The 130,812-nt window shown below is 56.7% G+C and overlaps 8 protein-coding genes and 1 long non-coding RNA gene across 16 annotated transcripts in view; 4 read left to right on the forward strand and 5 right to left on the reverse strand.

Annotated features, from left to right (window-relative positions):
- The window catches only part of GDF11 (growth differentiation factor 11), a 13,731-nt gene extending 2,007 nt beyond the window's left edge, over positions 1 to 11,724 (forward strand). The window contains exons 2-3 of the mRNA XM_054654301.2: positions 8,100 to 8,473; positions 11,273 to 11,724. Of these exons, the coding sequence (XP_054510276.2) occupies positions 8,100 to 8,473; positions 11,273 to 11,653 (755 nt within the window). The 3' untranslated portion in view covers positions 11,654 to 11,724. The remainder of the gene's footprint in view (positions 1 to 8,099; positions 8,474 to 11,272) is intronic.
- A 9,551-nt stretch (positions 11,725 to 21,275) lies between these two features.
- On the reverse strand, positions 21,276 to 39,264 carry SARNP (SAP domain containing ribonucleoprotein). 2 transcript variants are annotated; one of them, XM_077192689.1, is made up of 12 exons: positions 39,168 to 39,264; positions 35,125 to 35,224; positions 34,935 to 34,981; positions 33,158 to 33,225; positions 32,977 to 33,028; positions 32,733 to 32,806; positions 31,243 to 31,271; positions 30,956 to 30,981; positions 27,742 to 27,810; positions 26,746 to 26,826; positions 24,453 to 24,515; positions 21,276 to 21,641 (listed from the first exon to the last, which is right to left on the reverse strand). In XM_077192689.1, exons 1-11 carry the CDS (start codon positions 39,201 to 39,203, stop codon positions 24,474 to 24,476), a joined length of 624 nt encoding a protein of 207 aa, XP_077048804.1. In that variant the 5' UTR covers positions 39,204 to 39,264; the 3' UTR covers positions 21,276 to 21,641; positions 24,453 to 24,473. The 2 variants fall into 2 exon arrangements, with proteins under 2 accessions (XP_077048804.1, XP_077048805.1); XM_077192690.1 differs by lacking the exon at positions 27,742 to 27,810.
- Positions 39,265 to 40,216: 952 nt separating this feature from the next.
- Positions 40,217 to 48,587, reverse strand: DNAJC14 (DnaJ heat shock protein family (Hsp40) member C14). 3 transcript variants are annotated; one of them, XM_077192680.1, is made up of 7 exons: positions 48,446 to 48,587; positions 46,588 to 48,003; positions 46,400 to 46,506; positions 45,187 to 45,306; positions 43,113 to 43,273; positions 41,879 to 41,981; positions 40,217 to 40,516 (listed from the first exon to the last, which is right to left on the reverse strand). In XM_077192680.1, the coding sequence occupies exons 2-7, from the start codon at positions 47,974 to 47,976 to the stop codon at positions 40,297 to 40,299; spliced, it is 2,100 nt and encodes a 699-aa protein (XP_077048795.1). In that variant the 5' UTR covers positions 47,977 to 48,003; positions 48,446 to 48,587; the 3' UTR covers positions 40,217 to 40,296. The 3 variants fall into 3 exon arrangements, with proteins under 3 accessions (XP_077048795.1, XP_077048794.1, XP_077048793.1); XM_077192679.1 differs by having other exon boundaries at positions 48,318 to 48,553; XM_077192678.1 differs by having other exon boundaries at positions 48,359 to 48,552.
- Positions 48,588 to 50,732: 2,145 nt separating this feature from the next.
- On the reverse strand, positions 50,733 to 55,119 carry PYM1 (PYM1 exon junction complex associated factor). The gene is given in 4 exon segments (XM_077192792.1): positions 50,733 to 51,702; positions 51,704 to 51,745; positions 53,364 to 53,457; positions 55,017 to 55,119. Coding segments are annotated over 4 exon segments (1,137 nt in total). The 5' UTR covers positions 55,048 to 55,119.
- Positions 55,120 to 56,706: 1,587 nt separating this feature from the next.
- Positions 56,707 to 74,849, reverse strand: PMEL (premelanosome protein). Its single transcript, XM_054649032.2, has 12 exons — positions 74,690 to 74,849; positions 70,490 to 70,618; positions 68,917 to 69,063; positions 66,548 to 66,673; positions 65,095 to 65,256; positions 63,681 to 64,073; positions 62,216 to 62,602; positions 61,790 to 62,113; positions 61,602 to 61,689; positions 60,153 to 60,358; positions 57,659 to 57,746; positions 56,707 to 56,960 (listed from the first exon to the last, which is right to left on the reverse strand). Exons 1-12 carry the CDS (start codon positions 74,751 to 74,753, stop codon positions 56,801 to 56,803), a joined length of 2,274 nt encoding a protein of 757 aa, XP_054505007.2. The 5' UTR covers positions 74,754 to 74,849; the 3' UTR covers positions 56,707 to 56,800.
- Positions 74,850 to 76,382: 1,533 nt separating this feature from the next.
- On the forward strand, positions 76,383 to 88,497 carry CDK2 (cyclin dependent kinase 2). The gene is made up of 7 exons (XM_077192686.1): positions 76,383 to 78,713; positions 78,789 to 78,866; positions 80,807 to 80,927; positions 82,226 to 82,396; positions 83,438 to 83,539; positions 86,090 to 86,293; positions 87,716 to 88,497. Exons 1-7 carry the CDS (start codon positions 78,598 to 78,600, stop codon positions 87,818 to 87,820), a joined length of 897 nt encoding a protein of 298 aa, XP_077048801.1. The 5' UTR covers positions 76,383 to 78,597; the 3' UTR covers positions 87,821 to 88,497.
- On the reverse strand, positions 80,071 to 82,351 carry LOC143696449 (uncharacterized). Its single transcript, XR_013185910.1, has 3 exons — positions 82,232 to 82,351; positions 80,844 to 80,961; positions 80,071 to 80,126 (listed from the first exon to the last, which is right to left on the reverse strand). It is a non-coding gene; the product is annotated as an uncharacterized LOC143696449 (long non-coding RNA).
- Positions 88,498 to 89,251: 754 nt separating the features above from the next.
- Positions 89,252 to 103,142, forward strand: RAB5B (RAB5B, member RAS oncogene family). The gene is made up of 6 exons (XM_077192687.1): positions 89,252 to 89,332; positions 91,606 to 91,798; positions 92,918 to 93,069; positions 97,822 to 97,944; positions 98,856 to 98,949; positions 100,924 to 103,142. The coding sequence occupies exons 2-6, from the start codon at positions 91,636 to 91,638 to the stop codon at positions 101,037 to 101,039; spliced, it is 648 nt and encodes a 215-aa protein (XP_077048802.1). The 5' UTR covers positions 89,252 to 89,332; positions 91,606 to 91,635; the 3' UTR covers positions 101,040 to 103,142.
- Positions 103,143 to 107,398: 4,256 nt separating this feature from the next.
- SUOX (sulfite oxidase) lies at positions 107,399 to 114,180 on the forward strand. Of its 5 annotated transcripts, XM_077192681.1 has the most exons (6): positions 107,983 to 108,172; positions 108,395 to 108,505; positions 108,583 to 108,829; positions 110,126 to 111,301; positions 112,214 to 112,512; positions 112,682 to 114,180. In XM_077192681.1, exons 1-5 carry the CDS (start codon positions 108,135 to 108,137, stop codon positions 112,466 to 112,468), a joined length of 1,827 nt encoding a protein of 608 aa, XP_077048796.1. In that variant the 5' UTR covers positions 107,983 to 108,134; the 3' UTR covers positions 112,469 to 112,512; positions 112,682 to 114,180. The 5 variants fall into 5 exon arrangements, with proteins under 5 accessions (XP_054505210.2, XP_054505208.2, XP_054505209.2 ...); XM_054649235.2 differs by lacking the exon at positions 107,983 to 108,172 and adding an exon at positions 107,399 to 107,535 and having other exon boundaries at positions 112,214 to 114,180; XM_054649233.2 differs by lacking the exon at positions 107,983 to 108,172 and adding an exon at positions 107,413 to 107,535 and having other exon boundaries at positions 108,363 to 108,505; positions 112,214 to 114,180.
- The last annotated feature ends 16,632 nt before the right edge of the window (positions 114,181 to 130,812 follow it).

The following is a 130,812-nucleotide window of genomic DNA, read 5'->3' on the forward strand; positions in this document are numbered from 1 at the left end:
GAACTGGGACTGGGGACTGGGAGGACATTGGAGAGTGGGGACTGGGACTGGGACTGAGACTGGGAACTGGGATTAGGATCAGGACTGGGATCTGAGACTGGGAACTGAAACAGGGCACTGGGGACTGGGCACTGAGACTGGGGACTGAGACTGGGATCTGGGACTGGGAACTGAGAAAGGGCACTGGGGACTGGGAGCTCAGACTGGGACTGGGGACTGGGAACTGGGACTGGAACTGGGACTGGGAACTGGGGACTGGGGACTGGGAACTGGGAACTGGGAGCTCAGACTGGAACTGGGACTGGGAGCAGGGACTGGGAGTTGGCAGCAGGGACCGGGAGCGGTCACTGGGAGCTGGCACTGGGGACCTGGGCAGTGTCACCGGGCACTGGGAGCAAACTGGGGACACGGGGCAGGTGGCACGGTGACCTGGGTGACAGCAGGGTGACAATAGGGCAGCAGGGTGACAGCAAGGCGACAAACAGGGTGGCAGCAGGGTGACAAACAGGGTGACAAACAGGGTGGCAGCAGGGTGATGGTGACATCAGGGTGACAAACAGGGTGACATCAGGGTCACACCGGGGTGACAGCAGGGTGACGGTGAGGCCACAGCAGGGTGACAGCAGGGTGAGGGTGACAGCAGGGTGACGGTGACAAACAGAGTGACGGTGACAGCAGGGTGGCAGCAGGGTGGCAGCAGGGTGATGGTGACAAACAGGGTGACGGTGACAGCAGGGTGGCAGCAGGGTGGCAGCAGGGTGGCAGCAGGGTGACAAACAAGGTGACGGTGACAAACAGGGTGACGGTGACAGCAGGGTGACGGTGACAGCAGGGTGACAGCAGGGTGGCAGCAGGGTGACAAACAGGGTGACGGTGACAAACAGGGTGACGGTGACAAACACGGTGACGGTGACAGCAGGGTGACAAACAGGGTGGCAGCAGGGTGACGGTGACAAACAGGGTGACGGTGACAGCAGGGTGGCAGCAGGGTGGCAGCAGGGTGGCAGCAGGGTGACAAACAAGGTGACGGTGACAAACAGGGTGACGGTGACAGCAGGGTGACAAACACGGTGACGGTGACAAACAGGGTGATGGTGACAAACAGGGTGACAAACACGGTGACGGTGACAAACAGGGTGACGGTGGCAGCAGGGCCCTGCTGGGGCCAGGCCAGCGCAGTCCCGGGAGGGGACGCGGGGACTGGGCCGCGCCGGGCTCGGCCCCGCCCCCTCCGTGCCTCAGTTTCCCCCGGGATTTCTCCACCTGCTCCCGGCGGGGGGGGCAGCGGAAGGGAGGGAGGTGTGAGGCGCTGCCGCCCCCTCCCCGAATTTCCTTCCCAGGCATTAAATGCACTCGGGCGGCTTTGAAATTTTATTACCCATAAAATTGACGACACGCTGGGGTTTTCCTCCCCGGGCCTCGGGGCCCCCCCCTCCCCGCCCCTTTGGCAGCTCGGGGGCCCCCCAAAATAAAGGACAGAGCCCCCTCCCCTCCCTCCGGGGGTCCCGCGGGCCCGGACGCGCCCCGAGAAGGGGAGGGAAATGAGGGGGGGGCTTCTCTCCGTTATTATTTTGATTTTTTTTCCTTTTTTTTTTTCCCCCCCCCCGTCTCCGCTCCTCGCCCCCCCCCCGGGTAATTGTGGGGTTTTTATGGTTCCTGAACAGAAGGAGGGGAAGGCGCTTTATGGGCCATAAAGCTCTCGGGTTCCCCCAGCCCCTCCCGGCGCCCCGAGGGTTAATTGGCTCCGAACCCCCCCCCCCCCCACCTCCCCGAGGGGCCACCCGTGACCCCCGCGACCCCCGGGGGTGGGGGGGGAGCTTAATGAGGCCCCTTTGGGGGGGGGGACCCGGGGGGAGCCGCTCAAGGTCAGCGAGACACAGGGACAGCGACACAAGGACACAGGGACGGACATGGGGACAGTGACACAAGGACACAGGGACAGCGACACAAGGACAGAGACACAGGGACAGAGGGGACACAGGGATGGACATGGGGACAGCGACACAAGGACAGAGGGACGGACATGGGGACACAGGGATGGACATGGGGACACAGGGACAGCGACACAAGGACAGAGGGACGGACACAGGGACAGCGACACAGGGACAGAGGGACGGACATGGGGACACAGGGACGGACACAGGGACAGCGACACAAGGACATGGGGACGGATGTGGGGACACAGGGACAGCGACACAAGGACAGAGGGACGGACACAGGGACAGCGACACAAGGACAGAGGGACGGACATGGGGACACAGGGACAGCGACACAAGGACAGAGGGGACACAGGGATGGACGTGGGGACAGCGACACAAGGACAGAGGGACGGACACAGGGACACAGGGACAGTGACACAAGGACAGAGGGACGGACACGGGGACACAGGGACGGACATGGGGACATGGGGACAGCGACACAAGGACAGAGGGACAGACATGGGGACACAGGGACAGCGACACAAGGACAGAGGAACGGACGTGGGGACAGTGACACAAGGACAGAGGGACGGACACGGGGACACAGGGATGGACATGGGGACAGCGACACAAGGACAGAGGGATGGACATGGGGACACAGGGACAGAGACACAAGGACAGAGGGACGGACATGGGGACAGCGACACAAGGACAGAGGGACGGACATGGGGACACAGAGACAGCGACACAAGGACAGAGGGACGGACATGGGGACAGTGACACAAGAACAGAGGGACGGACACAGGGACACAGGGACGGACACGGGGACACAGGGACGGACGTGGGGACAGAGACACAAGGACACAGGGATGGACGTGGGGACACGGGGACAGCAACACAAGGACAGAGGGATGGACATGGGGACACAGGGACAGCGACACAAGGACAGAGGGACAGACACGGGGACACAGGGACGGACATGGGGACAGCGACACAAGGACATGGGGACGGACATGGGGACACAGGGACGGACACGGGGACAGCGACACAAGGACAGAGGGACGGACACAGGGACACAGGGACAGCGACACAAGGACAGAGGAACGGATGTGGGGACAGTGACACAGGGACAGAGGGACTGACATGGGGACAGAGACACAAGGACAGAGGGGACACAGGGACAGACGTGGGGACAGCGACACAAGGACAGAGGGGACACAGGGATGGACGTGGGGACAGAGACACAGGGACAGAGGGATGGACATGGGGACACAGGGACAGACGTGGGGACACGGGGATGGATGTGGGGACAGCGACACAAGGACAGAGGGACGGACGTGGGGACACAGGGACGGACGTGGGGACAGAGACACAAGGACAGAGGGATGGACACAGGGACATGAGGACAGATGCAGGGACACAGGGACGGACGCAGGGACACAGGGACGGACGCGGGGACAGCAACACAAGGACACAGGGACAGACGCAGGGACATAGGGACGGATGCGGGGACACGGGGACAGACGCGGGGACAGCGACACAAGGACACAGGGATGGACATGGGGACACAGGGACGGACGTGGGGACACAGGGACAGACACAAGGACACAGGGACAGACACGGGGACACAGGGACAGACGTGGGGACACGGGGACAGACGCGGGGACACAGGGACAGACGCAGGGACAAGGGGATGGACGTGGGGACAGCGACACAAGGACATGGGGATGGACGTGGGGACGCAGGGACAGACGCAGGGACACAGGGACGGATGCGGGGACACAGGGACAGACGCAGGGACACAGGGACGGACACAGGGATGGACGCGGGGACACAGGGACAGACACGGGGACACGGGGACAGACACAGGGACACAGGGACAGACGCGGGGACACAGGGACGGACACAGGGATGGACGCGGGGACACAGGGACAGGCACAGGGACACAGGGACAGACACAGGGACACAGGGACAGATGTCGGGACACAGGGACAGACGTGGGGACACGGGGATGGACGTGGGGACAGCGACACAAGGACAGAAGGACATGGGGACAGACACAGGGACACAGGGACAGACGCGGGGACAGCGACACAAGGACACAGGGACAGACATGGGGACACAGGGACAGACACAGGGACACGGGGACAGACGCAGGGACACGGGGACAGACGCGGGGACAGCACCGAGCACCTCGTGCGGGGGTCGGGGGGCCCCGAACGCGGGAACAAAGAGCGGGGGGGGCTCCGGGGGCCGCCCCCGCCCCGCGCGGGCCCAGCTGTGCCCGGTGTCCCGGTAACCTTTATCCTTTATCCCCCGTTGCCACGGAGACCGAGGAGCATCCCGGCACCGCCCCCCGCCCCCGCCCGACCCCCCCGGGATGGGCAGCGGGACCCCCGGGACAGAGGGGTCACCAAAGAGGGGCCTTGGGGGCTCTGGAGCCCCCAAATCCCCAGCTGGAGACCCCAAAAATTCCCACCCGGAGACCCCAAAAATCCCCACCTGGAGACCCCAAAAATTCCCACCTGGAGCCTCCCCCAAATCCCCACCTGGAGACCCCAAAAATCCCCACATGGAACAACCCCCAAATCCCCACATGGAACCCCCAAAAATTCCCACCTGGAGACCCCAAAAATTCCCACCTGGAGACCCCAAATTCCCACCTGGAACCCCCCCAAATCCCCACTGTGAGACCCCAGAAATTCCCATCTGGAGACCCCAAATTCCCACCTGGAACAACCCCCAAATCCCCACCTGGAGACCCCAAAAATCCCCACCTGGAACCCCCCCAAATCCCCACCTGGAGCCCCCCCAAATCCCCACCTGGAGCCCCCAAATCCCCACCTGGAGACCCCAAAAATTCCCACCCGGAGCCCCCAAATCCCCACATAGAACCCCCCCAGATTCCCACCTGGAGCCCCCAAATCCCCGCCTGGAACCCCCAAATCCCCACCTGGAGCCCCCCCCCAAATTCCCACCTGGAGACCCCAAAAATTCCCACCCGGAGCCCCCAAATCCTCACCTGAACTCCCCAGATTCCCGCCTAGAACCCCCAAATCCTCACCTGGAACCCCCCAAATCCTCACCTGGAGCAACCCCCAAATCCCCACCTGGAACCCCCCAAATCCCCATCTGGAGCCCCCCAAATCCCCACCTGGAACCCCCAAATCCCCACCTGGAGACCCCAAAAATCCCCACCTGGAGGCCCCCAAAAATTCCCATCTGGAGACCCCCAAAAATCCCCATCTGGAGACCCCAAAAATCCCCACATGGAACCCCCCAAATCCTCACCTGGAACCCCCAAATCCCCACCTGGAACCCCCAAAATCCTCACCTGGAACCCCCAAATCCTCACTTGGAGCCCCCCCAAATCCTCACCTGGAACCCCCCAAATCCTCACCTGGAGCCCCCCCAAATCCCCACCTGAACCCCCCAAATCCCCGCCTAGAACCCCCAAATCCTCACCTGAACCCCCCAAATCCCCACCTGGAGCCCCCCAGGTCCCTCCCGCACCCACCGGCCCCGCACCCCCGGCTGTCAAACCCCCCCCCCCCGTCCCCCAGCCCCATTTTGGGGGTCCCCGTCGCCCCCCCCGCCCCATTTGCGACATTCCCGGTGTCGCGACCCCCGCGGGGCCGGCGCACAAATGGCCCCGGCTGCAGCTGGGCGCGATTAAACCTGACCGGGGCCGGGGGGGGCAAATTCCCACCTCAATTCGACCCAGATGTGGGGCCGGGCCTGGGGGGGGGACCCCCGGAGCCGGGGGATGCTCGGGGGGACCCCCGGAGTGGGGCTGGGGGTGCCCGGAGGGCAGTTTGGGGGTCCCAGAGAGGGGTTCAGGGGTCCTGGTGCAGGTCTGGGGGATCCCTCAGAGGCTCTCGGGTCCCAGGATGCGGCTCGGGGGTCTCGGGGGTCCCAGAGAGGGGTTTGGGGGGGTCCGGAGTGGTGCTGGGGGGTCCTAGAAGGGGTCTTGGGTCTCAGAGTGTGGCTCAAGGGTCTCAGAGTGCGGTTTGGGGGTCCCAGAGTGAGGTTTGGGGGTCCTAGAGAGGGGTTCAGGGGTCCCATCATGGGGCTCCGGGGTCCTGGTGCAGGTCTGGGGGATCCCCAGGAGGGTCTTGAGTGCAGCTCGGGGGTCCCAGAAAGGGGCTCAGGGATCCTGGAGAGGGTCTGGGGGATCCTGGAGTGGGTCTGGGGGATCCCTGAGTGGGTCTGGGGGATCCCCGAGTGGGTCTCAGGTCTCAGTGTGGGGCCAGGGGGATCCCAGAGTGCGGCTCTGGGGTCCTGGAGTGGCTCTGGGGGTTCCCTGAGAGGGTCTCGAGTCCCTGAGTGAGGATTGGGGGTCCCGGTGCGGGGCTGGGGGGATCCCAGGGAGGATCTTTGGTCCCAGAGAGGGGCTCGGGGGTCCCAGAGTGGCTCTGAGGGGTCTCTGGTCCCGGTGCAGGTCTGGGGAATGCCCAGGAGGGGCTTCAGGGACCCCCGGTCTGGGTCTGAGGGATCCCTGAGAGGCTCTGGGGTCCCGGTGTGGGGTTGGGGTGACCCCGCAGTGAGTCCCGCCTGTCCCAGAGCGCGCTTTGGGGGCTCCCAACCCCATCCCTGACCCCTCCTGACCCCACAGCGAGTCCCACCTGTCCCGGTGCACGGTTTGTGGGGTCCCACCAGGGGTCCCAAGGCCATCCCTGACCCCTCCTTGAGTCCCACCTGTCCCGGTACACGGTTTGGGGGTTCCCAATCCCATCCCTGACCCCTCCTCGAGTCCCACCTGTCCCGGTACACGGTTTGGGAGTTCCCAAGGCCATCCCTGACCCCTCCTGACCCCACAGCGAGTCCCGCCTGTCCCAATGTGTGGTTTGGGGGCTCCCAATCCCACCCCGACCCCTCCTCAAGTCCTGCCTGTCCTGGTGTGCAGTTTGGGGGCTCCCAACCCCATCCCTGACCCCTCCTGACCCCACAGCGAGTCCTCCCTGTCCCAGTGCACACTTTGGGGGCTCCCAATCCCATTCCTGACCCCTCCTCTCCTTCCTCAAGTCCCACCCGTCCCAGTGCACACTTTGGGAGTTCCCAAGCCCATCCCTGACCCCTCCTCAAGTCCCACCTGTCCCAGTGCACGGTTTGGGGGTTCCCAACCCCATCCCTGACCCCCTCCTCTTCCTCCTCGAGTCCTGCCTGTTCCAGCGCACACTTTGGGGGCTCCCAATCCCATTCCTGACCCCTCCTCTCCCTCCTCAAGTCCCACCTGTCCCAGTGCACGGTTTGGGAGTTCCCAATCCCATCCCTGACCCCTCCTCAAGTCCCGGCTCTCCTGGTGCACAGTTTGGGAGTTCCCAATCCCATTCCTGACCCCTCCTTGAGTCCCACCTGTCCCAGAGCGCGGTTTGGGGGCTCCCAAGCCCATCCCTGACCCCACAGTGAGTCCCGGCTCTCCTGGTGCACGGTTTGGGGGTTCCCAAGGCCATCCTGACCCCTCCTTGAGTCCCACCTGTCCCAGGCACGGTTTGGGAATTCCCAATCCCACCCCTGACCCTTCCTCTTCCTCCTCGAGTCCTGCCTGTCCTGATGCAGGGTTTGGGAATTCCCAATCCCATCCCTGACCCCTCCTCTCCCTCCTCAAGTCCTGCCTGTCCTGGTGCACGATTTGGGAGTTTCCAATCCCACCCCTGACCCCTCCTCAAGTCCCACCTGTCCTGGTGTGCAGTTTGGGAGTTTCCAATCCCATTCCTGACCCCCTCCTCTCCTTCCTCGAGTCCCACCTGTCCCGGTGCACACTTTGGGGGCTCCCAATCCCGTCCCTGACCCCTCCTCTCCCTCCTGACCCCACAGTGAGTCCCACCTGTCCCAATGTGTGGTTTGGGGGTTCCCAAGCCCATCCCTGACCCCCTCCTCTCCCTCCTCAAGTCCCACCTGTCCCAGTGCACGGTTTGGGAGTTCCCAATTCCATCCCTGACCCCTCCTCTCCCTCCTGACCCCACAGCGAGTCCCGCCTGTCCCAGTGCACGGTTTGGGGGCTCTCAAGCCCACCCTGACCCCTCCTGACCCCTCCTCGAGTCCTGCCCGTCCCAGTGCACACTTTGGGGGCTCCCAAGCCCATCCCTGACCCGTCCTCGAGTCCCACCTGTCCCAGTGCACACTTTGGGAGTTCCCAACCCCATCCCTGACCCCCTCCTCTCCCTCCTGACCCCGCAGCCGACCCGGTGGTGCAGATCGAGGGCAACCCGCACTGCTGCTTCTTCAACTTCAGCCCCAAGATCATGTTCACCAAGGTGGTGAAGGCGCAGCTCTGGGTGTACCTGCGGCCGGTGCAGCACACGTCCACCGTGTACCTGCAGATCCTGCGCCTCAAGCCCGTCACGGACGAGGGCAGCCGCCACATCCGCATCCGCTCGCTCAAGATCGAGCTCAACTCGCGCGCCGGCCACTGGCAGAGCATCGACTTCAAGCACGTCCTGCAGAACTGGTTCAAGCAGCCCCACAACAATTGGGGCATCGAGATCAACGCCTTCGACCCCAACGGCAACGACCTGGCGGTCACCTCGCTGGGACCCGGCGCCGAGGGGCTGGTGGGTGGCACTGTCCCCAAGTTTGGGTGTCCCCAAAGGGGCTGGTGGGTGGCACTGCCAGGGGGAAATGGGGAGTCCCCAAAGGGTGGCACTGTCCCCAGATTTGGGGTGTCCCCAAAGGGGCTGGTGGGTGGCACTGTCCCCAAATTGGGGTGTCCCCAAAGGGGCTGGTGGGTGGCACTGGCAGGGGGAACAGGGTGTCCCCAAAGGGTGGCACTGTCCCCAGATTTGGGGTGTCCCCAAAGGGGCTGGTGGGTGGCACTGTCCCCAAATTTGGGTGTCCCCAAAGGGGCTGGTGGGTGGCACTGGCAGGGGGAACAGGGTGTCCCCAAAGGGTGGCACTGTCCCCAGATTTGGGGTGTCCCCAAAGGGGCTGGTGGGTGGCATTGCCAGGGGGAACGGGGTGTCCCCAAAGGGGCTGGTGGGTGGCACTGTCCCCAAATTGGGGTGTCCCCAAAGGGGCTGGTGGGTGGCACTGTCCCCAAATTTGGGGTGTCCCCAAAGGGGCTGGTGGGTGGCACTGTCCCCAAATTGGGGTGTCCCCAGAGGGGCTGGTGGGTGGCACTGCCAGGGGGAACAGGGTGTCCCCAAAGGGGCTGGTGGGTGGCATTGCCAGGGGGGCACAGGGTGTCCCCAGAGGGGCACAGAGGGGCTGGTGGGTGGCATTGCCAGGGGGAACAGGGTGTCCCCAAAGGGGCACTGGATGGGTGGCACTGCCCCCAGATTTGGGTGTCCCCAAAGGGGCTGGTGGGTGGCACTGGCAGAGGACACGGGGTGTCCCCAGAGGGGCACTGTATGGGTGGCACTGTCCCCAGATTTGGGGTGTCCCCAAAGGGGCACTGTATGGGTGGCACTGCCAGGGGGCACAGAGTGTCCCCAAAGGGGCTGGTGGGTGGCACTGGCACTGCCAGGGGGGCACAGGGTGTCCCCAAAGGGGCACTGTATGGGTGGCACTGCCAGGAGGACACGGGGTGTCCCCAGAGGATTGGGGGCTGGCACTGCCCAGGGGGACACAGGGGGTTTGGGGTGTCCCCAGAGGGGTGGTGGCAGTTTGGGACCGATGATCACAGGCTGTGGGGACAGTGACAGTCCTGCGGGGCTGGGGACACCTCGACAGACTGATGGCAGCTCCATGGCGCTGGTGGCAGCTCTGTGGGGACACTGCCACCTCCACGGGGCTGCTGGCAGCTCTGTGGGGACACTGCCACCTCCACGGCGCTGCTGGCAGCTCTGTGGGGACACTGCCACCTCCACGGGGCTGGTGGCACCTCCAGGCAAAGCGCAGCCAGGCCGGGTGGAGCAGCGTGCGGCGGGGTTGCTGTGTCACCATTGTCCTCACCATTGTCCCCTGTGTCCCCTCACCACTGTCCTGTATCCCTCACCGCCGTCCCCTCATCGCTGTCCCCTGTGTCCCCTCATGTCTGTCCCCTCATCGCTGTCCCTGTCCCTCAATATTGTCCCCTCACCGCTGTCCCCTCACATCTGTGTCCTCACCCCTGTCCCTGTCCCCTCACTGCTGTCCCCTCCCTGTTGTCCCGTGCCCTCATCCCTGTCCTCTGTGTCCCTTCCTGGCTGTCCTTGTTCCCTCCTGGCTGTCCTCATCCCCTCACTGCTGTCCCCTGTGTCCCCTCACCCCTGTCCATGTCCCCTCCTGGCTGTCCCTGTCCCCTCCCTGCTGTCCCCATGTCCCCTCACTTGTGTCCCTTCACCCCTGTCCATGTCCTCTCACGTCTGTCCCCTCCTGGCTGTTCCCCCGTCCCCTCCTGGCCATCGCTGTCCCCTCACCCCTGTCTGTGTCCCCTCCTGGTTGTCCCTGTCCCCTCGCTCTGTCCCTGTCCCCTCCTCGCTCTGTCCATGTCCCCTCACCCCTGTCCATGTCCCCTCCTCGCTGTCCCCTCCTGGCTGTTCCCTCGTCCCCTCCTGGCCATCGCTGTCCCCTCACCACTGTCCCTGTCCCCTCCTCACTGTCCCCTCACCCCTGTCCCTGTCCCCTCCCGGCTGTCCCTGTCCCCTCACTCTGTCCCCTCCTCACTGTCCCCATGTCCCCTCACTTGTGTCCCCTCCTGGCTGTCCCTGTCCCCTCCTCGCTGTCCCCTCACCCCTGTCCCTGTCCCCTCCTCGCTGTCCCTGTCCCCTTCTGGCTCTGTCCATGTCCCCTCACCCTTGTCCATGTCCCCTCCTCACTCTCCCCTCCTGGCTGTCCATGTCCCCTCACCCCTGTCTGTGTCCCCTCCCCGCTGTCCCCTTGCCCTGTCCCTGTCCCCTCCCGGCTGTGTCCCTGTCCCCTCACCCCTGTCCCTGTCCCCTCCTCACTCTGTCCCTGTCCCCTCGCTCTGTCCCCGTCCCCTCCCGTCTGTGTCCCTGTCCCCTCCTCGCTCTGTCCCTGTCCCCTCGCCCCTGTCCCTGTCCCCTCCTGGCTGTCCCCTCGCTCTGTCCCTGTCCCCTCCTCGCTGTCCCTGTCCCCTCGCTCTGTCCCTGTCCCCTCCTCGCTCTGTCCCTGTCCCCTCCTCGCTCTGTCCCTGTCCCCTCACCCCTGTCCATGTCCCCTCCTCGCTGTCCCCTCACTCCTGTCCCTGTCCCCTCCTCGCTGTCCCTTTGCTCTGTCCCTGTCCCCTCCTCACTCTGTCCCTGTCCCCTCACCCCTGTCCCTGTCCCCTCCTCACTCTGTCCCTGTCCCCTCACCCCTGTCCCTGTCCCCTCCTCACTCTGTCCCTGTCCCCTCGCCCTGTCCCGTCCCCTCCCCGCTGTCCCCTCACCCCTGTCCCCGCTGTCCCCTCCCGTCTGTGTCCCTGTCCCCAGCACCCCTTCATGGAGCTGCGCGTCCTGGAGAACAACAAGCGCTCCCGGCGGAACCTGGGGCTGGACTGCGACGAGCACTCCACGGAGTCGCGCTGCTGCCGCTACCCGCTCACCGTGGACTTCGAGGCCTTCGGCTGGGACTGGATCATCGCCCCCAAGCGCTACAAGGCCAACTACTGCTCGGGCCAGTGCGAGTACATGTTCATGCAGAAGTACCCGCACACGCACCTGGTGCAGCAGGCGAACCCGCGCGGCTCGGCCGGGCCCTGCTGCACGCCCACCAAGATGTCCCCCATCAACATGCTCTACTTCAACGACAAGCAGCAGATCATCTACGGCAAGATCCCCGGCATGGTGGTGGATCGCTGCGGCTGCTCCTAGAGCCGCCCTGCCTCCCTCCTGCCCCGCCTGCCTCTCCCCCGTCCCAGCGAGCCCCCGCTGCCCCCCGCGGGCTCCTCAGCATTTTTTCCGCTCTTTTTTCTTTTTTTTTTTTTTCTTTTTTTTTTTTTCTTTTTTTTTTTTTGCTTTTTTTTTGTGGTTTTTTGTTGTTTTTTGTTGTTGGTTCGGGGCGGGGCGGGAAGCGCAAAGTGACAAAGGCCAAGCGTTGAAATCGGTTTGGATGGTGGAGGAGAGAGAGAAGGAGAAGGAGGAGGAGGAGGAGGAGGAGGAGGAGGAGGAGGAGGAGGAGGAGGAGGAGGAGGAGAATCGCACGGAGCAGCGACCCCGCGATCCCACGCGCATTGTGCAATAAAAGCGACCGGACGGAGAAGGGAAACGGGGGCGGGGGGGACCCCCAGGCCGCGGTGGCGACACGGGGACACCGCGGGGACACGGCCCCAGCGGGGAGAGCGGCAGCACGACGAGGAGGACGAGGAGGAGGAGGAGGAGGAAGAGCGAGCGCACCCCGCGTCTCCCCGTGCTCCTGGAGCAGCGCTGGGGACACCGCTGGTGACACCGCCGGTGACACCGAAGGGGGCTGACCCCGGACCTCGCTGCGGCCCCGCGGGACCCCCGGCACCGGGAGGAATCCGCCTCCCTTCTTTAATTTATTTATTTATTAATCGCCCTCCCGGCCGGCGCTCGCCCCGCTCCTTCCCCTCGCAGCCGGGCCCGGCTCCGGAGGCGCCGCTCCAGCCCCGGAGAGCCCCGGGGAGCCCCGGGCAAGGGCGGCCGGAGGGGCCGGAGCCTCGGGCCGGGCTTTGCCTCCAGCCCTGGCACCGGCCCCGGGGCCGCGCGGCTCCGCCGGGGGGTGAGGGCGGCCCGGGGGTCACCCGGAGGCGACACCAGAATTGTTGGGAGGCTCCGGCTGGGGCCGAAATTCCGCTTACGCCGCACATTCGCCTCGCGCTGCCCTCGGAGGGTTTTGCTTTTTTTTTTAGGGTTTTTTTTGTTATTTTTTTGGTTTTTTTGGTGGTTTTTTTTTTGTTTTTCTTTTCCTGTTGTTTGTGTTTGTTTCACGTGAGAACGAACCCCCCCCCTTCCCCAAGCGTCTCCGCCGCGGCTCCCGCGCTTCCCTCCGGGCCCCGAGCGCTGCGGCCGCGGCCGGAGGAGGCTCCGGGAATGCGGAGAAGCCCCCGCAGCCCCCGCGGCCCCCCCAGCACTTAAACCCGGGAGCCGCAGCGAGGGGGACGCGGCCCCGGCCCGGGGGGCTCCGGCCGGCCCCGCAGCCGCGCAGCACTTAGGGGGACACCGGGGCCACTCGGGCTCTTTAGCACTTGTCGCCGGCTCCGCCACAGCCCCGCCGAGCCCCGCAGCGCTCACGGGGCCCAGGGACCCCCCCCAAACCCATCCCCGGACCCCCCGTTCCACCCCCGGACCCCCCCATCCTGGCGCCGCAGCACTTAAGGGGCCCCTCGTGCCAGGCCGGTGTCACCGCCCGGTGTCACCGCCCGGGGATGGCACCGCCCGGGGATGGCACCGCCCGGGGATGGCACCGCCCGGGGATGGCACCGCCCTGGTGGCGCCGGCGAGGGCCGGGGCGAGGGGACGGGGATGGGGACAGCCAGGAAGGGGAGGGGGAGAGGTCCCGCAGCCCCCCCTGAGCCCCCAAAAAGGGGCACGGCCCGGCCCGGTGGCCGCAAAGCCTCTCGTGAGGGTCACAGCCCCTTGTGGTGGTCACAGCCCCTTGTGGGGACCTCCAGGCCCTCGTGGTGGTCACCAAACCCTCATGGTGGTCACCAGCCCATCGTGGGGACCTCCAGCCCCTCGTGGTGGTCACCAAACCCTCATTGTGGTCACCAGCCCATCGTGGGGACCTCCAGCCCCTCGTGGTGGTCACCAAACCCTCATTGTGGTCACCAGCCCCTCATGGGGACCTCCAGACCCTCGTGGGGACCACCAGCCCCTCGTGGTGGCCAGAGCCCCTCATGGTGGTCACCAGACCCTCGTGGGCACCTCCAGCCCCTCATGGTGGTCACCAGACCCTCATGGGGGTCACCAGCCCCTCATGGGGACCACCAAACCCTCGTGGGCACCATCAGCTCCTCGTGGTGGTCACCAAACCCTCGTGGAGACCTCCAGCCCCTCATGGTGGTCACCAAACCCTCATGGTGGTCCCCAGACCCTCATAGGGACCTCCAGACCCTCCTGGGGACCTCCAGGCCCTCATGGTGGTCAGAGCCCCTCATGGTGGTCACCAAACCCTCGTGTGGACCTCCAGCCCCTCATGGTGGTCCCCAAACCCCCGTGGGGACCCCGAGCCCCTCGTGGTGGCCAGGCCGGGGTCCGGGGTCGGGGTCCCCCCGTCGGTGCCTGGGGGGCTCCGGGGCTGGCGGGGGACAGGGGACACCACACCAGGAAAGGTCCAGAACCGCTGGGAGGGGACTGGGAGGGACTGGGAGGGACTGGGAGGGACCGGGAGGGACTGGGAGGGACTGGGAGGGACTGGGATGAACTGGGAGGGACTGGGAGGGGCCCTGGAGCCCCAAACCCGCGGGGCCGCACCCCAAGAACCCCTCAAGGCCCCGGGGCTGCCACGGGCAGGGGGCACAAAGGGGACAGGATGGGGAGGGTGGCACTGGGACCAGTGAGCCCCAGGCACTGGGACCAGTCAGAGCTGGAAACTGGGACCAGTCATCGCTGGACACTGCACCAGTCCCACAGTGGGCAGCACTGGGCCCAGTAACTGCCTCTGACTGGTCCCAGTAACTGGGGGTCACTGGTCCCAGTACCCAGTTCTAACTGGTCCCAGTACCCAGCTCTAACTGGTCCCAGTACCCGGCTCTAACTGGTCCCAGTGCCCAGGACCAACTGGTTCCAGTGCCTGGGGGTAACTGGTCCCAATGCCCAGCTCTGACTGGTCCCAGTGCCCGGTTCTAACTGGTCCCAGTGCCCGGTTCTAACTGGTCCCAGTGCCCGGTTCTAACTGGTCCCAGTACCTGGTTCTAACTGGTCCCAATATCAGCTCTAACTGGTCCCAGTACCCGGCTCTAACTGGTCCCAGTACCCGGTTCTAAGTGGTCCCAGTACCCGGGTTTAACTGGTCCCAGTACCCAGCTCTAACTGGTCCCAGTACCCGGCTCTAACTGGTCCCAGTGCCCGGTTCTAACTGGTCCCAGTGCCCGGTTCTAACTGGTCCCAGTACCCAGCTCTAACTGGTCCCAGTGCCCAGCTCTAACTGGTCCCAGTACCCGGCTCTAACTGGTCCCAGTACCCGGGTTTAACTGGTCCCAGTACCCAGCTCTAACTGGTCCCAGTGCCCAGCTCTGACTGGTCCCAGTACCCAGCTTTAACTGGTCCCAGTACCCGGCTCTAACTGGTTCCAGTACCCAGTTCTAACTGGTCCCAGTATCAGCTCTAACTGGTCCCAGTGCCCGGCTCTGACTGGTCCCAGTACCCGGCTCTAACTGGTCCCAGTACCCGGCTCTAACTGGTCCCAGTACCCGGTTCTAAGTGGTCCCAGTACCCAGCTCTGACTGGTCCCAGTACCCGGTTCTAACTGGTCCCAGTACCCGGCTCTAACTGGTCCCAGTACCCGGCTCTAACTGGTCCCAGTGCCCGGGTTTAACTGGTCCCAGTATCAGCTCTAACTGGTCCCAGTACCCGGCTCTAACTGGTCCCAGTACCCGGGTTTAACTGGTCCCAGTGCCCGGCTCTAACTGGTCCCAGTACCCAGCTCTAACTGGTCCCAGTACCCGGCTCTAACTGGTCCCAGTACCCAGCTCTAACTGGTCCCAGTACCCGGTTCTAACTGGTCCCAGTACCCGGGTTTAACTGGTCCCAGTACCCAGCTCTAACTGGTTCCAGTACCCGGCTCTAACTGGTCCCAGTACCCGGTTCTAACTGGTCCCAGTGTCCAGCTCTAACTGGTCCCAGTGCCCGGCTCTAACTGGTCCCAGTGCCTGGGACCGACCGGTGCCACAGGCAGGGGGTGGCGGGGCGGGGTGGCGGCCCCCCCGAGTATATTCTAATTATTCTAATTATTCTAATTATTCTAATTATTTCCCGCTCTCGGGCTGTGCGTGACGTCTTAGGTTCCTTTTCCGTTGGTCCGTCCGTTGGTTTTGTCCCTCGTTCTGGCGCTCCGGGGGGACCCGGGGGGGTCCCGGGGGGGGTCCCGGGGGAGGGGGGGGCGGGGCCGAACTCAGCACTTGAACAGCAAAAATATAAAAAAGAAAGAATAAAAAAAAAAAATTCCAAAAAAAAAAAAATTAAAATTAAAATTGTTTTTAAGGGGGATTTTAAGGGGGGATTTTAATGGGGAGGATTTTAAGGGGGATTTTAAGGGGGATTTTAAGGGAGAGGATTTTAAGGGGGATTTTAAGGGGGGATTTTAATGGGGGATTTTTAAAGGGGAATTTTAATGGGGGATTTTAAGGGGGGATTTTAATGGGGGAGGGTTTTAAGGGGGATTTTTAAAGGGGAATTTTAATGGGGGAGGATTTTAATGGGGAGGATTTTAAGGGGGGAGTTTAAGGGGGGATTTTAAGGGGGGATTTTAAGGGGGATTTTAAGGGGGAGGATTTTAAGGGGGATTTTTAAAGGGGAATTTTAATGGGGGAGGATTTTAAGGGAGGATTTTAAGGGGGAGTTTAAGGGGGATTTTAATGGGGGAGGATTTTAATGGGGGAGGATTTTAAGGGGGATTTTAAGGGGGATTTTAAGGGGGATTTTAAGGGGGGATTTTAAGGGGGGATTTTAATGGGGATTTTAAGGGGGATTTTAATGGGGGATTTTAAGGGGGATTTTAAATGGGGAGTTTAATGGGGGAGGATTTTAAGGAGGGATTTTAAGGGGGGATTTTAATGGGGAGGATTTTAAGGGGGATTTTAAAGGGGGATTTTAAGGGGGAATTTTAAGGGGGGATTTTAATGGGGGATTTTAAGGGAGGAGGATTTTAAGGGGGGAGGATTTTAAGGGGGGAGGATTTTAAGGGGGGATTTTAAGGGGGAGGATTTTAAGGGGGGATTTTAAGGGGGATTTTAAGGGGGATTTTAAGGGGAGAGGATTTTAAGGGGGATTTTTAAAGGGGAATTTTAATGGGGGGAGGATTTTAAGGGGATTTTAAGGGGGGATTTTAATGGGAGATTTTAAGGGGGGAGTTTAAGGGGGAATTTTAAGGGGGATTTTAAGGGGGATTTTAATGGGGGATTTTAAGGGGGAGTTTAATGGGGGAGGATTTTAAGGGGGGATTTTAATGGGGGAGGATTTTAAGGAGGGATTTTAAGGGGGGAGTTTAAGGGGGGAGTTTAAGGGGGGAATTTAAGGGAGGATTTTAAGGGGGCAGTTTAAGGGGGGATTTTAATGGGGGGGGATTTTAAGGGAGGATTTTAATGGGGGAGGATTTTAAGGGGGGAGGATTTTAATGGGGGATTTTAATGGGGGAGGATTTTAAGGGGGATTTTAAGGGGGGAGGATTTTAATGGGGATTTTAAGGGGGGATTTTAATGGGGGATTTTAATGGGGAGGATTTTAAGGGGGGAGGATTTTAATGGGGATTTTAAGGGGAATTTTAATGGGGGATTTTAAGGGGGATTTTAAGGGGGGATTTTAAAGGGGGATTTTAAAGGGGGATTTTAAGGGGGGATTTTAAGGGGGAGGATTTTAAGGGGGATTTTAAGGGGGATTTTAAAGGGGGGATTTTAAGGGGGGATTTTAAGGAGGATTTTAAGGGGGATTTTAATGGGGATTTTAAGGGGGATTTTAATGGGGGAGGATTTTAATGGGGGAGGATTTTAATGGGGGATTTTTAAAGGGGATTTTAAGGGGGGTTTTACAAGCAGCCCCAGGAGCCGGCCCGGGGCTGCTTTATGGAGCCTCATTAGGGGCTGCAGCTATGCCAGGAATGTCCCCGGCTAATTAGGGCCGAGGGGACAGCGAGGTGGCACCGAGGGGGGGACACTGAGGCAGGGGAGGGGACACGGTGGGCAGGGACCCCGCAGGGACTGGACACAAGGACATGGCTCCAATCGGGCCTGGCCGGCTGGGGGCCCTGCGGCCACTGGCCATGTCCCCAATGTCCATCCTGTCCATGTCCCCCAATGTCCATGTCCCCAATGTCCATGTCCCCATTGTCCATCCTGGCCCTGTCCCCAATGTCCATGTCCCCCAGTGTCCATCCTGGCCCTGTCCCCAGTGTCCATCCTGGCCCTGTCCCCCAATGTCCATGTCCCCAATGTCCATCCTGGCCGTGTCCCCAATGTCCATCCTGGCCGTGTCCCCAATGTCCATCCTCGCCCTGTCCCCAATGTCCATCCTGGCCCTGTCCCCAATGTCCATTCTGGCCCTGTCCCCAATGTCCCTCCTGGCCCTGTCCCCAATGTCCACCCTGGCCCTGTCCCCAATGTCCCTCCTGGCCCTGTCCCCAATGTCCACCCTGGCCATGTCCCCAATGTCCATCCTGGCCATGTCCCCAATGTCCATCCTGGCCCTGTCCCCAATGTCCCTCCTGGCCATGTCCCCAATGTCCACCCTGGCCCTGTCCCCAATGTCCATCCTGGCCCTGTCCCCAATGTCCATCCTGGCCATGTCCCCAGTGTCCATCCTGGCCATGTCCCCAGTGTCCAGCCTGGCCATGTCCCCAGTGTCCATCCTGGCCCTGTCCCCAATGTCCATGTCCCCAGTGTCCATCCTGGCCCTGTCCCCAATGTCCATTCTGGCCATGTCCCCAATGTCCAGGTCCCCAGTGTCCATCTTGGCCCTGTCCCCAATGTCCATGTCCCCAATGTCCATCCTGGCCCTGTCCCCAGTGTCCCTCCTGGCCCTGTCCCCAATGTCCATCCTGGCCGTGTCCCCAATGTCCATCCTGGCCCTGTCCCCAATGTCCATGTCCCCAATGTCCATCCTGGCCCTGTCCCCAGTGTCCATGTCCCCAATGTCCATCCTGGCCCTTTCCCCAATGTCCATCCTGGCCATGTCCCCAATGTCCATCCTGGCCATGTCCCCAATGTCCAGGTCCCCAGTGTCCATCCTGGCCCTGTCCCCAATGTCCATCCTGGCCGTGTCCCCAGTGTCCATCCTGGCCCTGTCCCCAATGTCCCCAGTGTCCATCCTGGCCCTGTCCCCAATGTCCCTCCTGGCCCTGTCCCCAGTGTCCATGTCCCCAGTGTCCATCCTCGCCCTGTCCCCAGTGTCCATCCTGGCCCTGTCCCCAATGTCCATCCTGGCCCTGTCCCCAGTGTCCATCCTGGCCCTGTCCCCAATGTCCATCCTGGCCCTGTCCCCTCTGTCCATCCTGGCCCTGTCCCCAATGTCCATTCTGGCCTTGTCCCCAATGTCCAGGTCCCCAATGTCCACCCTGGCCCTGTCCCCAGTGTCCATCCTGGCTGTGTCCCCAATGTCCATCCTGGCTGTGTCCCCAGTGTCCATCCTCGCCCTGTCCCCAATGTCCATCCTGGCCATGTCCCCACTGTCCATGTCCCCAATGTCCATTCTGGCCGTGTCCCCAGTGTCCATGTCCCCAATGTCCATCCTGGCCCTGTCCCCAATGTCCATCCTGGCCGTGTCCCCAATGGCCATTCTGGCCCTGTCCCCAATGTCCATGTCCCCAATGTCCATCCTGGCCTTGTCCCCAATGTCCATCCTGGCCCTGTCCCCAATGTCCATGTCCCCAATGTCCATCCTGGCCGTGTCCCCAATGGCCATCCTGTCCATGTCCCCAGTGTCCATCCTGGCCCTGTCCCCAATGTCCATGTCCCCAATGTCCATGTCCCCAATGTCCATCCTGGCCCTGTCCCCAATGTCCATCCTGGCCATGTCCCCAATGTCCATCCTGGCCATGTCCCCAATGTCCATCCTGGCCGTGTCCCCAATGGCCATTCTGGCCCTGTCCCCAATGTCCATCCTGGCCGTGTCCCCAATGGCCATTCTGGCCCTGTCCCCAATGTCCATCCTGGCCATGTCCCCAATGTCCATGTCCCCAATGTCCATCCTGGCCATGTCCCCAATGTCCATCCTGGCCATGTCCCCAATGTCCATCCTGGCCTTGTCCCCAATGTCCATCCTGGCCCTGTCCCCAATGTCCATCCTGGCCCTGTCCCCAATGTCCATGTCCCCAATGTCCATCCTGGCCCTGTCCCCAATGGCCATCCTGGCCCTGTCCCCAATGGCCATGTCCCCAGTGGCCATCCTGGCCGTGTCCCCAGTGTCCATGTCCCCAATGTCCATCCTGGCCCTGTCCCCAATGTCCATGTCCCCAATGTCCACCCTGGCCCTGTCCCCAGTGTCCATCCTGGCCCTGTCCCCAATGTCCACCCTGGCCATGTCCCCAGTGTCCATCCTGGCCCTGTCCCCAATGTCCATCCTGGCCCTGTCCCCAATGTCCATCCTGGCCATGTCCCCAATGTCCCTCCTGGCCATGTCCCCAATGTCCATCCTGGCCCTGTCCCCAATGTCCATCCTGGCCGTGTCCCCAATGGCCATTCTGGCCCTGTCCCCAATGTCCATGTCCCCAATGTCCATCCTGGCCATGTCCCCAGTGTCCATCCTCGCCCTGTCCCCAATGTCCATCCTGGCCTTGTCCCCAGTGTCCATCCTGGCCATGTCCCCAATGTCCATGTCCCCAATGTCCCTCCTGGCCCTGTCCCCAGTGTCCATGTCCCCAATGTCCATGTCCCCAGTGTCCATCCTGGCCCTGTCCCCAATGTCCATCCTGGCCCTGTCCCCAATGTCCAGCCTGGCCAGAGCCTCCAGGACACCCCCAAGGCCTCCCCAGCCTGGAAAACCTCGGGAATTCCTGGAAAATCCCAGGAAAACCTGGATTTAAGACCAGGAATTCCTGGAAAACCTCAGGAAAACCTCAGGAAAACCTGGGATTTAACACCAGGAATTCCTGAAAAACCTCAGGAAAATCTGGAAAACACCAGGAAAATTGCAGGAATTCCTGGAAAACCTCGGGAACACCGGGAAAACCTCGGGAATTCCTGGAAAATCCCAGGAAAACCTCGGAAAAACCTGGATTTAACACCAGGAATTCCTGGAAAATCCCAGGAAAAGCTCGAGCAAACCCGGATTCAACACCGGGAATTCCAGGAAAATCTCAGGAAAACCTGGATTCAACACCAGGAAAACCTGGAAAACCTTGGGAAATCCTGGATTTAACACTGGGAATTCCTGGAAAACCTCGGGAAAACCTGGGATTTAACACCAGGAATTCCTGAAAAACCTCAGGAAAATCTGGAAAACACCAGGAAAACTGCAGGAATTCCTGGAAAACCTCGGGAATTCCTGGAAAATCCCAGGAAAAGCTTGAGCAAACCTGGATTTAACACCGGGAATTCCTGGAAAACCTCGGGAAAACCTCAGGAAAACCTGGATTTAACACCAGGAATTCCCGGAAAACCTCAGAAAAATCTGGATAACACCAGGAAAACTGCAGGAATTCTAGGAAAATCCCAGGAAAAGCTCGAGCAAACCTGGATTTAACACCAGGAATTCCCGGAAAACCTCAGGAAAATCTGGATTTAACACCAGGAATTCCCGGAAAACCTCAGGAATACTCCAGGAAAGGAGGGAATTCCCACAGCTCCAGCCCCACGTGCAAACCCCTGGCAAAACAAAAATGGAATTTCCTTGGAAAAGGGGAAGATTTTTATTGGGAAATGTGGGATGAGGGGGCAGCGCCCGACCCTTCCGAGGGGAAAATCCGGGAAAATAGAAAAAACCGGGAATACAAAACCTGGGAAAAAACTGGGAAAAAACCCGGAGGATTTTCGGGATGGGAAAAAGGAGCATCCCGGGAATTTCTGAGGTTCCCCGAGGATGGAAAAGGAGAATTCCCAAAAAAATAGAATCTCTTGGGCTGGGAATGGGCCCGGAATTCCGGGAATGGCCCCGGCCCCGCCGCTCCCACGGCTCCGGGATGAGATTCCCGAAATTCCCAATGCTGGGAGCTCCAAGTCTTCAACAGGGGAAGGGTTCAGGCAAGGCCCACCTGGAAATGCAAGAAATCCTTGGAATTCCTGCTTGGATTCCATGGGAAATTCCCAAAAAATCCCACAGAGATGGGGATAGACGTGATTCCCATGGGAGCTGCTCCATGAATATCCCCAAAATCCCGGGAAAATGAGCCCCAAATTCATGGAAAATGAGCCCCAAAATCCTGGAAAATGAGCCCCAAATCCATGGAAAAACGGCCCCAAAATCCCCAGAAAATGAGCCCCAAATCCATGGAAAAATGGCCCCAAATCCCTGGAAAAACGGCCCCAAAATCCTGGGAATAATGGCTTCAAAATCCTGGGAAAACCAACCCCAAATCCATGGAAAAACGGCCCCAAAATCCCTGGAAAATGAGCCCCAAATCCATGGAAAAATGGCCCCAAAATCGTGGGAAAAACAGCCCCAAAATCCCTGGAAAATGGCTCCAAAAGCCCTGGAAAATGAGCCCCAAATCCCTTGAAAATGAGCCCTAAATCCATGGAAAAACGGCCCCAAAATCCATGGAAAATGAGCCCCAAATCCCTGGAAAAACAGCCCCAAAATCCCTGGAAAAATGGCTCCAAACTCCCTGGAAAATGAGCCCCAAATCCAAGGAAAAACAGCCCCAAAATCCTGGGAAAAACAACCCCAAAATCCATGGAAAATGAGCCCCAAATCCCTTGGAAAAATGGCTCCAAAATCCCTGGAAAAACAGCCCCAAAATCCCTGGAAAATGAGCCCCAAATCCATGGAAAAAGAGCCCCAAATCCCTTGAAAATGAGCCCCAAATCCCTGGAAAATGAGCCCCAAATTCATGGAAAAACAGCCCCAAAATCCCTGGAAAATGAGCCCCAAATCCATGGAGAAACAGCCCCAAAATCCTGGGAAAAACAACCCCAAATCCCTGGAAAAACAACCCCAAATCCTGGGAAAAATGGCTCCAAAAACCTTGGAAAAACGACCCCCAAATCCCAGGAAAAACAGCCCCAAATTCCTGGAAAATGAGCCCCAAAATCCCTGGAAAAACAGCCCCAAAATCCCTGGAAAATGAGCCCCAAATCCATGGAAAAACGACCCCAAAATCCTTGGAAAATGAGCCCCAAATCCATGGAGAAACATCCCCAAAATCCCTGGAAAATGAGCCCCAAAATCCCTGGAAAAACAGCCCCAAAATCCCTGGAAAAACAGCCCCAAAATCCCTGGAAAATGAGCCCCAAATCCATGGAAAAACGACCCCAAAATCCTTGGAAAATGAGCCCCAAATCCATGGAGAAACATCCCCAAAATCCCTGGAAAATGAGCCCCAAAATCCCTGGAAAAACAGCCCCAAAATCCCTGGAAAAACAGCCCCAAAATCCCTGGAAAATGAGCCCCAAATCCATGGAAAAACATCCCCAAAATCCTGGGAAAATGAGCCCCAAATCCCTGGAAAATGAGCCCCAAATCCATGGAAAAACGACCCCAAAATCACTGGAAAAACGACCCCAAAATCCCTGGAAAAACAACCCCAAATCCTTGCAAAAATGGCTCCAAAATCCCTGGGAAAACAGCCCCAAAATCCCTGGAAAATGAGCCCCAAATCCCTGGAAAATGAGCCCCAAATCCCTGGAAAAACAACCCCAAATCCCTTGGTAAAATGGCTCCAAAATCCCTGGAAAATGAGCCACAAATCCATGGAAAAACAGCCCCAAATCCTTGGAAAAACAGCCCCAAAATCCTGGGAAAAACATCCCCAAAATCCTGGGAAAAACAAGCCAAAATCCCTTGGAAAAATGCCTCCAAAATCCTTGGAAAAACGACCCAAAATCCCTGGAAAATGAGCCCCAAATCCCTGGAAAAACGACGCCAAAATCCCTGGAAAATGAGCCCCAAATCCATGGAAAATGAGCCCCAAAATCCTGGGAAAAACGGCCCCAAAATCCTGGGAATAATGGCTTCAAAATCCTTGGAAAAACGACCCCAAATCCATGGAAAAACAACCCCAAAATCCCTGGAAAAACAGCCCCAAATCCCTGGAAAATGAGCCCCAAATCCCTGGAAAAATGGCCCCAAAATCCTGGGAAAAACAGCCCCAAAATCCCTGGAAAATGAGCCCCAAATCCCTGGAAAATGAGCCCCAAATCCATGGAAAAACGGCCTTAAAATCCATGGAAAAACAGCCCCAAAATCCTGAGATAAACAACCCCAAAATCCTGAGATAAACAACCCCAAATACCTGGAAAAACAACCCCAAAATCCCTGGAAAATGAGCCCCAAATCCCTGGAAAAACAACCCCAAAATCCCTGGAAAATGAGCCCCAAATACCTGGAAAAACAACCCCAAAATCCCTGGAAAATGAGCCCCAAATCCCTGGAGAAACGGCCCCAAAATCCTGGGAAAAACGACCCCCAAATCCCTGGAAAATGACCCCAAAATCCCTGGAAAATGAGCCCCAAATCCCTAGAAAATGAGCCCTAAATCCATGGAAAAACAACCCCAAATACCTGGAAAAACAACCCCAAAATCCATGGAAAATGAGCCCCAAATCCCTGGAAAAACAACCCCAAAATCCCTGGAAAATGAGCCCCAAATCCCTGGAAAATGAGCCCCAAATCCCTGGAAAAACAGCCCCAAATCCACGAAAAACTCCAACATTTTGGGAATTGTGTCCCAGATTTGGGAATTCCCTCCCTCCCAAGCCCAGCTCCTCCTTTTCCTCTCCGATTTTTTCGAGGTAAAAATTAAAAAACCTGAGGAGCAAAATTCTCCAAAGGAAAAAAAAAAAGAGGGAATTTCCTTGGGGAAATTCCATGGAAAATCGGGAATGAGGGCAAAGGGAATCCTGACCTGAGGAGAGGCCGGAGCAGCTCAGACGATCCCGAACCTTTCCGCCCTTTTCCGCTTCTTTGCCTGGATTTGGGAAGGGCCAAAAAGAGGGAAAATTCCAGAAATCCATGAGGAGAATCCCGGGAAAAAGAAGGAGAGGGAAGGGGGGTGGGAATGGGGAAATTCCTGATTCCAAAATGGGGGAAAATTCTGGGATTTGAGGGAGTTTTGCAGAGGAAAAATGGTTCAAAACAGAGAATTCCAAACCCAGAATTCCTGGGGAAAAGATCTCAAAATTCCAGGGAAAACTGTCCTGAAATTCATGGAAAAATGGCCTGGAATTCCTGGGAAAACTGTCCTGAAATTCCAGGGAAAATGGCCCCAAATCCTTGGGAAAATGGCCCCAAATCCCTGGGAAAAACTGTCCTGAAATTCATGGAAAAATGGCCCCAAATCCCTGGGAAAAACAGCCCCAAAATCCCTGGGAAAACCGTCCTGAAATTCCTGGAAAAATGGCCCCAAATCCCTGGGAGAAAAATCCCAAAATTCCTGGGAAAACTGTCCTGAAATTCATGGAAAAATGGCCCCAAATCCCTGGGAAAACTGTCCTGAAATTCCAGGGAAAATGGCCCCAAATTCCTGGGAGAAAAGTCCCAAAATCCCTGGGAAAACTGTTCTGAAATTCCTGGAAAAATGGCCCCAAATCCCTGGAAAAACAGCCCCAAAATCCCTGGGAAAACTGTCCTGAAATTCATGGAAAAATGGCCCCAAATTCCTAGGAAAACTGTCCCGAAATTCCAGGGAAAATGGCTCCAAATCCCTGGGAGAAACAGCCCCAAAATCCCTGGAAAAACTGTCCTGAAATTCCTGGAAAAATGGCCTGGAATTCCTGGGAAAACTGTCCTGAAATTCCAGGGAAAATGGCCCCAAATCCCTGGGAGAAAAATCCCAAAATCCCTGGAAAAACTGTCCTGAAATTCCTGGAAAAATGGCCCCAAATCCATGGGAGAAAAATCCCAAAATCCCTGGGAAAACTGTCCTGAAATTCATGGAAAAATGGCCTGGAATTCCTGGGAAAATTGTCCTGAAATTCCAGGAAAAATGGCCCCAAATTCCTGGAAAAATTGTCCTGAAATTCCTGGGAAAATTGTCCTGAAATTCATGGAAAAATGGCCCCAAATTCCTGGGAAAATTGTCCTGAAATTCCAGGGAAAATGGCCCCAAAATCCCTGGGAAAATTGTCCTGAAATTCATGGAAAAATGGCCTGGAATTCCTGGGAAAACTGTCCTGAAATTCATGGAAAAATGGCCCCAAATTCCTGGGAAATTGGTCCCAAATTCCTGGAAAAATGGCCCCAAATCCCTGGGAGAAAAATCCAAAATCCCTGGGAAAACTGTCCTGAAATTCATGGAAAAATGGCCTGGAATTCCTGGGAAAAACAGCCCCAAAATCCCTGGGAAAACCGTCCTGAAATTCCAAGGAAAATGGCCCCAAATCCCTGGGAAAACTGTCCTGAAATTCATGGAAAAACGGCCCCAAAATCCCTGGGAAAACTGTCCTGAAATTCCTGGAAAAATGGCCCCAAATTCCTGGGAGAAAAGTCCCAAAATCCCTGGGAAAACTGTCCTGAAATTCCAGGGAAAATGGCCCCAAATCCCTGGGAGAAAAATCCCAAAATCCCTGGGAAAACTGTCCTGAAATTCATGGAAAAATGGCCCCAAATCCCTGGGAAAATTGTCCTGAAATTCCTGGAAAAATGGCCTGGAATTCCTGGGAAATTGGTCCCAAATTCCTGGGAAAAACGGCCCCAAATCCCTGGGAGAAAAATCCCAAAATCCCTGGGAAAAGAATCCCAAAATCCCACGGAAAATTCCCTCAAATCCCTGGAAAATGGCCCTAAATCCATGGAAAACCCCCCAAAATCCATGGAAAAACCTCCCCAGATCCTTGGATCTCTCAAGGGTTGGGAATTTGGAGGAGGTTTTGGGATGAGCCCAGGGATTCCCGGGAATTCCCAACCCCAAATCCCAGGAATTCCCAGCCCCAAATCCCGGGAATTTCCTCCCCAAATCCCAGGAATTCCCAGCCCCAAATCCCAGGAATTTTGAGCCCCAAATCCCGGGAATTTTGAGCCCCAAATCTCAGCAATTCCCAGCCCCAAATCCAGGAATTCCCAACCCCAAATCCCAGGAATTTCGAGCCCCAAATCCCGGGAATTCCAAACCCCAAATCCCAGGAATTCCAGCCCCAAATCCCGGGAATTCCAAACCCCAAATCCCGGGAATTTTGAGCCCCAAATCCCGGGAATTCCACCTCGGAATCCTCGGCGGCGCCGGCCCCGGTGACGATCCCAAACCTTTCCTTCCTCTTCTTCAGCTTCTCATCCTCCTCACTCTGGGAACGGGATTGGGAATGTCGGGAATGTCGGGAATGTTGGGAATGTCGGGAATGTTGGGAATGTTGGGAATGTTTGGAATGTTGGGAATGTTGAGAATGTTGGGAATGGATCCCTGGGGTCCCTCCCGAGCCCCTTCCAGGGCAGGGAAATATTCCCGTGATCCCTGGGTAACCCAAATCCCAAAAAACCTCAAATCCCAAAAACCCCAAATCCCAAAAACCCCAATCCCAAAAACCCCAATCCCAAAAACCCTCAATTCCTGAAACCCCCAATTCCTGAAACCCCAAACCCCCAAAAGACCAAAATTCCCAAAAAACCCCAATTCCCAAAAACGTCAATTCCTGAAAAATCCAAACCCCCAAAAAACCAAAATTCCCTCCCCAAAAAAATCCCCAAAAACCTCAACTCCCAAAAACCCCAAATCCCAAAAAAACCCCAAATCCCAAAAAACCCTCATTCCCCAAAAACCCCAATCCCCAAAAACCTCAACTCCCAAATCCCAAAATCCCAAAAACCCAAATCCCAAAAAACCCAAAATTCCCAAAAACCCCAATCCCCAAATCCCCAAATTCCCAAATCCCAAAATCCCAAAATTCCCAAATCCTAAAATCCCCAAACCCCAAATCCCTGAAAAACCCCAATCCCCAAATCCCAAAAAACCCAAAAACCCCAAATCCCCAAAAACCCCAAATCCCAAAAACCCCAATCCCAAAATTCCCAAAAAACCCAAAATTCCCAAAACCCCAAATCCCAAAAACCCCAAATTCCCAAATCCCAAAATCCCCAAAAACCCAAATTCCCAAGTCTCGAAATTCCCAAAAACCCCAATCCCAAAAAACCCCAATCCCAAAATTCCCAAAATTCCCAAAATTCCCAAAATTCCCAGAATTCCCAAAATTCCCAACTCTCACCTTCCTGGAGAGGGAGGAGACGTTGAGGCCGAACCTCTGGGCCCTTTCCTTGAGCTTTTCCAGGTTTATCTGGGAAAAGGAAATTTGGGAAAAGGAAATTTGGGATTTGGGAAAAAGGAAATTTGGGATTTGGGAAAAGGAAATTTGGGATTTGGGAAATTTGGGATTTGGGAAATTTGGGATTTGGGAAAAGGAAATTTGGGATTTGGGAAAAGGAAATTTGGGATTTGGGAAATTTGGGATTTGGGAGAAGGAAATTTGGGATTTGGGAAATTTGGGATTTGGGAAAAGGAAATTTGGGATTTGGGAAATTTGGGATTTGGGAAAAGGAAATTTGGGATTTGGGATTTGGGGAAAGGAAATTTGGGATTTGGGAAAAGGGAAATTTGGGATTTGGGAAAAAAAGGAAATTTGGGATTTGGGAAATTTGGGATTTGGGGAAAAGGAAATTTGGGATTTGGGATTTGGGAAATTTGGGAAAAGGAAAAGGAAATTTGGGATTTGGGAAATTTGGGATTTGGGATTTGGGAAATTTGGGATTTGGGAAATTTGGGATTTGGGATTTGGGGAAAGGAAATTTGGGATTTGGGAAAAAGGAAATTTGGGAAAAGGAAATTTGGGATTTGGGATTTGGGGAAAAGGAAATTTGGGATTTGGGAAAAGGAAATTTGGGATTTGGGAAATGTGGGATTTGGGAAATAAAGGAAATTTGGGATTTGGGAAATTTGGGATTTGGGATTTGGGAAAAAGAGGAAATTTGGGATTTGGGATTTGGGGAAAAGGAAATTTGGGATTTGGGATATTTGGGAAATTTGGGATTTGGGAAAAGGAAATTTGGGAAAAGGAAATTTGGGATTTGGGATCCCCAGGGCTTCCAAAGGGGAAAATTCCAGAATCAAATTCCCAAAAATTCCCAAAAATTCCCAAAAATTCCTCAGCTCTGGGGGCTTTGCCAGAGGGGCTGATCCTGGAAAAACTGCAGGGGTTTTTTGGGAATTGGAACCCAAAATTCCCATTGGAATAACCCAAAATTCCACCCGAATTCCCAACTGAATTCCCAACTGAATTCCCCAAAAATTTCACCAAAATTCCACCTGAATTCCCAACTGAATTCCCATTGGAATTCCCCAAAATTCCACCCAAAATTCCATGGGAATCCCTCAAAAATCCACCCAAATTCCATTCAAATTCCCCACAATTCCCCCAAATTCCCAACTGAATTCCCAAAATTCCACCCAAAATTCCATGGGAATCCCTCAAAAATCCACTCAAATTCCCCAAAATTCCACCAAAATTCCCAAGTGAAATTCCCAAGTGAATTCCCAAGTGAATTCCCAAAATTCCCATTGGAATTCCCCCAAATTCCACCTGAATTCCCAACTGAATTCCCAAAAATTCCACCCAAATTCCCAAGTGAATTCCCAAAATTTTACCCAAATTCCCAACTGAATTCCCAACATTCCCAACTGAATTCCCCAAAATTTTACCCAAATTCCCAAAATTCGGTGGGAATCCCTCAAAAATCCACCCAAATTCCCAAAATTCCACCTGAATTCCCAACTGAATTCCCCAAAATTCCCCCCAAAATTCCCCGGGAATCCCTCAAAAATCCACCCAAATTTCCCCAAAATTCCACCCAAATTCCCAACTGAATTCCCAAAATTCCCAACTGAATTCCCAAAATTCCACCTGAATTCCCAACTGAATTCCCCCAAATTCCACCCAAATTCCCCAAAATTCCACCTGAATTCCCCAAAATTCACCAAAATTCCCAACTGAATTCCCCCAAATTCCACCTAAATTCCGTGGGAATCCCTCAAAAATCCACCCAAAATTCCACTCAAATTCCCCAAAATTCGACCAAATTCCCAAGTGAATTCCCAAAATTTTACCCAAATTCCCAAAATTCGGTGGGAATTCCCAAAATTCCACCCGAATTCCCAACTGAATTCCCAAAAATTCCACCCAAATTCCCAACTGAATTCCCAAAATTCCCATTGGAATTCCCCAAAATTCCCAACCGAATTCCCAAAATTCCCCCCAAAATTCCATGGGAATCCCTCAAAAATCCACCCAAATTCCACCCAAAATTCGACCCAAAATTCCACCCAAAATTCCACCTGAATTCCCAAAATTCCACCCAAATTCCATTCAAATTCCCCAAAATTCCACCCAAATTCCCAACTGAATTCCCAAAATTCCACCAAAATTCCCATTGGAATAACCCAAATTCCACCAAAATTCCCAACTGAATTCCCCCAAATTCCACCTGAATTGTCAAAATTCCACCCAAAATTCCACCCAAATTCCCAAAATTCGGTGGAAATTCCCAAAATTCCATGGGAATCCCTCAAAAATCCACCCAAAATTCCCCAAATTCCACCCAAATTCCCTCTGAATTCCAAAAATTCCACCTGAATTCCCAAAGATTCCACCAAAATTCCCAACCGAATTCCCAAAATTCCCCCTGAATTGCCAAAATTCCCCCCAAAATTCCATGGGAATCCCTCAAAAATCCACCCAAATTCCCAAAATTCCACCCAAATTCCCAACTGAATTCCCCAAAATTCCACCCAAAATTCCCATTGGAATTCCCCAAAATTCCACCTGAATTTGCCAAAATTCCACCCAAAATTCCACAGGAATCCCTCAAAAATCCACCCAAATTCCATTCAAATTCCCCAAAATTCCACTCAAATTCCCAACTGAATTCCCAAAATTCCCATTGGAATTCCCGAAAATTCCACCCAAAATTCCCATTGGAATTCCCGAAAATTCCACCCAAAATTCCCAACTGAATTCCCAAAATTCCCATTGGAATTCCCCCAAATTCCACCTAAATTCGGTGGGAATTCCTCAAAAATCCACCCAAATTCCACTCAAATTCCACAAAATTCCCAATATTCCCAACTGAATTCCCCCAAATTCCACCTGAATTCCCAAAATTCTGTGGGAATAACCCAAAATTCCACCCAAATTTCCACCAAAATTCCCAACTGAATTCCCCAAAATTCCACTCAAATTCCCAAAATTCCGTGGGAATCCCTCAATAATCCACCCAAATTCCCAAAATTCGCTGGGAATTCCCAAAATTCCACCCAAATTCCCAACTGAATTCCCCAAAATTCCACCCAAAATTCCCCAAATTCCACCCGAATTCCCCAAAATTCCACCCAAATTCCCAAAATTCCCCGGAATTCCCGGATTTCCTCACCGTGGGTTTGGAGTCTGCCAGGAGTCCTGGGAAAAAGCAGAAAATTCCCATTGGGAATTGGCCAAAATTCCCAAATTTCAGCCCAGAACTGGGAATTCCCAGGAATTCCAGGAAAATCCCAAACCCTGGGGGTTTTTGGGATGGGAAATTCCAGGAATTTACGGGACCATTTTGGGGTTCCCAAAATTCCCAAATCCCAGAAATGTGGGAAAAGGGGAAATTGGAAATCCCAGGGAATTCCCAGAATTCCAAGAATTCCCAGAATTCCAGGAATTCCCTTTCCTCACCTTTTGTGGGAATTGTGGCCAAGCCGAACCTGTGGGAATGAAAAAAATGGGAATTAGGGCCGGAATTTTGGGAATTAGGGCTGGAATTTTGGGAATTAATGCCGGAATTTTGGGAATTAGGGCCGGAATTTTGGGAATTAGGGTTGGAATTTTGGGAATTGAGGTCGGAATTTTGGGAATTAGGGCTGGAATTTTGGGAATTAGGATTGGAATTTTGGGAATCGAGGCCGGAATTTTGGGAATCAGGGCCGGAATTTTGGGAATTGAGGTTGGAATTTTGGGAATTAGGGCCGGAATTTTGGGAATTAGGGCCGGAATTTTGGGAATTGGGGCTGGAATTTTGGGAATTAAGGCCGGAATTTTGGGAATTAGGGTCGGAATTTTGGGAATTAGGGCCGGAATTTTGGGAATTGGGGTTGGAATTTTGGGAATTAGGGCAAATCCCGCAAATCCTCTGGGAATTCCAGCCCAGCCCTGACAGGGATCTCACCATGAATTCCCAAATTTCCACCCAGAATTCCCAAATTCCCCCCCCCAAAATTCCCAAATTTCTGCCCCCAGAATTCCCGAATTTCTGCCCCACAATTCCCAAATTCCCCCCCAAATATTCCAAAAAAATTCCCAATTTTCCCCCCAAAATTCCCAAATTTCTGCCCCACAATTCCTAAATTCCCCCCCAAATATTCCCAAAAAATTCCCAAATTTCCCCCCAAAATTCCTGAATTTCTCCCCCAGAATTCCCAAATTCCCCCCAAATATTCCCAAAAAATTCCCAATTTTTTCCCCAAAATGCCCAAATTTCTCCCGAATTCCCAAATTTCTACCCCAGAATTCCCAAATTTCCCCCCAAATATACCCAAATTTTCCCCAAAAATTCCCAAATTTTCACCCAAAATTCCTCCTCAGAATTCCCAATTTTCCCCCCAAAATTTTCCCAAAAAATTCCCAAATTCCCCCCAAAAATGCCCAAATTTCTTCTTCAGAATTCCTGAATTTCTCCCCCAGAATTCCCAATTTTCCCCCCCCAGAATTCCCAATTTTCCCCCCCAATTCCCAAATTTCCCCCCAGAATTCCCAAGTTCCCCCCAAAATTCCCAAATTTCTCCCCCAGAGTTCCCAAATTCCCCCCAAATTCCTGAATTTCCCCCAGAATTCCCAATTTCCCCCCCAGAATTCCCAATTTTCCCCCAGAATTCCTCCCCCAGAATTCCTGAATTTCCCCCCAAAATTCCCAAATTCCCCCCCAAAATTCCCAATTTCCTCCCCCAGAATTCCTCCCCCAGAATTCCTGAATTTCCCCCCAAATTCCCATTTTTTCCCCCAAAATTCCCAATTTTCCCCCCAAAACTCCCAAATTTCCCCCAAATTCCCAAATTTTCCCCCAGAATTCCCAAATTTCCCCCCAAAATGCCCAAATTTTCCCCAAATATTCCCAAATTTCCCCCAGAATTCCCAAATTTCCCCCAGAATTCCCAATTTTCCGGGCTCACCGCGCCGCCCTCGCTGCCTTTTTGCTCTCCAGGCTGACGGGGACGTTGAACCTCTCCGCCCTTTTCTGCATCCTCTGGGAAAAGGCAAAGAAAAAAAGGGAAATTCTGGGAATTTCCAGGGAAAAACTGGGAATTTCCAGCAGGGAAATTGGGATTTTCCAGCAAAAACAAAAAAAATTGGGATTTTCTAGCAAAAAAATTGGGATTTTCCAAGGGAAAATTGGGATTTTCCAAGGGATTTCACCTCCATCTGGGAGATCTCTGAGGAGATTTTCACCACTTTCTTCTCCTGGATCCTGGAAAAAGTTTGGGAAAAGGTCAGGGATGCTCCAGGAGGGATTTGGGGTCTGTTCCCATTCCCAGGAATTCCCAGATTCCCTTTTCCAGCCCCTCATTCCCGGATTTTTGCCAGGAATTTTCCTCACAATTCTGGCGACTTCAGCGGCGCCTCCTCCACCTTCAGCGGCGGCTCCGGCGCCTTGGGCTCCTCCTCCTGCAAATCCGTGGGAAATCCATGGAAAATCCATGGAAAATCCATAAAATCCATGGGAAATCCATGGAAAATATGGAAACTCAATGGAAAATCCATGGGAAATCCATGGGAAATCCACAGAAAATCCATGGGAAATCCATGGAAACCCATGGAAAATATGGAAACTCAATGGGAAATCCATGGGAAATCCATGGGAAATCCATGGGAAATCCATGGGAAATGTGGAAACTCAATGGGAAATCCATGGGAAATCCATGGAAATCCATGGAAAATATGGAAACTCAATGGGAAATCCATGGGAAATCCATGGGAAATCCATGGGAAATCCATAAAATCCATGGGAAATTAATGGGAAATCCATGGGAAATTCATGGGAAACCCATAAAATCCATAAAATCTGTGGGAAATCTATGGGAAATCCATAAAATCCATGGGAAATCCATGGGAAATCCATAAAATCCATGGGAAATCCATGGGAAATCCATGGGAAATCCATAAAACCCATGGGAAACCCATGGGAAATATGGAAAATCCTTGGGAAACCCAAGGGAAATCCATGGAAAATATGGAAACTCAATGGGAAATCCATGAGAAACCCAAAAAATCCATGGAAAATATAGGAAATCCATGGGAAATCCATGGGAAATCCATGGGAAATATGGAAACTCAATGGGAAATCCATGGGAAATCCGTGGGAAACCCATGGGAAATCCGTGGGAAACCCATGGAAAATATGGAAACTCAATGGGAAATCCATGGGAAATCCATAAAATCCATGGGAAATCCATGGGAAATTCATAAAATCCATGGGAAATATGGGAAACCCACGGGAAATATGGGAAATCCATGGGAAACCCATAAAATCCATGGGAAATTCAAGGTAAATCCATAAAATCCATGGGAAATCCATGGGAAATCCATAAAATCCATGGAAAATATGGGAAACCCACGGGAAATATAGAAAATCCATGTGATATCCATGGGAAATATGGAAAATCCATAGGAAATCCATGGAAGATCCATGGGAAACTCATGGAAGACCCATGGAAAACCCATCCATAGGAAACCCATAAAATCCATGCAAAATTCCTGGCAAATCCATAAAACCCATAGAAAATCCATGGGAAATTTGAGGAAGATTCACAAAATCCATGGGAAATCCATGGGAAATCCATAAAACCCATGAGAAATCCATGGGAAATCCATAAAATCCATGGAAATCCATGGGAAATCCATAAAATTCGTGGAAAATCCATGGGAAATCCATAAAATCCACCCCAGCCCATGGGCATTCCCAAGGAAAAATTCCCAGATTTCCACAAAATCTCCCAAAATCCTCCTGATCCCCCCTTTTGCCAGCATTCCCCCATCCCAGGGTGGGATCAAACCCAAAATCCAAAATCCCAAAATCCAAAATCCCAAAAACCAAAATCCCAAAAACCAAAATCCCCAAATCCAAAATCCCAAAATCCAAGATCCCAAAATCCAAGATCCCCAAATCCAAAATCCCAAAATCCAAAATCCAAGATCCCAAAATCCAGGATCTCCCATCCCACGTTCTCGGGATCTGGAGCATCCCAGGCCCCAAACCCAACAGATTTAACCCCAAAAAAAGCTGGGAAAACGGGAAAATGATTGAAATTCCGGAATGTTGCCTCAATCCCACCCCAAACCCTCCGGAAAACCGGGATGATCCCAAAAATTCCCACCTCAATCTCCTCTCCCAGCACGTCCTCCTCGTTGGGCTCCTCCTCAGCTGGCAAAGAAAAACAGGGAAAGGTCAGGGCGGCAAAAATTCCTTGGGAATGGCAGGAAAATGAGGATTTTTTTTCCTTTATTTGAGGGGTGGAAATTCCAGCTGGGAATTTTGTGGGATCAGGGAATTTTGGGAGCGCCCACCGTGCTCCTCCAGGTAGGCCTGGAGCCGGTGGATCAGGTCCTGCTTGTTGCCTTTGGCTTCCAGGCCCCGCGCCAGGCACTCCTGCTTCAGCTCGGCCAGCTGGGAACGGGAGAGAGGGGATTGGGGATTTAGGGGATTTGTGGGGTTTAGGGGATGGATGGGGTGGGATGGGATGGGATGGGATCCGTGGAGTGGGGTGAGATGGGATGGGATTGATAGATTTAGGGGATTGATGGATTTATGGGATGGATGGGATCCATGGGATGGGATGGGATGGGATGGACGGGATGGATGGGATGGGGTGGGATGGGATGGGATGGGATCTGTGGAGTGGGGTGAGATGGGATGGGATGGGATCCATGGGGTGGGATGGATGGGATGGGATGGATGGGATCCATGGAATGGGATGGAATGGGATGGACGGGATGGATGGGATGGGATTTATGGGATTGATGGGGTGGGATAGGATGGGAGGGGATGGGATGGATGGGATGGATGGGATGGATGGGATCCATGGGATGGGATGGGGTGGGATGGGATGGGATTGATGGATTTATGGGATTTATGGGATGGGGTGGGATGGGATCCATGGGATGGGGTGGGATGGGATGGGATTGATGGGATTGATGGGATTTAGGGGATGGGATGGGATGGGATGGGATTGATGGGATTTAGGGGATGGGATGAATGGGGTGGGATGGGATGGGGTGGGTCCATGGGGTGGGATGGGATGGGATAGGATGGATGGAACAGGATTGATGGGATTGATGGGATGGGATAGGGTGGGATCCATGGGATGGGGTGGGATCCATGGGATGGGGTGGGATCCATGGGATGGGATGGGATGGGATCCATGGGATGGGGTGGGATGGGATTTATGGGATGGGATGGGATCCATGGGATGGGTGGGATGGGATCCATGGGATGGGATGGGTGGGGTGGATGGGGTGGGATGGGATGGGATTGATGGGATGGGATGGGATGGGATGGGATTGATGGGACTGATGGATTTATGGGATTTATGGGATGGATGGGATGGATGGGGTGGGGTGGGATGGGATGGGATCCATGGGATGGGATGGGTGGGGTGGATGGGATGGGATGGGATGGGATTGATGGGATGGGATGGGATGGGATGGATGGGATGGGATGGGATTGATGGGATGGGATGGGATGGGATGGATGGGATGGGATGGGATTGATGGGACTGATGGATTTATGGGATTTATGGGATGGATGGGATGGATGGGATGGGGTGGGATGGGATTGAAGGGATGGGATGGGGTGGGATGGGATTGAAGGGATGGGATGGGACGGGATGGGATGGGATGGGATGGGGTGGGATGGGAGGGGAGGGGATGGGATGGATGGGATTTATGGGATTTATAGGATGGAGGGGATGGGATGGGATGGGATCCATGGGGTGGGATGGGATGGGATGGATGGGGTGGGATGGGATCCATGGGGTGGGATGGGATGGGGTGGGATCCGTGGGGTGAGATGGGATGGGATGGATGGGATGGGATGGGATGGACGGGATGGATGGGATGGGATAGGATTTATGGGATTTATAGGATGGATGGGATGGGATGGGATGGGATTGATGGGATTGATGGGGTGGGATGGGATGGATGGAATGGATGGGATGGGATGGGATGGGATGGGATGGGATCTGTGGAGTGAGGTGAGATGGGATGGGATGGATGGGATGGGGTGGGATGGATGGGATAGGATGGGGTGGGGTGGGATGGAACGGGACGGGACGGGATGGGATCCATGGGATGGGACGGGATGGGATCCATGGGATGGGATGGGATGGGATGGGATGGGATGGATGGGATGGGGTGGGATGGGATGGGATGGATGGGATGGGGTGGGATGGGATGGGACCCATGGGATGGATGGGATGGGGTGGGATGGGATGGGATGGGATTTATGGGATTGATGGATTTATGGGATTTGTGGGATGGATGGGATGGATGGGGTGGGGTGGGATGGGACGGGATGGGATGGGATGGGGTGGGATGGGAGGGGAGGGGATGGGATGGATGGGATTTATGGGATTTATAGGATGGATGGGATGGGATGGGATGGGATGGGATGGGATGGGATGGGATGGGATGGGATGGATGGGATGGGGTGGGGTGGGATGGGATCCATGGGATGGGATGGATGGGATGGATGGGATGGGATGGGATGGGATGGGATGGGATGGGATGGGATGGGATGGGATGGGATGGGATGGGATGGGTGGGGTGGATGGGATGGGATGGAATGGGATCCATGGGGTGGGGTGGGATGGGATGGGATGGGATGGGATGGGATTTATGGGATTTATGGGATTTATGGGATTGATGGGGTGGGATAGGATGGAAGGGGATGGGATGGATGGGATGGATGGGATGGATGGGATGGGACAGGATCTGTGGAGTGGGGTGAGATGGGATGGGATGGATGGGATGGGATCCATGGGATGGGGTGGGATGGGATGGGATGGGATTGATGGGATTGATGGGATTTAGGGGATGGGATCCATGGGATGGGGTGGGATGGGACGGGATGGATGGGATGGGATTTATAGGATGGATGGGATGGGACGGGATTGATGGGATGGGATTGATGGGGTGGGGTGGATGGGATGGGATGGATGGGACGGGATGGATGGGATGGGATTGATGGGATTGATGGGATCCATGGGGTGGGATGGGATGGGATCCATGGGGTGGGGTGGGATGGGATGGGATTGATGGGATTTAGGGGATTTGTGGGATTTAAGGGATTGATGAGATTGATGGGATTGATGGATTTATGGGATTTAGGGAATGGGATGGGATGGGATTGACGGGACTGATGGATTTATGGGATTTATGGGATGGGATGGGATGGGATGGGATGGGATCCATGGGATGGGGTGGATGGGATGGGATCCACGGGATGGGATGGGTGGGGTGGATGGGATGGGATGGGATGGGACAGGACGGGATGGGATGGGGTGGGATGGAACGGGACGGGACGGGATGGGATCCATGGGATGGGATGGGATGGATGGGATGGATGGGGTGGGATGGGATCCGTGGAGTGGGGTGAGGTGGGATGGGATGGGATCCATGGGATGGGATGGGATGGGATGGGGTGGATGGATGGGATCCATGGGATGGGGTGGATGGGGTGGATGGGATGGGATCCACGGGGTGGGATGGGTGGGGTGGATGGGATGGGAGGGGATGGGATCCGTGGGGTGAGATGGGATGGGATGGATGGGATGGGATCCATGGGATGGGATGGGATGGATGGGATGGGGTGGGATGGACGGGATTGATGGAGTGGGATGGGATGGGATGGGATCCATGGGGTGGATCCCAGACCATTCCCAGGCCCCCCTCAGTCCCTCAGAGCTCCCCCAAGGCCCCTCCAGTTCCCACCCAGGACCCCCACCCTGGACCCCCTCAGATCCCCCTTCAAACCCCCTCAGGACCCCCACCCAGGACCCCCTCAGGACCCCCCCAGACCCTCAGGACCCCCACCCAGGACCCCCTCAGATCCCCCTTCAAACCCCCCCAGGGACCCCCACCTAGGACCCCCTCAGGGCCCCCCCCAGATCCCCCCTCCAGATCCCCCCCAGACCATTCCCAAGGTCCCCTCAGAGCCCCCTCAAGGCCCCTCCAGATCCCACCCAGGACCCCCCTCCCAGGATCCCCTCAGGGCCCCCACCCAGGACCCCCTCGGGAATTCCCTGAGATTCCTCCAAATCCCCCTCAGGACCCCTCAGAGCCCCCCAGGGCCCCCTCAGACCCTCCTCAGACCCCCAGGGCCCCCTATAGAACCCCCCCAGATCCCCCTCAGACCCTCCTAAGGGCCTCAGAGACCCTCAGAGCCCCCTCATGGCTCCCCCAAAGCCCCGGCCCGTTTCCCGCCGTTTCCCCGTGCGCTCCCTCAGTCCCAGCCGCTGTCCCCGGGGCTGTCCCGGTCGCCAGGCTCTGTCCCCGCTGTCCCCACCGTTCGCCCGCGGTTTTCCCGGCCCCGTCCCCGCTCCCAGCGGCACCTTCAGCTTGTGCAGCTCCACCGGCTCCGCCGCCATCTTGGCACCCCCCGCGCCGGCCCCGCCCCTCAGGCCGCTCCGACCAATCAGTGCCGCGCGTCCTCCGCCGCCCCGCCCAAACCCGCCGCTCGCCATTGGTCAGCGCTGGCGGTAGCACCCGCCGGTGATTGGCCTGTCGGGCGCTGGGGGCGGGGAGATATTGACTGACGTGCAGACGAACCAATGGAAATAGGGAGATGCTGAACGGCGGCCAATGGAAAGAGAGGGCGGGAAACGCGGACTTCCGGGAGGTGTGGCCGAGACCGGAGCGGGGTCATTGAGGGACTCGGGTGTAATTAATTATTTTTAATTATCGCACTTCATTAAACTATTAATATTCCCAAAGAGGTAAATTTAATTATTTAACTCTTTGAGTCTCCAGAACAGCCCGTTTCCCGCAGCTACCGTGCCACAACTCCCCTTTATTAATAATTAAAATAACCGAAACAATTTAAATAATTAAACTAATTAAAATAACTGAAATAATCCCATTTATGGAGGTGTCGGCCGCCATGATGGGTGTGGCGACCGCCATTGATGTATTGAGGCCGCCATGATGGATATGGCGGCCGCCATGATGGATATGGCGGCCGCCATGATGGATATGGCGGCCGCCATGATGGGAGTGGCCGCTTCTCCGTCAGGCCCGACCGTATCTCCGGACTAACCGGACACGCCTCCACCCCACGGGTCTGTCCCGGCTGCTCCGAACCCGCCACAACCCCGGTAACGGCGCCTGAAGCGCCGCCAGCGCGGCCCTGCCCACACTCAAGATGGCGCCACGCTCTGAGGCCACACCGGAACCCCCAACATGGCGGCCCCACTGGGGCGTCAATGACGTCATTCTTTATCCGGCGCGGGCCGGAAGTGGCGCGGCCCAGAGCTCCCGGGGCTTTGGGGACACCGGCGGGGCCTTGGGGACCCCCAAATCAACCCCTATTTCCACCCCCCTTTTTTTTTATTTTTAACACAAAAACCACCACTCGATTTTCTTTAGAAAACACCAAAAAAAGGAAAAAAAATAGATTTTTTTTATTCCAAGCCCTTTTTTTTGTTTGTTTTTTTTTGTTTTTTTGGGGGGGTGGGAGTCTCCTCAGCGCGGCAGCGGCCGCCGCCCCTTCTTCCTCCTCTTGTGCTTTGTGTCCCCCCTGGGGGGACCCCCCTGGGGCTGGGGGGGTCCTTGGGGGGGTCCCGCAGCCCCGGGTGGGGCGGGGAAAGCCCCCCCGGCCTCCGGGCCTGGATTTCCTTGGAAAACGCGGGCCAGGAAATCCTGGAGGTCAGCGGGGGACGGGGGGCTGCCCTTGTGGGGGGCCCTGGGGGGGAGAGAAAAAAGGGGTTGGGGCACGGCTGGATGTACCTGGGCACAGCTGGATACACCTGGGCATTCCCTGGATGTACCTGGGCACACCTGGGCACACCTGGATGTACCTGGGTACCCCCTGGACACACCTGGATGTACCTGGGCACACCTGGATACACCTGGGCATTCCCTGGATGTACCTGGGCACACCTGGATGTACCTGGACACCCCCTGGGCACTGCCTGGGCACAGCTGGATGCACCTGGGCACACCTGGATACACCTGGGCATTCCCTGGATGTACCTGGGTACCCCCTGGGCACTGCCTGGGCACACCTGGATGTACCTGGGTACCCCCTGGACACACCTGGATGTACCTGGGCACACCTGGATACACCTGGGCATTCCCTGGATGTACCTGGGCACACCTGGATGTACCTGGACACCCCCTGGGCACTGCCTGGGCACAGCTGGATACACCTGGGCATTCCCTGGATGCACCTGGGCACACCTGGATGCACCTGGGCATTCCCTGGATATACCTGGGCACACCTGGATGTACCTGGGTACCCCCTGGGCACTGCCTGGGCACAGCTGGATGTACCTGGGCACACCTGGATACACCTGGGCATTCCCTGGATGTACCTGGGCACACCTGGACACACCTGGGCATTCCCTGGATGTACCTGGGCACACCTGGATGTACCTGGGCACAGCTGGGTACACCTGGGCACACCTGGATGTACCTGGGCACAGCTGGGTACACCTGGATGTACCTGGGCATTCCCTGGATGTACCTGGGCACACCTGGATACACCTGGGCACACCTGGATACACCTGGGCATTCCCTGGATGTACCTGGGCACACCTGGATGTACCTGGGCACACCTGGATGCACCTGGACACCCCCTGGGCACACCTGGGCACACCTGGATTCACCTGGGTACCCCCTGGGCACTGCCTGGGCACAGCTGGATGTACCTGGACACTCCCTGAACACACCTGGGCACACCTGGATACACTTGGGCACACCCTGGATGTACCTGGACACTCCCTGGGCACACCTGGATACACCTGGGCACACCTGGACATTCCCTGGGCACTCCTGGGCATCTTTGGAACCTCCTCCCCCAGGACTGACCGCTGGCATCCAGACCCTGGACACCCTTGGGGACACCCCAGGACACCCTTGGGGACACCACAGGACACCCCCAGGACTGACCATTGATGTCCAGCCCCTGGACACCCCCAGGACACCCTTGGGGACACCCCAGGACACCCCCAGGACTGACCACTGATGTCCAGCCCCTGGACACCCCCAGGACACCCTTGGGGACACCCTTGGGGACACCCCAGGACACCCCCCCAGTACTGACCGCTGACGTCCGGCCGGCGTGGCTGTCCTGGCACCGAAGGACAGGTGGTAGGGGACACGGTGGCTGTCCGGGGAGATGGCCACGCGCTGGCAGCCCGCCCACTCTGGGGACAGACAGGGGACACTCGGTCATGGTGGCACCAGTCATAGTCATGGTGTCCCCTTGGGCACCAGAGAGATCCCTGGGCATGGTGACACCAGAGAGACCTGGTCATGGTGTCCCCTTGGGCATGGTGACACTAGAGAGGTCCCCAGGATGGTCATGGTGGCACCAGGGACACCCCATGGATGGTGACACCATGGACCCCGGGTCATGGTGTCCCCTTGGTCATGGTGACACCAGAGAGGTCCCCAGGATGGTCATGGTGTCCCCTGGTCATGGTGGCAACAGGGTCACCCTAGGGATGGTCATGGTGACACTAGAGAGGTCCCCAGGATGGTGACACCAGACACCCCCAGAGATAATCATGGTGTCCCCAAGGTCATGGTGTCCCCCTGGCCATGGTGACAACCAGAGAGACCCCAGGACGGTGACACCAGAGACACCACCACGGTCATAGTGACCCCAGGGACATTTACACCCCAAAATATGGGCATGGTGTTCCCTTGGTCATGGTGACACCAGAGAGGTCCCCAGGATGGTCATGGTGTCCCCTTGGTCATGGTGTCCCCTTGGGCATGGTGACACCAGAGAGGTCCCCAAGATGATCATGGTGTCCCCTGGTCATGGTGGCACCAGGGACACCCCAGGGATGGTCATGGTGACACCAGAGAGGTCCCCAGGATGGTCATGGTGGCACCAGGGACACCCCATGGATGGTGACACCATGGACCCCGGGTCATGGTGTCCCCTTGGTCATGATGACACCAGAGACCCCGGGGATGGGCATGGTGACACCAGAGTGACCTGGTCATGGTGTTCCCTTGGTCATGGTGACACCAGAGAGGTCCCCAAGATGATCATGGTGTCTCCTGGTCATGGTGACACCAGAGAGGTCCCCAGGATGGTGACACCAGACACCCCCAGAGATGATCATGGTGTCCCCTTGGTCATGGTGACATCAGAGAGACCTTCGTGTTCATGGTGTCCCCTGGGATGGTGACACCAGAGGGACCCATGGATGGTGACACCAGAGCCCCCTGGTCATGGTGTCCCCTGGCCATGGTGACCGCAGGGACCCTCTGGGATGTGTCCCCCCCCCGTTCTGTGTGTGCCACCCCCGGTGTCCCCTCACCGGTGACGTCGTAGATGTGGCCGTCCATGCGGGCCAGGTAGGTGACCTTGAGGCCCAGCAGGCTGGACTCTGCCCACAGGTCACCCTCTTCGGCCGCGTGCCACCCCCCGCACGGGCCACACCAGCGGCCACCGCGCGGGTCCCTGTCCAGCTGGAACCGCCTGTGGGGACATTGGGGACATTGGGGACATTGGGGACACTGGGGACATTGGGGACATTGGGGACACTGGGGACATTGGGGACATGGGGACATTGGGGACATTGGGGACATTGGGGACACTGGAGACATGGGGACATTGGGGACACTGGGACATTGGGGACACTGGGGACATTGGGGACATTGGGGACACGGGGACATTGGGGACATTGGGACACCCCCAGGCCACCGCGCAGGTCCCTGTCCAGCTGGAACCGCCTGTGGGGACACGGGGACACTGGGGACATGGGGACACTGGGGACATGGGGACATAGGGGACACTGGGGACATTGGGGACATGAGGACATTGGGGACATGGGGACATTGGGGACATTGGGGACACAGGGACATTGGGGACATTGGGGACACGGGGACATTGGGGAAACCCCCAGGGCACAGCACAAGGGTCCCTGTCCAGCTGGAACCGCCTGTGGGGACACTGGGACATTGGGGACACTGTGACATTCTCAGGGACATTGGGGACATGGGGACACTGTGACACCCCCAGGGACATTGGGGATGCTGTGACACTCCCAGGGACATTGGGGACACTGTGACACTTCTGGGGACATAGGGGACACTGTGACACCCCCAGGGACACGGTGAGACCCCCAGGACACGACGTCACCCCAACCTTCCAGGACATGGTGTCACCCAAGCCCCCCAGGACACGATGTCCCCCCCAGTGCTGTCCTCGCTGTCCCCATTGTCCCCATTGTCCCAGGTGTCCCCACGGTGTCCCCACCTGTGGCGTCCCCCGCAGCGGGTGCAGCCCATGGTGTCCCAACTGTCCCACAGTGTCCTGCACTGTCCCCACTGTCCCTGCACTGTCCCTGCAGTGTCCCACAGTGTCCCAGGTGTCCCCACAGTGTCCCAGGTGTCCCCACGGTGTCCCCACCTGTGGCGTCCCCCGCAGCGGGTGCAGCCCATGGCTGTCCCACAGTGTCCCCACTGTCCCTGCACTGTCCCTGCAGTGTCCCACAGTGTCCCAGGTGTCCCCACAGTGTCCCCACGGTGTCCCCACGGTGTCCCCACAGTGTCCCAGGTGTCCCCACAGTGTCCCCATTGTCCCTGCAGTGTCCCAGGAGTCCCCACCTGTGGCGTCCCCCGCAGCGGGTGCAGCCCATGGCGTCCCCACTGCCCCACAGTGTCCTGCACTGTCCCCACTGTCCCTGCACTGTCCCTGCAGTGTCCCACAGTGTCCCAGGTGTCCCCACGGTGTCCCCAGGGTGTCCCCACGGTGTCCCCAGGGTGTCCCCACCTGTGGCGTCCCCCGCAGCGGGTGCAGCCCATGGTGTCCCAACTGTCCCACAGTGTCCTGCACTGTCCCCACTGTCCCTGCACTGTCCCACAGTGTCCCACAGTGTCCTGCAGTGTCCCACAGTGTCCCAGGTGTCCCCACGGTGTCCCCACGGTGTCCCCACGGTGTCCCCACCTGTGGCGTCCCCCGCAGCGGGTGCAGCCCATGGCTGTCCCACAGTGTCCCCACTGTCCCTGCAGTGTCCCACAGTGTCCTCACTGTCCCACAGTGTCCCCATTGTCCCTGCAGTGTCCCAGGTGTCCCCACGGTGTCCCAGGTGTCCCCAGGGTGTCCCCACGGTGTCCCCACCTGTGGCGTCCCCCGCAGCGGGTGCAGCCCATGGCGTCCCCACTGCCCCACAGTGTCCCACAGTGTCCCCACAGTGTCCCCACAGTGTCCCGCAGTGTCCCAAGTGTCCCCAGGGTGTCCCCACGGTGTCCCCACCTGTGGCGTCCCCCGCAGCGGGTGCAGCCCATGGTGTCACAACTGTCCCACAGTGTCCCCACTGTCCCTGCAGTGTCCCACAGTGTCCCAGGTGTCCCCACAGTGTCCCCAGGGTGTCCCCAGGGTGTCCCCACCTGTGGCGTCCCCCGCAGCGGGTGCAGCCCATGGCGTCCATGGCGTCCCTGAGCTCCTCCTGCAGCCGGCCCAGGAACGCGCCCAGCGCCCGCGCCAGCTCCCCCTGCGCCAGCTGCTTCCTGCGACCCAAAAACGGGGAATTAGAGCCCAAAATATGGAAATTGGAACCCAAAATATGGGATTGGAACCCAAAATTTGGGATTTACAACCCAAAACCTGGGATTCCCACCCCAAAGTTTGGTATTTCCGTCCCAAACTCACGCCTGGTACTCGCCCTGCCTCTCAGGGCTGCTCACCTGCCCCCAGCCTGCCCCAAAATCAGGATTTCCACCTCAAAATTTGGGATTTAACCCCCCAAACCCCAGATTTCCACCCCAAAACCTGGGATTTCCACCCCAAAATTTGGGATTTACACCCCAAAACCCGGGATTCCCACCCCAAACTTTGGTATTTCCGCCCCAAACTCACGCCTGGTACTCGAGACGCCTCTCGGGGCTGCTCACCCGCTCCCACCCCAAAATATGAGATTCCCACCCCAAAACCTGGGATTTACACCCCAAAACCCAGGATTTCCACCCCAAAACCTGGGATTCCCAGCCCAAAATTTGGGATTTCCACCCCAAACTCATGCCTGGTACTCACGCCGCCCTCTCAGGGCTGCTCACCCACTCCCAGCCTGCCCCCAGCCTGCCCCAAAAACAGGATTTACACCCCAAAATTTGGGATTTAACCCCCCAAACCCCAGATTTCCACCCCGAAACCTGGGATTTACACCCCAAAATTTGGGATTTCCACCCCAAACCCCAGGATTTCCACCCCAAACTTTGGCATTTCCGCCCCAAACTCACGCCTGGTACTCGCGCTGCCTCTCAGGGATGCTCACCTGCTCCCACCCCAAAATATGAGATTTCCACCCCAAAACCTGGGATTCCCACCCCAAAAAATGAGATTTCCACCCCAAAACCTGGGATTTCCACCCCAAAATCCAGGATTTCCACCCCAAACTTTGTGATTTCCGCCCCAAACTCACGCCTGGTACTCGCGCTGCCTCTCAGGGCTGCTCACCTGCTCCCACCCCAAAATATGAGATTTCCACCCCAAAACCTGGGATTCCCACCCCAAAAAATGAGATTTCCACCCCAAAACCTGGGATTTCCACCCCAAAATCCAGGATTTCCACCCCAAACTTTGTGATTTCCGCCCCAAACTCACGCCTGGTACTCGCGCCGCCTCTCGGGGCTGCTCACCCGCTCCCAGCCCGCCCTCAGCACCTTGAACGCCGCCTCCGCCCGGGGGTCGCGGCTTTTATCGGGGTGCACCTGCCGAGACACGGCCCTCGATGTCCCCAAAACGTCCCCAAAGCGTCCCCAACCCTGCCGGGGGACGTCCCCAACACCCACCAGCACCGCCAGCCTCCGGTACGCCCTCCGCAGCTCCGTGTCCGTGGCCGTGGGCTCCACGCCGAGCACCCGGAACGGGTCCAGCTCCTCCTCGGCCACCTCGGCCATTGTCACCAAGCGCGTCACCTCCTCCTCGCTGTCGCCACCGCCACCTCCGCGGCTCGCCCGCCGCCGGAACCGCTCGCCCAGCAGCTCCCGGCAGCGGCGGAGCCCCGCGGAGGCGCCGCGGAGGAAGGAGCGGAGGAGGAGGAGGAGGAGGAAGAGCAGCGCCAGGAGAGCCCCGAGGAGGCGCAGGCAGAGCGCGACCCCCGCCCGGGCCACCCGCAGGGACCCTCGCTGTCCCCTGGCGGTGTCGCCGGGGTCGTCGCGGCGTTGTCGCCGGGGGGCGCCGGGGTCCTCCGGGGGTCGCCGGTGGCGGCAGCCGAGGCCGCACGGGAGGTCCCGGGAGGGGCTCGGGGGAGCGGCCGGGGGGCACCGGCAGCCGCAGCGACCCCCGGGGGAGGGGACACGGCCGGGGCTGGGGACACCCTCGGGGCTGGGGACACTCCTGGGGTTGGGGACACTCCTGGGGTTGGGGACACTCTCGGGACCAGGGACACCCTCAGGGCTGGGGACACTCCCAGAGTTGGGGACACTCCCGGGACCAGGGACACCCTCAGGGCTGGGGACATTCCTGGAGCCGAGGACACTCCCGGGGTTGGGGACACCCCAAGGACCAGGGATGCCACCAGAGCTGGTGACACCCTCAGGGTTGGGGACACTCCCAGTGTTAGGGACACCTTCAGGAGTGAGGACGCTCCCGGATTTGGGGACACCCCCGGGGTTGGGGACACTCCAGGGACTGGAGACACTCCCGGATTTGGGGACACCCTCAGGGTTGGGGACACTCCTGGGGGTCCCAGGTTTGGGGACATTCCTGGGGTTGGGGGCACCCTCGGGGGCACCCTCAGGGTTGGGGACACTCCCGGATTTGGGGACACCCTCAGGGCTGGGGACACCCTCAGGACCGGGGACATTTGTGGAGTTGGGGACACTCCCGGTGTTGGGGACAGTCCTGGAAATGGGGACACCCTCAGGGTTGGGGACACCCCCGGTGTTGGGGACACTGCTGGGGCTGGGGGCACTCTCAGGGACACCCTCAGGGTTGGGGACACCCCCGGTGTTGGGGACACTCCCGGGACCGCGGTCGCCGCCAGCCCCGGGGACAGGAATGTCGCGCTCGCCGCTCTCGTCGTCCTCGCCCCCCGCCGTGCCGGTACCGGTGGCGCTGGTGGCACCGGTGGCATTGGGGGGGCGGCCGCAGGTCCCGTTCCAGGCGGCGCTGGGGCCCCCCCCGGGCCCGGGCCCGCTCCCCCCGGGCGCCGCCTCCCGGTACCGGGGCCGCTCCATCGCTCCGGGCTTAGGTCACGGCCATCCCTGGGACAGCGAGGGGAGAACGGGGTCAGGACCCCAGGGACCGGCACCGGACACCGCGGAGAGCCCCGGAGGGACCCCCGGAACTGCACCGAGATCGTCCAAAATGGACCCGAGACCCTCAGAACGGCCCCGGGACCCGAGGATCCCCCGATCAACCCCCGCGATAGCCCCGGTAACCCCGAAATCCGGTCCCGGGGACCTCCTGACCCCCCTGAACGGAACCGGGACCCCTGAACCGGCCCCAGGACCCCCCGGACGCTCGGAGTCCCGGTACCGGGGGGTTCGGGGGTGGTTCCGGGGGGTTCGGGACTCACCACGCCGGTACCGGGAGAATTTCGGGAGGTTCGGGACTCACCATGCCGGTACCGGGAGGGTTCGGGGGTGGTTTCGGGGCTGGTTCCGAGTGGTTTCGGGGGTGGTTCCGGGGGGGTTCGGGACTCACCACGCCGGTACCGGCGTGGGGTGGCGGGGGGGGGTCGCGCCGCCGCCCCCCCCCGGGTCCCCTCACGGCCGCACTTCCGCTTTCCGCCCGCCGCCGCGCTGGCCACGCCCACTTCCGGGGTGGGGCAGCACACGCGAGCGGCGCACTCCTTAAAAGGCAATGGCCACGCCCCTTCATTGGCATAAGACTGTCCTTAACTGGACATGGACACGCCCCTTAAAGTATTGTCAACGCCCTTTAAATTTGCATAGCCACGCCCTTTAAATGGCTAGATGCACGCTTCTTAAAGGGGCAACGCTTCTTAAAGGGGCAATGCCGACGTCCCGTCACCGCGGTGGGGCGCAGCGCTCCCAGTTCCTCCTCCCAGTGCTCCCAGTTCCTCCCAGTGCTCCCAGTGACCCCTCCCAGTGACCCCTCCCAGTGCTCCCAGTTCCTCCCAGTGCCCCCAGTACCCCCTTCCAGTTCTCCCAGTACCCACCAGTGACCCCTCCCAGTGCTCCCAGTTTCTCCCAGTGCCCCTTCCCAGTTCCCCCAGTTCCTCCTCCCAGTTCTCCCAGTCTGGGCCCTCTCCTGGCCCTCCCCCTCAATCCAGCCCCCCCAAAATCCCCCCAAAATCCCCCCCAAAATCCCCCCAAGGACCCCGACCCCCGTTGGGTCTCTGCTCTTTTATTCCTCCACCGCTCTGAAAAAATGAAAGCAAAAAAAAGACAAAAAAGAGAAAATTTGGGGAGGGGGCGGCGACACAGAGAGGGGGGAAGGGCACGGGGGGAGGGGGGGCACGGCCCCGTTTTTGTGGTTTTTCACCCCATTTTTAAATCCCATTAAAAAGAGGGAGAGAAGTCGGGATGAAGGAGATGAAAAGAAAATCAAATGGAATAAAATTAGGGGAAAAAGGGGGAAAAATTAAATGAAATGAGGAAAAAAAAAATTAAAATAAAAAATTGAAAAGAAGAAAACCAAACAAACAAACAAAAAGAAATAAAATAAACAAAAATAAATCAGTAAAATAAAATAATAAAATAAAAAACCAAAATAAAAAGAAAACAAAATAAAAATTAAATTAAAATAAAATAAACCAAAAGAAAAGTGAAAAAAATTAAAATTTGAAAGAAAACAACAGAAAAATAACATCAAACAAAATAAAATAATAAATGAAATAAAATTAAACAAAATAAAATAAAGCAAAATAAAATGAAAATAAAATGAAGTAAAACAGAAGAAAGTAAAACAAATAAAATAAAACAAAATAAGATCAAATAAAACAAAACAAATAAAGTGAAACAAAATAAAATTAAATAAAATGAAATAAAGTGAAATAAAATAAAATGAAACCAATATAAAATAAAATGAAACCAAAATAAAATCAAATGAAACCAAAATAAAATGAAATGAAATAAAATGGAAGAAAATGAAATCAAGTAAAATAAAATAAAATAAAACAAAAATAAAATAAAAACAAACAAATAAAACAAAATAAAACAAAAAAAAAATGAAATGAAACCAAAATAAAATACAATGGAAGAAAATGGAAGAAAATGAAATCAAGTAAAATAAAATAAAGTAAAATAAAATGAAATAAAGTAAAATAAAATGAAATAAAGTAAAATAAAATAAAATTTAATTAAAAGAAAACAAAATAGAATAAAAAGAAAAGAAAAAGAAAAGAAAAATAAAATAAAAATAAAATAAAATAATAAAATAAAATAAAAAGGAAAGAAAATTCAAATAAAATTAAAAGAAAATAAAATTAAAAGAAAATAAAATTAAAGGAAATAAAATAAAAATAAAATAAAATAAAAGGAAATAAAATAAAAAGGAAATAAAATAAAAAGAAAATAAAAATAAAATAAAATAAAAGGAAATAAAATAAAAAGAAAATTAAAATAAAATAAAATAAAAGGAGATAAAATAAAAAGAAAATTAAAATAAAAGGAAATAAAATAAAAATAAAATAAAAAAAAATAAAATAAATAAAATAAAATAAAAATAAAATAAAATAAAAACAAAATAAAATAAAAATAAAATAAAAATAAAATAAAATAAATAAAATAAAATAAAATAAAATTAAAATAAAAATAAAATAAAATAAAAACAAAATAAAATAAAAATAAAATAACATAAAATTAAAATTAAATCAAAACAAAATAAAATTAAAAAATCAAAACAAAATAAACCCCAAAATAAACCAAAAAAAACCCGGAAAAAAACCCAAAAATAAATAAAAAAAAAACATTTAAAAAAATCAAAAACAACCCCCAAACCCCTCCCTCCCCAAACCCCAGCCCCATCACGAGTCCAGCTCCAGCGCCCTGAGTTCCTCCTCCAGCGCCCTCCTCCGGCCCAGCTTCTCCAGCTGCTCCCGGCTGGGCTCGGCCAGCGCCCCCCGCTCCAGCCGCAGCTGCAGCTCCTGCACCTGGCGCAGCTTCTTCCGCAGGCTCTTCATGCGCCGGCCCCGCTCCGCGCTGCCCCCGCCGCCCTCCGTGCCCGCCCCGTCCCCGCAATTGTTCCCCGAATTATTGGGGTTATCGCCCGGGCTATTCCCGGAATTCCCACCGGAATTGCCGTGGTTACTCCCGAAATTATTCCCAGGATTGCTCCTGAAATTCCCCCCGGAATTCCCGACGTTGCCGCCCAGATGATTGCCGGAATTATTGCCCGATTTAATCGCGGGGTTTTCGCCGGAATTCGCTGAATTCTTCCCGCAATCTGCTGAATTCTTGCTGGAATTCTTCCCGGAATCTGCTGAATTCTTGCTCAAATTCTTCCCAGAATCTGCCGAATTCTTGCTGGAATTCTTCCCAGAATCTGCTGAATTCTTGCTGGAATTCTTCCCAGAATCTGCCGAATTCTTGCTGGAATTCTTCCCAGAATCTGCCGAACTCTTCCCGGAATTGCTGCTCGGATTCTTCCCCGAATCTCCAGGATTTTTCCCCGAATTCTTGCTGGAATTTTTCCCTGAATTCTTGCCGGAATTCCCGGGGTTTTCCACGTTTTTCTCCCCTCCCGCTGTCCCTCCTCCTCCATTGTCGCTGTCTCCTCCTCCTCCTCCCAGCCCGATTTTTTCCAGCTCCTGGCTCAGTCCGTCCCCGTGGTTTTCCCGATCTTTTTCCTGCTGCTGTTTCCTTTTCTCTTTGCGTTTCAGGTTCCTTCGGGCGCTTTTGGATAAAGCTGGGGAGGGGTCGCAGCCCCCCTCGGGCCTCCCGGGGGTCCCTCGGCCCGGCGGGGAAGGGGCGGGCTCGGGGTTTAAACCGGCGGGAGCTCGGGTTTGCTCCGAAGAATTTCACGTATTTGTTCTCGTAGCTGGAGGCGGGAGAGAGGGGGGAAAAAAGGGGAAAAAAATCAAAGTAAAAATGTTAAAAAATGGTCGGGGGGTTTTGGGGAGGGGTTTGGAGGGATCTGAGGGGGTCCTGGAGGGATCTGGGGGGGTCCTGAGGGGGTTTAAGGGTGACAGGAGGGGGTTTGGGGGGTCCTGGAGGGATCTGAGGGGGTCCTGGAGGGATCTGGAGGTCCTGAAGGGGTTTTGGGGGTAACAGGAGGGGTCTGGGGGGTCCTGAGGGGGTTTGGGGGTAACAGGAGGGGTTTGGAAGGGTCCTGAAGGGGTCTGGGGTAACAGGAGGGGTCTGGGGGGTCCTGGAGGGATCTGGGGGGGTCCTGAGGGGGTTTGGGGGGGTCCTGGAGGGATCTGGGGGCATCCAGGAGGGGTTTGGGGGTCCTGGAGGGGTTTGGAAGGGTCCTGGAGGGATCTGAGGGTAACAGGAGGGGTCTGGGAGGGTCCTGGAGGGATCTGGGGGGTCCTGAGGGGGTTTGGGGGTAACAGGAGGGGTTTAGGGGGGTCCTGGAGGGGTTTGGGGGCATCCAGGAGGGGTTTAGGGGGGGTCCTGGAGGGTTCTGAGGGTAACAGGAGGGGTTTGGGGGGGTCCTGGAGGGGTCTGGGGGCATCCAGGAGGGGTTTGGGGGTCCTGGAGGGGTTTGGAAGGGTCCTGGAGGGATCTGAGGGTAACAGGAGGGGTCTGGGGGGGGGTCCTGGAGGGATCTGGGGGGGTCCTGAGGGGGTTTGGGGTAACAGGAGGGGTTTGGGGGGGTTCTGGAGGGGTCTGGGGGCATCCAGGAGGGGTTTGGGAGGTTCTGGAGGGATCTGGGGGGTCCTGAAGGGTTCTGAGAGTAACAGGAGGGGTTTGGGGGGGTCCTGGAGGGATCTGGGGGGTCCTGGAGGGTTCTGAGGGTAACAGGAAGGGTTTGGGGGGGTTCTGGAGGGGTCTGGGGGCATCCAGGAGGAGTTTGGGGGGTTTGGGGGGGTCCTGGAGGGGAGTTAATGGGTTTGGGGAGGGGTCCTGGAGGGGTCTGAGGAGCTCCTGGAAGGGTTTGAGGGGATCGTGGATGGGTCTGGGGGCATCAAGGAAAGGATTTGAGGGGTTTAGGGGGGACAGAAGGGGTTTAGGGGGGTCCTGGAGGGGTTTGGGGGTGTCCTGCAGGGGTTATGGGGGGTCCAGAGGGGTATGGGGGGGACAGGAGGGAGTTTGGGGGGGTCCTCGAGGGGTTTGGGAGGGTCCAGGAAGGGATTTGAGGGGTCTGGGAGGGGGGACAGGAGGGGTCTTGGGAGACCAAGGGAGGACCCAGAGCCAGGCCTGGGTGAGACCCAACCCCTCCCCACACCCTGGGGACACCCTGGGACCTCTCCCCACACCCTGGGGACCTCCTGGGACCTCCTGGGACCCCTCCCCACACCCTGGGGACCCCACCAGGACCCTCCCCACACCCTGGGGACCCCACCAGGACCCCCTGGACCCCTCCCCACACCCTGGGGACCCCCTGGGACCCCTCCCCACACCCTGGGGACCCTCCAGGACCCCTCCCCACACCCTGGGGACCCTCTGGGACCCCTCCCCACACCCTGGGGACCCCCAGGACCCCCACTCACACGGGCACCTCCTCCTGGGGCACGTAGCCCTCCTTGACCCGGCGCTGCTTCCGCCAGGTCCCGTCCGGGCGCTGCGTGGAGGGGATGTACCTGCCTGGGGACAGCGTGGGGACACCATGGGGACATCGTGGGGACACCGTGGGGACAGCTGGGGACATCATGGGGACAGCGCAGGGACACCGTGGGGACAGCTGGGGACGCCATGGGGACAGCGCAGGGACACTGGGGACAGCGTGGGGACACCATGGGGACACTGTGGGGACAGCTGGGGACATCATGGGGACAGAGCAGGGACACTGGGACAGCTGGGGACACCATGGGGACAGCGCAGGGACACTGTCGGGACAGTTGGGGACAGTGCAGGGACACCGTGGGGACAGCTGGGGATGCCATGGGGACAGCTGGGGACACCATGGGGACACCATGGGGACAGCTGGGGACAGTGCAGGGACACCGTGGGGACAGCTGGGGACAGTGCAGGGACACTGTGGGGACAGCTGGGGACACCATGGGGACAGAGCAGGGACACTGGGGACAGCTGGGGACACCATAGGGACAGCCCCACAGACCACAGGGACTTTGGGACACCGTGGGGACAGTGCAGGGACATGGGGACACTGTGGGGACAGCTGGGGACAGCCCCACAGACACCACAGGGACTTGGGGACAGCGTGGGGACACTGTGGGGACACCTGGGGACAGTGCAGGGACAGCCCCACAGACACCATGGGGACTTGGGGACACTGCAGGGACACTCAAGGAACACAGGGACAGCTGGGGACAGTGTGGGGACACCCCCACGGACACCAAGGGGACATGCTGGGGACACCCTGGGGACACCCTGGGGACACCATGGGACATGGGAACATCCCCAAAGACATCGTGGGCATGTGGGGACATCCTGGGGACATCCAGGGACACCACGGGGAGACACGAGGACTCCCTGGGCCACCCTGGGGACACCCCTGGGGTCACCCACGGACACCAGGGGGACCCTGGGACACCCCCCAAAATCCAACCCTCCCTCAGAGACCCCAAACCCCTCACGGGGACCCCAAACCCCTCCCGGGGATCCCCAAGACCCCTCCCCAAATACCCCGGGACACCCCCAGGCCCCTCACGGGGGTCCCAGGACCCCCCCCAAAGCCCCTTTGGGTCCTTCCCGACCCCGAGACCCTCACGGGGGTCCCAAGACCCCCCCTCAAAGACTCCAAACCCCTCATGGGGACCCCAAAAACTTCACGGGCCCCTCCCCAAAACCCTCGGTCCCCCTCCCCTCACAACCCCCGGACTCCCCCCCCCCCGCCCCAGGCCCCTCACGGGGTCCCGCCCCCTCCCCAAATCCAACTCCCCTCTGAGAGACCCCAGAACCCCAAACCCCAGAACCCCAAATCCCTCCCGGGAACCCCAAACCCTCACGGAGACCACGAATCCTCCTCGGGGACCCCAAACCCCTCACGGACCCCTCCCCAAAACCCTCGGCCCCCCCTCCCTCAGGCCCCTCACGGGGTCTCGCCCCCCCCCAATCCCCCCCTTTAGGCCCCTCCCGCCCCCGGAGGCCCCGCGCGGGTTTGGGGGGGGTCCCGGGGGTCTCGGGGCAGCCCCGGGAGGGTCCCGGAGCCCCCCCGGGCCGCAGGGCCCCCCTGCGCTCACCGGTCTCGTCCGTCACATAGGGCGTCGCCATCTTTGCGCGCGCGCCGCGGGGCCGCCCCGGAAGTGACGCAAAGGCGGCGGCGGAATCGGGGGCGTGGCCCAAAAGTGGAGGCGTGGCCAAAGAATGGAGGGTTGGGCCAAACGGAGGCGTGGCCATATATGGATATGGAAATTAGAGGGCGGGGCTAAGAGCGGAAATGAGCGTCATTCATATGGTAATTAGAGGGCGTGGTTATAGAGCGGTATGTAAATAAGTGGGCGTGTTCATGCATAATATATAAGCCATATGGAAATTAAGGGGCGTGGACAATTATTTAAATAGGAAGTGTGGCCAGTAGTAGTTGAGGGGGCGTGACCGTTGGTGGATATGCAAATTAGAGGGCGCATCAAAAATTAATGACATTACTATGCAAACTAGAGGGCGTGGTCATTTGTGGATATGGAAATTATGAGGTGTGGCCACAGAATGTGTGCGGTCATTAACATATATGGAAATTGGAAGGTGTGGTCAAAATAAATATTTAATTATATTAAAATTAGGGGGCGTGGCTATTGTTTATATGTAAAACGTGTGGGCGTGGTCACGCAAGGGTGTGGCCATTAAGAAACCAAGAAAATGGAGGATTTGGTCAAAGAGATCTTTAATTAATATGTAAATTAGGGGGTGTGGTCACTCTTTTGGGAGCGGGGGTCTCCGGACAGTCGGACCCTGGGGGAGGGAGCTCAGGGCCCCCCAGGACACCCAAAAACCCCCCAGGATCCCCCAAAATTCCCTCTTGGAACCTTCCAAGACCCCCCGAAATCCACTCAGGATGACCCCAGACCCCTCAAAATTCACCCAAAATCCCCCAGACCCTCCTGGATCCCTTCAGAGCCCCCTAAAACCCCCTCGAGTCCCCCCCAGGTCATCTCTGGACCCCCTCAAAATCCCCCAAAACCCTCCCAGGACACCCCCAGGCACCCCCAATCCACCCAAGATCCCCTCAAACCCTCCTGGATTCCCTCAGAACCCCATAAACCACCCCAAAAATCCACCCAGACCCCCTCAAACCACCCCAAAACCCCTCCTGGACACCCCCAGATACCCAAAACCACCCAAAATCCCCCCGAAATCACCCAAAATCCCCCCAGAACCCCCCAAAATCACACAGAGCCAGAGCCTGGGGCACTTGGCAGCTTTAATCCCGGTGTCACCAAGGCCACCGCGCCTGTCCCCAGCTGCGGGGGGGTTTTGTGGGGCCGTTTTTGGGGCGGGGGTCCCGAGACCGAGCGGCCCTGGAGGAGGGGGCTGCTCTTGCCGCTCGGGGCCGCCCCCAGAGCCCCCCAAAAAGCCCCAAAACACCCACAGGATGCCTCAAAACCCTCCCAAAACCCCCCCAAAATCCCCCCAACCACCCCCGGATCCCCTCAGACCCCCCCAAAACCACCCAGAACCCCCCGAAAATCCACCCAGAAACCCCCCAAAATCCATCCAGGCCCCCCAAAATCCACCCAGAAACCACCCAAAATCCACCCAGAAACCCCCCAAAATCCACCCAGACCCCCCCAAAATCCACCCAAGACCCCTCCAAAACCTCCCTGGATCCCCTCAGACCTCCCCAAAACCACCCAAAATCCCCCCGAAAATCCACCCAGACCCCCCAAAATCCACCCAGAACCCCCCAAAACCACACAGAGCCAGAGCCTGGGGCACTTGGCAGCTTTAATCCCGGTGTCACCGAGGCCACCGCGCCTGTCCCCAGCTGCGGGGGGGTTTTGTGGGGCCGTTTTTGGGGCGGGGGTCCCTAGACCGAGCGGCCCTGGAGGAGGGGGCTGCTCTCGCCGCTCGGGGCCGCCCCCAGGGCGCGCTGCAGCAGCCGCCGAACCGCGGGGACATTTGGGGACAGCCACGCCCGGGACCGGCCGGGAGGGGACGCCGGGGACAGCAACGGGGACTTGACTCGTCTGGGAGGGGACACGCGGTGTCACCGCCTGGCCGAGGGGTGTCCCCGATGTCCCCAACCCCACAGTGTCACCTCCTCCCCATTGGGAGTGTCCCCGATGTCCCCGACCCCATAATAACCCCATAAAAAGTGTCCCCAACCCCGTAGGGAGTGTCCCCAACCCCAGAGTGTCACCAACCCCATAGGGAGTGTCCCCAGTGTCCCCCCAGTGTCCCCAGTGTCCCCAGTGTCCCTATTCCCCCAATGTCCCCAGTGTCCCTGATGTCCCCCCAGTGTCCCCAATGTCCCAGTGTCCTCAATCCCCCCAGTGTCCCCATTGTCCCCAGTGTCCCTGATGTCCCCCCAATGTCCCCAGCGTCCCCAATGTCCCCAGTGTCCCCCCAGTGTCCCCCCAGTGTCCCCAATGTCCCCCCAGTGTCCCCAATGTCCCCAATCCCCCCAATGTCCCCAGTGTCCCCAGTGTCCCCCCAGTGTCCCCAATGTCCCCCCCAGTGTCCCCAATGTCCCCAATCCCCCCAGTGTCCCCAGTGTCCTCAATCCCCCCAGTGTCCCCATTGTCCTCAGTGTCCCTGATGTCCCCCCAATCTCCCCAGTGTCCCCCCAGTGTCCCCAGTGTCCCCAATCCCCCCAGTGTCCCCAGTGTCCCTGATGTCCCCCAATGTCCCCAGTGTCCCCCCAGTGTCCCCATTGTCCCCTCACCTGTAGGTGTACGCGGCCGTGCCCAGGGCGGCCGCCACCAGCACGAGTCCCACGAACAGCGTGGTGTGACCGCCGGCCGGGGCAGCTCCTGGGGACAGGGACAGCCCAGTGCCACCAGGGGACCTTGGGGACAGCCCCCTGCCCCTGTCCCTGTCACCTCTGGGACCAGGAACAGCCCAGCCCCACCTAGGGGACACTGGGGACATCCCCCAGGACCCTGTCCCCTTGTCCCTGCCACTTCCTCGGAACAGGAACCACCCAGGGGTGCTTGGGGACATCCCCAGGACCTTGGGGGACATCCCTGAACCCCGTCCCTGTCACTCCCCGGTGCAAGAACTGCCCAGTGCCACCCAGGGGACCCTCGGGGACCCTGTCCCCCTGTCCCTGTCACCTCCCCGGAGCAGGAAGAGCCCAGCCCCACCCAGGGGACCTTGGGGACATCCCCTGCCCCTGTGCCACCTCTGACAAGGCAGGGCCAGCTCAATCCCACCCAGGGGACTTCAGGGACCCTGTCCCCCTGTCCCTGTCACCTTCTCCAGGACATGGACAACCTGGCCCCACCCAGGGGACATTGGGGACATCCCCAGACCCAGTGCCACCTCCTCCGGGACAGGGACACCCCAGCCCCACCCAGGGGACACCCGTGGACCCTGTCCCCATGTCCCTGTCACTCCCCAGAGCCAGACCCATCCAGAGGACCTTGGGGACATCCCAGCCCCTGTCCCCGTGTCCCTGTCACCTCCAGGACCAGGAACCGCCCAGCCCCACACAGGGGACATTGGGGACATCCCAGCCCCTGTCCCCGTGTCCCTGCCACTTCCTCGGAGCAGGAACCACCCAGCCCCACCCAGGGGACATCGAGGACATCCTCCTGCCTCTGTCCCCATGTCCCTGCCACCCCTCCAGGCCAGGGACACCCAGCCCCACCCAAGGGACACCCATGGACATCCCAGGACCCTGTCCCCGTGTCCCTGCCACTCCCCAGAGCCGGAACCACCCCGGGGACCTCAGGGACCCTTTTCCCCCGTCCCTGTCACTTCCTCAGAACAGGAACCGCCCGGCCCCTCCCAGGGGACCTTGGGGACATCCCCTGGCCCTGTCCCCGTGTCCCTGTCACCTCCGGGACCAGGAACATCCCAGCCCCACCCAAGGGACACCCGTGGACATCCCAGGACCTTGTCCCCATGTCCCTGCCATTTCCTCAGAACAGGAACCGCCCAGCCCCACCCAGGGGACCTTGGGGACATCCCAGCCCCTGTCCCCATGTCCCTGTCACTCCCCAGAGCCGGAACCACCCAGGGGACCCTGGGGACATCCCAGGACCCTGTCCCTGTCACCTGCAGGACCAGGAACCGCCCAGCCCCACCCAGGGGACCTCAGGGACCCTTTTCCCCCTATCCCTGCCACCCCTCCGGGCCAGGGACACCCAGCCCCACCCAGGGGACCTTGGGGACATCCCAGGACCCTGTCCCCATGTCCCTGTCACTCCCCAGAGCCGGAACCACCCAGGGGACATTGGGGACATCCCCTGGCCCTGTCCCTGCCACTCCCTCAGAACAGGAACCACCCGGCCTCACCCAGGGGACCCTGGGACATCCCCAGCCCTGTCCTCGTGTCCCTGTCACCTCCCTGGAGCAGGAACTGCCCAGCCCCACCCAAGGGACACCCGTGGACATCCCAGCCCCTGTCCCCATGTCCCTGTCATTCCCCAGAGCTGGAACCACCCAAGGGACACCCGTAGACATCCCAGCCCCTGTCCCCATGTCCCTGTCACTTCCCAGAGCCAGAACCACCCAGAGGATATTGGGGACATCCCAGGACCCTAACCCTGTGTCCCTGTCACTTCCTTGGAACAGGAACCTCCCAGCCCCACTGAGGGGACATTGCGGACATCCCAGGACCCTGTCCCCATGTCCCTGCCACTTCCTCGGAACAGGAACCACCCAGGGGACCCTGGGAACATCCCCCTGCCCCTGTCCCCCGTGTCCCTGTCACCTCCGGGACCAGGAACATCCCAGCCCCACCCAAGGGACACCCGTGGACATCCCAGGACCTTGTCCCCATGTCCCTGTCACCTCCTCGGAACAGGAACCACCCAGCCCCACTCAGGGGACCTTGGGGACATCCCAGCCCCTGTCCCCGTGTCCCTGCCACTTCCTCGGAACAGGAACCACCCAGGGGACCTTGGGGACATCCCAGGACCCTGTCCCTGTCACCTGCAGGACCAGGAACCTCCCAGCCCCACCCAAGGGACACCCGTGGACATCCCAGGACCCTGTCCCTGTGTCCCTGTCACTCCCCAGAGCCGGAACCACCCAGGGGACCTTGGGGACATCCCAGCCCCTGTCCCTGCCACTTCCTTGGAACAGGAACCGCCCAGGGGACCTTGGGGACCCTTTTCCCCCTGTCCCTGCCACGTCCTCAGAACAGGAACCGCCCGGCCCCCACCCAGGGGACCCTGGGGACACCCCCCGGCCCTGTCCCCGTGTCGCACCTCCCACGGCCACGCGGGTGGTGGCCACGGCCAGCCCGTTGCCGTTGGCCAGGGACACGTTGAGGCAGAAGAGGCCGCTGCGGTTGAAGTCCTGGCGCAGCACGAGCTCGCAGCCGGGCGGCGACGGCGACACCGCCGAGCACGACTCCGCCTCCGCCGTGCGACACTCGGCGTCCGCCACCACCGTGCACACCTCCGAGGGCACCCTGCGGCCGCGCCGCCGTCGGTTTGGGGGCGTTTGGGGCCGTTTTGGGGCCGTTTTGGGGCAGTTTTTGGGGGGTTTTGGGGCCATTTAGGGGGATTTGGGGCCAGTTTTGGGACCGGTTTTGGGGCTTTGGGGGGGATTTGGGATCGTTTTTGAGGATTTGGGACAGTTTTGGGGGTTGGGGGCAGTTTTGGGGGGATTTGGGGCCGGTTTTGGGCCGTTTTGGGGCAGTTTTTGGGGGGTTTAGGGGCCATCTAAGGGGATCTGGGGCCATTTTTGGGACCGGTTTGGGGGCTTTGGGGGGGGATTTGGGATCGTTTTTGAGGATTTGGCGGGGATTTGGGACAGTTTTGGGGGTTGGGGGCAGTTTTGGGGGGATTTGGGGCCGTTTTGGGGCCGGTTTTGGGCCGTTTTGGGGCCGTTTTTGGGCCAGTTTTGGGGCCGTTTAGGGGGATCTGGGGCCATTTTTGGGACCGGTTTTGGGGCTTTGGGGGGGGATTTGGGATCGTTTTTGGGGCCTTGGGGGGGATTTGGGACAGTTTTGGGGGGTTGGAGGCAGTTTTGGGGAGATTTGGGGCCGTTTTGGGGCCGGTTTTGGGCCGTTTTGGGGCCGTTTTTGGGGGGTTTTGGGGCCGTATAGGGGGATTTGGGGCCATTTTTGGGACCGGTTTTGGGGCTTTGGGGGGGATTTGGGATCGTTTTTGAGGATTTGGCGGGGATTTGGGACAGTTTTGGGGGTTGGGGGCAGTTTTGGGGGGATTTGGGGCCAGTTTTGGGCCGTTTTGGGGCCGTTTTTGGGGGGTTTAGGGCCCATCTAAGGGGATCTGGGGCCATTTTTGGGACCGGTTTGGGGGCTTTGGGGGGGGATTTGGGATCGTTTTTGAGGATTTGGCGGGGATTTGGGACAGTTTTGGGGGGTTGGGGGCAGTTTTGGGGGGATTTGGGGCCGTTTTTACGGGTTTGGGGCGGGTTTTGGGGGTCGGTTTTGAGGATTCCGGGTGGTTTGGGGGCCGTTTTGGGGGCATTAGGGATAATTTTTGGGATCTGGAGCTGTTTTGAGGGGTTCTAGGGTCGTTTCTGGGGGGATTTGGGGTCATTTATGGGAACTTTTTCGGGGGTTTGGGGGCAGTTTTTGGGTCATTTTCAGGCCCGGTTTTTTGGCGCTTTGGGTGGCATTTTTTGGGGGCGATTTGGGATCACTTTGAGGGTTTGTGGGCGCCGTCCCCTCCCTTGTCCCTGCTCACCCTCCCTCGCACGTCACCGTCAGCTCCACGCTGCTGCCGCCGCCACCCTCGGGCACCACCTGCACGATGGCCACGCTCTCGATGCCCTCTGGGGAGGGGCCAGGGGGGCTCAGCGAGGGGGGAAGCCCCGGTTGGACCCTCGGGGACCCCCCTGGGACCCCCAGATCCCCCCGGGACCCCCGACTCACGGACGATGTCCAGCTGGGTGGCGAAGGTGCCGTAGCGGTACAGGACACAGGGCACGTCCCCGAGCGGCGCCTGGCGCTTCACCAGGGCCAGGGGCTGGGCTGTGGTGCCAGATGTGGCTCCAGATGTGGCGCCAGCTGTGGCGGCGGCCAGGGACACAGCGGTGGCTCCCACGGTGGCTTCTATGGTGGCATCAGCGGTGGCAGCGAGTGTGGCCGCAGCGGTGGCAGCGAGGGCGGATCCAGCTGTGGCCGCTCCAGCTGTGGCCGCTCCAGCTGTGGCCGCAGCAGCTGTGACGTCACTCGCGCCTCCGTCTGTCGCCGCACCTGCAGGGACACACGGGAAACGCTGGGCGGGGACAAGGGGACAGCAGAGCCCTCGGGGACATCCCCGATGTGTCCCCAGCCCCGGGCCGGGCCAGCACCCACCTGCAGCCGCTGTCGCTTCCACCGAGGCGACAGAGGGGACAGAGGTGGCCCCGGCCGCGCTGGCGACAGAGGGGGACACGGAGGAGGCGACGGGCGCGGTGCCGGCGGCGGCGGAGGGGACCGAGAGCTCGGTGACAGCGACCGCAGAGGGCGCGGTGGCGGCGGGACCGGTGACAGCGGGGACAGCGGGACCGGTGACAGCGGGGACAGAGGGATCGGTGACAACGGGGACAGCGGGATTGGTGACAACGGGGACAGAAGGGTCGGTGACAACGGGGACAGAAGGGTCGGTGACAACGGGGACAGAAGGGTCGGTGACAGCCGGGTCCGAGGGCTCCACTGCCGAGCCCCCCGTGGGCTCCGCCGGCTCCCCAGAGGCTGCGGGGGCTGTGGGGAGAGCGGGGCTGGGGTCACCCCCGGGACCCCCCGATTCCGGGCTGGGGTCACCCCCGGGACCCCCCCAGCTCCATTGTCCAGGATGCTCCGTGTCCCCTCAGGTGACATTGGGGGGACACAAGGTGGGCTGGGGGGGTCTGGGGGCTCTGTGGGGTGGGGAAGGGACATTGAGGACACAAATTATGGGGTGGGGTGGCTCTGAGGTGTGGAGGGACATTGAGGACACTCAGTTTGGGGTGAGGGGACATTTGGGACACTCACTATGGATTGGGGTGGCTCTGAGGGGATGAGGGGACATTGGGGACACTCAGTCTGGTGTGGGGGGACATTGGGGACACTCAGTGTGGGGTGAGGGGACATTGGGGACACTCAGTATGGACTGTGGTGGCTCTGAGGGGTTGGGGGGACATTGGGGACACTCAGTCTGGTGTGGGGGGACATTTGGGACACACATTATGGATTGTGGTGGCTCTGGGGGGGTGAGGGGACATTGGGGACACACATTATGGATTGTGGTGGCTCTGAGGGGATGAGGGGACATTGGGGACACACATTAAGGGTTGTGGTGGCTCTGAGGGGCTGGGGGGACATTGGGGACACTCAGTCTGGTGTGAGGGGACATTTGGGACACTCACTATGGACTGTGGTGGCTCTGGGGGGTGAGTGGACATTGGGGACACTCACTATGGACTGTGGTGGCTCTGAGGGGATGAGGGGACATTGGGGACACTCACTATGGACTGTGGTGGCTCTGGGGGGGTGAGGGGACATTGGGGACACTCAGTCTGGTGTGGGGGGACATTTGGGACACACATTATGGATTGTGGTGGCTCTGGGGGGGTGAGGGGACATTGGGGACACACATTAAGGGTTGTGGTGGCTCTGAGGGGATGAGGGGACATTGGGGACACTCACTATGGTGTCCGGGGACATTGGGGACACACATTAAGGGTTGTGGTGGCTCTGAGGGGCTGGGGTGCCACCAGGGCGCCACCAACCAGGGCTGTGCCAGCACCAGCCCGTCCCGCAGCCCGCGGTGACACCGAACCCCCGCTCCCGCTGTCCTTACCGGTGCTGGCGGCCGGCACCGTGCTCTGCGCGCCGGCGGTGGCGGCGGTGGTGGCCGCGGGCTCGGTGCCCGCCCCGGTGGTGGCGGCGGCGGGGGCCGTGCTGGGCCCGCAGGGGCTGAGCGGGATGGCGGCCTGGAGCACCAGGCGGGCCGAGAAGGTGCCGCTGTCGCGATAGGTGTGGGTGACGGTGGCGCTGCGCGAGATGAGGGTCCCGCTCTGGTCCCCGAAGTCCCACGAGTAGGAGATGTCGGCGTGGCGCAGGTACCGGCTCGGGTCGTGCAGCCGCACCGCGAACGCCACCGCGCGGTTCCGCACGAAGCGACCGCCCCCGGTCACCGCCGCCGCCGCCGGGTCCTGCAGCTGCGACACCGCCACCGACAGCGGGACCTGGTCTGCGGGGACAGCGCGGGGACGCCGTGAGGGTGGGGACAGTGTGGGGACAGCGCGGGGACACGGTGAGGGTGGGGACAGTGTGGGGACACGGTGAGGGTGGGGACAGTGTGGGGACAGCGTGGGGACAGCGTGGGGACACGGTGAGGGTGGGGACAGTGTGGGGACAGCGTGGGGACAGCGTGGGGACAGCGCGGGGACAGCGCGGGGACACGGTGAGGGTGGGGGGACAGTTGGGGACAGTGTGGGGACAGTGTGGGGACACGGTGAGGGTGGGGACAGCGTGGGGACACGGTGAGGGTGTGAGGGAGGACAGCGTGGGGACAGCACAGGGACACGGTGAGGGTGGGGACACAACGTGGGGACAATGTGGGGACAGCGTAGGGACACGGTGAGGGTGGGGACAGCGCGGGGACAGCGCAGGGACATGCTGAGGGTGTGAGGGGACAGCATGGGGACACGGTGAGGGTGGGGACAGCATGGGGACAGAGTGGGGATGGGCAGTGGAGTGACTGGGAGATGGGAATGGTGGCGTGTGGTGTCACCTGCAGCCAGTGTCACCTACAGTCAGTGTCACCTGTGCCCAGTGTCACCTACAGCCAGAGTCACCTGTGCACAGTGTCACCCATAGCCAGTGTCACCTGTACTCTCTGTCACTTGCACCCAGTGTGACCCACACCCAGTGCCACCTGCACCCCATGTCACCTGCACCCAGTGTCACCCGCACCCAGTGTCACCTACAGCCCCAAAACCCAGTGTCACCCACAGCGCCAGCACACAATGTCACCTAAGCCGGGTGTCACCTGCACTCGGTGTCACCTACAGCCCCCAAAATCCACTGTCACTTGCAGCACGGGCACCCAGTGTCACCCGCACCCAATGTCACCCGCAGCCAATGTCACCTGCACCCAGTGTCACCCACTCCCAGTGTCACCCACACCCAGTGTCACCAGCACCCCCACCCCAAACCCCCAGCCCCATTCCCCACCCTGTGCCCCCCGGTGTCCCCCCGGTGTCACCCACCGGTGACACTGAACTGGCTGCTGCCGTGGCCGATGGGGACGAATTTCTGCCGGCCCCGGGCGTGGTACACGGTGACCTCCATGGTGTAGGAGCCCAGCGCCACCCCCTGAGTGTCCACCGTGAGCTGTGACACCGGCCCGTCCAGCACCTGCCAGTACCGCCCTGGGGACAGTGGGGACAATGGGGACAGTGCCACCATGGGGACAGTGCCACCGTGAGCTGTGACACCGGCCCGTCCAGCACCTGCCAGTACCACCCTGGGGACAGTGGGGACAATGGGGACAGTGCCACCGTGAGCTGTGACACCGGCCCGTCCAGCACCTGCCAGTACCGCCCTGGGGACAGTGGGGACAATGGGGACAATTGGGACAGTGCCACCATGGGGACAGTGCCACCGTGAGCTGTGACACCGGCCCGTCCAGCACCTGCCAGTACCGCCCTGGGGACAGTGGGGACAATGGGGACAGTGCCACCGTGAGCTGTGACACCGGCCCGTCCAGCACCTGCCAGTACCGCCCTGGGGACAGTGGGGACAATGGGGACAGTGCCACCACCATGGGGACAGTGCCACCGTGAGCTGTGACACCGGCCCGTCCAACACCTGCCAGTACCGCCCTGGGGACAGTGGGGACAATGGGGACAGTGCCACCACCATGGGGACAGTGCCACCGTGAGCTGTGACACCGGCCCGTCCAGCACCTGCCAGTACCGCCCTGGGGACAACAGTGCCACCATGGGGACAGTGCCACCATGGGGACATCCCACCCTGAGTCCATCCAGCACCTGCCAGTACCGCCCTGGGGACAGTGGGGACAATGGGGACAGTGCCACCGTGAGCTGTGACACCGGCCCGTCCAGCACCTGCCAGTACTGCCCTGGGGACAGTGGGGACAATGGGGACAGTGCCACCACAGTGGGGACAGTGCCACCATGGGGACAGTGCCAACATGGGGACAGTGCCACCACCATGGGGACAGTGCCACCATAGCAGGGACAGTGCCACCATGGGGACATCCCACCCTGAGTCCGTCCAGGACCTGCCAGTACTGCCCTGGGGACAATGGGGACAGTGCCACCATGGGGACAGTGCCACCATAGCAGGGACAGTGCCACCATGGGGACATCCCACCCTGAGTCCGTCCAGGACCTGCCAGTACTGCCCTGGGGACAATGGGGACAGTGCCACCATGGGGACAGTGCCACCACCATGGGGACAGTGCCACCATAGCGTGGCTAGTGCCACCACAGAAGGATCGGTGGCACCGCAGTGGGCTCAGTGCCACCAAAATGGGGACAGTGGCACCACAGCGGGGTCGGTGCCACCAAAATGGGGTCAGTGCCATCACAGTGGGGTCAGTGCCACCACAGCGGGGTCAGTGCCACCTCAGCAGGGTCGGTGCCACCCCGGGGCCAGCGGTGCCACCCCGGGGCCAGCAGTGCCACCCTCACTCACCCCATGTCCACCAGACGTAGACGAATTTTCCCCGCCGGCCCTGGGGCAGGGGGGTCCCGTCCGGGAAGGTCCCGGTGGCGTCCGGCTGCTCCGGGAACACCGGGTCCCCCTGGGTCACCTGCGTGCCTGCGGGGACAGCGGGGACACCACGGGGACATCAGAGGGACACCGGGTCCCCCTGGGTCACCTGCGTGCCTGCGGGGGACAGCGGGGACACCACGGGGACGTCAGGGGTCAGGGGACATAGGGGACACTGTGAGGACATCAGGGGTCAGGGGACATAGGGGACACCGCGGGGACATCAGAGGGACACCGGGTCCCCCTGGGTCACCTGCGTGCCTGTGGGGACAGCGGGGACACCACGGGGACATCAGAGGGACACCGGGTCCCCCTGGGTCACCTGCGTGCCTGCGGGGACAGTGGGGACACCACGGGGACATCAGGGGACATAGGGGACACTGTGAGGACACCACGGGGACATCAGGGGTCAGGGGACATTGGGGACACTGTGAGGACATGAGGGGTCAGGGGACATTGGGGACACTGCAGGGACACCACAGGGACAGCAGGACTCAGGGGACACTGGGGTCAGGGGACATTGGGGACATCGTGGGGACACCGGGGGGACACCGGGTCCCCCTGTGCCACCTGTGTGCCTGTGGGGACACCGAGGACACCACAGGGACATCAGAGGGACACTGGGGACACCAGGGACACATGGGGTGAGGGGACACGATGGGGACACCAGGGACACCATGGGAACACCAGGGATAAGGGGACATTGGGGACACCAGGGATGAGGGGACATTGGGGATAACATGGGGACACCGGGGCTCAGGGGACATTGGGGACACCAGGGACACCATGGGGTGAGGGGACACCATGGGGACACCAGGGTTCAGGGGACACCGCAGGGACACTGAGGGGACACTGGGGTTTTGGGGTAGTTTAAGGGTGGTTTTAGGGTGGTTTTGAGGAGTTTGGGGTGGTCTGGGATTGTTTTGGGGTGGTTTTGGGAGGTTTAAGGGGTTTCAGGGTGGTTTGGGATGGTTTTGGGGTTGGTTTGGGGTGGTTTTGGGTTGTTTCAGGGTGGGTTTTGGGTAGTTTCAGGGTGGTTTTGGGTTAGTTTTGGTGTGGTTTTGGGGTGGTTTCAGGGTAGTTTTGAAGATTTAAGGGGTTTTGGGGTTGTTTTGGGGTAGTTTCGGGGTAGTTTCAGGGTGGTTTCAGGGTGGTTTTAGTGTGGTTTGGGGTGGTTTTGGAGTAGTTTTGGGGTAGTTTCAGGGCGGTTTTGGGGTGGTTTCAGGGTGGTTTGGGGGTTGGTTTGAGGTGGTTTCAGGGTGGTTTTGGAGATTGAAGGGGTTTGGGGTGGTTTCAGGGTAGTTCCAGGGTGGTTTTGGGTTAATTTTGGGTTGTTTCAGGATGGTTTTGGGTTGTTCCAGGGTGGTTTTGGGTTGTTTCAGGTTAGTTCTGGGTAGTTCCAGGGTGGTTTTGGGTTAGTTTTGGGTTGTTTCAGGATGGTTTTGGGTTAGTTTTGGGTTGGTTTTGGGTTGTTTCAGGATGGTTTTGGGTTAGTTTTGGGTTGGTTTTGGGTTGTTCCAGGATGGTTTCAGGATGGGTTTCAGGTTAGTTCTGGGTAGTTCCAGGATGGTTTTGGGTTAGTTTTGGGTTGTTCCAGGGTGGTTTCAGGTTAGTTCTGGGTTGTTTCAGGATGGTTTTGGGTTGGTTTTGGGTTGGTTTTGGGTTGGTTTTGGGTAGTTCCAGGGTGGTTTTGGGTTAGTTCTGGGTTGTTTTGGGATGGTTTCAGGTTAGTTCAGGGTAGTTCCAGGGTGGTTTGGGGTTAGTTTTGGGTTGGTTTTGGGTAGTTCCAGGGTGGTTTTGGGTTGTTTCAGGGTTGTTTCAGGTTAGTTCAGGGTAGTTCCAGGGTGGTTTTGGGTTGGTTTTGGGTTGTTGCAGGGTGGTTTTGGGTTAGTTTGGGGTTGTTTCAGGTTAGTTCTGGGTAGTTCCAGGGTTGTTCCAGGATGGTTTCGGGTTGGTTTTGGATTGTTTTGGGATGGTTTCAGGTTAGTTCAGGGTAGTTCCAGGGTGGTTTTGGGTTAGTTCTGGGTTGTTTCAGGATGGTTTTGGGTAGTTCCAGGGTGGTTTTGGGTTAGTTTTGGGTTGTTCCAGGATGGTTTCAGGATGGGTTTCAGGTTAGTTCTGGGTAGTTCCAGGGTTGTTCCAGGATGGTTTTGGGTTGGTTTTGGATTGTTTTGGGATGGTTTCAGGTTAGTTCTGGGTAGTTCCAGGGTGGTTTTGGATTGTTTTGGGATGGTTTCAGGTTAGTTCAGGATAGTTCCAGGGTGGTTCCGGGCGTCTCGGGGCTCTCAGACCGTTGACGGTGCAGTTCTGCCCCCAGACCACGCGGCCGTCGGGCAGCGCCCGCTGGGTGCCGGGCAGGCGCAGGGCGATGGAGAACGTGGCCTGGGCACCCGCCAGCGTCGGCGCGTCGTTGCTGATGTCGAAGGTGACATCGCCACCTGTGCGGGGACAGCAGCGCGGAGGGGTCGGTGACACGGCCAGACCCCCCCAGTGACAGGGCCAGACCCCACTGGTGACAGGGCCAGACCCCACTGGTGACACGGCCAGACCCCACTGGTGACAGGGCCAGAGCTCCCCAGTGACAGGGCCAGACCCCACTGGTGACAGGGCCAGACCCCCCGGTGACAGAGCCAGACCCCACTGGTGACACGGCCAGACCCCACTGGTGACAGGGCCAGACCCCCCCGGTGACAGGGCCAGACCCCCCTGGTGACAGAGCCAGACCCCCCTGGTGACACGGCCAGACCCCCCCGGTGACACGGCCAGACCCCCCCAGTGACAGGGCCAGACCCCACTGGTGACACGGCCAGACCCCACTGGTGACAGGGCCAGACCCCACTGGTGACATGGCCAGACCCCCCAGTGACACGGCCAGACCCCACTGGTGACAGGGCCAGACCCCACTGGTGACAGGGCCACCCCGGGTGGGTGACAGAGCCAGCCCAGGGGGGTGACACGGCCTGGGTGGGTGACACAGCCACTCCAGGTGGGTGGCAGAGCCAGCCCGGGTAGGTGACATCGCCACCTGTGCGGGGACAACAACGGGGAGGGGTCGGTGACACGGCCAAACCCCCCTGGTGACACGGCCACCCCGGGTGGGTGACAGAGCCAGCCCGGGGGGGTGACACAGTCACTGTGGGTGGGTGACACGGCCAGGCCAGGTGGGTGACACTGCCAGACCTCCCTGGTGACACAGCCAGGCCTGGGGGATGACACGGTCACCGTGGGTGGGTGACACGGCCAGGCCAGATGGGTGACACTGCCAGACCTCCCTGGTGACACGGCCAGGCCTGGGGGATGACACGGTCACCATGGGTGGGTGACACGGCCAGGCCAGGTGGGTGACACGGTCTGGGTGGGTGACAGAGCCAGCCCAGGGAGGTGACAGAGCCAGCCTGGGGGGGTGACAGAGCCAACCTGGGGGTGGGTGACATGGCCTGGGTGGGTGACAGAGCCGGCCCAGGGGTGTGACAGAGCCAGCCCAGGGCAGTGACCCGGCCCCTCGGGGGTGACAGAGCCATCCCGGGTGGGTGACAGAGCCATCCCGGGTGGGTGACACAGCCAGCCCAGGGCGGTGACAGAGCCATGCCAGGAGGTGACCCGGCCCCTCGGGGGTGACACGGCCCGGGTGGGTGACAGAGCCATCCCAGGAGGTGACAGAGCCATCCCAGGCGGTGACCCGGCCCCTGGGGGTGACAGAGCCATCCCGGGTGGGTGACAGAGCCATCCCAGGCAGTGACCCGGCCCCTCGGGGGTGACACGGCCCGGGCAGTGACAGAGCCAGCCCAGGGCGGTGACACAGCCATCCCGGGCGGTGACAGAGCCATCCCAGGCAGTGACCCGGCCCCTCGGGGTGGCGCTCACCTCTCCAGCAGTCGCGGCTGTCGCGCTGCTGCCAGGGCGGGTACAGCGCCGAGTCCCAGGCACCGAACGGCCCCGGCCGCCCGCTCCAGGCCGGGCTCCGCCCGCGGCTCCGGCCCCGCCCGGGGGCTCCTGCGGGGACAGCGACAGCGACAGCGGCATCAGGGACAGCGGCACCACGGGGCCCGTGTCCCCCGTTTTCGGGGGCTGTGGAGTCCCCGTGTCCCCCATTGTTGGGGAACGTCGTGTCCCTATTCGCAGGGGCATGAAGGGTCCCATCTGTCCCCCGTGTCCCCATTTTGGGGGTTTGTCACGTCCCCCATGTCCCCCATTTCAGGGGTTTGTCACGTCCCCCATGTCCCCCATTTCAGGGTTTTGTCATGTCCCCCATGTCCCCCATTTCAGGGGTTTGTCATGTCCCCTGTGTCCCCATTTCGGGGGTTTGTCACGTCCCCCATGTCCCCCATTTTGGGGGTTTGTCACGTCCCCTGTGTCCCCATTATCAGGGATTTGTCACGTCCCCTGTGTCCCCATTATCAGGGGTTTGTCGTGTCCCCCGTGTCCCCATTATCAGGGAGATCAGAGGTCCCACATGTCCCCTGTGTCCCCCATTCTCAAGGGTTGTCATGTCCCCCCGTGTCCCCTATTTTTGGGGGGCTGTCGGGTCCCACACGTCCCCAATGTCCCCCACTCCCAGGACACTCCCATGTCCCCAGTGTCCCCAGTGTCCCCAATGTCCCCAACTCTCAGTGGTCAGTGAGGTCCCCATTGTCCCCACTCCCAGGACATTGCCACATCCCCCATGTCCCCAATGTCCCCCATTTCCCCCCTCCCAGGCCCCCCATGTCCCCAGCTCTCGGTGGTCAGTGAGGTCCCAATGTCCCCAATGTCCCCCACTCCCAGGACACCCCCATGTCCCCAATGTCCCCAATGTCCCCCACTCCCAGGACACTCCCAAGTCCCTCGTGTCCCCAACTCTGGGGGCTCATTGAGGTCCCCAGCGTCCCCCAAGTGTCCCCCACATCTCCCCTCTGCCACCCCCACCCCTGGGGCGTCCTCCGACCCTGGGGGGACCCGGGGGGGACCCGGGGGGGACCCGGGGCCCTCGTGACGGGGCTCGGGCCAAGCCACGCGCGGGCAAAGCCGTCACATGGGCCCAAAGCTGCTGCATGTGACGCTCAGCTGAGCCGGAGGGACGGGACGGGAGGGACGGGAGGGACGGGACGGGACGGGAGGGACGGGACGGGACGGGAGAGACGGGACCACCATGGGGTCGGGGGGCTGCAGGGTCCCCCAAGTGTGAGGGGCCGCAAATTCCTCCCAGTTTCGGGGGCTGCAGATTCACCCCAGTTTCGGGGGGCTGCGAATTCATCCCAGTTATGAGGGCAGCAAATTCATCCCAATGTCGGGGGGCTGTAAATTCCTCCCAGTTTTGGGGGGCAGCAAATTCACCCAAATGTCGGGGGGCTGCAGATTCATCCCAGTTTTGGGGGGCTGCAAATTCACCCCAGTTTCGGGGGCTGCAAATTCCTCCCAATGTCGGGGGCTGCAAATTCCTCCCAGTTTCAGGGGCTGCAAATTCATCCCAGTTTTGGGGGGCTGCAAATTCCCCCAAGTGTGAGGGGCTGCAGATTCACCCCAATGTCGGGGGCGGCGAATTCATCCCAGTTTCGGGGGGCAGCAAATTCACCCCAGTTTTGGGGGCTGCAAATTTATCCCAATTTCGGGAAGCCACAAATTCCTCCCAGTTTCGGGGGGCTGCAGATTCATCCCAATGTCGGGGGGCTGTAAATTCACCCCAGTTTTCGGGGGCTGCAAATTCTCCACAGTTTCGGGGGGCTGCAAATTTATCCCAATTTCGGGGAGCCCCAAATTCCTCCCAGTTTCGGGGGCTGCAAATTCCCCCCAGTTATGAGGGCAGCAAATTCATCCCAATGTCGGGGGCTGCAAATTCCCCCCAGTTTTGGGGGGCTGCAAATTCCTCCCAGTTTCGGGGGCTGCAAATTCCTCCCAATGTCGAGGGGCCGCAAATTCTCCCAAGTGTGAGGGGCCGCAAATTCCTCCCAGTTTTGGGGGGCAGCAAATTCACCCCAGTTACGGGGGCTCCAAATTCCCCCCAGTTTTGGGGGGCCGCAAATTCATCCCAATGTCGGGGGCTGCAAATTCCCCCAAGTGTGAGAGGCTGCAAATTCATCCCAATGTCGGGGGCTGTAAATTCACCCCAGTTTTGGGGGCTGCAAATTCATCCCAGTTTCGGGGGGCTGCAAATTCACCCCAATGTCGGGGGGGCTGTAAATTCACCCCAGTTTTGGGGGCTGCAAATTCCCCCAAGTATGAGGGGCTGCAAATTCATCCCAATTTCGGGGGGCTGTAAATTCCCCCCAGTTTCAGGGGCTGTAAATTCACCCCAATGTCGGGGGCTGCAAATTCCCCACAGTTTCGGGGGCTGCAAATTCCTCCCAGTTATGAGGGCAGCAAATTCATCCCAATGTCGGGGGCAGCAAATTCATCCCAGTTTTGGGGGGCTGCAAATTCATCCCAATGTCGGGGGGCTGCAGATTCCCCCCAGTTTCGGGGGGCTGCAAATTCCTCCCAGTTTTGGGGGGCTGCGAATTCATCCCAATGTCGGGGGCTGCAAATTCCCCCAAGTGTGAGGGGCTGCAAATTCATCCCAGTTTCGGGGGGCTGCAAATTCACCCCAATGTCGGGGGCTGCGAATTCCTCCCAGTTTCGGGGGGCAGCAAATTCACCCCAGTTTCGGGGGCTGCAGATTCATCCCAATGTCGGGGGGCTGTAAATTCCTCCCAGTTTCAGGGGGCTGCAAATTCACCCCAATGTCGGGGGCTGCGAATTCATCCCAGTTTTGGGGGGCAGCAAATTCATCCCAGTTATGGGGGCTGCAACTTCCCCCCAGTTTTGGGGGCAGCGAATTCATCCCAATGTCGGGGGGCTGCAGATTCCCCCCAGTTTCGGGGAGCCCCAAATTCCTCCCAGTTTCGGGGCTGCAAATTCCTCCCAGTTTCGGGGGGCTGCAGATTCCCCCCAGTTTCGGGGGGCTGCGAATTCACCCCAGTTTCGGGGGGCTGCAGAGTCCCCCCTGTTCCCCACTCTCCGGGCACTCACCCCTCTCCCCTGACCCCCCAAGTCCTCCCTGTCCCCCCATTAGGATTTCCCTTTAAGGGGGGCTCTGCACCCCAAAACCACCACAGGATGAGGCTCTGGACGCGCCCCGCACCCCAAAAAAAACCCAAAAAACCCCCAAAAAACCCATTTATGCCTCTATCCCAAACCCAAAACCACCCCAAAGGGGAATTATCGGGGTACACCCCAACTCTATGAAGGATTTCCCTTTCGAGGGGGGCTCTGCACCCCAAAACCCCATGGGATGAGACTCTGGACGCGCCCCGCACCCCGAAAAAAAACCCCAAAAAAACCCCAAAAACCCCATTTATGCCTGTAACCCCAACCCAAACCCACACCTGGGGACCCCCCAAAACCACCCCAGAGGGGAATTATCGGGGTACACCCCAGCTCTATGAAGGATTTCCCTTTAAGGGGGGGCTCTGCACCCCAAAACCACCACAGGATGAGACTCTGGACGCGCCCCGCACCCCAAAGAAACCCTCAAAAAACCCCCAAAAACCCCAAAAACCCCATTTATGCCTCCAACCCCAACCCAAACCCACACCTGGGGACCCCCAAAACCACCTCAAAGGGGAATTATCGGGGTACACCCCAGCTCTATGAAGGATTTCCCTTTAAGGGGGGGCTCTGCACCCCAAAACCACCACAGGATGAGACTCTGGACGCGCCCCACACCCCAAAGAAACCCCCAAAAAACCCCCAAAAAACCCCATTTATGCCTCTATCCCAAACCCAAAACCACCCCAGAGGGGAATTATCGGGGTACACCCCAACTCTATGAAGGATTTCCCTTTAAGCGGGGGCTCTGCACCCCAAAACCCCACAGGATGAGACTCTGGATGTGCTCCGCACCCCAAAAAACCCCAAAAAACCCCCATTTATGCCTCCAACCCCAACCCAAAACCACACCTGGGGACCCCCCAAAACCACCCCAAAGGGGAATTATCGGGGTACACCCCAGCTCTATGAAGGATTTCCCTTTCGGGGGGCGCTCTGCACCCCAAAACCCCACGGGATGAAGCTCGGGGAGCCCCCCCGCCCCCCCAAATCCCCACTCACTCCGCTGAGCCTCAGCCAGGAGCAGGAGCGCCCCCAAAACCGCGATGGCCCCGAGCCCCCTCATGGTCCCCGCTCGTCTCTCGCTCCTCGCTCGGCTCGGCCGGGGCAGAGGCGCCGGGGACGGCGGCGGCGACACAAAAAGGGGGCGCTCATTTGCATAACCCCGCCCCCCCCAAAAAGGGGGGCGCTCATTTGCATAACCCCGACCCACCCCCGACCCACGTGGGGCCAGCCGCGGTCACACGGCGCGGGGGAGGGGGGGACACGGGGACCCCCCCAAAAGAGTCAGGGGGGTTTGGGGGGGACATTGGGAGCGTTTGGGGGGACATTGGGACCCTTTTGGGGTTTAGGGGGACATTGGGACCATTTTGGGGGTTTCGGGGGACATTGGGAGCGTTTTGGGGGTTTCGGGGGGACATTGGGAGCGTTTGGGGGGACATTGGGAGCGTTTTGGGGGGAATTGGGACCGGTTTGGGGTTTAGGGGGGACATTGGGAAGGTTTTGGGGGTTTGGGGGACATTGGGACCGGTTTGGGAGTTTGGGGGTGACATTGGGAGCATTTTGGGGGGACATTGGGATCCTTTTGGGGGTTTCGGGGGACATTGGGAGCGTTTGGGGGGGACATTGGGACCGGTCTGGGGTTTCGGGGGACATTGGGAGCGTTTGGGGGGACATTGGGACCCTTTTGGGGTTTAGGGGGACATTGGGAGCGTTTTGGGGGTTTAGGGGGACATTGGGAGCGTTTTTGGGGGTTTGGGGGGGACACTGGGAGCATTTTGGGGAGACATTGGGAGCGTTTTGGGGGTTTGGGGGGACATTGGGAGCATTTTGGGGGGACATTGGGACCGGTTTGGGGTTTTGGGGGGACATTGGGACCCTTTTGGGTGTTTGGGGGGACATTGGGAGCATTTTGGGGGTTTGGGGGGACATTGGGAGCGTTTGGGGGGACATTGGGACCCTTTTGGGTGTTTGGGGGGACATTGGGAGCGTTTGGGGGTTTAGGGGGACATTGGGACCCTTTTGGGTGTTTGGGGGGACATTGGGAGCGTTTTGGGGGGACATTGGGACCGGTTTCGGGGTTTGGGGGACATTGGGAGCGTTTTGGGGTTTGGGGGGACATAAGGACACCCCCCCCCTCCCAGCTCGCCGAGGGGGTTTTGGGGTTTGGGGTTTTGGGGGGCGGCCCCACCATCCTGGAGACCCCAGGGACAGAGATTTGGGATTTTTTGATTTTGGTTTTTTTTGGGTTATTTGGGATTTTGGGGGGTCGGGGGGGGGGGGGTGACAGAGCTATGGGGGAGGAGGAAAAAGGGAGGGGGGGTCCCCCCAATTCTGCACATGGTGGGGGGGGGCACTCAAGGGGGTCCCCGAGTTTAGGGAGAGTGGGGGGGCCCCAGTGGGGGGAATCGGGAGGGGGGTGGGGACCCCGATCCTGGGGGGTGACACAAAGGGACCCCAATGGCACAGGGGGACCCCAATCCCGGTGTGTGACACGGGGGGACCCCAATGGCACAGGGGGACCCCAATGGCACAGGGGGGACCCCAATCCTGGGGGGTGACACAAAGGGACCCCAATGGCACAGGGGGACCCCAATCCCGATGTGTGACACGGGGGGACCCCAATGGCACTGGGGGACCCCAATCCTGGGGGGTGACACAAAGGGACCCCAATGGCACAGGGGGGACCCCAGTCCTGGGGGGTGACACAAAGGGACCCCAATGGCACAGGGAGGACCCCGATCCCGGGGGGGTGACACGGGGGGACCCCGATCATGACAAAAGGGGGGGTCCCCAATTCTGCACACGCAGGGGGGACCCCGATCCCGGTGGGTGACACGAGGGGGGGACCCCGAACTTGGGGGGACCCCGATCCCTGGGGGTGACACACGAGGGGCACCCCAATGGCACTGGGGGGTGACACGGGGGGATCCCGATGGCACAGGGGGGTGACACGGGGGGACCCCAATGGCACAGGGGGACCCCGATCCCGGTGTGTGACACGGGGGGACCACAATGGCACAGGGGGACCCCAATCCCGGGGGGTGACACGGGGTGACCCCGATCCCGGGGGGTGACACAAAGGGACCCCAATGGCACAGGGGGACCCCGATCCCGGTGTGTGACACGGGGGGACCCCGATCTTTCCTCTCCGGCCATTTCCGCGCCCCCGGGGCTGTCTCGGTGCGTGTGGCCGCTCGTGCGGGCCCCGTGACCCCCGGGCTGCTCCCCGTGACCCCCGGGACTGCTCCCCGTGACCCCCGTGTGTCCCCCGGGGCCGCTCCCCGTGACCCCCGTGTGTCCGGTTGCGGTCCCGGCACTGCCCGAGCATCCCGGGCGGAGCCTGCGGCGTCCCGGGCCCGACCCCGACCCCATCCCGGTCCCTGTCCTGGTTCTGATCATAATTCCCGGTCCTGATCCCGATCCCATCCTTATCCCGGTCCCGGTACTGATCCCGGTTCCCGTTCCTATCCCCGGGTTCAATCCCGATCCCAATCCCGGTCCTTGGTCCCGATCCCGGTTCCGGTTCCAGTCCAAATCCCCGGTCCCGGTCCTCAAATCCTGATCTCACTCCCTGGTCCCGGTTCCGGTCCCTTTACCGATCCCAATCCCCGGTCCCGGTCCCGGTCCCTATTCCAATCCCGTGTCCCTGTCCCCATTGTCCCGATCCCAATCCCGGTCCTGATTCCGGTCCCCATCCCCATTCCAATCCCCGGTCCCGGTCTCAATCCCGATCCCAATCCCGGTCCTTGGTCCCGATCCCGGTTCCGGTTCCAGTCCCAATCCCCGGTCCCGGTCCCTGTCCCTGTTCCAATCCCGTGTCCCTGTCCCCATTGTCCCGATCCCAATCCCCGGTTCCGGTCCCTGTCCCTGTCCCAGTTCCAATCCCGTGTCCCTGTCCCCATTGTCCCGATTCCAATCCCCGGTCCCGGTCCCGATCCCGGTTCCAGTCCCAATCCCCGGTCCCGGTCCCTGTCCCTGTTCCAATCCCGTGTCCCTGTCCCCATTGTCCCGATTCCAATCCCCGGTTCCGGTCCCTGTCCCTGTCCCTGTCCCAATCCCGTGTCCCGATCCCCATTGTCCCGATCCCAATCCCCGGTTCCGGTGCCTGTCCCTATTCCAAGTTTCGGTCCCCGGTCCCTGTCCCTGTCCCAATTCCAATCCCCTGTCCCTGTCCCTGTCCCTGTCCCTGTCCCAATTCCAATCCCCTGTCCCTGTCCCCTGTCCCGGTCCCCGGTGTCCCGATGCCACCCCCGTTGCCACTTCCCGGTAGTGTCACTATCTCTTTAAGGGATCTCCCGCGTCTCCGGTGACGTCACTCCGCGCTCAGCCAATGGCCGGCGGCGCGGGGGGCGTGGCCGGCGGCAAGGCGGGAAGCGGCGCGGGCGGGGCCGCCGCGGCTTTGGCGGGAGCGGGGGGGAGGCGGCGGCGCTCGGGACCCCCAGGGACCCCCCCCAGGGACCCCCGGGGACACCCAGGGACCCCCAGAACCCGCCCAGGGACCCCCCCGGGCCCGGGGACACCCCCGGAGCCCCTCCCCCACCCCGGATATCCCCGCCGGGACCCCCGGAACCCCCCCGGGGACACCCCCGGCCCTCCCAGGGACACCCCCGGCCCCGGGACACCCCCAGAGCCCCCCGGGGACGCCCCCGTGTCACCCCCGTGCCACCACCGGGACCCCCCGAAGCCCCTCCCGCCACCTTGGGACCACCCCCCTAATTCCAGGGCCACCCTTGGGGACACCCCCGGGCCACCGAAACCACCCCAAGAACCCCCCCAGAACCCCCCCTTATCCCCATTCCCGGTGTCCCCGCGGTGTCCCCGCGGTGTCCCCACCATCCCGGGGGTCCCCCCGCTGTCACCCCCCCCCCCCAATTCCGGGGGTCCCCCCCCCGGTGTCCCCCCCGCCCATGGAGAACTTCCAGAAGGTGGAGAAGATCGGCGAGGGCACCTACGGCGTGGTCTACAAGGCCCGCAACAAGGTGACAGGAGAGGTGGTGGCCCTCAAGAAGATCCGCCTGGACACGTGAGTGGGGGTCCCCGGGGGTCCTGGGGGGGTCCCCAAGGCTCACTGACCCCCCCCGTGCCTTTGTCACCGCAGGGAGACCGAGGGTGTCCCCAGCACGGCCATCAGGGAGATCTCGCTGCTCAAGGAGCTCAACCACCCCAACATCGTCAAGTGGGTCTGGGGGCTTCGAGGGGGGGTTTGGGGGGAGATGTCACCGAGGAGGGGTCCCCAGGAATGTCCTGGGGGGGTTTGGGGGGGAGAAGTCACCGAGGAGGGGTCCCCAGGGGTGTCCTGGGGGGGTTTGGGGGGAGATGTCACCGAGGAAGGGTCCCCAGGAGTGTCCTGAGGGGGTTTTGGGGGGCTCTGGGGGGATTTGGGGGGTCCCAAGCGTGTCCTGGGGGTGTCTTGGGGGGATTTGGGGGGTCCTGGGGGGCTTTGGGGGGAGATGTCACCGAGGAGGGGTCCCCAGGGGTGTCCTGAGGGTGTTTTGGGGGGCTCTGGGGGGGAGAAGTCACCAAGGAGGGGTCCCCAGGAGTGTCCTGGAGGTGTTTTGGGGGGCTCTGGGTGGGAGATGTCACCAAGGAGGGGTCCCCAGGAATGTCCTGGGGGCTTTGGGGTTCAGGGGGGGAGATGTAACCGAGGAGGGGTCCCCAGGAATGTTCTGAGGGGGTTTTGGGGGGTCCTGGGTGGGAGATGTCACTGTGGAGGGGTCCCCAGGAATGTCCTGGGGGTGTTTTGGGGGGCTCTGGGGGGGAGATGTCACCGAGGAGGGGTCCCCAGGAGTGTCCTGGGGGGCTCTGGGGGGGAGAAGTCACCGAGGAGGGGTCTCCAGGAGAGTCCTGAGGGTGTTTTGGGGGGTCCTGGGGGGCTTTGGGTGGGAGATGTCACCGAGGAGGGGTCCCCAGGAGTGTCCTGGGGGCCTTTAAGGGGAGGTTTAGGGGGTCCTGGAGGGGTTTGGGGGGTCCCAAGCGTGTCCTGGGGGTGTCTTGGGGGGTTTTGGGGGGTCCTGGGGGGCTTTGGGGGGGAGATGTCCCCAAGGAAGAGTCCCCAGGAGGGTTTTGGGGGGCTGTGGGGAGCCCCCATGACCAGGGGTGTCCCCAGGGTGTGCTGTGGCCGTGCCAGGCCCTGTGGCCTTTCCGTGTCCCTGTGTCCCTGTCTGTGTGTCCCATGGCTGTCCGTGTGTCCCAGGCCGTGTCCCCATGTCCCCAAGCTGTCCCCATGTCCCCAAGGTGTCCCCATGTCCCCCCAGGCTCCTGGATGTCATCCACACGGAGAACAAGCTGTACCTGGTGTTGGAATTCCTGTGTCCCTGTCCCCATGGGTGTCCCCATGTCCCTGTCCCTCTGTCCCAGGGCTGTCCGTGTGTCCCAGGCCATGTCCCCAAGGTGTCCCATGGCTGTCCCCAAGCTGTCCCCGTGTCCCCCCAGGCTCCTGGATGTCATCCACACGGAGAACAAGCTGTACCTGGTGTTGGAGTTCCTGTCCCCGTGTCCCTGTCCCTCTGTTCCGTGTCTGTCCGTGTGTCCCAGGCTGTGTCCCCATGTCCCCAAGGTGTCCCATGGCTGTCCCCAAGCTGTCCCCATGTCCCCCCAGGCTCCTGGATGTCATCCACACGGAGAACAAGCTGTACCTGGTGTTGGAGTTCCTGTGTCCCTGTCCCCATGGGTGTCCCCATGTCCCTGTCCCTCTGTCCCAGGGCTGTCCGTGTGTCCCAGGCCATGTCCCCAAGGTGTCCCATGGCTGTCCCCAAGCTGTCCCCATGTCCCCCCAGGCTCCTGGATGTCATCCACACAGAGAACAAGCTGTACCTGGTGTTGGAGTTCCTGTCCCCATGTCCCTGTCCCTCTGTCCTGTGGCTGTCCGTGTGTCCCAGGCTATGTCCCCATGTCCCCAAGGTGTCCCATGGCTGTCCCCAAGCTGTCCCCGTGTCCCCAAGCTGTCCCCATGTCCCCCCAGGCTCCTGGATGTCATCCACACGGAGAACAAGCTGTACCTGGTGTTAGAGTTCCTGTCCCCCTGTCCCTGTCCCTCTGTCCCAGGGCTGTCTGTGTGTCCCAGGCTGTGTCCCCAAGCTGTCCCCGTGTCCCCAAGCTGTCCCCATGTCCCCCCAGGCTCCTGGATGTCATCCACACGGAGAACAAGCTGTACCTGGTGTTCGAGTTCCTGCACCAGGACCTGAAGAAGTTCATGGACTCCTCGTCCCTCAGCGGGATCGCGCTGCCGCTCATCAAGGTGGGGCTCCCCCCTCGAGGGGACCCTAAAACACCTGGGGGACACCAGGGGGACCCTAAAACACCTGGGGGACCCTAAAACCTGGGACTGGGACTCTAAAACAGCTGGGAGGACCCTAAAACCTGGGACTGGGACCCTAAAACACCTGGGGGACCCTAAAACCTGGGACTGGGACCCTAAAACACCTGGGGGACACCAGGGGGACCCTAAAACACCTGGGGGACATTGGGGGGGACCCTAAAACCTGGAGGGGAACATTGATTGGGGACCCCAAAACACCTGGGGAGACCCTAAAACACCTGGAGGTCCCTAAAACACCTGGAGGGACCCTAAAACACCTGAGGGGACACTGGGGGACCCCAAAAGCCCAAACCCATCCTGGGGGTCCCCTGGGTCACTCAGGGCTCGCTCAGGGCTTTCTTATGGGACTGACCCCAATGTCCCCAATGTCCCCAGAGTCACCTGGCCTTCTGCCATTTAACCCCAAACCCATTCTGAGGGTCCCCTGGGCCACTCAGGGCTGTGACCCTGCTGTCCCCAACGCTGTCCCCAATGTCCCCAGAGTTACCTGTCCCATCTGCTGCAGGGCCTGGCCTTCTGCCATATAACCCCAAAACCCCAAACCCATTCTGGGGGTCCCTTGGGTCACTCAGGGGTGTGACCTCGATGTCCCCAACACTGTCCCCAATGTCCCCAGAGTTGCCTGGTGTTCTAACACCCATTCTGGGGCTCCCCTGGGCCACTCAGGTGTGTGACCCTGCTGTCCCCAATGTCCCCAACGCTGTCCCCAATGTCCCCAGAGTCACCTGTCCCATCTTCTGCAAGGCCTGGCTTCTGCCATATAACCCCAAAACCCCAAACCCATCCTGGGGCTCCCCTGGGCCAATCAGGGGTGTCACCTCGATGTCCCCAACGCTGTCCCCAATGTCCCAGAGTCACCTGTCCCATCTGCTGCAGGGCCTGGTGTTCTAACACCCATTCTGGGGGTCCCTTGGGTCACTCAGGGGTGTCACCTCGATGTCCCCAACGCTGTCCCCAATGTCCCCAGAGTTACCTGTTCCAGCTGCTGCAGGGCCTGGCCTTCTGCCATATAACCCCAAAACCCCAAACCCATCCTGGGGCTCCCCTGGGCCAATCAGGGGTGTCACCTCGATGTCCCCAACGCTGTCCCCAATGTCCCCAGAGTCACCTGTCCCATCTGCTGCAGGGCCTGGTGTTCTAACACCCATCCTGGGGGTCCCTTGGGTCACTCAGGGCTGTGACCTCAGTGTCCCCAACGCTGTCCCCAATGTCCCCAGAGTTACCTGTTCCAGCTGCTGCAGGGCCTGGCCTTCTGCCACGCCCACCGTGTCCTGCACCGGGACCTGAAGCCTCAGAACCTCCTCATCAACGCCGAGGGCTCCATCAAACTGGCTGACTTTGGGCTGGCCCGGGCCTTTGGGGTGCCTGTCAGGACCTACACACACGAGGTGGGGATTTGGGGTCCCTATGTGGGATTTGGGGGGGATTTCGGGGGGATTTGGGGGGGATTTGGGGGGTTCAGAAACCCCTTTAGGATCCCTGTGTGAACGTACACACACGAGTTGTGGGGTTTGGGGGAGATTGAGGGTCCCCATGTGGGGTTTGGGGGGGACTGGGGGGCTCAGAAGCCCTTTAGGGTTGTCCTGTCCCTGATGTCCCCAATATCCCCTCTCTAGTGGCAGGTGCTGACCCTGTGGGATGTTCCCCAGTGAGGTCAGGGTGTCCTGTCCCTGATCATGTCCCCAATGTCCCTGATCATGTCCCCAATGTCCCCAGGTGGTGACACTCTGGTACCTCTGGGTGTCCTGTCCCTGATCATGTCCCCATTGTCCCCAGGTGGTGATGCTCTGGTACCTTAGGGATGTTGATGGTGATGTCCCTGATTATGTCCCTGATGATGTCCCCAATGTCCCCAGGTGGTGATGCTCTGGTACCTTAGGGATGTCCTGTCCCTGATCATGTCCCCAATGTCTCTATGATGTTCCCATTGTCCCCATTGTCCCCACGTGGTGATGCTCTGGTACCTCTGGTGTCCTGTCCCTGATCATGTCCCCATTGTCCCCAGGTGGTGACTCTGTGGTACCTTAGGGATGTTGATGGTGATGTCCCTGATGATGTCCCTGATGATGTCCCTGATGATGTCCCCATTGTCCCCAATGTCCCCAGGTGGTGATGCTCTGGTACTTTAGGGATGTCCTGTCCCTGATCATGTCCCCAATGTCCCCAGGTGGTGACCCTGTGGTACCTCTGGGTGTCCTGTCCCTGATGTCCCCAATGTCCCCAGGTGGTGACCCTGTGGTACCTTAGGGATGTTGATGGTGATGTCCCTGATGATGTTGGTGATGTCCCTGATGATGTCCCTGATGATGTTGGTGATGTCCCTGATGATGTCCCCATTGTCCCCAGGTGGTGACCCTGTGGTACCTTAGGGATGTTGATGGTGATGTCCCTGATGATGTCCCTGATGATGTCCCTGATGATGTCCCCAGGTGGTGACCCTGTGGTACCGCGCCCCCGAGATCCTGCTGGGCTGCAAATATTACAGCACAGCCGTGGACATCTGGAGCCTGGGCTGCATCTTCGCCGAGATGGTGAGGGACATTTGGGGACATTTGGGGACATTTGGGGACACTGGGGACACTGCACTGCGTGTGACAGAGCCTGGGCTGCATCTTTGCCGCGATGGTGGGTGGCATTTGGGGACACCGAGGGGACATGGGGGACACTGAGGGGTGTCCTGGGTGTCCCCAGACCCCCCTCAGGTGACACTGGGGGTGACACTGATGTCCCCAGACCCCCCCTAAGGTGACACTGGGGACCCCCAGGATGCCCAGACCCCCTTTAAGGTGACACTGGGGCTGTCCCCACCCCCCGGGGGTGACCCCGCGGTGACGTCACCGTGGGAACAAAGGGACATTGTGGGGGCTGGGGGGGGGAGGGGACACCATGTGACCCCCCCACGTCACCCGGGGTGGCCACAGCGCCCGGGGGGGGTCACGAGGGGCTCACGGGGCGGGGGAGGGGACAAAGCCCGGGGGGGGAGGGGACAGGACGGGCCTGGGGACCCCAGGGTGGCACCGGGGACCCCCGGGGTGGCACTGGGGACCCCTGGGGGCGGCCAGGATGTCCCCAACACCCCGGGGGTGGCTTTGGGGGGGGCTCAGGTGTCCCTTGGGGTGTCCTTCTGTGTCCCCTCTGAGATCAAGCCCTGCATCCCCTGTGGGTGTCCCCTGGGATGTCCCTGTGGTGTCCCCATTGTCCCTGATGTCCCTGGCACTCTGTAGGTCACCCGGTGACTCCGAGATCGATCAGCTGTTCCCATTGTCCCCAATGTCCCCAATGTCCCCAATGTCCCTGTGTCCCTGTGATGTCCCCAATGTCCCCATTGTCCCCAATGTCCCCAGATCACCCGCCGTGCGCTGTTCCCTGGCGATTCCGAGATCGATCAGCTGTTCCCATTGTCCCCAGTGTCCCCAATGTCCCTGTGATGTCCCCAATGTCCCCATTGTCCCCAATGTCCCCACAGATCACTCGCCGTGCCCTGTTCCCCGGCGATTCCGAGATCGATCAGCTGTTCCCATTGTCCCCAGTGTCCCCAATGTCCCTGTGATGTCCCCAATGTCCCCATTGTCCCCAATGTCCCCACAGATCACTCGCCGTGCCCTGTTCCCCGGCGATTCCGAGATCGATCAGCTGTTCCCATTGTCCCCATTGCCCTGTCCCTGTGATGTCCCCAATGTCCCCAATGTCCCCGTAGATCACCCGCCGTGCCCTGTTCCCGGGTGACTCCGAGATCGATCAGCTGTTCCCATTGTCCCCAATGTCCCCAATGTCCCCAATGTCCCCGTAGATCACCTGCCGTGCCCTGTTCCCCAGTGACTCTGAGATCGATCAGCTGTTCCCATTGTCCCCATTGCCCTGTCCCTGTGATGTCCCCAATGTCCCCAATGTTCCTGTGTCCCTCATGTCCCAGCAGTGTCCCCAATGTCCCCAATGTCCCCGTAGATCACTCGCCGTGCCCTGTTTCCTGGCGATTCCGAGATCGATCAGCTGTTCCCATTGTCCCCAATGTCCCCAATGTCCCCAATGTCCCTGTGATGTCCCCAATGTCCCTGTCACCCCACAGATCACTCGCCGTGCCCTGTTCCCCGGTGACTCCGAGATCGATCAGCTGTTCCCATTGTCCCCAATGTCCCCAATGTCCCTGTGTCCCTGTGATGTCCCCAATGTCCCCAATGTCCCCAATGTCCCCACAGATCACTCACCGTGCCCTGTTTCCCGGCGATTCCGAGATCGATCAGCTGTTCCCATTGTCCCTGTGATGTCCCCAATGTCCCCAATGTCCCCGTAGATCACTCGCCGTGCCCTGTTTCCCGGCGATTCCGAGATCGATCAGTTGTTCCCATTGTCCCCATTGCCCTGTCCCTGTGATGTCCCCAATGTCCCCAATGTCCCCAATGTCCCTGTGTCCCTGTGATGTCCCCAACGTCCCCAATGTCCCCAATGTCCCTTTTTTGTCCCCGTAGATCACTCGCCGTGCGCTGTTCCCGGTGACTCCGAGATCGATCAGCTGTTCCCATTGCCCTGTCCCTGTGATGTCCCCAATGTCCCCAATGTCCCTGTGTCCCTCATGTCCCAGCAGTGTCCCCAATGTCCCTGTCACCCCACAGATCACTCGCCGTGCGCTGTTCCCCGGTGACTCCGAGATCGATCAGCTGTTCCCATTGTCCCCAATGTCCTGTCTCTGTGATGTCCCCAATGTCCCCAATGTCCCCACAGATCACTCACCGTGCCCTGTTCCCCGGTGACTCCGAGATCGATCAGCTGTCCCCAATGTCCCCAATGTCCCTGTGATGTCCCCACAGATTACCTGCCGTGCCCTGTTTCCCGGTGACTCCGAGATCGATCAGCTGTTCCCATTGCCGTGTCCCTGTGATGTCCCCAATGTCCCAGCAGTGTCCCCAATGTCCCTGTCACCCCACAGATCACTCGCCGTGCCCTGTTCCCGGGTGACTCCGAGATCGATCAGCTGTTCCCAATGCCCTGTCCCTGTGATGTCCCCAATGTCCCTGTGTCCCTCATGTCCCAGCAGTGTCCCCAATGTCCCCAATGTCCCCAATGTCCCTTTTTTGTCCCCACAGATCACTCGCCGTGCCCTGTTCCCCGGCGACTCCGAGATCGATCAGCTGTTCCGCATTTTCCGCACGCTGGGCACCCCGGACGAGGCCGCCTGGCCGGGGGTGTCGGCCCTGCCCGACTACAAGGCCACCTTCCCCCGCTGGGCCCGCCAGGACCTGGCCAAGGTTCTGCCACCGCTGGACGACGAGGGACGCAAGCTCCTGGCGGTGAGGGGACACAGGGGACACTTCCTCCTGAACTGTCACACCTTTTCCCCAAGTTTTCCTGGATTTTCCCCACTTTTTCCTTGATTTTCTCCAATTTTCCCTGATTTTCCCCAAATTTCCCTGATTTTTCCACTTTTTCCTTGATTTTCCCCAATTTTTCCTGGATTTTCCCTGATTTTTCCCCACTTTTCCCTGATTTTCCCCAATTTTCCCTGATTTTCCCTGATTTTTCCCCTTTTCCTTGATTTTCCCCAATTTTCCCTGATTTTCCTCAATTTTTCCTTGATTTTCCCCAATTTTCCCTGATTTTTCCACTTTTTCTTTGATTTCCCCCACTTTTCCTTGATTTTCCCCACTTTTCCCTGATTTTCCCCAATTTTTCCTTGATTTCCCCCATTTTTCCCTGATTTTTCCAATTTTTCTTTGATTTTTCCCAAATTCTCCTGGAATTTCCCCAATTTTCCCTGATTTTTCCACTTTTTCCTTGATTTCCCCCACGTTTCCCTGATTTTCCCCCTTTTCCTTGATTTTCCCCACTTTTCCCTGATTTTTCCACTTTTTACCTGATTTTCCCCAATTTTTCCTTGATTTCCCCCATTTTTCCCTGATTTTTCCACTTTTTCTTTGATTTTTCCCAAATTCTCCTGGAATTTCCCCAATTTTCCCTGATTTTTCCACTTTTTCCTTGATTTTCCCCAATTTTTCCTTGATTTCCCCCAATTTTCCCTGATTTTTCCAATTTTTCTTTGATTTTTCCACTTTTTCTTTGATTTTCCCCACTTTTCCTGGATTTTCCCCACTTTTCCCTGATTTTCCCCACTTTTCCTTGATTTTCCCCACTTTTCCCTGATTTTCCTCAATTTTTCCTTGATTTCCCCCAATTTTCCCTGATTTTTCCAATTTTTCTTTGATTTTCCCAAATTCTCCTGGAATTTCCCCAATTTTCCCTGATTTTTCCCCACTTTTCCTTGATTTTCCCCAATTTTTCCTTGATATTCCCCAATTTTCCCTGATTTCCTCCACTTTTCCCTGATTTTCCCCAATTTTTCCTTGATTTCCCCCACTTTTCCCTGATTTTCCTCAATTTTTCCTTGATTTCCCCCAATTTTCCCTGATTTTTCCAATTTTTCCTTGATTTTCCCCAATTTTCCCCGATTTTTCCTGATTTTCCCCAATTTTTCCTGATTTCTCCCAATATTCCCTTTTTTCCCTGCCTTTTCCCCATTTCCCCCATTTTTTCCACTTTTCTCCCATTCTTCCCCATTTCCCCCCCTTTTCTCCCATTTTTTCCTCATTTTTTCCTCATTTTTTCCTCATTTTTCCCTCATTTTTCCCCATTTTTTCCCCATTTTTTCCCCATTTTTTCTCATTTTCCCCTCATTTTCCCCCATTTTTTCCCAATTTCCCCCTTTTTCTCCCCAGCAAATGCTGCACTACGACCCCAACAAGCGAATCTCGGCCAAGGCCGCCCTGGGCCACCCCTTCTTCAGGGACGTCACCAGAGCCGTGCCCCACCTGCGCCTCTGACCCCAAAAACGGCCCCAAATCCCCCAAAATATCCCCTAAATTATCCCAAAATCCCCCTAAATGGCCCCAAATGGCCCAAAAATGGCGCCAAAAATGACCCCAAATCCCCCAAAATGGAGCCGAAACCACCAGAAATGGCCTGGAAATGGCCCCAAATCCCCAAAATGACCCCAAAATTGCCCCAAATCCCCTCAAAAATGACCCCAAAAATGAGCCTGAAACCTCCTATATGCCCCAAATCCCCAAAAATGGCCCTAAATGGCCCCAAATCCCCCCAAAATGGCCCTAAATTCCTCCAAGTGTCCCCAAAATCCCTCAAATGTCCCTAAAGTAACCCAAAAAGCTCCGAAATGGCCCCAAAAGGATCCAAAAAAGGCCCAAGATGCCCCTGAGACTCCTCCTAATGTCCCCACATGTCCCCAGGACCCCTCAAAAGGTCCCCAAATCTCCTCAAAAGACCCCAAATGTCCCCACAAACATCCCCTAAACGTCCCCAAAATCCCCAAAATTGTCCCCGAAACGTCCCCAGGAGGGGTCCCAAGGCCACCTCCCCCCCCCCAATGCCACCCCCTCGATGTCCCTTTGTCCCCTGCCCCCCCCCCTCTTGTCCCCGCTCGCGGCTTTTGGAGCCGAAATTTTTTTTTGGTAATTTTTTGGCAAAAAATTTGTAATAAAAATTCTTTTGGTTGTTGTTGTTTTTTTTTTAATTTGGGGGGAGCGGGGTCACGGTGGCCTTGTCACCTCTAGGGGTGGCCTGTCACCTCACCCCCCCCAAAAATGTCCCAGAATGTCCCCAAAATCCCCAAAAATGTCCCTAAATTCCCCCGAAATGTCAAAAAATCTCTCCCAAAGGCCCTGAAAATGTCTCGAAACCTCCCCAAGTGTCCCCAAACCCCAAAAAATGTCCCCAAACCCCCCCAAATTGTCCCCAACTCCCCTGAGGGGACTCTCAGGCCACGCCCCCTTACCTTTAGGCCACGCCCCATTTATGGTCATGCCCATCGCACCATCGGAGCGTTCTGATTGGTCCATTCAAGCCACGCCCTCAGCATGAGCGTTTCCGGCTGTCCCCGCTGTCAATCACACCCGGCGTCTTCTCTGATTGGGCAAGGTTTCAGCTCCGCCCGACTTCTCATTGGGTGATGCAGCCGCGGGGCTCCGCCCCCTCCGGTCACCTTATTTGTTGTTCGCTCCGCCCTCCCGCGCGTCTCCGCTCTCCATTGGTCGCTTTCTATGTCACTCAGCACAAGCCCCGCCTCCTCACCGCCTACCCTCCTCCCTATTGGCCACGCTTTGTCTTCTCTTTATTGGCCGCTCTGCTGACCATCACCCCTTCTCGTCTACCTATTGGTGGAGCTCTGTGGGGCGGTGCCCTCCTCGCTTCCCATTGGCGGAGCGCAAAGGCGGGCTCTTCGCTGATTGGTCCACGCCTTGATTAGTCCCGCCCCCCTCCGTGAGGGCTTGGCGGAGCCGCTGTTTGTGCGCTCGGGGCCGCGCCGGGAGGGCCCGGAGGTACGGGAGGGGCGGGCGGGGGGTCCCGGTGGGACCGGGGGTGCTTGGGGGGCTGCACCGGGCACCGACAGTACCCAAGCACGGAAGGGAACCGGGAGGAACCGCGCCGGGCCGGGTCCGGCCCGCTGAGGGCGCCGAGGGGAGGGCGGGACCCCCCCGGTGGCGATTTGGGGAGGGGGCTCCGGGCCTGGGGGGCCGCGACTGCCTCGAACCGGCGGGTTCCGGGCTGGGATCCTTCGGAGGGATCGGGGCTTGGCCGCGTTGGGGTGGAGGGGAGCGGCGTTGCTTCGTTGTGAAGGGGAGTCCCCATTTTGGGGAGGGTTTTTGGCCCCCTCCTCATTATTGGGGTTTTTTTCCTGTTTTGGGTTTTTTATTTTTTGTCCCCTCCCCATTAGTGAGATTTTTGTCCTGTTTTGGGTGGTTTTTTTCTGTTCCCTCCCCATTATTGGGGTTTTCCCCCGTTTTGTGTTTTTTTCCTGCCCCACTCTCCATTATTGGGGTTTATCCCTATTTTGGGAACGTGTTCCTCACAGGTTTGGGGTTTTTCCCCTTCTCTTTCCCATTCTGGGGGTGTTTCTCTCTCTCATTATGGAGGATTCTGATCCCTGCCTGGAGCTGGGGATCCCCCAGGATTTGGGATCCCCCAGAACTGAGGCTCATCCAGAGTTTGGGATTCCCTGAAATTTGGAATTGCTCAGATATTTGGGAACCCCCAGAATTTGGAGTTACTCAGAATTTGGGATCCTTCAGAACTGAGGCTCCCCCAGAGTTTGGGATCCCCTGAGTGGCCAGCCTGTCCCATGCCAGGGGCTGATCCCATCCCAGTTGGGTTATCCCATGTTCTGACCCCATCCCAGTTGAGTTGATCCCATCCCAGAGGGTCGATTCCGGTGTTCTGACCCCATCCCACTTGGGTTATCCCAGTGTTCTGACCCCATCCCAGTGTTCTGACCCCATCCCAGCTGGGTTATCCCAGTATTCTGACCCCATCCCAGTTGGGTTGACCCCATGCCAGTTGGGTTATCCCAATAGGGTTATCCCATCCCACTTGGGTTATCCCAGTGTTCTGACCCCATCCCAGTAGGGTGATCCCAGTAGGGTGATCCCATCCCAGTAGGGTGATCCCACGTTCTGACCCCATCCCAGTCAGGTTGACCCCATCCCATTTGGGTTATCCCAGCTGGGTTGATCCCATCCCAGTAGGGTGATCCCACATTCTGACCCCATCCCACCCCCTCTGTCCCCAGGACTGCAATTCCGTCGTGCCCAGCCTGTCCCAGTGTTCTGACCCCATCCCAGTTGGGTTATCCCATCCCAGTTGGGTTATCCCACATTCTGACCCCATCCCAGTTGGGTTATCCCAGTTGGGTTATCCCAGTAGGGTTAGCCCAGTAGGGTTATCCCAGTTGGGTTATCTCAGTTGTGTTCCCCCACGTTCTGACCCCATCCCAGTTGGGTTATCCCATCCCAGTAGGGTTATCCCAGTAGGGTTATCTCAGTTGGGTTATCTCAGTTGTGTTCCCCCATGTTCTGACCCCATCCCAGTTGTGTTACCCCACATTCTGGCCCCACCCCGCTGTTCTGACCCCATCCCAGTTGGGTTATCCCAGTTTCTGACCCCATCCCAGTTGTGTTCCCCCACGTTCTGACCCCATCCCAGTTGGGTTATCCCATCCCAGTTGGGTTATCCCAGTTGTGTTACCCCACATTCTGACCCCATCCCAGTTGTGTTCCCCCTCGTTCTGGCCCCACCCCGCTGTTCTGACCCCATCCCAGTTGGGTTATCCCATCCCAGTTGGGGTTATCCCATCCCAGTTGGGTTATCCCATCCCAGTTGGGTTATCCCATCCCAGTTGGGTTATCCCAGTTGTGTTATCCCAGTTTCTGACCCCATCTCAGTTGGGTTATCCCATCCCAGTTGGGTTATCCCAGTTGTGTTATCCCACGTTCTGACCCCATCCCAGTTGGGTTATCCCATCCCAGTTGGGTTATCCCAGTAGGGTTATCCCACATTCTGACCCCATCCCAGTAGGGTTATCCCATCCCAGTTGGGTTATCCCATCCCAGTTGGGTTATCCCATCCCAGTTGGGTTATCCCATCCCAGTTGGGTTATCCCATCCCAGTTGGGTTATCCCACGTTCTGACCCCATCCCAGCTGGGTTATCCCATCCCAGTTGGGTTATCCCAGTTGGGTTATCCCATCCCAGTAGGGTTATCCCAGTTGTGTTATCCCACGTTCTGACCCCGTGCCACGCCGTGTGTCCATCCCCAGGACCGCGGTGCCGTCGCGCCCAGCCCGGCCATGGCCGCCCGCGGGGCCCAGCGGCCCAACGGGCACTCGCAGCCCAGTAAGATCTGCCAGTTCAAACTGGTGCTACTGGGAGAGTCGGCCGTGGGCAAATCCAGCCTGGTGCTGCGCTTCGTCAAGGGCCAGTTCCACGAGTACCAGGAGAGCACCATCGGCGGTGAGCCCCCTAAAGGGTCTGGGGCATCCTAAAAGGGTCTGGGGGATCCTAAATGGGATTTGGGGTGGGATTTGGGGTGCAGGGAGGGCTTTGTTGAGGCCCAGTTCCACGAGTACCAGGAGAGCACCATCGGCGGTGAGCCCCCTAAAGGGTCTGGGGGATCCTAAAAGGGTCTGGGGTGGGATTTGGGGTGATCCCGGGTGGGATTTGGGGTGCAGGAAGGGCTTTGTTGAGGCCCAGTTCCACGAGTACCAGGAGAGCACCATCGGCGGTGAGCCGGGACCCCAAAAGGGTTTGGGGGATCCTAAAAGGGTCTGGGGGATCCTGCAGGGATCTGGGGCTGCCCTAAAGGGATTTGGGGTGATTCCAGGTGGGATTTGGGGTGCAGGGGGGGCTTTGCCAAGGGCCAGTTCCATGAGTACCAGGAGAGCACCATCAGTGGTGAGCTGGGATCAGGGATCCCAAAAAGGATCTGGGGCATCCCAAAAGGGTCTGTGGGATCCCACAGGGACTTGGGGTGATCCCACAGGGGTCTGGGGCTGGCCTGGGTGGGATTTGGGGTGATTCCAGGTGGGATTTGGGGTGATTCCAAGTGGGATTTGGGGTGCAGGGAGAGCTTTTTGGAAGGGTTTGGGACACCCTGAGGTGTCCCTGGAAAGGTTTTGTGCCACCCTGAGGTGTCCCTCGGTGGCTTTGGGGACACCCTGAGGTGTCGTTTGGCAGGCTGGGGGCACTCTGAGCTGTCTGTGACCAGGTTGGTGGCACTGTGGTGGCACTGTGGTGGCACTGTGGTGACCCTGTGGTGGCACTCTGGTGACACTCTGGTGTCCCTGTCCCTGTCCCCAGCGGCGTTCCTGACGCAGTCCGTGTGTCTGGCTGGGTTTGGGGTGCAGTGAGGGGTCCCTGGCTGGGTTGGTGACCCTGTGGTGGCACTCTGGTGACACTCTGGTGTCCCTGTCCCTGTCCCCAGCGGCATTCCTGACACAGTCCGTCTGTCTGGCTGGGCTTGGGGTGCAGTGAGGGGTCCCTGGCTGGGTCGGTGACACTCTGAGCTGTCCCTGGCTGGGTTGGTGACACTCTGGTGACACTCTGGTGACACTCTGGTGTCCCTGTCCCCAGCGGCGTTCCTGACGCAGTCCGTCTGTCTGGACGACACCACGGTGAAGTTTGAGATCTGGGACACGGCGGGGCAGGAGCGCTACCACAGCCTGGCCCCCATGTACTACCGGGGAGCCCAGGCTGCCATCGTGGTCTACGACATCACCAACCAGGTCTGGGGGGGATTTGGGGGGATTTGGGGGGGTCCTGAGGGGATTTCAGGGGGTCCTGAGGGGATTTGGGGGGGATCTGGGTGGGTTTTGGGGGTGGTCTCAGAGGGCACTACCAGGGGGCCCAGGCTGCCATTGTGGTCTAAGACATCACCAACCAGGTCTGGGGGGGATTTGGGGGGGTCCTGAGGGGATTTCAGGGGGTCCTGAGGGATTTCGGGGGGTCCTGAGGGAATTTCAGGGGGTCCTGAGGGGATTTCAGGAGGTCCTGAGGGGATTTGGGGGGGTCCTGAGGGGATTTCAGGAGGTCCTGAGGGGATTTGGGGGGGTCCTGAGGGGATTTCAGGAGGTCCTGAGGGGATTTGGGGGGGATCTGGGTGGGTTTTGGGGGGTGGTCTCAGAGGGCACTACCAGGGGGCCCAGGCTGCCATCGTGGTCTAAGACATCACCAGCCAGGTCTGGGGGGGATTTCGGGGGGTCCTGAGGGGATTCGGGGGGGTCCTGAGGGGATTTGAAGGGGTCCTGAGGGGATTTGGGGGGGTCCTGAGGGGATTTCGGGGGTCCTGAGGGGATTTGGGGGCATTTTGGGGGGGATTTGAGGAGGTTTTGGGGTGGTCTCAGAGGGCACTACCAGGGGGCCCAGGCTGCCATCGTGGTCTAAGACATCACCAACCAGGTCTGGGGGGATTTTGGGGGTTTTTGGGGGTCTCAGGGTTCTGAGGAAGCTTAGGGGATTTGAGGAGGGGTCTCAGGGTATTTGAGGAGGGGTCTCAGGAGTTCCAGGATATTTGAGGAGGGGTCTCAGGCCCCAATCCCCCCTCAGGAGACCTTTGCCCGTGCCCAGGGCTGCGTGAAGGAGCTGCAGGGGGGTCTGGGGATCTCAGGGCATTTGAGGATTTTTGAGGAGGGGTCTCAGGGATCTCAGACTATTTGAGGAAGGGTCTCAGTGTATTTGGGGAGGGGTCTCAGCTCCAATCCCCCCCCTCAGGAGACCTTTGCCCATGCCCGGGGCTGGGTGAAGGAGCTGCAGGGGGGTCTGGGGATCTCAGAGCTCTGAGGATTTTTGGGGAGGGGTCTCAGGGGATTTTTGAGGAGGGGGCTCAGGAGTTCCAGGTTATTTGAGGAGGGGTCTCAGGGATCTCAGTGTATTTGAGGAGGGGTCTCAGCTCCAATTCCCCCACTCAGGAGACCTTTGCCTGTGCCCGGGGCTGGGTGAAGGAGCTGCAGGGGGGTCTGGGGATCTCAGGGGATTTGAGGAGGGGTCTCAGGAGTTCCAGGTTATTTGGGGAGGGGTCTCAGTGTATTTGAGGAGGGGTCTCAGGGTATTTGAGGAGGGGTCTCAGGAGTTCCAGGTTATTTGAGGAGGGGTCTCAGGGGTCTCAGTGTATTTGGGGAGGGGTCTCAGCTCCAATCCCCCCTCTCAGGAGACCTTTGCCCGTGCCCAGGGCTGGGTGAAGGAGCTGCAGGGGGGTCTGGGGATCTCAGGGCATTTGAGGATTTTTGAGGAGGGGTCTCAGGGATCTCAGACTATTTGAGGAGGGGTCTCAGTGTATTTGGGGAGGGGTCTCAGCTCCAATCCCCCCTCTCAGGAGACCCTTGCCCGTGCCCGGGGCTGGGTGAAGGAGCTGCAGCGGGGTCTGGGGATCTCAGGGCTCTGAGGATTATTGAGGAGGGGTCTCAGGGGATTTGAGGAGGGGTCTCAGGGGTCTCAGTGTATTTGGGGAGGGGTCTCAGCTCCAATCCCCCCCCTCAGGAGACCTTTGCCCATGCCCGGGGCTGGGTGAAGGAGCTGCAGGAGGGTCTGGGGATCTCAGGGCTCTGAGGATTTTTGAGGAGGGGTCTCAGGGGATTTTTGAGGAGGGGTCTCAGGAGTTCCAGGTTATTTGAGGAGGGGTCTCAGGGGTCTCAGGGTATTTGGGGAGGGGTCTCAGCTCCATTCCCCCCCCCTCTGGAGACCTTTGCCCGTGCCCGGGGCTGGGTGAAGGAGCTGCAGGGGGGTCTGGGGATCTCAGGGGATTTGAGGAGGGGTCTCAGGAGTTCCAGGTTATTTGAGGAGGGGTCTCAGACTATTTGAGGAGGGGTCTCAGGATATTTGAGGAGGGATCTCAGGCCCCAGTCCCCCCTCAGGAGATGTTTGCCCGGGCCTGGATGAAGGAGCTGCAGGGGGGTCTGAGGATCTCAGGGGACTTGAGGAGGGGTCTCAGGGCTCTGGGGATTTTTGAGGAGGGGTCTCAGGGATCTCAGACTGTTTGAGGAAGCGTCTCAGGAGTTCCAGGTTATTTGAGGAGGGGTCTCAGGAGTTCCAGGTTATTTGAGGAGGGGTCTCAGCTCCATTTCCCCCTCAGGAGACCTTTGCCCGTGCCCGGGGCTGGGTGAAGGAGCTGCAGGGGGGTCTGGGGATCTCAGAGCTCTGAGGATTTTTGGGGAGGGGTCTCAGGAGTTCCAGGATATTTGAGGAGGGGTCTCAGGCCCCAATTCCCCCTCAGGAGACCTTTGCCCATGCCTGGGGCTGGGTGAAGGAGCTGCAGGGGGGTCTGGGGATCTCAGGGCATTTGAGGAGGGGTCTCAGGGGTCTCAGACTATTTGAGGAGGGGTCTCAGGGTATTTGAGGAGGGGTCTCAGGCCCCAATCCCCCCTCAGGAGACCTTTGCCCGTGCCCGGGGCTGGGTGAAGGAGCTGCAGGGGGGTCTGGGGATCTCAGGGGATTTGAGGAGGGGTCTCAGGGGATTTTTGAGGAGGGGTCTCAGGAGTTCCAGGTTATTTGAGGAGGGGTCTCAGGGGTCTCAGGGTATTTGAGGAGGGGTCTCAGGAGCTCCATTCTCCCCTCCTCAGGAGACCTTTGCCTGTGCCCGGGGCTGGGTGAAGGAGCTGCAGGGGGGTCTGGGGATCTCAGGGCATTTGAGGAGGGGTCTCAGGAGTTCCAGGTTATTTGAGGAGGGGTCTCAGGGGTCTCAGGGTATTTGGGGAGGGGTCTCAGCTCCAATCCCCCCCTCTCAGGAGACCTTTGCCCATGCCCGGGGCTGGGTGAAGGAGCTGCAGGGGGGTCTGGGGATCTCAGGGCTCTGAGGATTTTTGAGGAGGGGTCTCAGGGGATTTTTGGGGAGGGATCTCAGGGGATTTTTGAGGAGGGGTCTCAGGAGTTCCAGGTTATTTGAGGAGGGGTCTCAGGGGATTTTTGAGGAGGGGTCTCAGGAGTTCCAAGTTATTTGAGGAGGGGTCTCAGGAGTTCCAGGATATTTGAGGAGGGGTCTCAGCTCCATTCTCCCCCCTCTCAGGAGACCTTTGCCCGTGCCCGGGGCTGGGTGAAGGAGCTGCAGGGGGGTCTGGAGATCTCAGGGGATTTGAGGATTTTTGGGGAGGGGTCTCAGGGGATTTTTGAGGAGGGGTCTCAGGGGATTTTTGAGGAGGGGTCTCAGGAGTTCCAGGTTATTTGAGGAGGGGTCTCAGGGGATTTTTGAGGAGGGGGCTCAGGAGTTCCAGGTTATTTGAGGAGGGGTCTCAGGAGTTCCAGGTTATTTAGGGAGGGGTCTCAGCTCCAATCTCCCCTCTCAGGAGACCTTTGCCCGTGCCCGGGGCTGGGTGAAGGAGCTGCAGGGGGGTCTGGGGATCTCAGGGGATTTGAGGAGGGGTCTCAGGAGTTCCAGGTTATTTGAGGAGGGGTCTCAGACTATTTGAGGAGGGGTCTCAGGATATTTGAGGAGGGATCTCAGGCCCCAGTCCCCCCTCAGGAGATGTTTGCCCGGGCCTGGATGAAGGAGCTGCAGGGGGGTCTGAGGATCTCAGGGGACTTGAGGAGGGGTCTCAGGGCTCTGGGGATTTTTGAGGAGGGGTCTCAGGGATCTCAGACTGTTTGAGGAAGCGTCTCAGGAGTTCCAGGTTATTTGAGGAGGGGTCTCAGGGGTCTCAGTGTATTTGAGGAGGGGTCTCAGGGGTCTCAGTGTATTTGGGGAGGGGTCTCAGCTCCATTCTCCCCCCCTCTCAGGAGACCTTTGCCCGTGCCCGGGGCTGGGTGAAGGAGCTGCAGGGGGGTCTGGGGATCTCAGAGCTCTGAGGATTATTGAGGAGGGGTCTCAGGAGTTCCAGGTTATTTGAGGAGGGGTCTCAGGGGTCTCAGTGTATTTGAGGAGGGGTCTCAGTGTATTTGGGGAGGGGTCTCAGGAGCTCCATTCTCCCCTCCTCAGGAGACCTTTGCCCATGCCCAGGGCTGGGTGAAGGAGCTGCAGGGGGGTCTGGGGATCTCAGGGAATTTGAGGAGGGGTCTTGGGGTATTTGAGGAGGGGTCTCAGGAGTTCCAGGTTATTTGAGGAGGGGTCTCAGGGATCTCAGTGTATTTGAGGAGGGGTCTCAGCTCCAATTCCCCCCCTCAGGAGACCTTTGCCCGTGCCCGGGGCTGGGTGAAGGAGCTGCAGGGGGGGTCTGGGGATCTCAGGGATTTTTGAGGAGGGGTCTCAGGGGATTTTTGAGGAGGGGTCTCAGGAGTTCCAGGTTATTTGAGGAGGGGTCTCAGGGGTCTCAGTGTATTTGAGGAGGGGTCTCAGCTCCATTCTCCCCCCCCATGAGACCTTTGCCCATGTCCAGGGCTGGGTGAAGGAGCTGCAGGGGGGTCTGGAGATCTCAGGGGATTTGAGGATTTTTGGGGAGGGGTCTCAGGGGATTTGAGGAGGGGTCTCAGGAGTTCCAGGTTATTTGAGGAGGGGTCTCAGGAGTTCCAGAATATTTGAGGAGGGGTCTCAGCTCCATTCTCCCCCCTCTCAGGAGACCTTTGCCCGTGCCCGGGGCTGGGTGAAGGAGCTGCAGCGCCAGGCCAGCCCCAGCATCGTCATCGCCCTGGCCGGCAACAAGGCTGACCTGGCCAGCAAGAGAATGGTGGAGTACGAGGTATGGGGGGCTTGGGGGATTTTGGGATTTTTTGGGGATTTTTTGGGATTTTTAGGGGATTTTTTGGGGATTTTTTGGGGGATTTTTTGAGGGATTTTGAGATTTTTTGCGGGTTTTTTTTGAGGATTTTTTAGGGAGGTTTTGGAAATTTTTGGGGGATTTGGGGATTTTTTTTTTTAATTTTTTAGGGGGATTTTGGGGGGAATTTTTTTGGGTTTTTGGGGAATTTTTTTTTTTAAATTTTGGGGGGATTTCGGAATTTCTTTGGGGGATTTTTTGGGGATTTGGGGAATTTTTTGGGAATTTTCAGATTTTTTTTAATTTTGAGGGGGTTTAGGAATTTATTTGGGGGATTTTGGGAGATTTTTTTGGGGGGAGATTTTGGGAATTTTTTTTTAATTTTGGGGGGTTTTGGGAGGTTTTTGGGGGGATTTGGGGATTTTGGGGGGGAATTTTTTGGGGAATTTTGGGGGATTTTTTGGGAGATGTTGGGAATTATTTGGGGATTTTTTGGGAATTTTTTTTGAATTTTGGGGGGATTTGGGGAATTTTTGGTAATTTTTGGATGGAGTACAAGGTATGGGGGTTTTGGGGAATTTTAGGGAATTTCTGGGGGGATTTTGGAATTTTTTTGAGGGAATTTTGGGAATTTAAAAAAAATTTTGGGGGGGACTTATTTGGGAATTTTGGGGGGATTTAGGGGGATGTTTTGGGGGTGGATTTTGGGAGTTTCTGGTGGAATTTTTTGGGAACGCGTGGAGTTTTTTGGGGGGAATTTTTGGGTTTTTTCTTGGGAGTTTCTGGAGTTTTTTTGGGGGAATTCCTGGGTTTGTTTTTCAGGAATTTCTGGGAGTATTTTGGGGGTTTTTTGGGGGAAATTTTGGGGTTTTTTGATGAATTTTTCCCTGCAGGAAGCCCAGGCCTACGCTGATGACAACAGCCTGCTCTTCATGGAGACCTCGGCCAAGACAGCCATGAATGTCAACGACCTCTTCCTGGCCATTGGTGAGCCTGGGGGGTCCTCAGGGGTTTGGGGGGGTCCTGAGGGGCTTGGGGGGGGGTCCTGAGGGGGTTTGGGGGATCCCAGCGGGGTCCCAGAGGGGTCCTGAGGGGTTTTGGGGGGGTTTTGGGGCTGTTTCAGAGGAGTTTTGAGGGGGTTTTTGGGGGGTTCTGAGGGGTTTTGGGGATGGCTCAGGGGGGTCCTGAGGGGTTTGGGGGATCCCAGGGGGGGCCCAGAGGGGTCCTGAGGGGTTTTGGGGGGGGGGTCCTGAGGGGTTTTGGGGGGGTCCTGAGGGGGTTTGGGGGATCCCAGGGGGGTCCCAGAGGGGTCCTGAGGGGTTTTGGGGGGGTTTTGGGGCTGTTTCAGAGGAGTTTTGAGGGGGTTTTTGGGGAGTTCTGAGGGGTTTTGGGGATGGCTCAGGGGGGTCCTGAGGGGTTTTGGGGGGGTCCTGAGGGGTTTTGGGGGATCCCAGGAGGGTCCCAGAGGGGTCCTGGGGGGTTTTGGGGCTGTTTCAGAGGAGTTTTGAGGTGGTTTTGGGGGGTTCTGAGGGGTTTTGGGGATGCCTCAGGGGGGTCCTGAGGGGCTTGGGGGTCCCAGAGGGTTCCTGAGGGGTTTTGGGGGGGGGTCCTGAGGGGTTTTGGGGGGGTCCTGAGGGGGTTTGGGGGATCCCAGGGGGGGGCCAGAGGGGTCCTGAGGGGGTTTGGGGGGGTCCTGAGGAGCTTGGGGACGTCCTGAGGGGTTTGGGGGATCCCAGGGAGGGCCCAGAGGGGTCCTGAGGGGGTTTGGGGGGATCCTGAGGGGTTTTGGGGCTGTTTCAGAGGAGTTTTGAGGGGGTTTTGGGAGTATCTCAGAGGAGTTTTGGAGATGCCTCAGGGGGGTCCTGAGGGGTTTTGGGGCTCTGAGGGGTTTGGAGGGGGGTCCTGAGGGGGTTGGGGGTATCTCAGAGGGGTCTAGGGGGGGCTTTTAGGGGTTCTGAGGGGTTTTGGGGATGGTCTTGAGGAGTTTTGGGGTTCTGAGGAGTTTTGGGGGTTCTGAGGGGTTTCAAGACGATTTGAGGATAGGTTCCAGGGGGGGTTGGGGGTCTGAGGGGTTTTGGGGTTCTGAGGGTGCCCCATTTCCAACCCAAATCATCCAGAACCATCCCAAACCATCTTAAACCATCCCAAATGATTCCAAACCACCCCCAATCACCTTAAATAACCCCAAATGATCCCAAACCAACCTAAACCATCCCGAATGATCCTAAACAATCCCAAATAACCCGAAACCATCCCAAATCACACCAAACCATCCCAAACCAACCTAAACCATCCCAAATGATCCCAAACCATCCCGAATGATCCCAAACCACCCCAAACCAACCTAAACCATCCCAAATGATCCCAAACCAACCTAAACCATCCCCAATGATTCCAAACCACCCCAAACCATCCTAAACCATCCCGAATTATCCCAAACCATCCCAAATCACCCCAAACCATCCTAAACCATCCCCAATGATCCCAAACCATCCCAAATCACCCCAAACCATCCTAAACCATCCCGAATTATCCCAAACCATCCCGAATGATCCCAAACCATCCCAAATGATCCCAAACCACCCCAAATGATCCCAAACCACCCCAAATGATCCCAAACCACCCCAAACCAACCTAAACCATCCCAAACCATCCCAAATCACCCCAAACCAACCTAAACCATCCCAAATGATCCCAAACCATCCCAAACCACCCCAAACCATCCTAAACCATCCCGAATGATCCCAAACCAACCTAAACCATCCCAAATGATCCTAAACAATCCCAAATAACCGGAAACCATCCCAAATCACACCAAACCATCCCAAACCACCCCAAACCAACCTAAACCATCCCGAATGATCCCAAACCATCCCGAATGATCCCAAACCATCCCAAATCACCATAAATAACCCCAAACCCCCCCGAACCCCCCAAGTGACCCCGAGTTCCCCGTTCCAGCCAAGAAGCTGCCAAAGACGGAGCCGCAGAGCACGAGCGGGGCCGGGGGCCGGGGCCGGGGCGTGGACCTGAGCGAGCAGAGCCCGCAGGGCCGCGGGCAGTGCTGCAGCAACTGAGGGACCTGCTGGGATCCACTGGGATCTACTGGGATCTACTGGGGTTCAGAGATGGGATCCAGCCCAAATCCAGCCAGGACTGAACCCAGATCCAGCCCGCAGGGCCGCGGGCAGTGCTGCAGCAACTGAGGGATCCACGGGATCCACTGGGATCTACTGGGGTCTGCTGGGATCTACTGGGGTCCAGAGATGGGATCCAGCCCAAATCCAACCAGGACTGAACCCAGATCCAGCCTGCAGGGCCGCGGGCAGTGCTGCAGCAACTGAGGGATCCATGGGATCCACTGGGATCTACTGGGATCCGCTGGGGTCCAGAGATGGGATCCAACCAGGACTGAACCCAGATCCAGCCCGCAGGGCCGCGGGCAGTGCTGCAGCAACTGAGGGACCTGCTGGGATCCACTGGGATCCACTGGGATCTGCTGGGATCTGCTGGGGTTCAGAGATGGGATCCAGCCCAAATCCAACCAGGACTGAACCCAGATCCAGCTCAAATCCAGCCAGGACTGAGCCCAGATCCAGCTCAAATCCAGCCAGGACTGAACCCAGATCCAGCTCAAATCCAGCCAGGACTGAACCCAGATCCAGCTCAAATCCAGCCAGGACTGAGCCCAGATCCAGCTCAAATCCAGCCAGGACTGAACCCAGATCCAGCCCACAGGGCCGCGGGCAGTGCTGCAGCAACTGAGGGATCCACGGGATCCACTGGGATCTACTGGGGTCCAGAGATGGGATCCAACCAGGACTGAACCCAGATCCAGCCCACAGGGCCGCGGGCAGTGCTGCAGCAACTGAGGGATCCACTGGGGTCTGCTGGGATCTACTGGGATCTACTGGGGTCCAGAGATGGGATCCAGCCAGGACTGAACCCAGATCCAGCCCGCAGGGCTGCGGGCAGTGCTGCAGCAACTGAGGGACCTGCTGGGATCCACTGGGATCTGCTGGGATCTGCTGGGGTCCAGAGATGGGATTGAACCCAGATCCAGCCCAAATCCAACCAGGACTGAACCCAGATCCAGCCCGCAGGGCCGCGGGCAGTGCTGCAGCAACTGAGGGATCCACGGGATCCACTGGGATCTGCTGGGATCTGATGGGGTTCAGAGATGGGATTGAACCCAGATCCAGCCCAAATCCAGCCAGGACTGAACCCAGATCCAGCCCGCAGGGCCGCGGGCAGTGCTGCAGCAACTGAGGGATCCACGGGATCCACTGGGATCTGCTGGGGTCCAGAGACAGGATCCAGCCCAAATCCAGCCAGGACTGAACCCAGATGCAGCTCACAGGGCCGTGGGCAGTGCTGCAGCAACTGAGGGATCCACGGGATCTGCTGGGGTTCAGAGCTGGGATCCAGCCCAAATCCAACCAGGACCCACCAGGACTGAACCCAGATCCAGATCAGAGGGCTGTGGACAGTGCTGCAGTAACTGAGGGATCCACTGGGATCTGCTGGGATCTGATGGGGTTCAGAGCTGGGATTGAACCCAGATCCAGCCCAAATCCAGCCAGAATCACAGCCGGGATCCACCAGGACTGAACCCAGATCCAGCCCAAATCCAGCTGGGATCACAGCCAGGACCCACCAGGACTGAACCCAGATCCAGCCCGCAGCTGCAGCAACTGAGGGATCCATGGGACCTGATGGGATCCAGCCCAAATCCAGCTGGGATCAGAGCTGGGATTGAACCCAGATCCATCTGGGATCACAGCCAGGATCCAGCCCAGGATCACAGCCAGGATCCAGCCCAGATCCAGCCCAGGATCCAGCCCAGGATCACAGCCAGGATCCAGCCCAGATCCAGCCCAGATCCAGCCCAGGTCCAGCCCAGGATCTAGCTGGGATCAGAGCTGGGATTGAACCCAGATCCAGCCCAGGTCCAGCCCAAATCCAGCCGGGATTACAGCCAGGATCCAGCCCAGATCCAGCCAGGATCACAGCCAGGATCCAGCCCAGATCCAGCCCAGGTCCAGCCCAGATCCAGCCCAGATCCAGCCCAGATCCAGCCAGGATCCAGCCCAGGTCCAGCCCAGATCCAGCCCAAATCCAGCCCAGATCCAGCCCTGATCCAGCCCAGGTCCAGCCAGGATCCACCAGGACTGAACCCAGATCCAGCCTGCAGGGCCAGAGCTGGTGCTGGAGCAGCTGAGGGATCCACAGGATCCCAGCCCGGATCCCAGCCCAGATCCCAGCCCGGATCCCAGCTCCATCTCCACCCTGGGGCTCTCCCTGAGCTCTCCCAGCACTTTTGAAGCTTCCAAGGCTCCGCCTCGGCACCGGATCCCTCCTGGATCCTCCAGGTCCCTCCTGGATCCTCCAGATCCATCCTGGCTCCACCAGATCCATCCTGGATCCACCAGAACCTTTGTGGCTCCACCAGATCCTGCCCAGCTCCACCAGAACCTTCCTGGATCCTCCAGATCCTTCCTGGCTCCACCAGGCCCCACTTGGATCTACCAGATCCCATCTGGACCTTCCATATTTCACACGGATTCTTCAGATCCCACCTGGATCCCCCAGACTCCACCAGGATCCTCCAGATCCCTCCTGGATCCTTCAGATCTCACACAGATCCTCCAGACTCCACCAGGATCCTCCAGATCCCTCCTGGATCCTCCAGACTCCTCCTGGCTGCACCAGATCCCTTTTGGATTCACCAGATCCCACCTGGACCCTCCAGCCCCCACCTGGCTCCTCCCAGCCCCTCCTGGATCCCTCAGATCCCGGGGCCAGATCCCCGATCCCTCCCTGGCAGCACCAGGGCCGGGACTGGAGCCCCGGGGACCCCGCGGGGCCTCGGACGCTTGGACACCCCCTGGATCCCCCCCAGATCCCCCCAGATCCCCCTGGATCCCCCTGGATCCCAGGATCTGGGGGTCCTCGGGGGCCCAGCAGGGATCTCTGTGGGGTTTTGGGGGTTTTGGTTGCTCCCCCTGGATCCCCCCCTGGATTTGGGGGTCCTGGATCCCCCTGGGGCCCAGCAGGGATCTCTGGGGGGTTTTGGTTTTGTTCTTTGTGGATCCCTCCTGGATCCTGGGATCTGAGGGTCCCAGAGCCCCCCTGTGGATCCCTCCTGGATCCCCCTGGATCCCCCTGGATCCCCCTGGATCCCAGGATCTGGGGGTCCTCGGGGGCCCAGCAGGGATCTCTGTGGGGTTTTGGGGGTTTTGGTTGCTCCCCCTGGATCCCCCCCTGGATTTGGGGGTCCTGGATCCCCCTGGGGCCCAGCAGGGATCTCTGGGGGGTTTTGGTTTTGTTCTTTGTGGATCCCTCCTGGATCCTGGGATCTGGGGGTCCCAGAGCCCCCCTGTGGATCCCTCCTGGATGCCCCCAGATCCCCCTGGATCCCCCTGGATCCCCCTGGATCCCCAGATTTGGGGGTCCCAGGTCCCCCCCCAGGGATCTCTGTGGGGTTTTTGTGGCTCCCCGTGGGACAGGAGCTGCGGTGGCACCGGGTCCACCCCTGGTGGCCTCACACAGGAGACACCGAGGGGACACCGAGGGGACATTGAGGGGACATTGAGGGGACATTGAGGTGGCACTGAGGGGACATTGAGGGGACACTGAGGGGACATTGAGGGGACATTGAGGGGACACTGAGGGGACACTGAGGGGACATTGAGGGGACACTGAGGGGACACTGAGGGGATGCTGAGGGGACACTGAGGGGACATTGAGGGGACACCGAGGGGACACTGAGGGACATTGAGGGGACATTGAGGCGGCACTGAGGGGACATTGAGGCGGCACTGAGGGGACACTAAGGGGGGGGACATTGAGGGGACACTGAGGGGACACTGAGGGGACACCGAGGGGACGCTGAGGGGACACTGAGGGGACACTGAGGGGACATTGAGGCGGCACTGAGGGGACACCGAGGGGACGCTGAGGGGACACTGAGGGGATGCTGAGGGGACATTGAAGGGACACTGAGGGGACGCTGCCGTGGCTTTGTGGAGGTGCCACCTGAGCGACCTCGGCTGTGGTCACCTCACGGGGATGTCCCCATGGCCATCCTGGCTGTGGTCACCCCCAGGTGACATCCCCAGGTGGTTCCAATGGTGGCCTCGGTGTCCCCAGGTGGTTCCAGTGGTGGCCTCGGTGTCCCCTCAGCGATCCCAGCAGTGACTGTGGTGTCCCCTCAGTGGTGGCCTCAGTGTCCCCCAGGTGTCCCAGTGGTGGCCTCAGTGTCCCCTCAATGGTCCCGGTGGTGGCCTCGATGTCCCCAGTGGTGGCCTCGATGTCCCCTCAATGATCCCAGTGGTGGCCCCGATGTCCCCTCGATGATCCCAGTGGTGGCCTCGATGTCCCCTCAATGACCCTGGTGGTGGCCTCGATGTCCCCTCAATGGTCCCAATGGTGGCCTCAGTGTCCCCTCAATGATCCCAATGGTGGCCTTGATGTCCCCTCAATGGTCCCACTGGTGGCCTCAGTGTCCCCTCAATGGTCCCAATGGTGGCCTCAGTGTCCCCTCAATGATCCCAGTGGCGGCCTCGATGTCCCCAGTGGTGGCCTCAGTGTCCCCTCAATGATCCCAATGGTGGCCCCGATGTCCCCTCGATGATCCCAGTGGTGGCCTCAGTGTCCCCTCGATGTCCTCGGTGGTGGCCTCGATGTCCCCTCAATGATCCCGGTGGTGGCCTCAGTGTCCCCTCGATGTCCTCGGTGGTGGCCCCGCTGTCCCCAGGTGATCCCAGCCACAGCCACCCCTCAGGTGTCCCCCAGTCCCCTCCCTGTGTCCCCACTTTGTCCCTGTCCCTCTTTGCACTTTATGGTCCAACGTCCCCTGGCTCTGTCCCCGTGTCCCCAGGGTGGCACTGAGGGGACAGCAGGGCCACCCCTGCCCTTTGTCCCTTTGTCCTTGTCCCTTCTGGGCCCTCGGTGTCCCCACCCTGTCCAGGGGACACCTGGGGTGCTGCCACCTGACTGGGGACACCCCAAAATTTGGGACACCCCAAAGTGGTGGCACCTCAAAATTTGGGGACACCCCGAGCTGGGGACACCCAGAATTGTCCCCTCAGGCACGGGGGGTGGTGGCTTTGGGGTGGAGGGACCCGGTCCCGTATGAAGCCCCTGGGGACACCTTGGGGACATTCTTGGGGCCACCTTGGGGACACTCCTGGGGACATTCCCGGTGCTCCAGAGCCTCTGGAATCGGTGACGTTGGTGTCCCCAGGGTGGTGACAGAGCCCGCTGGGTCCTTGCCCTGTCCCCACCCTTGGGGACACCTTGGGGACACTCCCAGGGCCATTCCCAGGGACACCTTGGGGACACTCCCAGAGACATCTTGGGGACACCTCAGGGACACCTTGGGGACACTCCCAGAGACGTCTTGGTGCCACTCTCAGAGACACCTTGGGGACACTCCCAGGTTCATCTTGGGGACACTCCCAAGGCCACCTCGGGGCCGTTCCTGGGGACACTTCAGGGACATTCCCAGGGCTGCCTCGGGGCCACCTTGGGCACACTCCCGGGGCCACCTCGGGGCCACTTTAGGGACATTCTCGGCGCCATTTTGGGGACATTCCTGGGGCCACCTTGGGGACACTCCCGGGGCCACCTTGGGGACATTCCCAGGGCCACCTTGGGGACACTCCCGGGGCCACCTTGGGGACACTCCCGGGGCCACTTTGGGGACATTTTCAGGGCCACCTTGGGGACATTCTCGGCGCCATTTTGGGGACATTCTCGAGGCCACCTTGGGGATATTCCCAGTGCTCCAGAGCCTCTGGACTTGGTGACATCGCTGTCCCCAAAGTGGTGGCCCAAACGGGGACACCGCAGCTCCTGCCACCCTTTTATTTCCTTTTTTTTTTTCCCTTTTTTTTTCTTTCTTTTTCCTCCTTTCCCCCTCGGATTTTTCTTTTTCTTTTCGGTTCATTTCCGTTGTTTTTTTTTTTTTTTTCCTTGCTTTGGGAAGCTCCTCCCTCGCCGTGAAATAACAATCGTGGTAACCACACCCTCGGGTCGCTGATTTACCCATGTATTTAATGTAAAGTAAAAAACAAAAACCAACGAGGACAAAAAAAAAAAAAAAAAAAACAAGGAAAAAAAATCCCAAAAAACCGAAAATTCCCAACTTTTTGTGTCCTCAGGGAGGGGACAAGCGACAACACCGGGGCCACCCGGTGCCAGCAGCTGCTGCCAGATCGCGGCCCTGCCCTGATAACGCTTATCAGAGTTCGCAGCTGCCTGGCAGCTCCGGTTTTTTCCGTTTTTTTCCCGTTTTTTCCCCCAAATTCCCAGCGGGAATTTCGGGCGGCGCTGCCCCTTTAAATCCGCGGGGCCGCTTTAAGACCCCCGGGGGCTTCGTGTGGTGTTGCCGCTTTAAACCGGCGCTGGTGGGGCCCACCCTGAGCGAGGCCACGCCCACTAGGCCCCCGTTAAAGTAAACAGAGGGGCGTGGCCAGGTGGGTCGCGCTCTTCTCGAGGCCACGCCCATCGCCCCCCTCTTAAAGCGGCCGCGCCCAGGGACATCGCGGGACCGGAACCGTTACGCAGGTGCGCGGCGGGGACTACCGGGAGCGGAAACAACCGGGAGAGGGAACAACCGGGATGGGAACGGGGCGGGAAAACCGGGAGCGGGGTGGGGCTGAGGGAGGGAAAAGCGGGACCCGGCTGGGGTTGGGGGAAAACAACGGGACCGGGGGGTTTGGGGACAACCGGGACTGGCCTGGGCCTACGGCGGGGACAACCGGGACCGGGATGGGATTGGGGAGGGGACAACGGGGAGCGGGATGGGGCCGGGGAAAGGAAGAAGCGGGACCGGGATGGAGCTGGGGGAGGGGACAACCGGGACCGACCGGGCTGGAGACAACCGGGAACCGGGATGAGGCTGGGGAAGGGACAACCGGGACCGGGATGGGATTGGGGAGGGGACAACGGGGACCGGGATGGGGCTGGGGAAAGGAACAACCGGGACCGGGATGGAGCTGAGGAGGGGATAACCGGGACCGGGATGGCGTCGGTGAAAGGAAGAACCGGGACCGGGATGAGATTGGGGAGGGGACAACCGGGACCGACCGGGCTGGGGACAACCGGGACCGGGATGGGGCTGGGAAAAACCGGGAACAGCCGGGCTGGAGACAACGGGGACCGGGATGGCGCTGGGAGCAGGAAGAACCGGGACGGGGATGGGGTTGGGGAGGGGACAACCGGGACCGGGATGGAGCTGGGAAAAGCCGGGAACAACCGGGACCGACCGAGCTGGGACTGGGTGGGGACACAACGGGCACCGGGCTGGGAACGGCGCGGGGGCAGAACCGGGAGCGCGCTGGGGTCACGGAAGGGCAGGACCGGAGCGGAAACCGAGCGCGGTTGTGTCGCAGCAGAGCTCCCTGATTGCCGCTTTCCCCGGCAGCGTCACCGGAGCCGTTTCCCGGTACCCGGTGCCCGCCCCAGCCGCGCTCTCCCCTCCCGCTGCCGCCGCCGCCGCCGCGATGCTGCTGCTCCGGGCCATGGCCGGCCGCAGGTAGGAACGGGGGGCTCCCGGTGTCCCCCGGTGTCCCCCGGTGTCCCGGGGCCGCTGTGACCCCGCTGTCCCCGCAGGCTCCCGCCGCTGATGCAGCTGCCCCGCGGCTGCTCCCGGTTGGCCGCCGGTAGCGCGGCCCCGGGGGGACACCGGGAAGCGACAGCGGGGGGACACCGGGAAGCGACACCGGGAGGACACCGGGAAGCGACATCCGGGGGGGGACACCGAGGAGCGGCCCCGGGAGGACACCGAGGAGCGGCCCCGGTGCTGGCGGCGCTGCTCGGGCTCGGGGTCGTCCTGGCCTACGGAGAGCGGCGGCGGAGGGTGAGCGACACCGGGGGTGGTGGCACCGGGAGGGGCGGTGACACCTCGGGCTCCGTCCCCGTGCTGGGGACACCGGGGTGGGGTTGGATCCCGGCGGGAGGCGGCACCGGAGGGGCGGATCCCGGGGAGAGGTGACACCGGGACAGCGGGAAACGGGGAAGGGGCGGCACCGGGGGGTGGATCCAGGGGGAAGGGGGTGGTGGCACCGGGGGAAGGATCCCCGGGCAGGGTGACACCGGGACAGGGGCATCCTGGAGCGGGGGTGACACCGGGACAGGGGGATCCGGGGGCAGGAGGTGACATCGGGACAGGGGGGACACTGGGACAGGGAGATCCCGGGGCTGGGTGACACCGGGATCCCGGGGCAAGGTGACACCGGGACAGGGAGATCGGGGGCTGGGTGACACCGGGACAGCGGGAATCCAGAACGGGGGTGACACCGGGACAGGGGGATCCCGGGGCAGGAGGTGACATCGGGACAGGGGTGACACCGGGACAGGGGGATCCCGGGGCAGGAGGTGACACCGGGATCCTGGGGCAAGGTGACACCGGGACAGGGGGATCCTGGAGCAGGAGGTGACATCAGGACAGGGGTGACACCGGGACGGGGATCCCGGGGCAGGAGGTGACACCGGGACAGGGGGATCCTGAAGCGGGGGTGACACCGAGACAGGGGGGACACCGGGGCTGGGTGACACCGGGATCCCGGGAACGGGGGTGACACCGGGACAGGGAGATCCGGGGCAGGGTCACACCGGGACAGCGGGAACCCAGAACGGGGGTGACACCGGGACAGGGGGATCCTGAAGCGGGGGTGACACCGGGACAGGGGGATCCCGGGGCAGGAGGTGACATCGGGACAGGGAGATCCGGGGCAGGAGGTGACACCGGGATCCCGGGCAGGGTGACAGCGGGACAGGGGGATCCTGGAGCGGGGGGGACACCGGGACGGGGATCCCGGGGCTGGGTGACACCGGGATTCTGGGGCAAGGTGACACCGGGACAGGGAGATCCGGAGAAGGGGTGACACCGGGACAGCGGGATCCCGGGAACGGGGATGACTCCGGGACAGGGGGATCCTGAAGCGAGGGTGACACCAGGACAGGGGGGATCCCGGGCCTAGGTGACACCGGGATCCCGGGCAGGGTGACACCGGGATCCCGGGAACGGGGGTGACACCGGGACAGGGGGATCCTGGAGCGGGGGTGACACCGGGACGGGGGGATCCTGAAGCGGGGCGGACACCGGGATCCCGGCGGTCACGGCGGATCCCTCTGACCCTCCCGGTGCCCGCAGACCGCCCAGGCCGCCCGGGCCACCCCCGCGCCGCAGTTCCCCCGGTACACGCGGGCGGAGGTGGCGCAGCACCGCACCCCGAAGGAGCGCGTGTGGGTCACCTACGGCACCGACGTGTTCGACGTTACCGAATTCGTGGAGATGCACCCGGGGGGACCGGACAAGATCCTGCTGGCGGCCGGGGGAGCCCTGGAGCCCTTCTGGGCTCTCTACGCCGTTCACGGCCAGCCCCACGTCCTGGAGCTGCTCCGCGAATACAAAGTGGGCGAGCTGAGCCCCGAGGACGCGGCGCCGCCACCGGGGGACACCGCGGACCCGTTCGCCGGGGACCCCCCGCGCCACCCGGCGCTGCGGGTGAACAGCCTGAAGCCTTTTAACGCCGAGCCGCCGCCGGAGCTGCTCACGCAGAGCTTCCTGACGCCCAACGAGCTTTTCTTCACCCGCAACCACCTCCCGGTGCCCGCCGTGGAGCCGGGCTCCTACCGGCTGCGCGTGGAGGGGCCCGGTGGCCGCGCGTTGTCGCTGTCGCTGCCGGAGCTGCGGCAGCGCTTCCCGAAGCACGAGGTGACGGCCACGCTGCAGTGCGCCGGGAACCGGAGATCCGAGATGAGCCGCGTCCGGCCGGTCAAGGGGCTGGCGTGGGACATCGGTGCCATCAGCACGGCGCGCTGGGGAGGAGCCCGGCTCCGGGACGTGCTGCTGGCCGCCGGTGTCCGCGACAGCACCGGCGACGGCGAGTGGCACGTGTGCTTCGAAGGGCTGGACGCGGACGCTTCGGGGACGCCGTACGGAGCGTCCATCCCGTTAAAACGGGCGCTGAGCGCCGAGGCCGAGGTGCTGCTGGCGTACGAGATGAACGGGCGGGAGCTGCCGCGGGATCACGGCTTCCCGGTGCGCGTGGTGGTGCCCGGCGTGGTCGGGGCGCGCAGCGTGAAGTGGCTGCGGAGCGTGGCGGTGTCGCCCTCCGAGAGCCCGAGCCACTGGCAGCAGAACGACTACAAAGGGTTCTGTCCGTCCGTGGATTGGGATTCCGTGGATTTCGGGGCCGCCCCCGCCATCCAGGAGCTGCCGGTGCAGTCGGCGATCACCGAGCCCCGGCCCGGCGCCGCCGTGCCCGCCGGGGAGCTGACGGTGAAGGGATACGCGTGGAGCGGAGGAGGAAGGGAGGTGGTCAGGGTGAGCGGGGCACGGAGGCGGGGACGGGAAATGGGGTGGGGGAAATGGGGAACGGGGTGGGGGAAATGGGGTGGGGGGAAAAAGGGGATGGGGTGGGGGAAATGGGGTGGGGGAAATGGGGTGGGGGGAAATGGGGTGGGGGGAAAGGATATGGGGTGGGGGTAATGGGGTGGGGGAAATGGGGTGGGGGTAATGGGGATGGGATGGGGGAAATGGGGTAGGGGGAAATGGGGTAGGGGGAAATGGGTATGAGGGGAAAAGGGGTGGGCGGAAAGGGGATGGGATGGGATGGGGAAAATGGGGTGGGGGGAAAGGGGATGGGATGGGGGAAAAGGGGAACAGGGATGGGAGGAAATGGGGTGGGGGGCAAAGGGGATGGGATGGGGTAGGATGGGATGGGATGGGATGGGGAAAAATGGGGTTGGGGAATGGGGATGGGGTGGGAGGGAAATGAGGTAGGGGGAAATGGGTATGAGGGGGAAATGGGGTGAGGGGAAAGGGGATGGGATGGGGAAAATGGGGTGGGGAAAGGGGGGAATGGGGTGGGGGAATGGGAATGGGGGAAAGTGGATGGGGTGGGGGAATAGGGGTGGGGAACGGGAAATGGGGTGAGGTGGGAAAAATGGGGATGGGGAAAAGGGGATGGGAGAATGGGATAGGGGGAAAGGAGATGGGGGGAAAATGGAATTGGGGAATGAGGTGTGGGGAATGGGAGTGAGGGGAAAGGGGATGGGGGAAATGGGGATGGGGGAAATGGGGATGGGGAATGGGGTAGGAACGGGACAGGGATGGGAAAAATGGGGAAAGGGAGCCGTGTCCCTGGACAGCGCCCAGACACAGCTCTATGCTAATTAATGAACGCTCATTAACACTAATTAGCCGTCTCCACAGTAACGATCTCCATCCTGACAGGTGGACGTGTCCCTGGACGGGGGCCGGACGTGGCGCGAGGCCGAGCTGGGCCCGCGGCCGGAGCGGGGCCGGGGCTGGGCCTGGGCGCTGTGGGAGCTGCGGGCGCCGGTGCCCGCGGGGGCCAGGCTGGAGCTCGTCTGCAAGGCCGTGGACCGGAGCTACAACGTCCAACCCGACACCGTGGGGCCCATCTGGAACCTGCGCGGGGTCCTCAGCAACGCCTGGCACCGCGTCCCCATCACCGTCACCAAGTGAGGGACAGGGCCTGGGGACATTGGGGTGCTGGGGACATTGGGGTGCTGGGGACATTGGGGACATCAGAGGTACAACGTCCAACCGGACACCGTGGGGCCCATCTGGAACCTGCATGGGGTCCTCAGCAATGCTTGGCACCTGTCACTGTCACCGTCACCAAGTGAGGGACACCAGCAGGGCCTGGGGACATTGGGGTGCTGGGGCTTTGGGGACATCAGGGACACAGCAGGGACATCAGAGGGACAACGTCCAACTGGACACTGTGGGGCCCATCTGGAACCTGCGCGGGGTCCTCAGCAACGCCTGGCACCTGTCACTGTCACCAAATGAGGGACATCAGCAGAGCCTCGGGGACATTGGGGTGCTGGGGACATTGGGGTGCTGGGGACATCAGGGACACAGCAGGGACATTGGGGACATCAGAGGGACAATGTCCAACCCGACACCGTGGGGCCCATCTGGAACCCGCACGGGGTCCTCAGCAACGCCTGGCACCGCGTCCCTGTCACTGTCACCAAGTGAGGGACACCAGTAGGGCCTGGGGACATTGGGGTGCTGAGGCTTTGGGGACATTTGGGACATTGGGGACACCAGGGACATCAGAGGTACAACGTCCAGCCTGACACCGTGGGGACATCTGGAACCTGCGCGGGGTCCTCAGCAAGGCCTGGCACCGCGTCCCTGTCACTGTCACCCACTGAGGGACAGTGGGGACATCGAGGACATCAGGAGGACATCGTGGACACAGCAGGGTCCTGACCAACACCTGGCACTGGGTCAGTGTCACCGTCACCCACTGAGGGACATCGAGGACATCAGGGACATCTGGAACCTGCACAGGGTCCTGAGCAAGGCCTGGCACTGGGTCAGTGTCACTGTCACCCACTGAGGGACAGTGGGGACATCGAGGACATCAGGACATCATGGACACAGCAGGGTCCTGAGCAAGGCCTGGCACTGGGTCAGTGTCACCGTCACCCACTCAGGGACATCCTTGGGGACATCAAGGGTCCCTGGAGATCAATGGGGTCTGTGGATCCTGAAGGGTTCCATGGCCCCAGAGAGTCCTGCAGACCCCAAAGTGTCTTAGGAACCCCAAAATGTCCTACAGACCCCAAAGTGTCCTACAGACCCCAAAGTGTCCTACAGACCCCAAAGTGTCTTAGGGACCCCAATGGGTCCTACAGAACCCAGAGTCCTACAGACCCCAAAATGTCCTACAGACCCCAGAGAATCCTATGGACCCCAAAGGGTCCTACAGAACCCAAAGCATCCTACAGACCCCAAAATGTCCTGCAGACCCCAAATCATCCTACAGACCCCAGTGGGTTCTGCAGGCCCCCAGCTTCTATTGACCCCAGAAGGTTCCACAGACCCCAAAAGGACTTTATGGCCCCTCAAAGGATTTTATGGACCCCAAAAGATTTTATGGACACCCCAAAAGATTTTATGGACTCCAAAGGACTTTATGAACCCTAAAAAGGTTCTGGTGACCCCAAAGATTTCTCCAGCCCCGAAGGATTCTGCAGGTTCCTGCAGCCCCACAGCTCGAAGGTCAGCGGGGTTTTATGGCCCTGGGGTTTTATGGCCCTGGGGTTTTATGGCCCCCACGCTTTTATGGCCTCAGGGTTTTATGGCCCCAGGGTTTTATGGCCCTGGTTTTACACCCTGATGTGTGAAAGTGCCTCCTGCCATAAAGATTTGGGAACTTTTATGGGTTCAGTGCCTTCCTGGGGCAGCCAGGGTGGGGTGGGAGCGGTCCTGGGACCCCCTGATCCTATAGGGACCCATGGGGACCCCTGAACCTATAGGACCCTGTGACCCCATGGGACCCCCTGATCCTATAGGGACCCCTGGGACCCCCCTGACCCTATAGGACACCCTGACCCCATAGGCCCCTGTGACCCTGTATAAGCCCCTGACCCTAAATAACCCCCTGACCCCATGGGACCCCATGGCATGATGGAACCCCCAGATCCTATTGGGATCCAATGACCCCATAAGACCCCCTGACCCTAAATAATCCCCTGACCCCAAACAACCTCCTGGCCCTAAATAACCCCCTGACCCTACAGGGCCCTGTGACCCTGTATAGGCCCTGATCCTAAATAACCCCCTGACCCTAAATGACCTCTTGACTCTATGGGACCCCTTGATCCCCGTTATTGATCCCATTATTGATCCCCGTTATCAATCCCAGATATCCATGCCCATTATAAATCCCAGATGTCAACCCCGTTCCCACTCCGCGATATCAATCCCCGTTATCAATCCCCATTATAAATCCCTGATATCAATCCCGTTATCAATCCCCATTATCCATCCCCGTTATCAATCCCCATTATAAATCCCTGTTCTCACTCCCCATTATCAATCCCCGATATCAATTCCGTTCTCAATCTCCGTTCTCACTCCCGATATCAATTCCGTTCTCAATTCCGTTATCAATCCCCGTTATCCCATCGACTCGCTCGGCGCTCCCCGCTCGATTCTCTCCGCGCTCCTTCCCCCCCCCCGGCCCCCCCCCCCCAATGCCCCATCGACTCTCTCGGCGCTCTGGCCTTGCCCTGCCGGCCGCTCGATGCTCTCGGCGCGCGGCGCGGGGCCGGAAGTGGCGGGGGCGGGGGGGGGGGGCCCGGGGCCTCCTCAGGAGCCGCCGCCGCCGCCGCGCCCGGACCCCCCCGGACCCCCCCGCACCGGCACCGGCACCGCCGCGCCGCCCCCCCCCAGCCCCGGGGGGGCCTCCCGAGCCCGCCGCGGCCCTGCCGGTGAGAGCGAGCGCCGCGCGGGCCGGGCCGGAGGGAGCGGGGCGGGGGGGGGCGCGGCCTCACGGGGGTGTCCGAGCACCGGGAGGGGCGGGGGGGGGGTTCGGTGATCCTCCCGGGACCGGCTGGGGGGGTCCGGGTGAAGGAGGAGCGGGGGGAGCTCTTCTGAGGGGGGGGCGCGGCCCCTGACACCCTCAGGGGGTTTTGGCGGGCTTGGAATTTGGGGAGGGGTCCCTGAGGGTGTCAGGGCTGGATTTGAGGGGGGTCTCCTCTTTCTGAGGGGGGGTCGTGTCCTTCCAGGTGTGTTTTTTTGGGGGGCTGTGCTGAGGGGGGGGGCGCGCTCCCCTGACACCCTCAGGGGGATTTGGCGGGCTCGGAATTTGGGGAGGGGTCCCTGAGGGTGTCAGGGCCGGATTTGAGGGGGGGTCGCGTCCTCCCGGGGGTGTCAGGGCTGGATTTTTGGGGGGTTCCGTATCCCCTCAGGGGGGGCTGTTCTGAGGGGGGGTCGCTTCCCCCTGACACCCTCAGGGGGTTTTGTTGGGCTCGGAATTTGGGGGGGGTCGTGTTCCCCTCACGTTCTGAGGGGGGTCGCTTCCCCCCGATACTCTCAGGGGATTTTGGCGGGATCGGAATTTTGGGGGGGGTCCCTGAGGGTCTCAGAGCTGGATTTGAGGGGGGGTCGCGTCCTCCCGGGGGTGTCAGCGCTGGTTTTGGGGGGGTTCTGTTCTGAGGGGGGGTCGCTTCCCCCTGACACCCTCAGGGGGTTTTGGCGGGCTCGGAATTTTTGGGGGGGTCCCTGAGGGTGTCAGGGCCGGATTTGAGGGGGGGTCTCCTCTATTTGAGGGGGGGTCGTGTCCCCCCGGGGGTGTCAGCGCCATTTTTGGGGGGGTTCTGTTCTGAGGGGGGGTCGCTTCCCCCTGACACCCTCAGGGGGTTTTGGCGGGATCGGAATTTTGGGGGGGGTCGTGTTCCCCTCACGTTCTGAGGGAGGTCGCTTCCCCCCGATACCCTCAGGGGGTTTTGGCGGGCTCGGAATTTTGGGGAGGGGTCCCTGAGGGTGTCAGGGCCGGATTTGAGGGGGGGTCGTGTCCCCCCCCCCAGTGTTTTTTTGGGGGGCTGTGCTGAGGGGGGGGGCGCGGCCCCTGACACCCTCAGGGGGTTTTGGCGGGCTCGGAATTTTGGGGAGGGTCCCTGAGGGTGTCAGGGCCGGATTTGAGGGGGGGTCGCGTCCTCCCGGGGGTGTCAGCGCCGTTTTTGGGGGGGTTCTGTTCTGAGGGGGGGTCGCTTCCCCCTGACACCCTCAGGGGGTTTTGGCGGGCTCGGAATTTGGGGAGGGGTCCCTGAGGGTCTCATGGCTGGATTTGAGGGGGGGTCGCGTCCCCCTGACACCCTCAGGGTTTTTGGGGTGCTCGGGATTTGGGGGGGGGGTCCCTGAGGGTGTCAGGGCCGGATTTGAGGGGGGGTCTCCTCTATTTGAGGGGGGTCCTGTTCCCCCAGCTGTGGTGTTTTTTGGGGGGGCTGTTCTGAGGGGGGTTTGTCCCCCTCAGGGTCTCAGGGGGGTTTTGGGGGCGTCTCAAGGCTGGATTTTGGGGGGGTCCCTGTCCCTTTTAGGGGACTCTGATTTTTGGGGTCTCTGATTTTGGGGCTGTAATTGAGGGGGGGTCTTGGCTGTATTTGGGGGGGGGGTCCCTGACCCTTTTAGGGGACTCTGATTTTTAGGGTGGGGGTCCCTGACCCTTTTAGGGGACTGTGAGTTTTTTTGGGGGGGGGGGTCCCTGTCCCTTTTAGGGCTCTCGGATTTTTGGGGTCTCTGATTATTTTTGGGGGCAGTCCCTGTCCCTTTTAGGGGGACTCTGATATTTTTTGGGGGGGTCCCTGTTCCTTTTAGGGGACTCTGATTTTTGGGGTCTCTGATTTTTGGGCTGTAATTGAGGGGGGTCTCGGCTGTATTTGGGGGGGTCCCTGTCCCTTTTAGGGGGACTCTGATATTTTTGGGGGGGGTCCTTGACCATTTTAGGGGGACTCTGATTTTTGGGGTCTCTGATTTTTGGGCTGTAATTGAGGGGGGGATCTCTGTATTTGGGGGGGTCCCTGTCCCTTTTTAGGGGATCCTGATTTTTAGGGTGGGAGGGGTCTCTGATTTTTGGGGTCTCTGATTTTTGGGGTCTTTGATTTTTGGGGGGGTGGGCTCCCCTTTTAGGGGGCTTTCTGATTTTGGGGTCTCTAATTTTTGAGGGGGGGTCCCTGATTTTTGAGGGGGTCCCTTTAGGGGGATCTGTGATTTTTGGGGGGAGGTTCCCTGATTTTTGGGGTCCCTGATTTTTGGGCTCTCTGATTTTTGGGGACCCCGATTTTTGGGGTCTCTGATTTTTGGGCTCCCTGATTTTTGGGGTCTCTGATTTTTGGAGTCCCTGATTTTTGGGCTCCCTGATTTTTGGGGTCTCTGATTTTTGGGCTCTCTGATTTTTGGGGTCTCTCATTTTTGAGGTCTCTGATTTTTTAGGGTCTCTCATTTTTGGGCTCCCTGATTTTTGGGGTCTCTGATTGTTGGGGTCCCCGATTTTTGGGGTCCCTGATTTTTGGGGTCTCTGATTTTTTAGGGTCTCTGATTTTTGGGATCTCTGATTTTTAGGGTCTCTGATTTTTGGGGTCTCTGATTTTTGGGGTCCCCGATTTTTGGGGTCTCTGATTTTTAGGGTCTCTGATTTTTGGGGTCCCCGATTTTTCTGGGGGTCCCTGATTTTTAGGGCCTGATTTTTTAGGGTCTCTGATTTTTGGGGTCTCTGATTTTTAGGGTCTCTGATTGTTGGGCTCCCTGATTTTTTAGGGTCTCTGATTTTTGGGGTCTCTGATTTTTGGGGTCTCTGATTTTTGGGGTCTCTGATTTTTCTGCCCCTTTTAGAGGGAGGGTCTCTGATTTTTGGGGTCTCTGATTTTTGGGGTCTCTGTTTTTTGGGGTCTCTGATTTTTGGGGTCTCTGTTTTTTGGGGTCTCTGTTTTTTGGGGTCCCCGATTTTAGGGGTCTCTGATTTTTGGCCTCCCCCCTCCCCAATTCCTGGTAGTTTTTTTTTAGGATCATGGAATTTTTTTTGGGGGGAATTTTCCAGCTGGAATCTCCTCCCATTCCCTAAAATTTTGGGTTCAAAATTCCCCCAAAACTCCTGAATTTTCCTCCTGGGGGGTGGCAGCAAAAAAATTGGGATTTTTCCCTTGGGATTTCTGTAGGATCCGAGGGAATTTTTGGGGATTTTTCCACCTCCTGATCCCGAGGGAATCTCGGGGTTATCCAAGGGCACAGCAGGGAGGAGTTTTTGGGATCTCTTCCCGAGGGAGCTGCTCCAGTTTGGAATGGAAATGAAAAAATTCCAAAAAAAAAACCCAAAAAAACCTGGAGAAAGCAGCTGGAAACTCATCCCAGAATATCCTGGGGTTGTTTTTCCAGCTTTTCCTGGGATTTATCCCAAAAAAATTCAAATAAAACCTGGAAAATGCAGCTGGAGCTTCATTCCAGAATATCCTGGAGTTGTTTTCCAGGTTTTTTCAGGATTTATCCCAGAAAAAATTCAAATAAAATGAGGACAAAGCAGCTGGAAACTCATTCCAGAATATCCTGGGGTTGTTTTTCCAGCTTTTCCTGGGATTTATCCCAGAAAAAATTCAAATAAAATGAGAATAAAACCCAGAAAAAATTAAAATAAAATGAGGATAAAGCAGCTGGAGCTTCATTCCAGAATATCCTGGAATTGTTTTTCCCTGGGATTTATCCCCCAAAAAATTCAAATAAAACCTGGAAAAAGCGGCTGGAAACTCATCCCAGAATATCCTGGAATTGTTTTTCCAGGTTTTTTCAGGATTTATCCCCAAAAAATTCAAATAAAATGAGAATAAAGCAGCTGGAAACTCATCCCAGAATATCCTGGAGTTGTTTTTTCCAAGTTTTTTCAGGATTTATCCCCCAAAAAATTGAAATAAAACCTGGATAAAGCAGCTGGAAACTCATTCCAGAATATCCTGGGGTTGTTTTTCCATGGATTTATCCCCAAAAAATTCAAATAAAATGAGAATAAAGCAGCTGGAAACTCATCCCAGAATATCCTGGGGTTGTTTTTCCAGCTTTTCCTGGGATTTATCCCCAAAATTTAAAATAAAATGAGGGTAAAGCAGCTGGAAACTCATCCCAGAATATCCTGGAGTTGTTTTTCCAGCTTTTCCTGGGATTTATCCCCCAAAAATTAAAATAAAACCTGGATAAAGCAGCTGGAAACTCATCCCAGAATGTCCTGGAATTGTTTTTCCAGCTTTTCCTGGGATTTATCCCAGAAAAAATAAAATAAAATGAGGACAAAGCAGCTGGAAACTCATCCCAGAATATCCTGGAATTGTTTTTTCCTGGGATTTATCCCCAAAAAATTCAAATAAAATGAGAATAAAGCAGCTGGAAACTCATCCAGAATATCCTGGGGTTGTTTTTCCTGGGATTTATCCCCAAAAAATTCAAATAAAATGAGAATAAAGCAGCTGGAAACTCATCCCAGAATATCCTGGAATTGTTTTTTCCATTTTTTTCAGGATTTATCCCCAAAATAATTCAAATAAAATGAGGACAAAGCAGCTGGAGCCTCATCCCAGAATATCCTGGGGTTGTTTTTTCCAGTTTTTTTCAGGATTTATCCCCAAAAAATTCAAATAAAACCTGGAAAATGCAGCTGGAGGCTCATCCCAGAATGTCCTGGAATTGTTTTTCCAGGTTTTTCAGGATTTATCCCAAAATAATTCAAATTAAATGAGAACAAAATCCCCAAAGCCTCATCCCAGAATATCCTGGAATTGTTTTTCCAGGTTTTTTCCTGGGATTTATCCCAAAATAATTCAAATAAAATGAGGATAAAACCCCTGGAGCCTTGTCCCAGAATATCCTGGAATTGTTTTTTCCAGGGATTTATCCCAGAAATAAATAAAATAAAATGAGGACAAAGCAGCTGGAGCTTAATTCCAGAATATCCTGGAATTGTTTTTCCAGTTTTTCCTGGGATTTATCCCAAAATATTTAAAATAAAATGAGAATAAAACCCCCAAAGCTTCATCCCAGAATATCCTGGAATTGTTTTTCCTGGGATTTATCCCAAAATAATTCAAATAAAATGAAAATAAACCCCCAAAGCCTCATCCCAGAATATCCTGGAATTGTTTTTCCTGGGATTTATCCCAAAATAATTCAAATAAAATGAAAATAAACCCCCAAAGCCTCATCCCAGAATATCCTGGAATTGTTTTTCCAGGTTTTTCCTGGGATTTATCCCAAAATAATTCAAATTAAATGAGGATAAACCCCCTGGAGCCTCATCCAGAATATCCTGGAATTGTTTTTCCAGGTTTTTTTGAAATCCCGAGGACAAAAGTGAAGGAATTCAAAGCCAGAACTTTCCAAAGGGCTGGGCTGGAATTTGAGGTTGGAATTTGAGGTTGGAATTTGAGGCGGATCCCGGCCAGGAATTTTCTGCTTTTCCCAGGATTTATTTTATTTTTTTAATTTTTATTTTATTTTATTTTATTTTATTTTATTTTATTTTATTTTATTTTATTTTATTTTATATTTATTTTATTTTATTTTAATTTTATTTTAATTTTATTTTATTTTATTTTATTTTATTTTATTTTATTTTATTTGATTTTTATTTGGATTTTATTTGGATTTTTATTTTACTTTTATTTGGATTTTTATTTGGATTTTTATTTGGATTTTTATTTGGATTTTATTTGGATTTTATTTTATTTTATTTTTATTTTATTTTGATTTTATTTTATTTTATTTTATTTTTATTTTATTTTATTTTTTTTATTTATTTTATTTTATTTTTATTTTATTTGGATTTTATTTTATTTTTATTTGGATTTTTACTTGGATTTTTATTTTACTTTTATTTGGATTTTTATTTGGATTTTTATTTTACTTTTATTTGGATTTTTATTTGGATTTTATTTGGATTTTTATTTGGATTTTATTTGGATTTTATTTGGATTTTTATTTGGATTTTATTTGGATTTTATTTTGATTTTATTTTAATTTAATTTAATTTTATTTTATTTTATTTTATTTTTATTTTGATTTTATTTTGATTTTATTTTATTTTATTTTATTTTATTTTAATTTTATTTTTTTTATTTATTTTATTTTATTTTTATTTTATTTGGATTTTATTTTATTTTTATTTGGATTTTTATTTGGATTTTTATTTGGATTTTTATTTGGATTTTATTTTGATTTTATTTTATTTTTATTTGGATTTTTATTTGGATTTTTATTTGGATTTTATTTGGATTTTTATTTGGATTTTTATTTTGATTTTTATTTTACTTTTATTTGGATTTTATTTGGATTTTTATTTGGATTTTATTTTATTTTTATTTGGATTTTTACTTGGATTTTTATTTGGATTTTATTTTGATTTTATTTTATTTTTATTTTATTTTATTTGGATTTTATTTGGATTTTATTTGGATTTTCCTGGCAGGGAAGGGAGCAAAGGCAGGAGCTGCTCCCAGCTGGGATTGTTGGGAATTAAAGAAAATTTTCCTGATTTTTGTGGGCATTGGGGCAGGGGTGAAGTGGGGTTTTAGTGGGGTTTTAATGGGATTTTAGTGGGATTTTAATGGGATTTTAATGGGATTTTAGTGGGATTTTAGTGGGATTTTAATGGGATTTTATTGGGATTTTAGTGGGATTTTAATGGGATTTCATTGGGATTTTAATGGGATTTTAGTGGGATTTTATTGGGATTTTATTGGGATTTTTCTGGGATTTTATTGGGATTTTATTGGAGTTGGACTGGGATTGAATTGGGATTGAATTGAGATTTAATTGGGATTTTATTGGAGTTGAATTGGGATTGAATTGGGATTGAATTGGGATTGAATTGGGATTTAATTGGGATTTTACTGGGATTTTACTTGGATTTTTCTGGGATTTTATTGGAGTTGAATTGGGATTTAATTGAGATTTAATTGAGATTTAATTGGGATTTTACTGGGATTTTATTGGAGTTGGACTGGGATTGAATTGGGATTGAATTGGGATTTTACTGGGATTTTATTGGGATTTTATTGGGATTTTAATGGGATTTTATTGGGATTTTTCTGGGATTTTATTGGAGTTGAATTGGGATTTTATTGGAGTTGAATTGGGATTGAATTGGGATTTAATTGGGATTTTTCTGGGATTTTTCTGGGATTTAATTGGAGTTGGACTGGGATTGAATTGAGATTTAATTGAGATTTAATTGGGATTTTACTGGGATTTTATTGGAGTTGAATTGGGATTGAATTGGGATTTTACTGGGATTTAATTGGGAATTCACTGGGGTTGAACTGGGGTGGAACTGGGATTTTACTGGGATTTAATTGGGATTTCTTTGGGATTTTTCTGGGATTTCTCCAGGCATTTTCCTGGCATTTCCCTGGTATTTTCCTGGTTTTTGTTTTGAAATGAAATGAAATGAAATAAATGAAATAATAAAAAAAATGAAATGAAATAAAATAAAAATAAAATAAAATAAAAGGAAATAAAAGGAAATAAATGAAATGAAATGAAATAATAAAAAGTGAAATGAAATAAAAAAAATAAAATAAATAAAAAATAAAACAATAAAATAAAATAAAATAAAATAAAATGTAATGAAATGAAATAAATAAAAATAGAATAAAATAAAGTGAAAAATAAAATAAAATAAATGGAATGAAATAAAATCAAGTAAAAAATAAAATAAAATGAAATGAAATAAAATAAAGTCAAATAAAATAAAAAATGAAATGAAATACAAATAAAAATAGAATAAAAAAGTAAAATAAAATAAATAAGATAAATGAAATCAAATGAAATAAAATAAAAATAGAATAAAATAAAATAAAAATAAAATTAAATAAATAAAATAAATGAAATGAAATGAAATAAAAATAGAATAAAGTAAAATAAAAATAATAAAATAAAATAAAATAAATAGAATAAAATAAAATAAATAAAATAGAATAAATTAAATAAAATGAATGAAATAAAATAAATGAAATAAAATAAAATAAAAGAAATGAAATAAAATAAATGAAATAAACAAAAATAGAATTAAAACAAAATAAATAAAATAAAATAAATGAAATAAAATAAAAATAGAATTAAAATGAAATAAAATAAATGAAATAAAATAAAATAAATAAAATAAAATAAATGAAATAAAATAAAATAAATAGAATAAAATAAAAGAAATAGAATAAAATAAAATAAATGAAATAAAATAAAATAAAAATAGAATTAAAATGAAATAAAATGAAATAAAATAAAATGAAATAAAATAAAATAAAATCCGCTCCCATCCACTCCCCCCCTGTTCCTGCTCAGGCCCTGCCCCAGTTCCCCATTCCCAGGGGTCCCTGCCCCTCCCCCCCCGGGGATTTTTGGCTTTTTCTGGAATTTTCCATCAAGGACAGACCTGGGAAGGGCTGGGAGAGGCTGCAGGGACGGGGGCTGGGATTCCAAATCCCCAATTCCTTGGGTTTTATCCCTCTGGGAATGAGAATTCCCAATTTATCCTGGGTTTTATCCCTCTGGGAATGAGAATTCCCAATTTATCCTGGGTTTTATCCCTCTGGGAATGAGAATTCCCAATTTATCCCTGCCCAGGGATTCCACATTCCTGATTTATCCTGGGGTTTATCCCTCTGGGAATGAGAAATTCCCAATTTATCCCTGCCCAGGGATTCCAGAATTCCCAATTTATCCCTGGGTTTGTTCCTCTGGAACTGAGAATTCCCAAATACCCTGGGGTTTGTTCCTCTGGGAATGAGAAATTCCCAATTTATCCTTGATTTTTATCCCTCTGGGAATGAGAAATTCCCAAATTATCCCTGCCCAGGGATTCCACATTCCTGATTTATCCTGGGTTTGTCCCTCTGGGAATGAGAATTCCCAATTTATCCCTGCCCAGGGATTCCAGAATTCCCGATTTATCCTGGGTTTATCCCACTGGGATTGAGAAATTCCCAAATTCCCTGCCCAGGGATTCCAGAATTCCCAATTTATCCCTGCCCAGGGATTCCAGAATTCCCAATTTATCCTGGTTTTTGTCCCTCTGGGAATGAGAAATTCCAATTTATCCTGGGGTTTGTCCCACTGGGAATGAGAAATTCCCAATTTATCCTGGGTTTGTTCTTCTGGGAATGAGAATTCCCAAATTCCCTGGGGTTTGTTCCTCTGGGAATGAGAAATTCCCAAATTTATCCCTGCCCAGGGATTCCACATTCCTGAATTATCCTGGGTTTTATCCCTCTGGGAATGAGAATTCCCAATTTATCCTGGGGTTTGTCCCTCTGGGAATGAGAATTCCCAATTTATCCTGGGTTTGTTCCTCTGGGAATGAGAATTCCTGATTTATCCTTGATTTTTATCCCTCTGGGAATGAGAAATTCCCAATTTATCCTGGGTTTGTTCTTCTGGGAATGAGAAATTCCAATTTATCCTGGGGTTTGTTCCTCTGGGAATGAGAATTCCCAATTTATCCTGGGGTTTATCCCTCTGGGAATGAGAAATTCCCAAATTCCCTGCCCAGGGATTCCAGAATTCCTGAATTATCCTGGGTTTGTCCCTCTGGGAATGAGAATTCCCAATTTATCCTGGATTTGTTCTTCTGGGAATGAGAAATTCCCAATTTATCCTTGCCCAGGGATTCCAGAATTCCCAATTTATCCTGGGGTTTATCCCTCTGGGAATGAGAAATTCCAATTTATCCTGGGTTTGTTCCTCTGGGAATGAGAATTCCTGATTTATCCTGGGTTTGTCCTTCTGGGAATGAGAAATTCCCGATTTATCCTGGGGTTGTTCCTCTGGGAATGAGAAATTCCCAATTTATCCTTGCCCAGGGATTCCAGAATTCCCAAATTCCCTGGGGTTTGTTCCTCTGGGAATGAGAATTCCCAATTTATCCTGGGTTTGTCCCTCTGGGAATGAGAATTCCCAAATTCCCTGCCCAGGGATTCCAGAATTCCCAATTTATCCTGGGGTTTGTCCCTCTGGAACTGAGAATTCCCAAATTTTCCTGCCTGTTTTCCCTCTGGAACTGAGAATTCCCAATTTTTCCTGCCCATTTCCCCACTGGGTTTAAGGAATTCTGATTTTCCCTGATTTTTATCTCTGTGGGATTGAGAAATTCCAATTTTTCCTTGCCCAGGGATTGAGGAATTCCCAATTTTTCCTTGGTTTTTTGTCCCTCTAGGACTGAAAATTCCCAATTTTTCCTGCCTGTTTTCCCTCTGGAACTGAAAATTTCCAATTTTCCCTGGTTTTTATCTCACTGGGATTGAGAATTCCCAATTTTTCCTTGGTTTTTGTCCCTCTGGAACTGAAAATTCCAATTTTCCCTGCCTGTTTCCCACTGGCTTTAAGGAATTCTGATTTTTCCTGGTCTTTATCCCTCTAGGATTGAAAATTCCCAATTTTTCCTTGCCCAGGGAATCCCAGCTTTTCCCAGGGAAAATTCCCAATTTTCCTGTTTGCTTTTTGAATGCTGGGATGGATTTTCCAGCCAGGATTCCCAAAATTCCAATTGCTAATTAACACTCAATGATCGCCAATTAACACCCAATTAATAAAATAATAATAATAATAATAATAATAATAATAATAATAATAATAATAATAATAATAATAATAATAATAATATACCCATTAATAATAATAATAATAATAATAATAATAATAATAATAATAATAATAATAATAATAATAATAATAATAATATACCCATTAATAATAATAATTACCCATTGGTGTCTGATTAATCTCCAATTAACAACCAATTAATGACCAAGCAATAATAATGAATAACGAATCAGCTGCCAATTATGAGCTCATTAATAATTAGTTAATATGGCATTAATAGCAAATTAATAGCAATTAATAGGAAATTAATATAAATTAATAGCCAATTATTACCAATTAATAGTAAATTAATAGCAATTAATAGGAAATTAATGCTAATTAATAACAAATTAATATAAATTAATAGCAAATTAATAGCAAATTAATACCAATTAATAGTAAATTAATAGCAATGAATAGGAAATTAATGCCAATTAATAACAAATTAATATAAATTAATAGCAAATTAATACCAATTAGTAGTAAATTAATACCAATTGATAATAAATTAATACCAATTAATAACGATTCTGTACCTAATTAATAACTAACTAATATTCAATTATAGCCAATTAATACAAATTAATAGTAAATTAATACCAATTAGTAGTAAATTAATACCAATTAATAGCCAATTAATACCAATTAATAACGATTTTTTATCCAATTAATAACTAGTTAATATCCAATTATAGCCAATTAATACAAATTCATAGCTCATTAACAATTCATTCCTAATTGGAGCCTCCCAGCAGCCGCTGCCTTTCCCTGCAGATCCCAAAATTCCCTGGAACTGAATCCATAAAATCCCAAAAAATCCCCAAAAATCCCAAAAAATCCCCAAAAATCCCTAAAAATCCTCAAAAAAACTCCCTAAAAAATCCCTTAAAAATCCCCAAAAATCCCTTAAAAACTCAAAAAAAAAATTCCTAAAAACCCCAAAAAATTCCCTAAAAAATCCCAAAAAATCCCTAAGAACAACCCAAAAAAATTCCCTAAAAAACCACAAAAAATTCCCCAAAAAATCCCCAAAAAAAAAAAAAAAAAAAAACCAAAAAACCCCAAAAAATCCTCAAAAAATCCCCAAAAAATTAAAAAAAACCCCAAAAAATCCCCAAAAAATCAAAAAAAAACCCAAAAAATCCGCAAAAAATCCCCAAAAATCCAAAAAAAATCCCCCAAAATCCCGAAAAAATCCGCAAAAATCCCCCAAAAAACCCAAAAAATTCCCTAAAAAACCCAAAAAATCCCCAAAAAATAAATTTAAAAAAATCCCCAAAAAATCCAAAAAATTCCCTAAAAATCAAAAAAAATCCCCAAAAACCCCCAAAAATTCCCTTAAAAAAGCCCAAAAATTCCCTAAAAAACCCCCAAAATTCCCTAAAAAACCCAAAAATCCCCAAAAAATAAATTTAAAAAAATCCCAAAAAAACCCAAAAAATTCCCTAAAAATAAAAAAAAATCCCCAAAAACCCCCAAAAATTCCCTTAAAACAACCAAAAAAATTCCCTAAAAAACCCAAAAAATCCCCAAAAAATAATAATTAAAAATCCCCCAAAAATCCCCAAAAAAACCCCAAAAATCCAAAAAAAAACCCCAAAAAATAAATAAAAAAAATCCCAAAAAACCCCAAAAAATCCCGAAAAATTCCCTAAAAAACCCCAAAAATCCAAAAAAAATCCCCAAAAATCCCCAAAAACCCCCCTGGACTCCCCCGGCTCCCCTCAGTCCTGCCCTCCCCCCCCATTCCCCCCTCCCAAATTCCGATTTTTCCTTGGAAAATCCCAAATCCTGAGGGGATTCTGCTCCTCCCAGGGGCTCTGCAGCCATGGACATCGAGGACTGCAACGCCCGCAGCTACATCACCGGTAAGGCTCGGAATTCCCAGTTTTTCCTGGAATTTCCTGGAATTTCCTGGAATTTCCTGCATTTCCCTGCCTGTTCCCCCATTTCCCTTGGGTTTTCTGGGATTTCCCCCCTTTTTTCCTGGATTTTCTGGGGCTTTTCCCCATTTGTCCTGGATTTTTCCCCCATTTTTCCTGGATTTTTTTCCATTTTTCCTTGGATTTCCCCCCATTTTTCCTGGATTTTCTCAGATTTTCCTGGATTTTTTCCCTATTTTTCCTGGATTTTTTCCCCATTTTTCCAGGATTTTCTAGGATTTCCTCCCTTTTTTCCCTGCATTTTCTGGGATTTTGCCCCATTTTCCTGGGTTTCCCTCCTATTTTTCCTGGATTTCCTCCCCATTTTCCCCTGCATTTTTCCAATTTCTCCCTGATTTCCTGGATTTCCTTGGCTGTTCCCCCATTTCCCTTGGGTTTTCTGGGATTTCCCCCCTTTTTTCCTGGATTTTTTTCCATTTTTCCTGGATTTTCCCCCATTTGTCCTGGATTTTCTGGGATTTCCCCCATTTTTCCTGGATTTTTTCCCCATTTTTCCAGGATTTTTCTGGGATTTCCTCCCTTTTTCCCCTGGATTTTCTGGGATTTCCCCCCTTTTTTCCAGGATTTTTTTCCATTTTTCCTTGGATTTTCCTTGGGTTTTCCCCATTTTTCCTGGGTTTCCCCCATTTTCCTGGATTTTTCCCCATTTTTCCAAGAATTTCCCCCTTTTTTCCTGGATTTTCTGGGATTTCCCCCCATTTTCCCAGGATTTTCTAGGATTTTTTCCCTGCATTTTCTGGGGCTTTTCCCCATTTTTCCTGGATTTTTTTCCCATTTCTCCCTGATTTCCTGGATTTCCCTGCCTGTTCCCCCATTTCCCTTGGGTTTTCTGGGATTTCCCCCCTTTTTTCCTGGATTTTCTTGGGGTTTTCCCCATTTTTCCTGGGTTTCCCCCCATTTTTCCAGGGTCTTTCTGGGTTTTCCCTCATTTTTCCTGCATTTTCCCCCATTTTTCCTGGATTTTCTAGGATTTTTTCCCTGCATTTTCTGCGGCTTTTCCCCATTTTTCCTGGATTTTCCCCCCATTTTTCCAGGATCTTTCTGGATTTTTCCCCATTTTTCCCATTTTTCCTGGATTTCCCTGGCTGTTCCCCATTTCCCTTGGGTTTTCTGGGATTTCCCCCTTTTTTCCTGGATTTTTTTCCATTTTTCCTTGGATTTCCCCCCCATTTTTCTGGGATTTTCTCAGATTTTTTCCCTGAATTTTCTAGGATTTCCTCTACTTTTCCTCCATTTTCTGGATTTTTTCCCCATTTTTCCTGGATTTTCCTTGGGTTTTATCCCCATTTTTCCTGGATTTTCTTGGGGTTTTCCCCATTTTTCCTGGATTTTTTTTCCATTTTTCCTGGATTTCCTGGATTTCCCTGTCTGTTCCCCCATTTCCCTTGGGTTTTCTGGGATTTCCCCCTTTTTTCCTGGATTTTTCCCCATTTTTCCTTGGATTTCCCCCCATTTTTCCAGGGTCTTTCTGGCTTTTTCCTCATTTTTCCTTGATTTTCTCCCTTTTTTCCCCCCATTTTTCCTGGAATTTCCTGGATTTCCTGGATTTCCTGGATTTCCCTGCCTGTTCCCCCATTTCCTTTGGATTTTCTGGGATTTCCCCCCTTTTTTCCTGGATTTTTTCCCGTTTTTCCTGGATTTTTTCCCCCATTTGTCCTGGATTTTCCTTGGGTTTTCCCCATTTTTCTGGATTTTTTCCCCATTTTTCCTGGATTTTCTTGGGGTTTTCCCTCATTTTTCCTTGGATTTTCCCCCCATTTTCCTGGATTTTTTCCCATTTTTCCTTGGATTTTCCCCCCATTTTTCCTGGGTTTCCCCCCATTTTCCTGGATTTTTTTCCCCATTTTTCCTGGATTTTCTGGGATTTCCCCCCTTTTTTCCTGGATTTTCTTGGGGTTTTCCCCATTTTTCCTGGGTTTCCCCCCATTTTTCCAGGGTCTTTCTGGGTTTTCCCTCATTTTTCCTGCATTTTCCCCCCATTTTTCCTGGATTTTCTAGGATTTTTTCCCTGCATTTTCTGCGGCTTTTCCCCATTTTTCCTGGATTTTCCCCCCATTTTTCCAGGATCTTTCTGGATTTTTCCCCATTTTTCCCATTTTCCCTGGATTTCCTGGATTTCCCTGGCTGTTCCCCCATTTCCCTTGGAGTTTCTGGGATTTCCCCCCATTTTTCCTGGATTTTTTCCCCATTTTTCCTGGATTTTCCTTGGGTTTTCCCCATTTCTCCTGGATTTTCCCCCATTTTTCCAGGGTCTTTCTGGGCTTTTCCCTCATTTTTCCCTGGATTTTGCCCCATTTTTCCTGGATTTTTTTTTTCCATTTTTCCTGGATTTTCCTGGATTTTCCTGCCTGTTCCCCCATTTCCCTTGGATTTTCTGGGATTTCCCCCCTTTTTTCCTGGATTTTCCCCCCATTTTTCCTGGGTTTTCCCTCATTTTTCCTGCATTTTTCCTCATTTTTCCTGCATTTTCTAGGATTTCCTCCCTTTTTTCCCTGCATTTTCTGGGGCTTTTGGGGAGAAAAAATGAGATTTTGGGGGGAAAAAATCCCGGGAATTTGGGGGGAAAATCTGAAAATTTGGGGGGAAAACCTGAGAATTTTGGGGGGGAAAATTCCCGGGAATTTGGGGGAAAACCTGAAAATTTGGGGGGGGGAAATTCCCGGGAATTTGGGGAGAAAAATTGAGATTTTGGGGGAAAAATTCCCGGGAATTTGGGGGGAAGAAATCCCAGGAATTTGGGGGGAAAAAATGAGAATTTGGGGAGAAAAATTGAGAATTTGGGGGGGAAAAATTCCCGGGAATTTGGGGGGAAAAACTGAAAATTTGGGGGGAAAACCTGAAAATTTTGGGGGGAAAAATTCCGGGAATTGGGGTGGTGAAAAAAGAGGAATTTGGGGGGGAAAAAATGGGAATTTTGGGAGGGAAAAAATGGGAATTTTGGGGGGAAAAAATGGG

The sequence above is a fragment of the Agelaius phoeniceus genome, chromosome 35, assembly GCF_051311805.1.
Source record: "Agelaius phoeniceus isolate bAgePho1 chromosome 35, bAgePho1.hap1, whole genome shotgun sequence".
NCBI classification, from domain to species: domain Eukaryota; kingdom Metazoa; phylum Chordata; class Aves; order Passeriformes; family Icteridae; genus Agelaius; species Agelaius phoeniceus.

Coding starts and splice junctions, on each gene's coding strand:
- SARNP (XM_077192689.1), bottom strand. CDS start 39,203: ATGGCGGCGGAGCCGGTGGAGCTGCACAAGCTGAAG. Junction 33,029..33,157: donor CCGCTGAAGTCGCCAGAATT/GTGAGGAAAATT, acceptor AACTTTTTCCAG/GATCCAGGAGAAGAAAGTGG. Junction 32,807..32,976: donor CAGAGATCTCCCAGATGGAG/GTGAAATCCCTT, acceptor GCCTTTTCCCAG/AGGATGCAGAAAAGGGCGGA.
- DNAJC14 (XM_077192680.1), bottom strand. CDS start 47,976: ATGGAGCGGCCCCGGTACCGGGAGGCGGCGCCCGGGGGGAGCGGGCCC. Junction 45,307..46,399: donor AGGCGGCGCGAGTACCAGGC/GTGAGTTTGGGG, acceptor TTTGGGTCGCAG/GAAGCAGCTGGCGCAGGGGG. Junction 43,274..45,186: donor CGCTGCGGGGGACGCCACAG/GTGGGGACACCC, acceptor ATGTCCCCACAG/GCGGTTCCAGCTGGACAGGG.
- PMEL (XM_054649032.2), bottom strand. CDS start 74,753: ATGAGGGGGCTCGGGGCCATCGCGGTTTTGGGGGCGCTCCTGCTCCTG. Junction 66,674..68,916: donor GCAGAACTGCACCGTCAACG/GTCTGAGAGCCC, acceptor CTGTCCCCGCAG/GCACGCAGGTGACCCAGGGG. Junction 64,074..65,094: donor CAGCCAGTTCAGTGTCACCG/GTGGGTGACACC, acceptor CTGTCCCCGCAG/ACCAGGTCCCGCTGTCGGTG.
- CDK2 (XM_077192686.1), top strand. CDS start 78,598: ATGGAGAACTTCCAGAAGGTGGAGAAGATCGGCGAGGGCACCTACGGC. Junction 78,867..80,806: donor AACCACCCCAACATCGTCAA/GTGGGTCTGGGG, acceptor ATGTCCCCCCAG/GCTCCTGGATGTCATCCACA. Junction 82,397..83,437: donor TCAGGACCTACACACACGAG/GTGGGGATTTGG, acceptor TGATGTCCCCAG/GTGGTGACCCTGTGGTACCG.
- RAB5B (XM_077192687.1), top strand. CDS start 91,636: ATGGCCGCCCGCGGGGCCCAGCGGCCCAACGGGCACTCGCAGCCCAGT. Junction 97,945..98,855: donor AGAGAATGGTGGAGTACGAG/GTATGGGGGGCT, acceptor TTTTCCCTGCAG/GAAGCCCAGGCCTACGCTGA. Junction 98,950..100,923: donor CGACCTCTTCCTGGCCATTG/GTGAGCCTGGGG, acceptor TCCCCGTTCCAG/CCAAGAAGCTGCCAAAGACG.
- SUOX (XM_077192681.1), top strand. CDS start 108,135: ATGGCGCTGGGAGCAGGAAGAACCGGGACGGGGATGGG. Junction 108,506..108,582: donor CGGGCCATGGCCGGCCGCAG/GTAGGAACGGGG, acceptor CTGTCCCCGCAG/GCTCCCGCCGCTGATGCAGC. Junction 108,830..110,125: donor ACGGAGAGCGGCGGCGGAGG/GTGAGCGACACC, acceptor CGGTGCCCGCAG/ACCGCCCAGGCCGCCCGGGC.